The 121896-nt window shown below is 40.8% G+C and overlaps 2 protein-coding genes and 1 pseudogene across 3 annotated transcripts; 1 reads left to right on the forward strand and 2 right to left on the reverse strand.

Moving 5' to 3' along the window:
• Window positions 1–25991: 25991 nt before the first annotated feature.
• On the reverse strand, window positions 25992–64109 carry SH3BGRL2 (SH3 domain binding glutamate rich protein like 2). Its single transcript, XM_030235762.2, has 4 exons — window positions 63657–64109; window positions 43001–43186; window positions 31418–31498; window positions 25992–30305 (listed from the first exon to the last, which is right to left on the reverse strand). The coding sequence occupies exons 1-4, from the start codon at window positions 64107–64109 to the stop codon at window positions 30291–30293; spliced, it is 735 nt and encodes a 244-aa protein (XP_030091622.2). The 3' UTR covers window positions 25992–30290.
• A 19348-nt stretch (window positions 64110–83457) lies between these two features.
• Window positions 83458–85127, reverse strand: LOC108963161 (inositol 1,4,5-trisphosphate receptor-interacting protein-like 1; annotated as a pseudogene).
• Window positions 85128–89626: 4499 nt separating this feature from the next.
• Window positions 89627–107306, forward strand: LCA5 (lebercilin LCA5). Of its 2 annotated transcripts, XM_018919043.3 has the most exons (11): window positions 89627–89729; window positions 90019–90103; window positions 90203–90324; window positions 90911–90971; window positions 94460–94840; window positions 97324–97853; window positions 99384–99521; window positions 100765–100861; window positions 101985–102130; window positions 103977–104115; window positions 105894–107306. In XM_018919043.3, the coding sequence occupies exons 5-11, from the start codon at window positions 94642–94644 to the stop codon at window positions 106691–106693; spliced, it is 2049 nt and encodes a 682-aa protein (XP_018774588.2). In that variant the 5' UTR covers window positions 89627–89729; window positions 90019–90103; window positions 90203–90324; window positions 90911–90971; window positions 94460–94641; the 3' UTR covers window positions 106694–107306. The 2 variants fall into 2 exon arrangements, with proteins under 2 accessions (XP_018774588.2, XP_009092420.2); XM_009094172.4 differs by lacking the exon at window positions 90911–90971.
• Window positions 107307–121896: the final 14590 nt, after the last annotated feature.

The following is a 121896-nucleotide window of genomic DNA, read 5'->3' on the forward strand; positions in this document are numbered from 1 at the left end:
ACAGACAAGAGCCACTGGATCTGGAAGTCCCTGGAAAATGGTCCAAATTTCCTACAAGAGTGGTGTGGGAACATGCACACCTGCTCTCTTACCCCTGCATTTCCACAATGACAATGCAAGCTCACAGCAGATGCAAAGCTAAGGGAGGGAGACTGGGAGACCTTTTTTTAATGCTGTGGGACCTATTTTTAATAATGTAATGTATTTTACTTGTTTATCTCTTTTGAACACCTCCACACCTTCCCTGCAGGCTGCAGAAAGTAGCCCTTCCAGGAGGAATCCAGAATTAGTGTCAAGTAATGGCACCATTTCAAAATAGTTGATTTGGTCTTATGACAAGAGCTAGTATTACCTATCTCTAAGAACCTTAATTTTAAAGCTTCTAAAATTTGCTGTACATGCTGGGCAGTGATAAAATGGGCAACAAAACCACAGCTGAAGTGTTTGGACAGATGAGCCTCTATGATGTACAGCTTTAATGACAAATTATGGAGGTTGGCAATATGGTTAAAATTAATGGATTTAAGTAAAGTACAAGATCTCTATTTAAATCCCAAGGATTTGTCATAAAGAAATATTTGAACTCTCCACTAGCCACTTCAAAATTCTGTCATACTGTACTGCTTATGTATAGGCATTTTCTTCATGATGATGCAGGTACCTTAGTGTTTAGAGACACAAAATTTATAAGAAATGTACATGCCACAGAAAAATTAATTCCCAGAGATTTTGTATGAACTGTGGGTACAGAAGGGATGAAGGCAATTGTGAGACAGTGTAAAGTGGCACAAAAGTAAAAACCATGTTCTGCAGCTGCCAAAACCATTGTAATTGTTGCTTTGGAGACATCTTGATACTGCAGTTGTGACTGTGAAGTCAGCTGAGGTTTAGAAGAGAAAAACACAGTAGAAGGCTAACAGGATTTTGTGGGCTGCAGTTTATTTATTTGAACATTTCATTGCTCAGAACTTACCCCAGAGCAATCTAATATTGCATGGAATGGTGGTCCACATACACTCCTCTCAACTCCATTGTATACTACGATTTAAAGAATAAAGACAACAAATTAAAGGGTATTTTCTTACTGCTGCTGTAACAGAGAGAAAAAAAAAATAACATTAGAGAGGATAGAGATGTTGCTTGATAAAATGGCTTTAGGCTCCAAAAGGGGAGATTTAGATTTGAAATAGTGAAGAAATTCTTTACTGTGAGGGTTATGAGGCACTGGACAGGCTGTACAAAGAAGTGTTCAAGGCCAGTTTGATGGGGCTTTTAACAACCTGGTCTAGTGAAAGGCATCACTGCCCTCAGCAGGGAGGTAGAACTAGGTGATCTTTAAGGTTCCTTCCAACTCAAACTATTCCATGATTCTATGACAAAGTAATCCTCCAAGTTTACTCTACCTGCAGTACAAATGAGATTAGGGATGTAATTGCAAAAGACATCGAGTTTGATTCAGTGTTGGAAAAATGGCAGGTTTAATTAAGGAAGAAATGACCCTGACAGACATTTTATCAAGGTATTAATTATGAAATATATGGTGATTGTATATAAGCTATATTGAGGGAGAAATCTTGAAACACCTGAAAGGGACTTTTGGTTAGTGGCAGCTAATGCATACCCTAAGACAAGACAGAAAAAGTGAAATGGGGTCCTGTGTTATTGTATGTCCCTTCTTCTCAGCATAACATAAGACAAAATCACCTTCCTCTCCTCCAAAAGAAGATAAACGTATTTTCTCCATCTAGCAGAAAAATAATGTGTGATAATTGTAACATCTGTAATCTCAAAATGACCAAAACCACCAATTACTATAGCAAGACACTTGAAATGCCATCTTTTGGGAAATACTATGTTTCTAAACAGGGATGTATAATTAGAGTCTGGCTGTCACTCTGCATCTGTGCACACAAAAATAAATACTAAAAGCAGAGAAGTGTCTGGAGTCCAAATTTGAGAGGACCAGTAAACCAAGGATGGGTTTCTGGTAGGCACAGCATTACAGAGCAGGAGCACACATCCACGCTTCTGCTGATTTTTTGCAAATGTTGTTTTCCACTTGCAGTATCCTTCCCATTATTCCTCACACATATTCCCTTTACAGAGGGATGGTGCTTTGCACCATGTCTCTGATAGCATCATGCCATAGTCAAGCTGTCTGCTATGCCACCAAGGTCAATTTTTCATATTTTTCATACCAGAAAGCACTGGGTGAATCTGACCTACAAAACCCCAGGGTGGACACACCTTGATCTCTGCAGTTCAGGGACAGAGGAAACCTGTCACAAAACTCTTGCCTGGATGTCTAACCCAACTTGCCCTGCTCCCTCTGTAGGGTAGCATATGCCAATAGAGAGTCTCCATCACCCATTGCTGTCCTCTTCTGTGGTCTGTGCAGGTCCCTTTGAACTGGCTGGCTGCTTCATATTTATTTCACTACTAATTAATAAAGCAGTTTACTTGAAAACAGAAAGTTAGGATCTCAGCTCTCTGTAGTTTTGCTTTTGCTGTGTTGTTATGGGGTTTCATTCCAGGCAATGGAGAAGCCATCTTCTGCCACCATAAATCAAGTTCACTGTGCTCATGCTTCTGAGCAGGCTGCAGGATTTACAAGGAGGATGGAGATGTCCCCTTTTGTTTCACTGGGATGCTGAACCCAAGGCACCAGAAGCTGTGGTCCCAGTCCAGTGTCTTGGATATCAGAAAGGCCAGGGAATAATACCCAGCTAGAGCATCTCCTTCTGACTTCAAGTAGGGCAGGACTTTGTCACTACCTGAGAGGTTATGGGGGGCTCCTTAGATGCCTACATACTCCAGCAAGATTCCTCCTCTCTCCTGCTCTTGCAGCAAGCTTGCCTCAGGCCAGCCCTCAGTAGGATGCTGGAACACTCTGTGCCTCAGAAAGGCTGGAAGCAAGGCCATCCGTGCCTCTCTGCTGCTGCAGGCAGGTTGTAAAGATAAGTTAATTAATGTTTGTGAAGGAGGCACATTATGAGGTAATGAATGCCACAGGAAAAAAGAATCAGGAAATTAGCATTTGAGAGCAGGGCTTGGCTGGCGAGCAGCAAATAGGGCCTGGAGCCACAGCAGGAAAAACAAAGCACTGAGCACCTTGGTCCCAAAGCAGGGCTGGCTCTTCCTCCGTTCAGAACCAGGGAGCAGCCCATTGGGAAAACCAAGCAGGAGCACTGAGGGCCTGGCACAGGCAGCAGCTCTGCCCCAGAGGGACCACTGCGTCTCCTTGGGGTGCTTTTAATGCAGCTCTGCCTGCATGTGGCTCTGTGGGAGTGTGTGTGTGATGGAATTACCCAAGGAGAAGTAAAGCAAAGCATGCTGAGATGGTGCTGCAACCTCCCACTCCCCATGAGCCAGGGGACAGTGCCAGATGGTGCTGGAGGTCCACAGCAAGATCTGGCACTGGGATTCTCTGCATTCCCATTCACATCAGGGCTGTCACATGGCCTTAAGCACTGCTGGAAACTCATACAAGAGAGGGTAATTTCAGCCTTCATTCTGTAAGTGGTGTTTTGTTTGCTGAAGGGACTGAGTGGGGAAATGAATTCCAGCACAGAAATGTATTTCTGTGATGATGAGAGCTCACGGTGAGTTAATCATGCCAGCAGCATACTTTGCACTATTACCCAGCAGCCTTTGTCTCACCACAGCATTTTATCAGACTTGGAGTTCTCCCTTGGAAATACTCTTTGTGTGAAGAAGCAGGGGGGGGGAAGAAAACTGTTGTGACTGCAGTGAGCCAGGTGACCTGATTTACCTCACACAGAAATTTGGATATCTAAAATGATCAAGGAAATATCATATAGGTGCCTCCGAGATTTATTTAGACATTTAATGTCAAAACCACATTTCAAATCAGAGGGGAAGAAGGCAGAAATACTCTAAGTCATGAAAAAATACTGCTCTGTTTCTATGTGAATCTCACATGTGGGGGGACACAGCTTCCCTCACTGCCAGCATGGAGTGGATATTAAAGGCACATAAATACCTTCTCGGCAAAAGTACTGGCTGGATTTAAATCCAGTGAAGCCAGCTTTCAGGGGAAGTGCTGAGAGGGCAATAACAAATGATTCTATTAGCATTAATGCAGTCAGCTTGTGCTATTTATAATGTAAATATCATCTGAGTATAAGAATTGCCTCATTGGCAAAATAGAGGTAAAATTGCCATTCATCACGTTTTAAAATAGCCTAATCACACAATATGTACTCAGTAACTATAAATGAACAATGTTCTTAACACAAAGATGATTAATATTGGGCAGATATCTGTTATGTGTTTTTCTGCTGATGGAAAACATAAATATTTTGGCCCAAACATAAAAACTCTGAGTGCATAAAGTGTTTACATTAATCCACCAAATAATTTCTTTTATTCCTTCAGGCTTTAGGGCCTTTAGAAGCACATAAAAGAAATATGATTATATCTTATTTATTTGATGTTTGAAATATACTACAAAAGCCATACATACACTTATGTTTTCACACTCTTGCAGCAAACAACCCCAGGGGCTTGAACTACACATCAGTCCAAGCATAAAACATGACCACTATCTCCAGTCCTCAAATACTGTTGATTTGGGATACTGAGATGCTTTTATTATTCAGATGATGCCTTCCAGTGTTGTCAGCAGAAGAGCAGCCAGAAGGTGAAGGAAAGACCTTTTTTCTGGAGCAATTATGTGAAATAACAAAAATATCTCCTTCCAAATGCTGTTTGAATGTTGGACTGTGCAGCAGATGTAACCCCCAAAGCAGAGGTGCCCAGCCTCCTGTCCCCTCCACGTTTGGCACAGGCAGTCTCCCAGTCACCACTATCCCACTTTCCCCATGGTGAATTGGGAATGTGCTTCCTCTGGGGACCACATGCACAGCTAGAAAGAGCCTGATGCCACTATGCTGCTCAGAGCTTTATATCCCAACTCATCAATGGGAGGGTTTTCAAAGCAGCTATTTCCCCACCTGCCTTGTCTTCAAGATGCTACGCAGCCAAGAAACTCTCTCAGAACCTCTCTGCTGAGCCAAGCAGAAGACACAGGTGCTCACCCAACATACAGAGCATGGTTTTAAAACCCCAGCTTCCCCAGTTCAACCTAAAACACTAATCCTTAAAAAATACCTTATTCCCTGGTCATTAAGGAGGGTAGAGCTCCCCACCAGAGCACATGCTGCTCTGCTTGGGATCGCTGACACAGAATATGTGTGATGTGTTCTTTACATCATGACTCACACTATTGCATGAAAAATCAATTCCAGCTCATTATGTCATTGTAAGTAGGGCAGCTGATGTACCTACTTACCTTCTCTCATCCCACCCCTACACTTTTAAAATTTCTCTTTGAAAGCAGATGGCTCTCTCCATTCAGCTGGAGGTTATGCCAGAATTTATATCACACGTGGCTAGAAAGCAGTGTAAGTTTATTCATGGCCAGTTTGCATCACTTATTCTTGTGCCCATGTCGTCTGGGCTTGAATAACTCCATTCAGGAAGTCCCAGGAGAGATGAGAGCCCCATCAGGAATTCTTTCTCTCCCATTCTAACTCATTATTCTCTTAAGTAGGGAACAAAGTTTGACAGATACCACGACTATCACACAAAACCAGTTCCCTTGCAGGAATCACTTGGAGTTATTTAGATTTCAAATAATGCTCAGAAACAAAGGAACATTGTTCTGAAATTCATGGCAGAATAAAACAGCCCTTAACACCACTTTCCTGCTCTAGACAGTGCCACTTAGAGGCACTTGCTCTACAAACTACTATGCCTTGTAAATTCTGCCTCCTCTGCCACCGAGTCTCTCACTAATTCAAAGGACTTGGCTCAACTCAGCAGCATAAGCAAGGCAGGCTGGTAATGATGTCAGTAAAAATAGCAGTGGTGATGCCTCCTCTCCATTTTAAACACACCCTTGGTCCCCTGCTGCTCAGTTCTCAGAAGAGGTTGAAAACCATCCACTACCAGGCACCCATAGCTGCTTTTTAAAAATGCAGCAGGCCACATTCCCCTTGAGCCAAGGGGGTTGTGCAGAGCCCAGACCCACTGCCCCCTTCAGACAGCACACAGATGTGCCTGCTGGTGCTACCACATACCTGAAGAGAGGACAGGACCCTGAACCTCCCTTTGCTGCATCAACCTTCCAGAGATCTTCCAGGGAATCATCGCTGATAGCGGAGTTTGTCAGGGATCTGCTGCGATTTCCAACCCAAAGATTTTCAAAAACTACTTTATCATGAAGCTCACCATTATGGAAACAAAAAGTAGTTTCAGACTACTAGTTGGGGTTTTTTTATGCAACCATGTCATCCAACACTTTAGATTTTTCTACAAGGTTGGCTGGGTTTTATTTGTTTTCATTCTCAGTTAACATGATATTTTTTGTATCAAAAATGTTCTTAATTAAGAGCTTTATATATAAAGTCCATATGCAAAGGACTCTAGCGCACCATGTTTGACAAAGCTGCTGACAGTAGGCAATAAAAGGAGATTACAGTGTTACAAAGGACAGAACTGTCACTGCCAGCACTTTTCAGGAATATGCAAATGCATAGCCAAAGCATTACTCTTCAATAATCTCTCTGAAACAGATTGTTCCCTCTAACCTATTATGTAGCCTAGAAAAAATTAACCAGGTTGTTGATGTGACTTGTGGAGACACTAGAAGGGTCATCCTCTGCTGCCCAGGGATTCCCACACTTCATAGACGTTTGTGCCAGTAATGCCAACTGCAGGGATGGGGAGGAAAAAGGAGGGTTTGAATATTAGAAGGCTAAGATAAACATATTCCTGGATAGGCTTTTGTTATCACTATAATCTGACAGAATAAATGTCATAAATGAGAGACAGAAGTGAGGGATAAAGTCAGACCATGACCCTTATTTATCACCCACACCCCCACAACTACAGACATAAGGGATTTAATTTTTAAGACAGCATGGATAAGTATGGTAAAAAAATATATAACTTTCAGTTTGTCTGAGTTTGCTGTTTGTAAGGACTGTCATAATCACTGCCTAACTTCCAACAGATACAGCTTTCCTGTAAATATTTTGCTCCTGAGACACTTGTGCACATGCCTTTGCCACCTGATTTGAGACACTCTGATGTCTGTTCCTTTGTCTCTGCTAATAACTCTCAGCAACACTTCAGGTGTGTTCCTGGCTGAGGCTGGAGAAGCTCCTGGGCACCCACTGCCTTGGCAGATGGGGATTTCACTTGCTATTTCACCTGCTAGGCCTGGCCCAGAGGCATTTTGGAGAACACCAGCTGCTTTGAGCCTCTCCAAAACCCCACTGCAGAAGGGTTGCAGAGGAAATCACCTTTTCCCATGCTTGGTTCCCCTGATGAATGAAAAGGACCTGAAATCCCATAGGTGTATTGACTCTGCTTGAACCAGAACATGTCCCAGGATATTCTCTGGGTCAAAATTGCATGGTGGTGCACATCTTACCTCCAGAGGTTATTTAAGGGGAGGTGAAACACACATCCTCAATGCCTCAGCTGCACATCTCAGGTATCATACTCTCTGTCTCCTCTTTAGGAGGAGACACCCTCTGGATGGGTGGCAGTCACTTGATTTGCTACTCTTCACATAAGCAGCAAAGAGCATTTATCATGCAAAGAAAATTTTATGTGCCACCGCCCTGCTTTCCAAAGGTGGTCCTGTGTGTGCTGTAATTTATTCCATCTGTCTGTAATTTGAAAAATTAGAATTGAGTCGTGAAATTTATCCAAAAGAGAAAAAACACTGGGATTTGCACTGAGGATATTGTATTATTGTAACTGAAGATGAAAAACCTTGCTTTAGTTGGGTTGGTAAGGACCAGACAGATTCAGCCACAAGTCTTCTAGGCAAAAGAAGGCCAGTGGTCCTTTAAAAATCTTTAATCTTTCTTTTGCTTCTCCCACTATAAAAGCAAAAGAAAACATGAGAATTCAAAAGGTGCATCTAAATTCACAGTGAAATGAAATTCAGAATTGCCTCATTTTAGGGGTGATAGCTGGAAAATAAGCTGAAATAACAGTATCTGGGATAAAAATAATTGAAATAGGCACTATGGAGTAAACTTTCCCTTTTTTCTAACTACCTCAGTAATATGATACTTTACAAGGTAGTTGTTGCCTTTCAAGGAAAATCAGGTTTCAGCATTGCCATTTCTTTGTGACTTAGCAGAAAAAACCCTCACAGGAGCACCTGGCGAAGCAATCTGACTGTTTTCCAGCAGAGATAACACATGCTAATGAGGCAGTGCTCTCAGTGAAATGCTGAGAGCAGGTTGTATCCCTGGCTTTTATGAAAGATACCTTTCAATCACACAGCTAACTTTCATGCTGCTTTGGCCATGGCAGTCAACAGAAAAGCATGCCAAATGGATTAGATTAGAAGGATAGAGTGACATAGATCCAGCCTGAGACTTTTTGAGCTATTTGACAAGAAATGGAGGGTAGGACTGTAAAGATAAGTGAATTTACAAAGTCGTAATTAAAAATGATGAGTGCACTTGGAAAATGGAAAATACTTGAAGAAATCATCTCTCAGAGGAGGCAGAGTGACCCAGCAAGAGCACAGGTCTCAGTCAGTTCCCCACAAACGAAAATAAGTGTAAGAGGACACAAATAACAAAGATCTGAAATCACCAGCAAAGGGAATTACTCTTTCTCATTTGTCCTTGTTCCTCCCATCTAATTGCCTTTTTACATTGACTTGCTTGCTGGGCTGTCTCCTTTGCTGGCCAATGTGCCCAGAAGGCCAATGGCACTGGCCAGTATCAGCAGTGGAGTGGCCAGCAGGAGCAGGGCAGGGATTGTGTCCCTGGGCACTGGCAATGCCACACCCTGAGTGCTGTGTCCAGTTCTGGACCCCTCAGTTCAGGAAGGACACTGAGGGGCTGGAGCCAGTCCAGAGCAGGGCAATGGAGCTGTGAAGGTTCTGGAGCACCAGTCCTGGGAGGAACAGCTCAGGGAGCTGGGGTTGTTCAGCCTGGAGAAAAAGAGACCCAGGTGACCTTATCACCCCCTACAACTGCCTGGAAGGAGGCATAGCCAGCAGGGGGTCGGTCTCTTCTCCAACAACAAGGAATAGAACAAGAGGAAATGGATTCAAGCAGTGCCAGGGGAGGTTTAGATTGAGTATTAGGAAAAAATTATTTGAAAGGGTTGTCAGGCATAGGAGCAGGCTGCCCAGGGAAGTGTCAGAGTCAGCATCGCAGAAGGCATTTAGAAGCTGGGCATCTGTGGCAGCTTGGGGACATGGTTTGATGGAGCACTTGGGAGAGCTGGATAAATGGTAGGACTGGATGATCCTATAGGTTCTTTTCCAACCAAAATGATTGTATGATTCTAACTATTTGTTTTTTTTTTTTTTACTGTTGCTTTTCCTTTTGATGCCAGGAAAGCGAAACATAGAAATGCAAGATACTAAAATCATGCTAGAAATACAAATCCAGTGAATAGTCTGATGGAATCTAGAAGAGAAGTGAAAATGCAAACATATAAATAATGTTGTGTATAATATATATAACATTATGTAAATGAAATAAATTATATATAGTATAAAAATAGATATATATGTGTAGATTTGGTCATTAAATTCCAGATTAGAAATAATAAATTATTGAAATGAAATTATTATCAGAATTCAAATGAACCAGACTCACAGATGTATAAAGCTATCTTTCCAATGGGTATTTAAGAAGAATATCACTAAATAAATCAGAACTTGAGGTGCCTGCAAGCAAAGGCCCATTTATCATGGCAGGACTTAGAAACCAGAATATCAGTGAGAAACTCTGGAGACAGTTCAAAATAAATGAATAACAGAACTAATCCATATGCCCTTGTACAAATATGAATAATTTGTACCTGAACAAACTGAGGCATTCCTGGGGTTTAACATAGGGAAATTTGTCCTTGTTCTCCACAGCCCACACACACTGGTTTCTCATTTCAGTGTAAAATGAGAGATAGAGTATGATTTCATTTCACAAGAGCATTATATTTTCTTAGGAAAAACCGAGACATCAGAAAAACCAAATAGAATAAAAAAACCAAGCCATCAAAATGTCTCGAATTTGTGGCAATTTCTTCACTCTCTGAAAAAGTAGTTGCCATCCAAAATCAGAATTGCATAATAGACTGACTTCATGCAAAGCTGGATCAATTAGTCCTGCTCAAATCAGGAGCTACTACTCTGGTCCATTATTCCCTTTCTCCCGTTCATTTTGTGACTTCCATTCTGCCATTGCTCGCTGAGGGCCACGCTGCAAACAGGACCAGGGAGATGAGGAGCAGCAACACTCCTGCAGTGTCAGCAAACTGCAGTGCCTGGGCATGGAAAAGCCATGGAGGGGAACAAGTGGTCTCTGCCAAAGGCATTTGTGTGGGGGGAATTTGTCGAACTAACATCACAGTGAACAGCAATGCTTCCTGTAGGAATCTCTATGAGATGGCAGAAAGCTCCAGAAGGTCCTTCAAGACACAAAAGTGTGGTGGTCATCCATGCCTGGCCACTGCAACACAGACATTGCTGACATTCTCTCTCTGCTGATCTCCTACCATCGTGAAATTCATTACTCTGTAATAATGACAAGAAAAAATGATAAGAAATATAAATGCTAGAATGTTTAATTTTATTTTACTTTTTACTTTGTTTGCAGGGATGACCGATTCAAAACCAAGGGAAAAAAGTCACAACACAGCTGGACAATTAAAACTCTCCAAAACTGAATCCAGTGAGGGGCATAATGCAACAGGCTTCTTCAACTGTATCACCAGAAAAAGAAAGACAGGAGATATATGGGCCTGCTGAGGAATTGTACAGAGGTGACAGAGGAAATGGGAAAAACCAGGCTTGATGCCTTCTTTCCTTGGTCTTCATGGATAAAACCATTCTTCAGGAATCCCAGGTTCCCAAGCCCAGTGGGAAAGTCTAGAGCAAGGAAGACCAGGTTAGGTGTCATTTGAAGGAACTGTGCACGCACAAGTCCGTGGGAGCTGGTGATGCACCCAGCAGTGCTGAGGGCACTGGCCACTGTCATTGTAAGGCCAATCCTGATCGTCTATGGAAGGTCATGGCAACTGTGAGAGGATCCCGAGGACTAGAAAAAAACAAATGTGAGTCCTGTCTTCAAGCAGGGTAAGAAGGAGGATTCAGAGAATTACAGGCTGGTCAGACACACCTTCATCTCTGGAAGGTGATGAAAAAAGCCAGTGTCCTTAATACCTTCTTTGCCTTGATCTTTTCCAGTTAAACCAGACCTTAGAAACACCTGGGATTGGATGTGGCTTCCTCTTTGAAGGGAAAAAGAACTATAAAGTATTACACCAAGTAAATGGTCACTGTTAGTGTTCTTGTCTGAAGTATAGATAAGTATTTAAATTGAGGAAACAAAATGTTGTATAATGAATATTTTTAAAGATAACTTGAACAAGTATGGAAATGCACCATATCACACTGAAGTTTCAAGATAGAGACATAGTTCTGCTCCGTTGAACCCAGCCAGTCCCTTAGAATTTACACATACACACACACACACACACACACACACACACACACACACATATATATATATATATATGTAAATGTGTTTTTTTTTTTTTTAATCTAAATGTAATATGATGTACAGGAAACTTTGTGCTTTAGGGCATTCAATGAGCACCATGGAAAAGAAATCTCTGGCCTTTATCTGAATTTATTGCTATTAGTTTTGCTGAAAAATGGACATTTGATTTTTCCTGCAACCATTTTTTTCTCTTGTCAATTTTGTCAAACTGTCCAAACTACAGCAGATTATCATCACTCTCACACCCATATTTCTTCTAAATGCTCATGCAGACTAGGCAACCATGCATCTCTGATGCAGAAACAATAATTTTGAGGAGGGCCAGCACACTGCCTTTGCAGTCTGAGACCCTCTGAAATTTCTGTGGACTGAGATGACCCCTTGGGCAAGGTCAGCAGAATCTCAGCCCCTTGCTTCCCAACCAGCTTAGCCAGTAAGCAGATTATGGATGCACTTGGAGAGTTTCTGAGTGCTTAACCCAATGAGAGCCCTTCTGTGTTTTGCACTCCCAGGCCCATGGAGATGTGCAAGGCTGCAGAGGCTGCTCCATTCTTGATAAGACAGTGCTTGGTGCAGAACTATTTTCTGCCAGAACAGCTGGTTAATAGTCATTAACCAGCATTATTTGTTCATAAACCAGCTCCTAAATGATGAGCACTACTCTGTCACTTTCTCAATCCATACGTGTTTTGTCATGATTCATTGTAAGGAGGAAATGCCAAGTAAACAATGTATTTGCCAACAAATGTTTCACCTTGCCTGCCCCTGCATTAAGAAACACCTATTGAATGCAAAGATGGGTTTTTTTCACAAACAAAAACAATGTTCAAAGCCTCATGCAATACTTATTTTCTTCATTTTTAGAGTAGGCAATATGAGTTTTATTATATTTATATTTAGGATGAGTATACACTGTGATTTTTTTTTCCATTGGATGACTGCAGTTTTTTCTACCTGTTTATGAGGCTGACAAATGTAATGGAAAACTAACAGATTGACAGATCACACCTGGGTAATTTCCAAGGTGTTCCAGCTCTGCCACTCCTCTCTGTGCCCTCCCACTCCATGTGTCACTGTTGTACACTTCCACCCTGCTCTAACCTCCCACATAAATTCTCTGGACTGCTGGGGAGTCCAGTGGATTATCCAAGGTGTTTCCTTCAGCATTTCCTTCAGGTGTGCACATCAGCTTCAGCACTGCCTGAATGGTGTCCATGCTCCTGCCAGTGAATATCCCACCTCCTGAGGTTGACAGGATGGTTTATTGACTCATTTTCCATATCCCACCCCCCACCATCCATATTCTGCTCTTTTTTTCACCACCTCTGCCTACATTTCTCCACCCAGCCTCCTCCCAAACAAACTACCTGGTTATCCCTGTTTTGCTACATTTATTTCCAAATGTCTGATACCACTGTGTGCAATCTCAGTATTCAATGACATTAATGATTCAGTTTCCTAGGCACAGCTGCCCTTACAAGGCTCAATACCCCAAAAGATCTTGACTTCCCCTTGAATTACCTGGTTCATACTAGTTTCAGCTGGCTTGTCTTGTATGCTTTCTGAGACATGATGGCTCCCCTATGTCTTGATTCCCTATTCAGCTTCAAGTAAGCTCAAACACCTCTTGTCCCATATAAAACTTCTCCTGGAACATGTTTTTCTCACCCTGTTTTTTGGGGGTTCACAGAACATCCAGATCTCCTTTCCCTTCCCACTCACAAGTCATTAGCCTGTACATGTCCTTTGGACCCCATCCTGCTTCCTGCAAAGGCATCATTCCAACATCACCCTTATCCTCAGCAACCCACAGGGCTTTCCTGGTGTTGGTGGGACACCCAGTCTGAGCACACCACCAGTCTGGGCACCACAGCAGGGCAGGACAAGGGACAGGAACAATCTCCTCTTGACTGGAGGCTGCACAAAATGTCTCTGGGGCTCAGGTCTGCCTGGATCTGTCCCTGCTGGAGGTGGGTTTGTCTGAGTCAAGGTTTGTTCTTGAGCAGGTGTGCAAGCTGCTGCTTTGCTTCAGGGAGGAAACAAATTTTTTGGGTGATACAGCTTTGCTGAGACTTGGTTACACCTGGATTTGGCTAAAAAGAGGAGGAAGAAAACCAAAGCATTTTGCTGTTTACTTGACACCTGATAGGGAAAATGCAATTTTCTTTTCTAAGTATGTGGGAAAAGTATTTTCTATTTGCAGATATTTTGCTCAGATGTGATAAACCAATTATTGCAAGAACTTTAGACCTCTCTTATACCTGCAGTCAGTCAGTTCCCCTCTCAGGCCCTGGCTGCAAATTCAAGACAAGCAATTTTGTGAATACAAAAATAGGATGTTATAATCAGGACACCTGATGAACGGGTAAAGGGAAACACAGAAGAAATCTGGGCTTCCTTTGACACAGAAGTGCAACAGTTAAAAATGGGGAGTGATGGTATACTACAAAAGCACAGATGAACAGGATTTTACTTTTATTTCTATAATTTATAAAACATTTTATGAAGACAGCTGACCAGTGTGAAAAGAGTCACTTGCTCCATTGATTGATCTTCCTTCCCAACACCTAAACTAGATGAAATGACAGCTGAGCAGAAAAGCCTGAGTAAGCATTTTCTGTGTAAGAGGGTTTTTGTATTATCTGGTATCAATAAAGACCTGATTGTGTTCTTACCTGATATCAGTAAAGATCTGATTATATTGTTTCCTGATCTCTGCTTCATAGGAAACATTTTTAAAGGTTATCATCGCTCGTGTCAGTGACATTTCTGCTAAGCTCTGTGCCACTCCTGCTCCTTCCTTTGCTGCCACAGCTGCATTCCCTGTAATCTTATCTAAAAGGTCCTTCTGTGTTGTTTCTAGTTCAGTAATCTACTGTGGCAACAAACCATAGACAATGGTAGTATTTATAGAGGTAGTTGGAAGAAGGAGATTAATTAAAGGCCATTTTGAAAGGAAGATGGTCCCATTGCTCTAAAAAAAAAGATATCAAGACCATGCAGCTGTAACTGCTTTGGAAGATTTACTTTCACTTTTAAAGCAGATGTCTCTGTTGTGATTTAATTATGAATAAACTGGAATAGCTGGATGCTATGGGAAATCTGCTGCAAAAGCAGATGTCAGCCAAACTATTTTAGTTCATACAAAGCACTTGTAAACTCCAGAGGGTTATGGCCTCTTTTGGTTAAACCACAGAGCCTGCAACATATCGTGCTTATTGTTTATTTAATGCAGTTTGTAAAAAGCAATTTATTAGGGAATGTTGAGATTGTCCCATTCCCTGACCTGTTTTGTCCTTCCCTGAAGAAGAATTCAAGGATGTTCTGCTCTTTTTTTATATGTAAAGTCAGGCACAACCAGGTTAGTATCTTATTAGCACTAAGAGCAGTTTCAGTAAAAAAGAAATGAAATGCAAACACACGGGTTGAGAGAAAATCTTGAGCACAGCTGAGACCTTCAAAGTTCTTGTGAGACCAAATTTCTTCGACTGGCCTTTCATTTTATGCATAAATTAGTTTTTTCACTAAAAGGTGGAACTTCTAAAATTACCCTAAGCAGACTTTTTCTAATTTTCCTCCATCCCCAAAATCTTGCCTCACAGTGACTACAGCAAAGTTTTGGGCAATTGTAGTAGAACAAGCAAAAAGAAAGTGTGTCCCTGGAGGTCTGGGAGCTGTGACACTGGTGCATTGGAGATTGATATGGGATAAAATATGGAGATCTCTTATCTTTTCCACAGAAGACAGGATTTGGGTCCAGCATTAGGTAGCCAAATGCCTGCATTCAAGCAGCCTTCTGTAGTTGTCCATTTGAGGTAATGAGAACTTTGATACCTTGTGCACATAAGAACATTCATTTACTTATCTTAAACTGAGCTAAGCTTCATCCATCCCTTGCATCTTAAACTGAGCTAACTACATTAGTATGTTTTCTAAACTGAATAAAAGGCTAAAGGAAAAATTTAGCTTTTGGACTGCAGCTAATGTCCACAGAATGATGATGCATTTTTCCAGTGGTAACACCACTGATGAGGTGGGGGCATCTATAGAGTTGCTAGATCATGATGGAATCCTTAAGGTTGAAGGGTCATAACCAACATTTAAACAATTGAGAGCAGTGCTGTTTATGTCTTGTGGCTGCTCTGACCACGGTTTGCTTTAACAGAGCTTGTGCTTCAGGGGGTTTGAGCTGTGAGAAAGCACACTGCTCTTTTCAAGATGTACCTGTCCATCTGCTGGTCCTTCTGCCTACACAGCCAAGCAAGCACACAGGAGCACCATTGATGGCAAGCTTCTGCTGCCTGCATCTTTGAACCCAGCAATCAGGAGGGCTACCTTTACTCCAGGAATTTTGGTGAACTTGTGTGTTTCTCCAAAATTTCAGTCTGGCTGCTCAGTAAAGTGTACAGGAGAAGCAACAGAGATTCACAGGGGCCTGTCTAATTGCAGCATAATTTTCTGACTTGACAGCAGCAGCACTGAAATTCTCTGAGGGGAATTTTCCCATTTCTGTGTGCCTGTGCAAGGAGAGGCATTTCACTCTGCCTCTCCCCCAGCAGCACAGAGCTCCTGTCAGCCTCAGCAAAACAGCTGCTTCCCTGGAGAAACCACTCCTAGGCAAGCACATACTGCTGTGGAGCAACAAGGCAATTGGCTTAAAATTGCCCTTTTTTTACCTGGAAAGTGCATGTGGATAATATTTCACTCTGCATATAATTATTAATCTGTATTTCAGCTTTTCTTTAATCTATTTCTAGGCAAAGTAGGGATGAAAACAGGACTTTTTATAACCCTGAAGAAAGCATCTGTCAACAGGAAAGAAATAAGTACAAGAGACTTGTTAATAAAACAGTAAAACTGTCTGGAGACATAGCATTACAACGAGGGAGCTTAGTGCTCTGATTAAAACATCTGCTTTTAAAATTGATTTCCTTTAGCAACTGGCTTGATTGTTGGGGTGTCCCTGTGTGGCACTGAGCTGAGCCCCTGGACTTGTCTCCATCAGTCTTCCCTGGCCATGGAGGCACTGTCCTCCCCACCAGCTGTCTCAGATGGTGCAAAACAGACCCCAAAGCATCGTTCTCATGCAGGAGTGCTCCAAAGAGGTGGCTCCTGTCCCAGGGGGGTGATGTCACCTAGGCTAGGGCCATTTCTACCTCATCCATGCACCTCCTTCACTAGGGTCTGTGCTGAAACAGCAAATGACAGCCTCACTGTTTAGGGGAACAGGGAGGAGGAATAAAGTAACCTTTCTCCATCCACTGAAGCAATTTCCTTGATAGTGGCCACTGACTGGTTTATAACATGAAACAATAAATATTTGGAAGTTTTGATTCAAGGCATAACAGGCACAACTTTTCAGTTTTAAAGCTTTGTGAAGAAGTCAGGCCCCATGTCATTCAGCTCTACTGAAGCACCACTAGGTGTCCACTGCCCCATTTATTTTCCACATGTAACATGCTTTCACTGCAGATGAGCAGGTTTTCCTACTTTGTTGTTGTTGTGTTTGTCTGCTTTTCCTGACATGGTGTGCAGGAGGAGCAGAAATGCCATTTCTATCACCACAGGCATGAGGACCATGCTCACTGTTGACTCTTTTTTACTGAAGATATTTCATTAATCTAATGAAATAAAAAAAGTGCCTGCAAATGTCAACCACTGGGATCCAATGCTGGCAAAAGCAAACGTGCAGGAACATCCCCAGCAGGGAAGCAGGCAGCAGTGGTGGTGGCTGACCAGAGCCAATGTGCAGAGCTGCTGGGAAGCAGTGGCACAGGTTACACACAGTGCCTTACCTGCTCTCACTGAGCTCAGCCTTGTAAATCCTGAGAGCAAAGCTGAAAGCATGAGAAAAGCTAATTAAATGCAGCACTCAATTAAAATCCCTCTAAAAATTTTTATTGGTTTTGTGCAAAGCAGTTTACTCATCCTTTTACTACTCTTCTCAGTTTCGTTATGAGGACTGACTGATCAGGAGAGCTGAAAAACCGAGGTGCAGGGTAATCTGTGAGCCTGTGAAATTAACCCTGTATTTGCCAGTTTGATGTGGTCTAAACAGAGTGCTGAGCTGCTGCCTGCATGCTCAGCTACCCTGAGAGGAATCACAGAACCAGAGAATATTGGGTTGGAAGGGACCTCATGGACAATCTGGTTCAGCTTTTCTTGACAAAAACATGGTCTAGGCAAGATGGCCCAGGACACTGTCCAGCCAAATCTTTGAACTGTCCAATGCTGGGCAATCCACCATTGCCCTGAGAGATTATTCCAAAGGCTGATTTTTCTCATTGTGAAAAATTTTCCTCACATTTCTAAACAGAATCTCCCCACAATCAAATTTTACTCCTTACCCCTAGTATTTTCAATGTGACTTCTTGTAAAAAGTGAGTCTCCATCTTCTTTACAGTCATCCTATAAATACTGGAGCATGGTAATAGTGCCTCCCTTCTCTTCTCAAGGTTGAACAAACCCTTTTTCCCGTGTGGAGTCTTCCTAGTGGCCCTTCTTCTGATCTTCTCCAGCCTTTCCACGACTCTTTTTGTCTAGTGGAGACCAAAACTGAGCACAGCACTCCAGGTGTGGCCTCACAAGTGAGATAATGACCCCTTTATCATTGTTGATGCTGCTCTTGTTGATGCAGAAGCAGCTCCTTGGCTTGAAGCAGTTACTGACCATCTTCTGGGGCAAAAGAATTGACCCTAGCCCAAAGAGCAGCAAACAGTTAAAAATAATCCCTCTAAAGCTTCCTGGAAATGGTAGGAATGGCTGTTTGAGCCTTTTCTGCTGTTTTCTACATCTGCAAAAACATGCTGTTGGCAAAAAGACACAGAGAAGGTGATCAGTCTGTAATAGCTTTTATTTTCTTTCTCTTCAGCTGTGCCAACAAAAAGTGCCTATTGTGAAAATAAATCTCTAAAATTAAAGCTAATTTATCAGGAGCACCCCTACTTATTTTCTTTAATTTTAAAAGCTGCCTTATCTTGCATTAGCAGAGGCTTGAACAACGTGCTCTTTATAGGCAGGCATAAAGTGCCCGTAATGCAAATGGATGACAACGGGATCACACAATGGATGCTCCTCCAAGCAGATGGATCCCATCCAGCCTCCAGCCAGAGTCCAGTGGGGCAGGAAACACACCTTGTGGTAGGGCTTGTACCCTACAGCACCCCACAGCCCCCTGCTGACCCTGCAGTCAGCACAGGGTGCCAAGCAGTGCCCATGGACCCTGGCATTAGAGACAGAGGGCTCTGCCAGCCCCTGGCCTCCCTCACCTGGCTGAGCAAAGCCCACGGGCTTCACAGCCACAGGGGGTGGTGGCTCTGCCAGCATGATCCCCGTGATGGAACTTCTGCTGCTGTGAGCTGGTTTGGTCAGTCTCAAATTTTGTGTTTGCTGGGGAGAGGAAGAAGAAGGCACCCACAGAAGAGAGCTGGTGTCCCACAGACAACAAAAGATGCCATGCTAGTGTTCAAACTGGGTAAAATACTCAAAGATGGCATGAGTATGGAAAGCCAGCAAGTTTCAGCTGTGAGTATCTCTGTGCCTGTGAGTGGTGCCAGGCCTGGGAAGGCTCACCACACTCGGGGTTTGGTTACCTCGTGTTTCACAATGTACAGTCTGCCTGTGCTGTCCTCTAGATGTCAGTGACAGCACATCCCACTCTCTGCTTCCATCCACACCCCATCGTGGCTGGGCCAGGCTCTGCCCTCCTTCCCTTTCCCTGGCTTCATTGCCTCTGACACAGGACTGACACTTTGTGGCAGTACCAAAAGAATTTATCCTCCAAAACAAGCCCAGATGCAAATCCATGACTTCCATTTTTTGAAAAGGCTAGTTTCCAGTATTCCCACAGGTTACCACTCCTTGGTAACATGGTACCTCACTATGCACTGGTGCACCATCCCAATGGCCAAGAGAACAGGGCTGTGCTTTCCCAAAGCAGCTGTGCTCTCCTCAGAGGTGATCAGGTGATCCCTGATGGCCAAGAGAACAGGGCTGTGCTTTCCCAAAGCGGCTGTGCTCTCCTCAGAGGTGATCAGGTGATTCCCTGATGGAGATGGGGAACACCACGCCGGGGTGTGCACCAGGGTGTTACAGCAGGATCTTCCAAGAACAGATAGCTAAGGAGGTGCAGGAGAAAGACAAGAGAATTCAACAACTTCCTGTGCTAGCTCATATGAAGTGAACTTGTTATTAATGGAACTGCTGGTAAAATAGTTTTCCATCAAATTAGGTGATTGAAAGTGCACATTAAAAAAAAATGTCAAACTACCTGCTCTCTTTGGGGCTTCTATATTTCAAGAGAAATGCAAAAACCAATTACTTCATTGGCTTGTTTTCCATCTCTTCATTCTACAAGGAAAGTGAGTGACATTTTTCTAAACATCTGTAATGTAAAGATCTTCAGTCAACACAGTGCGAAGCCCATATTCACTACAGACCTCATTCTCTAACTTCACCTTTTTTCAGCCCTCCACCTCCCTTTTTATTCCCCAGGATGTGAAAAAGGTCTTCAGAAAGGTACAACAATTATATACTTTGCTTTTATTGATCCCCTCTAGTGCTAAGTCTGTAAGAGCACCTTTTATAATAACTTCTGCTGATTGGTTGAAGATACTGCTAAGATACTGTAATATAGTTGGGTGGGATAGAGGAAGCTAAGAAAACCTGAAATGTTCTTCTAGATTTAACTATTTAGATCCCTGAATACAGAATAATACAAATTTTAGGTTCTCCTAAGCTGAGAGGATGTTGAGCAGGTCATCATCCTAAAGAAGTTCCTCTAAAGTTAGAGTGATCGAAACTCTCCCCATTCTTTAGCTGGGAAGAGCTGCTGAAGCAGTCACCACTTCATGTTTCATTCTCCATGGTTTTAGGACATATGCAACAGTGTTTTTCTTACTACTAGTATTATTAAACATAAGAGCATGTGTCTCATTGGGATTTGGAGAGCAAGAATTCCACAGCAGCATCTTAATGCACCTGTTCTGGGGGCTTTTGGCTGCCACAGTGAGAGGTGTTTTCTGGTGTGTGGTGCATTGCAATGGCAATTGATTACCCTGGGAAAGAAAATAATCAGTATGTTTATTACATAACCCCTTATAAAATATCCCAAAGCTTCTCATTCGTCTTCATAACCTCTCAGCAGGTGACACAAGGCAGGGAGACTGATGTGAAGCTGGGGGTGATGGCAAAGAGAAGACACAATGGCCCAGAGATTGCATTTAAAGGTACAAAAAGGTGTAAAGCAAGGAGAGAAAAGTGGAAATTACCATGGCAAATGTGTTGGAAGTATAGGTAGGATGGTACATCAAGAGGTGTGGGATTTAGTTGTAGGAGCCTGCTGAGAGATGAGTGCAGGAAGCAGGTTGGAGCAAACACCACAAGAGTGATTTTGCTGGGACAAATGCAGTGATTTTGCTTTGACATTAGGAAATCCAGGCAGCAGCATGTGCTGGGGGTGAATGAGAAGCAGCAGCAAGAACTTCCAGAGAAGGGGAAAGGGGGAGAGCCTGAGCCCTGTGTAGAACCAGCAGGCAGCGTTCAGCTGCTGAAAGGAAGGAGACAGACTGTGTACATGCTTGGGGAAAAGTGGCCACTGCCCTTGTCTTGCTCACCAGAGCTCACAAACAGAGCCATGGGCACAACAGATCTCAGGCCCCTCGCATACAGGATCTCATGCTGGAGTTGCTGCTGTCTCCAAGGATAGTCATGTTCCTTGCTTTACACACATTTTTAATATAGATGTCTATCTATTAAACTGAAATAAAATTTTTAAAGTTTTAAATGATGGCTGGCTACCCTTGGTCTTTTCCACCTCTGTATTTCACTCCTGCAGCTGTTGTAAGTTCAAGGAGCGCATCCCTGGCCATCAATTTTTCTGACACCTTTGAATTAAATGAAGGTTAAAGTCTGTCAAGAGAATGTTTAATTCATGTATTTAGCAAGCACAGTTCTTTCATCTGCCCACACAATATGCCAGGAAATATGCTAAATTGGAGCAATAGCTCAGTCAGGGCTAAAATGAGAAACTGTTAAACAGCAACACTTCTGCCAAGACACTGAGAGCAAGTATCAGGATCATCTCTAATTACAAATTCTGCTAGCTGAAGTAATTAAAGAGCCCACTCTGGACCTGCTTCATGAGGCTACTCCATGCTATTGACTAGTGGGAATCTCCTTATCCTGGGGATCTCAATTGGCCCTGGATGTCAGTGTTGCCATTAGAAGAACTGGACTCTGCACTGACTCAGCCACTTCTTCTACCTGACAAAAGTATAGCTAAGGCAGAAGAAACCAACTCAAATGACAGGAAATTCCTGCAAGGGAGACTTATTCAAATCAAAGAACAACCAGGACAATGAAGACAAGCTGGCCACGAAGAAACTTCAGCTGGAATTTGGAAGAGAGTTTCTTTTTTGCTGCAAGAGAAGCAGGATTTTGAGACAACCTCCCAACTATCACAGCAGAGCCAAAAAAACACAGGGAACAAATATCAACCCCGACCCAATGTTGTACTTTTAGCTGGAGTTGAGTAGTTTTATGAAATAGTCTCTGAGGCAACAGAAACAGCAGAGGACTTGTCTCTCTAACCCAAGAATCTCCCCTAGGCTGATTTAATGCAGACCATGAAATCTGTTGCATTGGAATGCCATCCCCTCTGCAGGTTTCAGTAGGAATAAATTGGTTTGATGGATAATCACACTTTGCTCAGAGCAAGAATGTTCCAAAGGACATGAAATGGCCACTTAGGGCTTAAGTATTATAGTCCAGCTGGAGCAGCACTGATGCTACAGCAATTTACCTTAATGACTCAAGAGCATATTTCACAGCAATGCTGTATAGCTCTTCTGACCTAAAAGCCCTTTCGTGGCTTTAGCTCAAATTTATGCCACTCACAGAATACATCTAAAAAAAAAAAAAAAAAAGCATATCCATTGAAACCAGGAAGAAAAACAGAAGATTTGAAGCTATGAAAACACAGAGATGAAAATGTGCTGAAGGAAAATTATACCATGAGTGCCAATGATTATAGAAGTCTCATGCAAGAAGACCATTACGTTGGGTTCAGCAGTGAAAGCCATGAAACAGACATCACCAGGTGCAGTGTGCTAGGGCAGCAGCAGGATGACCAGACTCTGCAGCAGAGGCAGAGGCAGTGCTTGTGGGACCACAGCCATCTCAGCAAGCAGCATTCCTGCCTTTTGGAGATGGCTCATGGCTCTGTCACTGCTCCAGGCAGGTGGTATCACCAAAGGACTCTGCAAGGGCTATTCCCAGCAGACAGCCTTTAGGCAATAGCTGAAAGAGAACAATATGGGTGTGTGGGCAAAGGAGGTCCAGCAGAAAAGCTGGAGCCCCATCCAGATATAGCTTTAATTAGAAAATCCACAATTAAATGGTAAATGTAATGTATCTGAACACATTAGTGTGCTGCTTGTATCATGCTCAAGAGTGATTCAGCTTTCTTAATTCTCACACCTGAAAGGCTGACCTCTTCACACCCACATTCTTCCCACCTCCCTTCATTAAGCATATAAAACTGTGACATTCAGAGAATCTAAAGAAAAAAGAAGGGAAGAGCTGTTAGCCTGAACATCAAGTTCCATGGGATGGATTTTGCAAATAAAGGATGGGCTGGTGCTTACGTGCTGCATGCTGGAGCCCCACAGCAGCAGCAGCACCCACGGCACGTATCCATATATCCAGCACTGTGTGTGCTTTCCTTACAGCTCTGCCCCGTGAAAGAGAAGTTGACACACAGATTGGCAGGAATGAAGGAAAATTGTCTGAGGCTATCTTGGAAATGCATGCAGAAACCATCAAATCTGATAATTACCCTTTTCCTGTTGGGAAGGTGTGAACTGTAAATATTTAATGAAGAGGAGTAATGGGGTAGCAGCAACTGGAGAAGCAGAATGGGACAAACCTAAGCAAACCTCACCTGCTACAGCTCCTTATTATTTGCCTGGCCTTGCCCCTGGGCTCCTGACCACTTTCTGCAGGTTTGTCTCCATGCCAGCTCTGATCTGCTCCTCACTCCTTCAGTCATATACTGGTGAAACAAATCCCTCATGCCTAGGTGCAGGGGTGGTCTGGTCCCTTTGGGAGTCAGGAAAGCAGTCATGGCTTTTGCTTGGCATCTGGGGCTAGAAGTCCTCTACACCCTCAACTTGGCACTTCACAGTGTTGGCAAAATCCTGCTGATACCAGAAGTGCCTCACCCAAAGAAATAAGGCAAAAAACAAGCTGGTTTTTAAGCTATTTTTTAATTTGGGTTCCCAGCAGAGTAATTTGACCTGCCAGGTTTATTTGTGGAAGGTGCTGTAATGCAGTGAGATGTTGGCTCAGCTCATATTTTCACATCTTGATAGTCATTGATTGCAGTGGAATTGATCTTGATCTCCAAAGAGGTACAAAGGAAAGATAAGAACAGTTTGCTGTGTGGCATGGTTGAAGGAGATAGAACCCCTGGATCTGGAAGTGTGTGCTTTCCCTGGAGGGTGAGGTTCCTCTCTGGAACTAAATGTATGTCCTGTGGACAGCTAAACTGGATGGGGAAACCAAGCAGCTAGAGACTGGCACACATTTCTCAAGGTCTCTGCTTCTTAACTCCCTGTTTCCAAAGCAGAATGTAACAATTTCTTTCTTGTCTTCTAAACACAATTTTTCAAGGCTCCAGCTTTTCTTCAGAGCGCTAATTCCTTAAATCTGTCATTTTCTGTTTCCCAGATTTACCAGGGGACTGAATTACATGCAATGATCACCTTTAAAGAAATCATACAGAGGACTTGTACCCAAAATGTTTGCCTATGCTGCACCATGCAGCCTGAGCAGGCTACTTCAGATGAGACCATCAAGGTAGCTTCAGTGACAGCTTGGTTGAAGTCTAGGGGATGAATTAGGCAATTCTGGCACCTGAAAAGCAAATCAAGCAAATGAGAGTTCAGTAGGACCTTGTAACAGCCCAGACTGGCTGCCCTGGGGTAGGAATGAGATGCAGACAGACTGGCACAAACGTTACTGTACAAACACAGTGATGACTTCCAAGTGCTTTTTTTACACTGACACTGCCCTGGCATAGGGAGCAGAGGCAGAGCTGGGATGCACAGGATGACAGCCAGTGGCAAGGCGTGCCACACTGTGTGACCTTTGTCTGCTTTCTGCTCTCTGTGTGGTCCCCAGCAGCCAGGTAGGAGGAATGGCAGTGCCACTGGTTTTCACACAGAGTGCAGGCTGTGATGCAACACCAGCACGGTGACACACTGTAGGGGGATAGAATATCAGAAAATAAAGACAGTGTAGAAAGTAATCTTACCCCTAAGGAGTTGCAGCTGGGCCAATTATCAAAGATTAGGAACAGGCCTGACTTTAACAGGCCACAGATGTAACCAATGGGAAGAAGAGTGCTATAAAAGAGTGGGTGGGCAGGTTGAAAAGGGAACTGGAGTCAGCTGGCTACCTTGTGAGGAAGAAAGGGTCAGTGCTCTGAGGAGCTGCCCACAAGAAACACCAAGGTATGAAACTTCTCTGATAAGGAGAAAACAGTATGGAACCCCTGCATAAGATGACAACAACACAGAACATCGTTTCCTCTGCAAATCAAGGAGACCCTGCACACCCATGCAGCAAAATCTGTCTGCTTCTACCCACCGTGACATAAGAGCTGAGCTGCTACAGCTCCACTCACTTCAGAGCAATGCTACTGATCCTACAGCAGCTCAGGATCCCACTGCAGGCATTTCAGACTTGCCAATTCCATCTGTACCACTTTTATGCATCCTGCCTAAAGCAGATGGCTCAGAACCTAGCTCCAAGGCACAGCAAAAGTCACAAATGGAGCTTTCATGGCAGCAACCACAATAGACTGGGCAAGTTTTAGACAAGAATGAAAAGGTATTAAAAACTATTTACTAGACTGAGAATCAAGAGAAAACTGCAATTATGCAACCTGTACCTTTGGTTAGCCACTTAACTGGTAAAATGTATTAAATTACCTTCTATGGGTTGGTAAAGTGGATAGGCAGACCAGGAACTCACATTCATTTGAGATGTAAAAAGCAGTGAAGGTTTTAACCCTAGGAACAAAACTTCATTGTGTGAAAATTTCCTGTCCCCAGTTCTAAGCCACCCCAAAGGATCTGCCCTTTATTTCCAGGTAACCCAAGTATAAGAAATGGAAGACAATACATCATCCCTTTTTTTTTCTTTACTATTTATCTGGGGAGACCTCAAACCAGCAAGTATTCTGGACACATTGCAATTCCCATGCAGCCACTGGGATTAAAAGGCAATTAACATCTTACAGAATCAGGCTCACCCATCCCAGGTGAAAAGTTCTGCAGTGCTTCCACCTGCAGAGGCTGCCCAAACCAAAGCACCAGGTTGCCACCAGAGCAAGCCACAGCAAGAATAAATAAATATTTTTTTTGTTGTTTATTTTAGCATATACAATACAGTGCAAATTTCTGTTTTGAATTGCAGTTTATTAGATGAACACAGTTTAATACATAACGTGTACGCAACCTAGGATGCAACATGCTCCCTCCCCTCCCGAGTTACAGAACACTGACACTGTGAAGGGGAACACCACGTTTGTGACCCCACAGGGATGTTACAGATGGCTGGGAGTGGAAGCTTTGCACACAGGTAGGTCTACACAGGACAGGATTACACACGTGAGGAAGAGGTGAAGACGAGGAAGAAGGGAGTAAGCTGGATCTGCCCTGGCTGAAGGACTGCTCTCAAGAAGATGTTCTCTGTTTTCCCTCCCAAATTCCTTAGGGAGCAGCAGGGTGAAGCATAGGCCATAATGGAGCTGGAGTCCTGTGGGAAGCAGTGGTGTATGGTGTCACATGTGGCACTGCCAGCCAAGGGCCCCTGTGAGGACCACTGCTCAGGGTGCCAGAGCCAGCTGTGGGCCACTCTGCACTGGGTCCTCCACTCGGGCTCTCTGTGAAGGGTGAACATATGGGACTCCATCCTTCTCCCACTGTGCATGCCAAGGTGTAGTGAAATCATGAATAAGTTACTGAAAACTAACGAGATTTGGCATTTCCCTGGTGATCAGCCCACTCTTGCACTCCCATGAAAGGCCACAAGGCAATTTCAGGGTCCTACTTCTGAATCATGGTATTGCCTGAATAGGACACCTGAAATAAATGGCCTAATAGTGGAAAAGGACAGGGAAGGACAACCAAGAAATCCACTGTGAGCTTGGCAGCTACTCTTCCTTTCAGTGATAGCACTTGGGCTGCTAAACATTAGATTCAGACACTATTTTAAAGAAAGTGTAAACATGAATTTATGGGCTTTACTCCAGGTTCACTTCCCTTGGAAAGTTTGATTCTAGACAGTCAACAAAAAGGAAAAGAAAAAAAAAAAACAAAGTCACCTAGGAAAAATCAAGAGCTCAGAAGACTCATCAAAAACTGTTTCAGTCTTACAAAGCATGTGCCTTTTGACTCAGGCATCAAAATAAATTTACTGTATTATTAAAAAATAGCAATATAGAAACTATGCCTTTCTCAGTTCAAAGCTTAAGCACATCCAAGAAGACCCCACAGAAACAGTCCTCCTTCTGGCAAGGCACTATCCAGTAGTGTGTGGCACAAACAAAAACACCTCTATCAAAGCCACTGATACAGTGAATGTGCACGTGCACGTCAGCCCACACAGCAACCTTAGCTAGGGACAAAGATCAAGTTTCACTCACACTGCTCTCCATTTTAAGAAGTGGGGTACTTATAAGGACTAGCTAGAAATTGGGATCATTTGGTTCTTAAGCATAACTTTATATGCCAAAATCTTAAAAAAAGAATTTCCTATTTCTTTCAGTAAATGTCTCTAGATTCTCCAGACCTTTTCAGTTATCTGATAGCTACACTTCATTACTACAAAACTGATTTAAAAAATTCCTGATCATCTTATGTAACAAACTAGAAGTCTACTTGCTTTAATTACAAAAATAAGGCTGTTGTTCAACAGACAAAATTCACATCCAAACATAGATACTTTTTTTTTTAACTAGCTATTTATAATTCAAAAGCACACATTCTAAGGACTTACACTGCCAATCCATGCAAGCAAGCAGGATATCTCTGGAGCTAGTGCTGTCCTCCATACAACTGACTAAGCCCACACACATGCTCTGAAATAAGCCGGGTTTACCTAACAGCTGAAACAAGACTAACTCTCCATTAAATGAGAGCCTTCTATTCTACAATTATCAAAATTCAAATTGAGCTTTGTGAAATTAATTTCATCCCTGGAGAAATCCGTGTGGTTTTTCCTTTCACATTAGTAAGCCTGGGATTTCATCCAGGATTACTTATGTGTATATGCCTACACACTTAGGTAAATTTTTCAGACCTGGGACTTCAGGCAGTTCTCAAAGTTTACAACATATCAAGTACATGATAAATCCAGGATGGCTTCTCTGTAATCAACTGCAAAATTACATACATTTATATCTCTATTAAATCACTTACAAAGTTAAATATTTTACCTTCTTTTTAGAAATAGTTCTATTGAATGTGGTGAAGTTAACAATGTACAGCTCCACCTCATGTCATATTCCCTTCCTATAGTGAGGCTCAAGTCTCATGAAAATATGGGATTGGTTACAAGAATGTCACAGTTCCTTGACACAGACAATATAATTCTTAAAAATGTATATACATACATCAATGCCCATTCAGGATTCCTCTAGAGAAGGTGCTCTGGCAAAGATTTTGACCAGTAAATACAGCCACAGACTTCATATCTGTGTGTGCTCTTGCTCCATCTAGCTCTTTAGCTCAGCTGAGCAGCCAGGTTTGTTCAGTCTGGTAAGAAGAAGGCTAAGAGGTGACCCAATGGTAGCCTACCACTATCTCGAGGGCCATTAAAAAATAATGGTGCCAATCTCTTATTGGGAGTGCCACAAAGACACAGCAAAGGCAGAAGCCTCAAACTAAAGCCTAGGAGTCAAAGCTCAACTTACAAAGATAAAATTTTCACTGCAGGAAAGCACTGCAGCAATGTCACAGGTTACCTAGATAGTTATGAGATCTTCATCTCTGGATATTCTCAATGCTCTGCTAGACAAACCCATATCTATTTCAACCTAGTGTGGTTCTTTGGCCTGATTTTGACAGTGCTGCACCAGATGACCTTCAGCTGTCTTTTCCAGCTGACATGTCTGGTATGCCATGATTACTGATGTCAACAGAACATGTGATTTGTTTCACAGTGTTGCTTTTGTTGTGATAGTGCTGCTTTCTGGCAGTTTTTACACGTCTGGCTTCCTTCAGACCACACAGTCTGAGTGATGCTGTAATTGCAAAGTAGTTTTTCTACATAGTGGTTGTCTCCCATTTACCCAGAGACACAAGGACATTCACTGTGGTGGCACTACCTTGCCAGTATGAAATCACTGTAGTAAAAGCTACATCACAGCATAGCTGTTATTTATGGGATTTGTTACCAGATTTGGTATCCAGATTTGATTCAGCATGCATAATGCAATTTTGCTTCTGTCTAGCATGCATAATAATTATTGACAAGTCATGGGCCTAGGTTCTGCTATGTGCATCAGTGCAGTCTCACTGGAATAATCTCCACTTCCTTCACTTGTTCCTCAGCTGAACAACCTCTCTGGGCTCATTTGGCAAAGCACACACTCAGCTTTCTCACTGTCTTCGAGGCACCCCCACATCACCACATCTGGGGATATAACCAGGACAACAGGTAGGCAAGTTAGGCATGCTCTTGGACCATGGTGGAGTGTTTAACCATCATGGGAGTGAAACCTGGCTCTCAAAGTATCCCCTCGTCTCTCATGTGGCTTATGGTGAAGCTGTGTGTTATTGAAGGTAAACTGAAGTTTTGGCAAAATTTCATTTTAAGACAATCCAACCTTGGGTGTTACGACTTCCTCATTTAAGAGATAACTTCATATTATCATTAGCTATGAGACCCCTTTAGTTCTTCTGGACTCTCCAGTATTTCCACCAAGTGTTTTGCTGAACATTTCACCTGCATTTGGAAACATGTCAAAATATTTCACTTTGGCACCTCCTTCATGATAGCCACTTGTTTTAAACAGTCAGTTGCAATGTGCATCATTAGACAAATCAAGTCTTCATTAACAAGATTAGCAGCCCATGTCTCTTAAAATAACCATGATCTAGAATAAACATTGCAATAAATAAATGTAGAGCAAAAATATGGCAGTTATTGGCTTAGACTGAGATCTCAAGATTGATGCTTTTTACCTTCTGGATCACAGCCAGCACAAACATCATAATAACCAGCAGCACTTCAACTATAATGATGAGCTCATTTGAACTACAGTAATGGAAAGAATTAAAAAAGGTAAGGAATATGACTATATAAGGATACCCATGAATGATACAAGCCCTACACTTTCACTCCTTATTCTCAAACACACGTGGCTGTTGGAATATCAGGGCCAGTTGCAAAAGCAATCAAAACAGAAAAGTCAAAACATCAATAGTGAGCGTTTTTACAAAGGAAGATGAGTAGCCCAGCCTTAATCCTACTTCATATGCATGTTATTAGCTCCACATTATTGGAGAGCACCATCTCATGGCAAGCAGACTACTACTACTGACACATGTTTGCTCTATCACAGTGATCCATTAGGGAAGCTGTTATGTGCTGAAGAATAGAGTCACTCATTCAGGAATGTGCTTGTTGGTACTTCACATGGGCTTTCTAGGGTTCTGACTCCTATTGAAAAGAGAAAAAATAAAGAGTATTATTAATTATTATTAACATAATATTAATGTTATGAATACATTGTCATCTCCCATCCCTGTGACCCTGGCACAAAAGGTGACCCTAACCCCAGACCACCTAGGAGATGAGGATGCATCTCTCTGAAGTACCACCAGACTGAAGCAAGAAGTTTATAGGGAGACCTCTCCAGGCCTCCAACACCATATTTTCTAGAAACAGAGCTGCATAGAAGCTGCTATTTCAGATTGCGTCAGAAGATCATCTTTTTCCTAGGACAAGTTCTCCAAACTACAAAGTGAGGCAGGCTGCCAAAATAACCTGCTTCTGTGGTTCTCTGCTGAGGTTGCTTCCTACTGCTGTCCTTCAAGGGGTCCAGAAATAAATGAATTCCTGCCAGAAGAGCTCTATAGATACCCAAGAGCTACCCCCCAGGCCTGAAACAGTACTAGTACCAAGTACATCTATTTCTACAGTATCCAAGGAAAGAAGAAACCTCCCCCCTCTGTGTCTGGTCTACTGCCAAAAGGTGTACCACACAGTCTGTTCAAACTGTCCAGACTTCCATATGGCAATAAAATTTCCTCTGTTATACTGCCCTCAGCAGAAAGATGTTACTTGACTTTGTGTTTTGACCTCCAGATATGTGTTTACTGAAACTGAATTCAAAAAAGTTAATATAAGTTAATATAAGTTAATATAAGTTCTGACTACTCCAGCATTTCAGCATTAAATTAATTAATGCCTAATGAATAAATGCTGAGCCATTATGCCAGACTCCAGAAAGTCCAGTGATTAAGGTTCTGACTCCTGTTATAATAAAGCCAATTGCTTACAATTTAGAATGATAATGTGAATGAGAATGTAATCTTTAAATTTATCTGCTGTCCTAAGTTACTCCCATGTATATGCTTGTTTTCATTCAAAATGCTTTACTTTTCCTTACAACCATCTTGATTACTTCATAGCACCAGGGTGATATGAACAAAGTATGGCTCACAGAAGGGATGCATCCAAACAAAGAGCTCCATCCCACACTGGGATCAAAGAAAATTCAATCTCAACAGCTCAAGAATTCCATGAAAAGTCTGCAATACTACACTGACCTTTGATGCCAAAGTAGGTTTCAGTCCAAGAAATGAGAATACAGTGTTGCTCTCCTTTGATTCAAAAAAGCCATCATAATCCTAGAGATTTAAAAGAAGAAAAGATGAGTCAACATTTGTATTCCTATTTTCCTTATTGATATTACCACACCTTGTATTAGAATAAAGAGTGACATGTAGTAATGCTCAGAAAAATATTGATACTTACCCCTATTCTGCCCCCCAAACCTAAAACCTAAACTGCAATGATATCACAAACTACAAACTACAGGGGAGAAGAAAACCACATAAATTCTCTGACTTCAACATCTCTCACTACTTTGACAGGAAAGCATAAGCATCAAAAGAACCTGCATCAAAAGAAACTCTATTGTGGGTATATTTTAAAGGTATTTAAGTGCAGAATTTCTCCTAAAACCTCTATGATGCTCTAGATGAAGACACTTTGCCAGCATTTGAGCAATGATATACTGCTATATCATTGTGAACTGGGATACTGTGCAGTTGCATAATTATTCAAACAGCCTCAGCCTCCCCAAAAACACAACCATGGCTGCACAAGGGCAGTTTCTCAGCCTGATCCTCTACACTAAAAGCACCTGTGAAAGACACCAAAAGGCCAGCAGGAGTGTATAATGGTCCTCAGGCCTCAGATATACTGGCTGACATAATTAGAAAGAGTAAACCTTCTTAAAATGACTTTTTGTTGTTTTCTTCATAAAACACGGCATATGCTAACTTGGGAATTAAAAAAACTTTACAATTAATTGCCAGAAAGTAAATCCAAGTAAAACAGGCACAGCAACTAAGCCATGTTGTAAACTGAAAGATTACTGAAAGGATTCCCAACTGTGCCATGGATTAAAAAGGAACAATGTAGTCACTGAACACCTACAGGAGTAATAAGTAACGCTGAAGCTCTGCAGAAAGATGTTTTATTAAGCCCTTGACCTCTAAAGATGAGACTTCAAAAGCTGCATGGACATATTAAACCTTTAAAAGGTCTGTTCTGACTCTTCTAAGGCAGATAAAAACCCGTGAGGGATGCAGGCTATATAAGCAACACACAAGAAGACAGCTTTTGATCTACCTGAGAAATAACCTTCATTTGCTCCATGGGGCCCATTGACAAGTGAGTCACACTCTCTGGAGCTGAAGGTAGGGCAGCAGTGGATGAGTACAGCCCACAGCCCTCTCTTTAACATCAGGGCAGGTCTAAAATGCCTGAAGATGCCCATTACAGCCCTGTAAACCACCAGCAGCCAACCTGCAGGCAGGCAGCTGTTGTGGCAGACACCTTTGTGGGTCCCTGCCAGGAATACTCTCCCTCCTAAGCACCACAGGCAGCCTTCACTAACCCCCAGACACTTCTTTGTCCCAACAGTTTGTCCAAGGAAGGTTCTGTGTTTGTTCAGGTGAGTCATTATCTCTCAACACCGTTTTCAAATGCTGGTATTCTCCTGAAGATTCTTAATCCCAGTACTTCAATTAGCTCTAGAAGTATCACCACTGTAAAACCATGGGTTTTTTCACTCTTTGGTAATAAACTGGTAAGAAAAACAGAGCAGAGAGGGACTCAGGAACTGAAAATAATGTTGTAAGAAAAAAGGCTGCACTTGTGGCTCTGACAGTGACTGAGGCTCAGCTAATCCACCAACACCATCTGTTTAACCTAACCTCAGAGTAATTAAACCCTTAATAATAAAAAGCTGTCTTCAAGTACTAGTTATCATTTTACTTTCAGAATTATTAGGTCCTGAATTTTTTTTCTGCATTTTTACTCATTAACAAACCTGGGTTCAGTTACTGAAAAAACTGTGAAAGTTAAATGGTGAGCTAAGTCTATGTTTGAAAGAGCACAAAACCCAGTGGATTGATTCATTTAAAAGGACCTGAATATTTAAGAACCACAAGAGATTATCCAACAGAAGCAATCTCCCTGATGTTCTGAAATATCTGCATTGCAAAACGTATTTAAATCCTATCGACACTTACTTTCATGGGTGGTGGGTGAGAAGAAGATTCATGCTTTTAGATAAAGTAGAAGTAAATTTTAAATAAGAGAATTTCCTAGTGATGTCTGCAGTTACAATCTATGGTCTCAAAATATTCAAATGTGAAACAAAAAATGGTACAAAAAAGCATAATAGTCCTATAAATTTTTTAAGAAATCACTTTAGCACAGTAGTTCAAGAGATTATCGGGAAGTATGATCTCAATGACACTTGTGTCATGAGTGGTAGGAGTTCAAAGTGGGCATCCCTGGCTTTTCCTGTAACACAGATGAGATAAAGCATGCTCCAAAAACACCCTGCCTTTGATCTCACCATTAGAAGGACAGGAAGTCTGCAGATTTGGGCCACGTGTAAAGACACTAAATCCATGGGTGAGGACATAAAAATTCTAATCTTAATAAAGGACATCACACTGCTACCAGCAGTAGATGCAGAGGCTGAAGAATTAAACAACACAAACTCAGTGAAAATGAGAATTTCATACTCAGGCAGGAGCCTAACTCTGGTGACCCAATGGGTTCCATTTGGGAATACTCTGTGGACATGCTGCCTCCCACAGAGGAAGGACACCACCATTCACTGGTTTTGGCAAGGCAGAAGTTCCCTCTTTCTGCAGCACCCTACACCACCAGCAGCAAGTTACTACAACCCTCTTGTCACTGTCTCAAGCAGCTCTACCCAGGAAGTGCTGTGGCTTTGCTGGAATCAGTGCAGTCCTGCCCCTGTGCAAGGAAGTAGCTCCCATTATCAATGGGAGGCACTCAGACAGCAGCAGTTAACTTAAAAATATACAAGTACAACAAACTAATACCCACTGCCCCACTTCAAAAGGCAACTATGTGTAGAAATATAATTTTGACTGGAGCATTTTAAATTATGGAACTTGGTGCTTTCCAGAGCTGCTAATCACACTTCAATAATGTACAGAATTCTGGCAACATCAGTAGCTGATCAAAACTGACTAAAAACTGAGTACTAGAACTAGTAGGACATGGAGACAGTGCACATGAATCATCAGCAATGCAGAGATGCTCAATCCCTCTGGAGAAGTTGAAAAGCCAAAAATACAGATGATAAATCCCATAACTGAGGGTATGAAATGTTACCAAGAAAGACAAATGCCAGTTAGGAGGAAAAAATATACCTCAGGATGATTTAAAGGGATAAAGAAGGGACAGGAGTATAAAGAAGGTAAGCAAAAAGCTATTTCAAGGCAGAGAAAGGGTTTTTCAACAGGATAACAACTAGCTGACTGCTTTAGGTATGGTTCCTCAGGCTTGAAGTTGGTGGCAGGTCCATCACCCACCACTTAACCTGAGCAGGACACAGCCTCTCTGTTTGAACACCTCAACAGTTACAGCATTCAATGCACTCAATGAGCTGCTAGGGAGTGGATTAGCTGACCTAATAAGCTCTTGCTTTGTTGAAAATAAACTGAAGCCACTGTAGGTGAGCTGCTTGCCTGCAGCTTACCTATAAACAAGCAAAATCTTGTTGGCCTTGTGTGGCCTAAAACTCTGCTTTGCTTTCCCAGCCCCCTGGAAAGCTGGGGAAGTGACTCTAAACTAGGATAGAGAGACAAACTGTGGCTGCAAAGCTCTTCAGGACCAAAGTTAACCCAGAGGGTAAGGGGAGGAAGGCTAAGAAGGTTGTGAAGCTCACTGTGGTGGCAGGATGCTTGGTACTAGATGTGTTAGTGGACACATGGAATACACTTCCAGAGCATACTGAAAATGCTAAAGGTTTCCACCAGAAGGTTCAAATTAATGAAACAAAAATGTAGTAAAAATTACTAAATATGTTAAAGTGACATTTATTTCAGAAAAATAACTAGAGACAAGGAAACTACTTGATCATTTTATATCTTGACTTGTTTGTGGTCTTTCCTAGGCTTATGGCCACTGTTGGGACAAAACTGGGCTTGATGGACCTTCAGTCTCACAAATGTAAGGCCATTTATGCTGATCTTACGGTGCATCATACACTAAGTTTTAAAATTATCATAGAATCAGAAAATTATTTGGGCTGCAAGAGACTTCAAAGACCATCTAGTTCTAGCCCCCAATAATCAGCAAGGCCATGTGATGTTGCCTGTTAAGTAAATGGTAAAGGGAAAAAAAAGAAACCAAAACACAAAACAACTCAAGCCTCCAAGCCTCACACTTCCACAGCTTTGTTTCTAAAATTTGAATCTTTGCAGCTTATCCTGGAAATATAAGATGCTGCAGCTGTTTTTCACCTCTTTAAAACCAGATTAATCAAGGACAGGAGAACTTTGTTAATGTCTACCTTATGCAGTAATCCCAAAGACCAACTACTGCCCAAATGCTACAGAAAACTAACATCAGCTTAGTCTTTGAGACACTGGACAAACATTCAGGAAATCTGACACAAATGTCTTAGGTTCTTCTGGCCTTCATGTGGGTTTTATGTAATTTACTCCAGTAGGAAAACCACTGGTCCTTGGGAATTCTCACCTCTTTAGGAATCCCACTTCCAGGGTAGTGGAAGGGTTCCTCTTTAGGAATCCCACTTCCAGGGTATTCTCTCAACAGCAATGGCCAAGCTCACAAAGCTCAAGCTGGCACAGCATCAGCTGTACCCCAGCTGTGATGATCACTAGACCTTAAGTGTGATGTAGTCCTTAAGTGTGATGTATTCCTGGAAACCAGATCACTGCAGTGATGTAATTACAGACACTGCTATAATTAATTTGGCTCAGGATTTTGTTAAGCAGGTATACTCAGGATTGTTTAAATAAACACTGTCACTGCTGGGAGAAACTATTTACTGCACACCAGAGTTAAAACTGGCCGTACTGCAGATCAGCATAAATAATTATTTGGGCTTCAAGGAACATAACAGAAACATGAAGGCATTGGATCAAAGTAAAACATTAACACAAAGTAGATTTACAGTTAGCAATTTTAGCTTCACTAATGCACTGAAATTAGAAGAACATTACATCTAATGAACTTTCAAAGACAGCAACCGTGAATAAAATTGTTTCCAATAAGTTTCTTTAAACAAGCAAGTTGGTTTTGTTGCTGTTTGCTTTCAGTTGGCAACAAGAGCGAGTTCGTTAAACATCTCAGACAAATCTTTATTGCTTACCACACCAAGAAGCAGAAAAATGAGAAACCCACCCAAATGTAGCTTGCATAGCTTTTCCTAAAGATTTTTTAAGTGCATTGATTACTGGACAACACTTACAGATTATTCTATTGGCATGGTGTTCAAATTTATTTCTCTTTGTCAATATTTTTAGTAAAAGATTATCATCTCTCTGTTCTTATAAAAGGGGCAAGTAATAGTGAGGAACTCATAATTGAAACACATTGAATCAGCACTTTGCTACTGACTGAGTTAATGCTGTATGCCATTGAGAATGAGCTGTTAACATCCTCCCTGAAAAGGGCAGTTCAGTTCTCCAGAGCAGATGACATTCATTTACTGATCTGATTAGGATTACAATGGAAAACTCTTACGCAGCACAGCTTTCCTTGGAGAACATGTGTGCATGTGTGAGTCTCTTCTAATATTATATAAATATACAAATAAAAGAAGATCTTGTCTGTACAACACAGAACAAGCTAAACATGACAGTTTTCATTACCTAACCTTCCGATAAGATCTCTGCACAGGATTTTTAAAGAGCTTATAGAATTGACTCTACAAAGCAACTTGTTGCTCCTCTACTAAAGACCAGATGTTTGTTTTGGTAATCTTTCTAGTTGTAGCCTTCCAGAAACAAAGGCTTTAATCAAAGGGAGCAGATGTCAGCCACAGCTCTATTGTTTGGACAGTACAGGACAAACTCGGGCTGATGTGATGTTTGCCATTCAAGCAGCAATGGTGCCAGGGTACACAGACATCAACTGTCTAAGAACTGGTATCCCTCACCTCCAATGCAGGGAGTCCAAATGCAGCAGGGCTTCCCTCAGACAAGCACTGAAGACCTCAAATTCAGTGCCTAGTGCCCACCTGGGGTAGGGTAATAATCAGGGGAGTTAGTGGCAGAATCCCTAAGTACTGTGGATGGTAAGGGCTGTCACCTCCACCTTTGGTGCACCTTCCAGCTCACTGTGTCATTTTACAAATTGTTTGGATAAGAATATTATCAAATCAGACCACGACAGGAATTTGAGAAAGAGAGAGATGGAAATATCAGGGAATTAACTATGGCAGTCAGCCTGTTGCATGAGGTAATGACTAAATGACACAAAATGACCATGCTGCACAGAAGCTCTGCATGCACATATTTTAACTTGGTCCCAAGTGGAACAGTAGTAGACTGAATTACTTATTTCATCCTGGCTGTTCCCTGACAACAGCCATGGCCTTTTCTAGACATTGCTCCAAAATACTGCCTCATCTGTATTCTGAGCAATACTATGTGACTTCAAAGTATTACTGCCATTTATTAAGATTTCTTAGCCATTCCTCATATATAATTTATCCTCTATTTTACAACTCGCCTTGTAAAAAGACTTTAGTTAAAGTAGTCCAACATCTTCAATAATAAAACCTGTTTTATCAAGAAAGTATGGCACAATAGAAGTTTCTCTTCCATGGAAAGGAGAATAAGGATCCCAAACAAAATTTTTAACAATTATGTCAAACTTGCTGATAAGTTTTGCAGAATATCAGTGTAATAAATATAAAAATTAAAAAAAAATGTGCAGTGTTTTCTACTATATCCTATAAAAATAACAATCCTAATTGTGCACCAGTGCCTTTTAAGTGTTCTAAAATACATGAACACCCTAGATTATTATATTTAGGAAATAAAAAGTCTGCAAACAGAGTAAGGTATCTCCAGATATGTCTTTGATGGCTATCATGTTTATGTGAAGGGATCATTTACAAAATACCTGCTACTTCACTTTGAAACAGCTATTAATGAAGTTTATTTAGTCCAATAAAAACTGTGGTGCTCAACAGGATTGTACTCTCTCCACTACAGGATAAACAGCAATACTATTATACATTACTGAAATGAGTCCTGACTTCTCTGAGGAAAATACAATTCTTGGATTATTTTGTTTTTACTTAGTTGCTGAGCTTCTATTTTTTAAGCTGTGACACTGAGCAAGCTGGCTACTCTACACTTTGCCTCTGGTACCACATTTCCCTTTATAAAGTACATATTAGACAGAACTAAAGATCTTTTCCTCAGGACACAGAAAAGCAATGGAGAAGTGGATGGCAAAAGCAGAGGCATAGTCTGAAAGTCATAAGTAGCCTTTGTGAATGATCTGAGCAGAATCCTCCCAATATGAAGACTCTTGGGCAGGGGTTGCTTTCCAACACCAGCTCTGCCTTCTGAATTCCTCGCTTGAGACAAAGCCTTAACCAGGATGATAAACAGTGCATGTCACTGGCCTCAAGTCCCATTCAGCCTAGGGTTTGTGGGTGCCTGTGAGCCAAAAGCTGCTGCAATACAACTGCAAAAGGTAATTAAGAACAACTTCACACAGAGCTTAAATTTGCCATACAGGAAACTCCACTTCTGATGGCAAAAAAAAATTAGTCACGAAAGTTTTAGCATCATTAACCATTAACAATGTTACATGATCTCTGAGCAATTCACATTAACTTTTATCTAGCAAAATTATCCCTCTTCTAAAAGCAGACCTGGACCAAAAAAGAAGCTAAATGAATCAGATAAGAGATCTCCAAGGGTGCAGAGAATCAAATGTAGACTTGCTGGTTACCAAATTAGCCTCACAACTCCTCTAGCTCCTGAAGTGAACACACTACAGCAGGCGAAGGCGAATTCTGCCACATTGTTTGAGTGTCTAGAGGCAGAGTTCAAGCTCTCTGTACCTGTACCTACAAGAATAATAACAAACTTTCCAATGACAGGTTAGGGCAGAAAATCTGGGGTTGCTCTAGCCAGTTTTGTTAAATTCTCTTCTTTCAGCGAGCAGCTCCTTAGTTGTAATGTGACGCCTATAAAAAAGGATGAAAAAGAAACATGCATGCATCTTTTCATGATCTTAAAAAAACCCAGAACAGAATGACACATAACAGTGCAAAGAAATCAGGGCTACAATAATTGTCTGTGCCCTGAATAGTTTCCCAAGAACACTGCAACTCTTTCAGCAGCCTATTTCATTTCTTTCTTGTCTATATGCCTTTGCTGTTTTGTTGGAGTTGACACCCATATATTACATTTCAGGGGAGGACAATAAATATCACATATCTCTGTCTCTACTGCTGCCCACTAGGCACTCTATCAGGAGTGCATTACCATAGGAGTATCATTACCATAACACCCTAAACCATATGAACAGCTTCAAAGGAGAAAAAAAAAAGAGTCAGCCTGCTATGTAAATATTTTCCCTTTGGCTCAAATTCCCACCTGGCAATAGATTTCCTTTTAATTTTGGTTGGCCTAAATTTCAGGCAATCTCCCTCCAGTGGCAGATTTCTGCATATAAAATGTCACTGTTCAAAGTGCTAACTTGCAGCTTCTCAAGAGTGCAGTTTCACTGGGAAGTGGCTATTTCCAGTCTTCTGAAAGATTCAGGAGTCACTTCTAGTCTAAGAAAAGTTGTGCACTCAGCTGTGGAGAATTCAAGAAGAGGGAGGTGTGAGGCACAGGCCTAATTTCAGACATTCAGTTTTCCAGCATTTCTGGCTTTCTGCTTAAATTTCTGGGCTGCTGCAGGGCACTGCTGCCTGGGTAGAGAACCTTTTAAAAGGATGTTATGTAGATACTCCCAAACTGATTCCTGTGCCCAACAACACAACACAACCTACCAGATCTGATTAAGGCTCTACTCCAAATTAACCCCACTTTACTAATCTTTATGCAAAGTGCATGAGTTTTCTCCAGAAACATGCACTAGACATTAACATCTCCTCACTCTTACAGAGCACTAACTAGAGCAAGATAACTACACTAATTTCAGATTTACACTACTGCAAGTTTGAAAAGCAGAATCATGTGTCTTAGATTTGTCTGAAAGGTAGACTCTGTTCTCACACACTATTTTATAGGAATGACACTAAGATGAAACAACAGACTGTAAAGTCATGAAAATATGAAAATTATCATATTGTTGGTGCTCTAACATAGCACTTAATTATCAGTAAAATCATTTGTGTTCTTGCAGCTCTTATCTTGTTCTCAGGAAATAAAAATTGATCTTGCCAAGTACTTAATTTCAAAATCTATTAGCATAACTTGTTACTGAAAAATATGGAGTGCATCTCAGAAGACTGAGAAAAGAAGAAGATAGATTAATGATTAATGATTGTATCTGCAACTACATCAACTCAGAAAAACCACAAGGTCTTGCTCACACTTCAAAACATGGAGTTTGTCTCTTGGTACCAGAAGAATCCCTCCCCCTGTGGTACAAGACACTCTGTGAACCAGTAAACATTGATCATCTTTTGGCACCTTTCTCCCCTCCTACATGAGCTGTCATATGTTCAAATGGTTGACACAAATTCATTTTGGACACTCACTGAAACGATGAAAGACAAAGTTTCTCTAGCCTGCAGTTAGATCCTGAAAAGTGATTATTTCAAATGGTGATGTCCTAGCCAGGAAAATCTAGTCTTAGATAAACCCCTTGTGCACATTGCTGAGATTTTTTTATTAAGGAGAAAACAGTGAGAAAAAATATTCCAAAACTATTAATGCTGATACTAGCATAGAAAAACCAGTATAGCTGTGAACACAACATCAAGTCATGGACATTATATGCTCGTGAACTTCTACTGAAATAACATGACAAAAATAAAAAGTGTACCTATTTTGCTTTGCTCTGTCTAGCCCTCATACCTTTAGAGGAACAGCAATGGGCCTGACCAGTTTGTATCATAAGTGTGAACTGTCAGCAACAATGCATAAAACAGCATAAGTACATAGAAAGTCTCCTGAAAAGACTGTAGAATGCACAAATACAGACAGGATTTTTTTAATAGATAAAACTGGATTAAAAATTGCCTGGACACAAATCAGAAATTATAAGCTACAAATTTCACTAACTCAACTAACAGAAAACTCAGTATTTTTTCAGTTTAAGTTACTTAATAGAGATTATGCTTTAGTTATTTATGTCAACATAAACACATGAAAACACTCAATATGGAAATGGCAGAGACAAGATGTGCAACGTTTGCTGACTTCTGTCTAACTGTAATATTTTATCTCCCCTTCCAGCACTGACCTCCTTTGCCTTCTGCATAATGTTTCATCTCCACTCTATTACCTAAGAACTTCATTAACTAATGCAGCAGGCTAACTCATCAGTGTTGGAGATCCTGCACATACTTTCTCCTTCATCCTTGAAAATACTGTTTCTTTCAAAACATGTTTTTTTCTTTAAAGATGTTCATCCAGACAGTGAGTCTAGTAATAGGATTAACTCTGCTCAACCAAAATGGCTATCAGCTCAGCAGACAGATTAATGAGATCATCTCACATGTTGCATGACATCTTCTGCCTTGCTAATTCCAAACAGCAACTTTTAAGACTAGGTTAAAACACTCTATAAAAGCAATCTAAAAGGGTAAGATACAACAGCTTTAAAATGTTGTGTTTCCCAGGCAAACTACAATGACACAGAAGAATGTAAAGGTTGCTATTAGTAAGTGAGGGGCTGATCCATAAGCGAGGGTAATAATCCGCTCCACGTCCCAGATACATTTCTTTGATTGACTTACCTTACCTGGAAATAAGAAGATAGGAGTTACATTGCTGAGGTAAACAAGGAAGGCCAATACAAAGCACATGGGAAGGATGTTAAATACTTTGCTTTGAGAAACAGTTAGCTGCTGCATCATACCCAATCTCTTTGTTGCAGAGGATTCTAAATCACTTTTTATATCCTTCCTGCATTAAGCAAACAATTGCACTGCAGTCAACAGGCTCTCAACAGATCTGAGCAGCACAGTTGAATTTGGCAGGGACTAAGTCAGAACCTCTTTGGATGTACATATCAAAGGCTAATGCTTCATCTTGCACTGGTGATGGAGAAGATTACACCAAGAAAACAGCCCACTCATCAACCTGTTGTCAGATTTACAGCAAATAGTGCTCATTTATCCTAAACACTGATTGCATAAAGACGCTCTGAGCATAAATGGCAGCAGCAGAGAAGGAGCTTAATTACAATAACAATAAAATTCAATCTAGCCAGTGTTCTCATTTACTGTGCCAAAGACAGACTTCCTACTGAATTTTTGTGCTTGGACTAGACCCAAGCAGCAAGAATACCACAAATTCCCAGCTTACAGTGGTCTCACCAGGCACTTTACCATCAACAGGTCGTACATGAAGCTTGTTGCATTTCTGGTTTTTACATTCCTGGAGGGAATCCCCTAGACAGCCCTAGGTTTTACAGAAAAATTACCTGAATTTTCCCTGTATGATCATTACCTGATCCTATTGCCCCATTCATTCAGATTCTACTAGAAAAAGCTCAACAGCAAGTTCCATGTTTAAATGGCCACCCGAGTGTACCAATATATTGTACATAATGTACTAATATATTGTATGTACTATAATATATGTAGTCATATATTGAGAACCACAACAGCTGCTTACCCCACAGTACCGATCATCACTGAATATCTGTGGTGGCAGTGGATTGCCTTGTGCAGGCTGCCTATCCTCAGGAATATTTTTATACATCCATTGTCTCTTCTCCTCTGACATGGTGATATCCACTTCTTCGAACTCTATACGGTTGGCTTCTAGAAACCTCACCACATCCTGCTGCCTCTTCTTTATCTAGATGGAAAAAGGAAAAATAAAAAACCTGGAGTCAGAGCAAGTCCTCCATAACACAGACATGCTTACAAATCTGAGAACATTCCTCCTCTCCCCTCCCACTTTCATAGGATGGGAAGTCACAAACTCAGAAAGACAAAGGAGAACATTTTTTTTTCAGTATTAAATTTATAAAAGTTAAGCATTGCTGTTTATTTACATGTTGGCAAAGGTTATACTTCTTCACCTCACTTGTATAAGGCTGTCTGTTTAATTCAGCTTTGGTAATTTCAGCCTATAGCCCCTAAATATATTTTTAAACAGCAAACTGTAAGGGTCTCTTCAGAAGCAGAATTTAAAAGACACAGTCAGTTTCCAAAGACATTAGGGGCTACAATTTTAAAGTATACAGGCACCTAAAAATGCAAGGTACCTGCATTAACCTGGCAGGTCTCGGAAGAATTTACTCCTGAAAGTGTTCATTGAGATGAACATGTCAGTACATCTCAAAAAAACCTCACCCCAGCCACACACATTTTTGTTTTTCTAGACACCTACACATTTTTTAAAATACAGCTCAAAAGTTTCCTGAGCAAGGCTTGTTGAATATTTAGCTAAGAGTGTCTGTCAGCATAATACACATGGCTGAAAGTAAGCATAATGTCATCTCTTGAATATGAACTTTTTTGCAAAAAAAAACCAACCAAACAAAAAAAAACCAAAAAACAACAACAACAACAACAAAAAAAAACCCCCACAAGGTTTGTATTAAATGTATGTGGTTTCTGCCCCTCAAAGAGATTATCATCTTTATACAAAGAGGCAGAGCACTGGCAGTTTTTATCACACTGTAATTAAGACTGGTTGGACCCAATGATCTTAGAGGTCTTTTCCAACCTTAGCAATCCTATGATATTAAGATCAGCTCTTAAGAGCTAGCTGGGCTTCAAGAAGATATAGTCAGGTAAAAACAACCTCTGCCTCAAACAGGACTTTATATCAAGACAGCAACCTTTGAAATGAAAGTCTCTGTACTTTTTGCATCAACTTGATGAAATTAATATTTTCAGAAAGGAACTATAAATTATGTGCCATATTTTTACAGCTATCATCACAGTGTTATTTGAAAAAAAATTCAGCTTTAATAATTTTACAGTATTCCTGGAGTGTCATATCCATGCAGTTGCTGGCTGGCATAAAGCCCAGGTGGATGAATCATGCCTGTGGGTATCATACGACCTAGATACTATTTGGAAATCAGAGGATTTTCAAAATGCATGTGCTAGTTGCTCCTGTCACACAACCAAGTATACCTATCTAAATGCACCACAAAAATACATTATTTTTGAAGCAATACTGATGGAATTCTTATTTCCTTGAAATAAGGCAGCCATCCCAAGAAACTACAAATACCAAGCTTTGAAACAATTGCTGTCTTTCTTAAGAAGTGGATTGCACAGTAAATTTGTGTTGCAGTGTCGTATTCTTTCTCCTTTATTTGCAAACACTGGTACAGTTTATTATGCATATGTGAAAGAATCTTTTTCATGGAGAAGGCAGCTCCTAAACTTGCATGCAAGTAATGCATTATCAACAACAGCAAAATTACTGCATCATCATCACTGGTGGTACCAAAGGCAACATGCCTTTTACTACATCCCTGGAAACTCAAAGTGTAAAAGTGAAAGACAAAAACATTTTCCTCTGTCTTTCAACAAGAAGCTGCAAAAGAACACAAAAGAGACAGAGACAGAAATACTCTTAATATAAATATTAAATATCTGGTTAAACAGAAAAGAGATGTCTAAAATTATCTGTGGGAGAGGTCACTTCCTTATGGTGAGCGCTACCAAAACTGACATGAAATCCCTTCCCCACTGCTCAGAGCAATGAGCAAACTCCAGAGTGGCAGGGCCAGCCCTCTGTCCCCAAGGCCAATTGGCATCCTCTGGCCAAAGCTATTAAACCTTCACCCTCTCAAAGCTGCTGCTCACAAACTGCACACTGGGAATGATCCTTGGCACACTGTAACATCTAAATCATGGCCATGGGCTGCTTGTGAGACTCTAAGTTAGCCTTGGCCAAAGCTGACTGTGCCAGCAAGCATTCTTCAAACAGTTCCAGAGTACCAGAGTGCTCCATTCTCAGAGCCAGGACATGCATCAGTACAGGTGTATCCACATGGACCCATTTCATCCACTGTCTCCCTGTAAACTGAGCAACTTAGATTTAGTCAGAGCCCTGTCATTCTACAGTTCACACCATTAGAATTCTCCCACAAGCACAAATTTCCTAATGCCTCATTTTATTTTTATAAAACTAATTAAGATGTTGAAGTGAAGTAAATTGGGGTTTTTGTTTTTTTTAGCCATAAGCCTTACAATTCTCCATATGACATCTGTATGAGTTATCAGCTGGGGATGTACCAGCTGCATAAACCTAAACAAAATAGCCTGAAAATTTCAAGCAAAAAAAAATAGCATTTTCTCCTCCCCAATTTATTTGATTCAGGCCTATAAACTGAAACAAGAGCATTAGTTGTATTTAAAATCCTATTAAATTACGCCTTGTTGTTTAAGAGGGATGCTCAGAGCATGTGTCACAACAGAAGCCAGCTGATTATTCCCCAAGAAAACCACAGGACCTTTGTCTCTGTCTACAACTGGATCTGTGCCTCAGAAGTGCGTCAGCCTCTCAGTCCTGCCTGCAGCTCTCATCTGGAGCCCTAAAAGCTGCCAGAGTTTGGCCACAGGAAACACAGAGCAAAGGCAGCATGGCACAAGGAGCAGTGTCAGTCCCTGCTTCCTCACCAGCCTGTCCTGGCAGGAGCCCAATGGAGAAAATGCATCCTCATTTGACAAACTACAGAGGTGGATAATAATCTCTGTAAACTATCTTGCTGCTACCAAGGTTTCTTGCATTTGATGCAGCTGAAAGGAACCTGGAAAAAGAAATCCCACTCTCAGAGGTACCATATTCAGAAAAATTTGGGTTGTGGTTATTCATACACCAATTGGGGAAAGTGTTTGTAGTCTTACACGACAGACTACTTCAGCATCAATATATTTTGAGTTTAATACCTTTCAGCACACCAGAAGACACTGCAAAATACGCCTTCAAAACACATATCCACTGTGAAGGTTCAGAGAAAAGTCTTTATGCAATATGATCCTAATCTATCTTTAAATGCACTGAGAAAACTGATGGAATTAATGGTCTGCTATTATAGTCCAATGTTTGCCTCCCCTATTTTTAGGACGGTAATTCTTTTCTGAACATCATTTATCTGGGTTTGGTTTAGTGTTAATCTATATTTCTATTCACAAAACTAAGACAGGAAAAAATCCCCAGAGACCACTCAATTTTAACCTTGTATTCAGAGCTGGTATCTTTATTAGGATTAAAAAGCATCAAAAATAGGATGTCCATTGTGATACACAAAACTGCTAAAATGAGCTAATCACTTGATCAGTAACCCAATTTATAAAGAAAGTCTATTGTAACTAAAGTATTCTGTCTTTCTGTCCTAATTTTCATTTCTGTATACTGATTTGCAACAGGTAACAGGAGCATACATTTTCAAACTGCTTTGGAGAAATATTTCTAAGACATACTCAGGCCAGTCCAGGTGGGACTACTGGGATTATCTGTTCTGACTTTCAGCAACCCTGAATTAATTCCTCTTAGGAGTAAAGGGTTTCTTCAGACTTCTTTTTCCCTCTAAGCACCATTCCTGAACTGATAGTAACAGAGAGCTGGTCTTTGAAATTTGTTCCCACAGTTAATTGACTGTCTTTACTTGAAATATTTGTTTGCATCTGTTCAGAATCCACCTCACTTCAGCCACCTCACTTTTCACATCTTTGCTCAGACTAAAAAGGGTTATGTTCTAGGATTTCTGTTTCCCACACAACTAACATCAGATCCCCCAGCTAAGCTGAACACAGATCTCTGGTAGCAAGAGAAATTGTATTGCTCATTCAGTAGCAGAATGAGAAAATGAGGATGTTACCATTGTAAATCCATTCTGCTCCAGGTTGGAGCAGAAGTTTAGAAAAATTAGATTACATCCTCTATCCAAAGTTCCCTGGAAGCTTCTCATCACTTCCAACAAGTAAAAATTTTCTTCTTTCTTGCCCTGTCTGTGCTTCCTGAAGCTGTTTTCAGAAGTTCTCCTGTCCTAGACAGGCTTCCCTACTGACAGCTCCTGAAACAGAGAAGCACAGCATGTGGTCTCTTCATTACTAAAATCAGCTGCACCTCATCATTCTATACTATTTTAACCAAGATATTCAATATCTTGCAGAAATCTTAGTCCAGGATTTATCTAACTCAGATAAGATAAATGAATATTACTTCTACTCTACTATAGGCAAGATGACTCAAGTCACAATACTAATAGGAACTGTGCCATGATGAAAGAGACCTTCTCTGTCTTTTTTCATTAGCCCAGTTAATATAAATGGGACAAAGCAGACCCATTCTCAGTTTCAAATTTCTTCACAGTGTCAAGAGGAGGAATGTTGCTGAGTCTCTGGTTCTCACAAAGTGGATGTGGAAGGTTGGTTTTCTGCTGAAAAAGACTCTACCCCTCACCTTCTGGAGACAAGGAACTCCCTGGGTTTCCATCCTCCTGCCTGCAAGTGGAGGGAATGACAGCAGGTACCCTCCATGAATTGGCTGGTGACTGAGATGTGCAGCACTCACTGTTTTACAGTCTCACCCTCTTGGAATTGAAGGAACTGACAGCCTAGCCTGAACTGTCCACTCCTTCCAGACAGATCCCAAGAACAAATGACCATCTTTCTAACACAAAATCCCACCCCCAAAAATAGTCAGACCACACATGGTGAGTGAGAACAAGGCCTTATGAGGTTATCTTCTAAGCTGGCTTGTCAAACCACAAGGACATTTTAGGAGCCTGACATTTAAAAAGCAAAAACTGAATGCATGTCTAAGTTCATCTCAAATACTTCTTTCACAGCCTGCCACACCTGTGCCTCTAAAGACACATGGTCCTGCTAGTTTTCTTCCTTCTTTTTAAATTTGGTTACTCTTTCCACACACCTGCCCTCACTCCAGAACTGCATCAACCACGTTATCCACCCACTGACTCAGCCAAAAACTGAATGTATTGCATTTGGCAGGGGCACCTTTATGGTGCAGTTTGATGATACAACTCAGCAGATCTCACTGCTGGCTGTCACTGAGATGACACAATGTTCCTCCCTCCTGCCAAGTAGCTCCTGCAGCTTTCCTAACACAAGCATAATGCAGGAACCAGGGGAACAAGGGAAGGAGCATCAATAACATCAGCACCACAATCTCATCATTTTCTATCAGGAACAAAACTGCATCCTAAGAAAATGGCTCAGCAGTGGCTAAGGATACAGGTATCTGAAATATGAACTGCATAAGCAGTATCTGTGTTACATAAACACAAGCTCAACTCACTCCCACAACTGAAAATATTATATGTGAGCCTCTGCCTTTACAAGTCTTGCAAACATAACCAAAGGGACTGTTGCAGTGTAAAATGCAGATGTAATATAGCTACTGCAGAGGATTACTTATCTTCAATTCTCACACAGATGTGGCTTAACATATACTCACAGATAAAAAGGAAATTCTATGCTCTAACAAACCAATACAAGCCCTAAACACATTAAAGGAACAGAATTTTAAACTGTGTTGAAACATCCTCTTCTTAAGCTTTCACTATGTTTCTGCTCCCATAAAGAAGCAATTAAAAACTATCCCATGCATTCACTGCCTTGAAATGCAAGTCCTCATGGTCCTGTAACATTTGACACCTGTAGTGACAGAGATTTTCTGCCAAATTTCTCTTTTTTTTCCCTGACTTAGGGAAGGAGAGCATAACTGACCCCTGGCAATTTTTATTGCAGTGAAATGGCAGCACTGTGACAGAACTTTACAAAGGTTCATATGATTATTTCATTGTTCTTGGCAGGAAAATACAGCTCAGCTATGTACATACAAAAAAGGATGAGAGGCTGTGATGAAGAGAAGAAGAAAAAAATTCTAAAATAAAAATAAACAAAAATCAGCATTGCATAACTATTTCCAAAAGTAAAGTTAGTGGCTCTCCACCGTAGCAAATATTGCATTGCATCTGACAGAAGGAAAACACTGTCTTCTCAAAACAGGCCTCCAAATAGCACCTGAATGCTTCATCCTCCAAAAAAAATAAATGTTTCAATATCCTAAAAACTAACCACAGCACTTTTCAACCTGAAAAGAAACAGAACAGTGTGTGAACAGAGGCCACATGCAGCCAGCACTGCCCTGGTCTCCTGCTAGCATCAACCTTCTGCTTGCACACAGAGACATAATTAAGGGCACACAATATGAAACACTATTAAACTGGGAGGGCAATCTGCTCAGCCTTATGCAAAATCAGTCTGCAGATCCCTGGGAGCTGCTGAGATACTGCTTAGCCAAGGACTCTGCACACCTTTGCCTCTGTGCAATGTTTGTATGGTGACTTTGAAAAGAACCCACTCTTTAAGAAATGCAATTAAAATTTGAGACAGGTTTGGTTTTTAAGAGATTCTTCATCACAAGCAGTCAGCAGATGAAAATATTTTCTATAGAGCTACAAAGACAGTTTAACTGCTCCATGCCCAATGCCTGCTAGCCATATATTTTCCTAGCCAGATGTTGCATGCTGATAAATGCTTTTAAATCTATTTCTCTGTGTGCACATATGTCTATCACAAGGTGAGGGGAAAATTTTATTTTTTAAGGCAGTTTGTTTGAAATCATTGCTCTCTGTGCAAGTAACAGAGTAACATTCTGAAACACAGAGGGGTCTTTAGCAAGTATAAATACAACTATCACTGCTAAAACCAAGAGATGACGGGAATTTGCCCACAGGTTTACTAAGTATTGTTTCAATAAGCACAAAGCAAAAAGGAGAGACAAAAATGTAAGAAACAGAAAAAGGGGAAACACCAAGAACAGAGAAAGACAATGTTCTACAGAAAAATCACCTAGAGACAGGGCCACACTGGGTGCCTTTAAGATCTGTGCAGCTGGAAAAGCCTCTGAAGTCATACCCAAGTCTACTTCATTTGAATTCTTCTGTATTTTGGGAAACAGGACTTCCCACCAATGTACACAAATAAAGTAGGTGATTCTACAATTTTCTTCTTGCAGTAGGAACAAAATTTTCTTACAGCACTAAAAATCCATTTAAACAGGAGTCTCTGATGGACTGCAGGAAAATAGATGCTATAAACCCCCAAATTTGGCTCATTTCTTCCTTATCAAAAGAATAAGAATGCCCCTGATACTGGATCTGCCCTCTAATTAATGGTGTGAATTTTCTTCTATTGCATCAGTGTGAGACTAAAAAATACAGCATTGCTGTGGAAATAAAAAAAAAAAGGCTAAACCAAGGTGAAACTTGAAGACTGCACAGCAGGAATTGAATCAGAACCTGGAAGTCTCACTGAGGGTACAGGCAGCTCCAAATCAGTGAGATGGACTAAGAGCCAAAGGACTCCATGCAGACTGAGTAACACAGCCAGAAGATTGCCTGCCCAGCCTGTCAAGCAGCAGGTGACTGCCAGATTAAAGGCCAGGATGCAAAGCTGGTTGTTCTAGTAGGGGAGCTTGCAAAGCCTGCTGCCAGTTTGGATTATAACCCATGAGAAGAATCTGTGGAATTACACTATCCTGAAAACATTTCTATTTGACAAAATGCATGCTTGAGATTGTATTTTTGCTAGAGATACAGGATCATTCCTAGTCATAGGTATTTTCTTGTGAGGACACTGGGAAAGCATGTTGGTTCTTCAATGGTTCTTCACCTCTAGTTAAAACAGAGATCAGGTTACCAGAGCTTGTCCATAAATTAATCTGATTTTAAAAATGTCTCAGCCAACAGTGAGCCAAAAAGTCAAAATTATTAGAATTATTTGTTAGAACCTTTTTTTTTTCCCTTTCAACAAATCTTAGTGGCTAGCACAAAAGACAGGAGAAACTTTGACCAGCTTGGAAGATCTCAGGGATTCATAAAACAAATCCTCAGCTATCAAGAACTTCTCCTGATGGAACCATCCCGCAGGGCTAGACTATTGCTTCAAAAGGCTAACAATTCAAATCTTAGCTGGCAGCTAACTTCTTTCAATAGATAGATGTTTTTGTTTGCAATTTACCATATGTTTCAGTAGTTCAAGAGCGTGATTAAAAAGAAAGTGTTATTTTCATGCATTTTTCCAGCAGAAACCTTTCAAAGATGCCAGAGAATAATTTAAATCTCCTGTTTGGTATTCTACATTTAACTCCTTCTCATACTACTCCCTTTTGTCAAAGTGGCATATTTATAGCAAGTATTTTGCATCACAAAATAAATCCTTTCAACAAGAAATATCTATCTTCCTTTTCAAAATACATACATATAAATACAAGTATGATAACTGCAACCCTTATTATTTCAACTACTTTTCAGTACCTACTAACTAAATGCAAGTTTCTCTCTGATCTCCATGCTATTCTTCTTATTTGATTCTGAAGAATATACTTTGCTCCCCAGCAAAGTTCCAGTTCAGTCAGGTAGGTGAGAACTGTCAAGTCTAAACTATTGGAAACTCAGTCCTGCATAGATGAACAGAAGGTTGATCTTTCAGTCTCACAGTTCTGCAGAGTAAGCAGAGCAAGGAATAGCTTGGCATCTTGCACATGGGAGTCCAAAACTGCTACAGGCAAAACTCTGCAGGGATTAAGAGATGTTGCTTTGTTGTGTGCATCAGCCTGCTTGGTGGAATTATGATTTTGGGAAGTAAAACATGATTATTCCATTTTGTTTCTTTATTTTCCTAAAACATTAAATATTTGGTAATTGATAAAAGTTCATTGAAACAGCACCAAATAGGGCAGGTTTTTTTATAAGTAGGTTTTGGAAAGTAAGCAAATGCTCTAATACTCAGCAGTGTGCCCTGGTAGCCAAGAGGGCAACCCACAGCCTTGGGTTCACCAGGCCCAGCATCAGCAGCTGATCCAGAGGGGTGATTATCCCACTGCATCCAGCCTTGGTGCTGCCTCACCTCGAGTACCGTGAGCAGTTCTGGGCCCCACAGTTTAGGAACAATGTGAAGGTCCTTCATGCATCCAGAGGAAGGCAGCAAAGCTGGTGGTGGGGCTGGAAGGAAGGACCTGTAAGGAGCCCCTGAGGGCCCTGGGCTTGTCTAGTCTGGAGAAAGGGAGGCTGAGGGGTGATTTCCTGGCTCCCTAAGGTTTGCTGAGGAGGGGAAGTGGAGCGGGAGGTGCTGATCTCTTCTCCCTGGTATCCAGTGATGGGATGTGTAATAGTTTTGTCAAGAGAGGTTCAGACTTGTCATAAGGAAGCCTTTCTTCACAGGTAGTCAAACACTGGAGCAGGCTTCCTAGCTTGCAATTGTTTAAGACACATTTAGACAATGCCATTAATAACAAGCTTTAATTAACATCTGGTGAGTCCTGATGTGGTCAAGCAGATGGATTAGATGATCACTGTAGGTTGCTTCCAACTGAAATATTCTGTTCTACTCTAAATTCTGGAAAAAAATATAAAAGTTTAAAAACAAAAAATCCCCCTAACAAGAGATTCATGTGCATTTCCGATTATGTAACCTGTTTCCCACCTGAACTTTTAAGATGAAAACACAGAATTGATTTTTTTGTGATGAGGTGAGTCAGCAGAACACAGAAAGTGTTTGAACTAGTTCTCTGTATTTATAAATCCCACTGTTTTGTCTCAATGAATAAAGCATTCCCAGCTGTATTTTCTGTATTTATTGCAAATGAGATATAAAAGAAAATTTTCAGCACCAAAAAAAGTAGGTCATGTTTCTTCCTTCTCATTAGCTTTAAGCAGCAAAACCCGGTGGCACAGGAATATTTATCTACCAGAATGGATAAAAACACCTAGCAGTGTGTCACCAGGAGATGTAATAAGCAATTAGCCTCATTTCATCTGGGTGGAGTCTTAGTTCTGCCAGCTCAAGATACAAGCTCTTCTGGCCGTCTCCTGCCCTAACCATGAGCTGCACCCTTTAGATTTTGTCACTCAGGGCCCCTAGCCCAACACCCAGGTACACCCAACTGCTGCTCCAGCTACTTCTGAAACCAGAGCCAGAGGATGCAGAATGTGGATCCATAAGGTGCCAGGTGCAGCAGTCCCCTGACAGCAAGGCACAGGGTTTAAGGCACAGCAAGGCAAGCTTATGGACTGCAGTACTGTCTAGCCCAGCAGTGGCACGCTGGGTTTAATGCAGAATCCTGTTCCTACATAAACACAGGTCACAGCCATGTTGTTCTCATACAGGTACTAATCCTCCTCCATCAATCTGGGGGAATGATAAGTGCCCTTGACCACTTGGAAAAAACATCTAGCCTTTCCTTGAGAAGGATTATGCTTGCATTTATTTGTTCTCTCACCTTAAAGGAGCAGAGACACTATGATTCCAACATGCTCCCAAGAATTTCAAGCATAAGTTTGTAAAATAAAGTTGTCAATGCTTCTGCTATTTTCCCCTGACAGTTACTATCCTCACAGCACAACTGTGTCATTCTGCCAGCTACAGATACACACACCCTTGACAAAGCACTTTAAAAAAACAGCAGCAAGAGCAGTGCAAGCCATCCAGATTTCGTTGTGCTACGTTTTTGCAGATATTTACAGGTGTTCTCAGCACTATATGAAACGGCAACAGAAAAATGCATTGTGGCTTGAGACAAATGTCATATTTCAGATAAAATTGGACTGTATTACTGCAACATTTTCTCATGTTTTTGTAAGGCTAGGAGGATGGATTTTTCTAAACCAGAGCTGACTGCCACTGCTATTATTCAGATCAGTAACAAAATTATCTTTGACTCAACTGAGGAGAATAAGGTTTCTAACCTTATTAATAAATGTCAACATTATTCCTCTTTCAACAAATGCAACTATTATCTGTGCAGCTTGTGTGGTTTTGCAGCTCTGTATCTGTAAATTCTCTTTTCTTTCATACTTCTGCAGACCCATTTCTTAGTGATAAGGTGCATCCCCAAACAAAGCAGCCATCTGATTATTATCCCATAAACTGCAGACACATCTCCTGTATGGTCAAGAGGAGTCACCTCCACATAGCCAAAGGTATTGCTGAACACCACACTGCATAAACCCACTGACTTCCAGGCTTCCCTGGGGCCTGATGCTGGGAACCTTTACTAGAAAACAGACCTTGCTGCAGGCAAGCCAGTTAGACCGAGCAGAAAGGGACTGCTTGCACATCAGGGCCTTCATAGCAGCTGTCTTCTTTGATCAAAGACTAGTTTTGTATCTCTTTTCTAACTAATTTTAGCTTCCTAGATGGTTCCTGCTAAAGAATGTGATGGTATCTACACCCTTCAAATGCCACTCCTGTCTCTGTTTCTACATAAACCTATCAGATCACTCAATTAAAGATGTTTCAGAAAGACTATCTGACCTTAGGAGATGCAGATCCAGATCAAAGGTTTAAAGCATACTTGAATTGCATTTCTTTAGATTGGACAGGGATGATAATTTCACTAACCCTGCAGCAATTTAATGACAGTTTTCAGTTGCTGATGCTCTGCTGTTCATCAGCTCAAAGGAAGCTTCCTTTCAAATGAAGGCACACAAAAACTCACTTGATTTTCTCTGAAAAACACAGATTAAGAAACCAGTCTTTAATTGGTTTGTAATGTTACTACTAAATTGTTCCAAATAATCACTCATAAACGTTTTAATAGCACTGGTAATACCCAATATGATTCTCCGCAGCATACGGAAATGCCAGGAAACAAAACAAACTTGTGAAAGTTTTAATAGAATTTCCACTGTTAAATTCTGATGAATTTTTTTCTGAGTCACTTTCTCTTGGTTCAAGTGGGACTTATCCAGTGAATTCAGAGGACCTGTGCCACACAGACTGGTGAAAAGAATCACAACAGGCCATTATCTCCCAATATGTGAAGGTAAACAATATTCTGCCCTTTTGTAACAGCATAAAAATCCAAAAGCCAATGGGAAAACATATTAGCATGGAACATACCCAATCATATTTTGATTTGCATTTCATATGAAGTTCAGGTTCGTGGTTTCAGGCCTCTTCTCACAAGCAAAAGCTCTAAGGGTAACCCTGCTGGCAGAGTTTGCAACAGAACAATCCCATGAAATGGGACATTCAGAAAGCCAGAAACTGTGGCTGTTCTGGGCTTTACCAGAAGCAGAAGCTTGCCATAAGCTATCATTACCCCTGTGACAGGGGCACAGCTAGGCATGGCCTGGCGCTGCAGATGCTGGGCTCCATGGGCCAATGTACTCAGCCACCTCAGCACCCAGGAAAGGCAAATGCTCACAGCTGTGATGGAGGAGTCCAGAACACAGCCAGGGGTTCAGCCCAAGAGCTCTGAAACAGGCAGAAGAGCAACGTTGAGGTTATCAGCACTAAGGTCTTCCGATGCCCCTGCCATCCCTGTCAGAGCTGTCAGATAAAAATCTTTGTACCACTGTTTACACCCATGTTACCTTTTTCCTAGGCAGGAAGGGAACTATTTTATTGCACTGTATGTCCTCATTAGCCAGCACCATCATACTGGTGTATATCTTATGTTGGTATAACTATTCTGATATTTTGGAAACAACTCATCAGCTGAAGTAAGGTACATAAAGAAAGCTCTCAAGCACAGACCAGACACATGGAATAACAGAATAATAGAGATAGGTGAGCAACCACCACAATTTCTGCTCTCTAGCTTATACTGAAGATAGACATCCACAGCTGCAATAAAGGAGCAGGCACTTATGACACATGCTGACATATCTTGAGCATCCTAAAGGCATCAGGACTTTATTCCTCTTCTGGGAATGCTAAAATCAGTGGTTTATTTTTCTGAGGGATAATTATCATCTATCAGTGATTCAAAGGTTCAAGTATGTATACATAAACATATATATATCCATATCCACATATATATATGGATATTTGTATCTCTCCATATATATATATATGTGTGTATGCAAAAGTACATGTCTACCTATGCATATTCAAACAAAATACAAGTTGATACATATGCAAATGTCACTCCCAGGCATTAACTTCTACAAGTTTATTCGTTGCAGTACAATGACAAACACCTTGTGTTTTCCCATTTTGTCTTAGTAGGAATGATGGGTATTAGCTATCCAGGGATAGAACAGGAAAACCAACAATAACAAATCCTGGAACTCTTAACTGTGAAGACACGGTCTGTCCTACCCAAGGCAGATGGGCAGCAACAGCAGGGCATACTGTCACTGATGATTCACTTGACTCCCTGAACAACCTGCATCTCCTAAGAACTCCTCTTCAGAAACCAGCCAGCAAGACAATTACTCCCTTTCTTTGTACCAAATTCAATTACAGTGAAGTACAATATTAAATTTAGAATAAATAAGCCTGTTTACTGATGTAAATCAAATTGATTTTCCCTTTCCCCCCTAATGAGATAAAAATAACTTGTTTTGAGTAGTTTCCTCATCACTGTAGCTCTTATGACCACAAAAGGAGGATACCCACATGCTTTAGACTCAGCCCCTTCAGAATGGTGATAAATATCTTACAGTAAAGTAGCACACCTGAGTGGAAAGACTGCCACAGCTTTGAAAAGAAGAATTAAAAGATTTCACCCCAAAATACTTCACAGATGGAGGTCTACAGCCCACATAAGACAAGAAAGGACGTTTTGTGTCCGTGTTCTCTAGCAGTAAGACAAACTATGTTAAATGAATTGCCTATACAATATCTGTATCTCAGCCACTGCTTCTGCTCAGTCACCAACCTTTGAGTCATTCCTTGAAAGATCAGGTCACTTTTTGCTCATCTACATGAGACACACTGAAATCTGATGTTTTCAGAAATGACAGGCAACAGTGACTTAGGTCTCTGAACTGAGTCCATCTGCCCATCCAACAAGTGCCAACTAAACAACAAACCAACCCTAGGAGAGAAGATAATGGAAACAGTATCTCAGCTACTGAGGCATTCAGAAGCTCTTCTGAGCTTTGCCAGCTACCTGCAGGCCAGTTTCATTGATAGTCACAGGTAAGAAACAACACCACCACCTCTACATTTACCCTCTCCTTTCCAAAGAAGAAAATTTGCCAACTTAAGGGACTTGTGAAATGTTAACTATCTTCTGGAAAACTTATTTAAAATTAAGCTGTTAAAAAACACTGACATACTTGAACATGGTCATGCTTTTTTTGATACAGTAGATTTCAACTAGGAATAGAATCCATGGAGTTCTGTGTTTCTGTGTTCATTACTCTTCTTAGCAAGCTTCCACACTATAAGGAAAAGCAAAGACAACAGCATTTCCTTTTGGACAGACTCCCCAAGGGGGCCAACACTTGAGGCTGCAGGTGAGGAAGCTGTTGTCCTTAGAATACTTGCTAGCAAAGAGAAACACTCTGGGTTACCAGCTCAGTGACAATTCTCTATCTTCAAAGTTGCACTCAGACTGATAAGCATAAAAGTGATACTGATATTGAACAATGAAGAATTTCCTTAAATGCTATTTTTCCACAACTCCCAATTTCTGAACATTCCTAAGTAACTTGTACTAATAAGTTGCATGCAAGTTAACTTTTACTTCAATATTCTTTTTAATTTATTATAATCCAATTCAGTTATATGCAACATCCAACAATCACTGGCCTTATGACCAGAATTAGGTAAAATAATTTCTAGACTTTAACAATCTGGGTGGAAGATTAAGGAGAACAGGTTCCCATCAGTGAAGTATGTCCATTTGGGGACTTGTACTCTATAGAAAAACAAAGGAGAAAAGTCTTCATAACCTCAGTCAGAACAATACCTCCTTTGAAGTTTTATTACAGCTGACTGTAACCAAAGTTCAGTGAGAAACTTTCTGCACATGACACTGTATAGTCCAAAGTGTGTTCTTTAAAGTAGCATTATTTCTGACATGATCTGTCTGCCAAGAAGAAGTGTAAATATTTGAAAAGCACTAGAGCATACAGGAATGGTGCAACAGTTAGGTACTAAGTACCATACACAAATTTCAACTGGCATCCTTGTGACTAGGGCTCATACTCAGCTCCCTCCTGAACACATTCCTTAAGTGATCTGAACTGCTGTTCACAGGCTCACAGTTCTCTCCATCACAAGGCAGGAGAATGGAACTAGAGTACAGACTTATTTGGAATACAGACCTGAAACCTAGATGCCAACAGTGAGTCCTTCAGGGGAAAACCAGCTAAAGCCTTCAACATTGACCTCCCTGCCCCACAGAATTCACAGTCATGAGTGAGGCTCACAGGCTGTCTCTGCCCCAATCCTGCGCAATAAGACTGACAGAAGCCAGCAAAAATGAATATGAGTCACCTAACCCGATAATAAGAAACTTGAGGAAGAATGAAGTCAAAGGACTAGATCCAGAAAGTCCCCACATCTCTCCTCTGCACCTAATATAATTGCTGATGTCCAAGATGCGGATACATGATGTGTCCAGTGACTGAGCAAGGACCCAGCTTTTTTTCTTCCAGTATCACTGCTGTGGTTACAGCAGTGCTCTGTAGCTGCACAGCCAAAAGCACCACCACCTTGAACAGGTGAAGTTACACAGTATGATGTTCATGTGGGATTCATAAATCAGGCTTTGAGGATCCAATCCAACAGGTATATCCTCAGCATGCTGACAGATGTAGACAACACTGTGATTAAACACTTAAAATACTGCTATTTCCCATGTAAATATTGCAGGATCACTTCCATCTGTAAAGATTATTGTCTCATTTCTGAAAAGCTAGCTTACCTGCTGCTCTGATCTGATTTTACAAAATTCAAATATTAAAAAATCATTATAATATTTAAGATATACAAAGCTTATTAATTTTTAGTTGAACTTGCATAAATCACATGCAACAAGTTGTAAATCCCTCCAAATGACCATCATAACTAATACTGTTTTCTCAAAAGGCACTTGTATCACTCAAAAAAAATAATTTTCAGTTTTGATCGTTGTGCTTTTGGGGTGAAGAGAGGCAAAGAAAAAAAAGTTAAGATGGTGAATATTCTAGAAGTGACATATTCTAAGTTAACTTATTCCACAACTCCAACAAGAAGCCCAATCTTTCTGAGAAGAGCTATGAGAAATGTTGAGTTACAATGACTTTTTACAAACAAGGGTGGAGTTGAAATTCATCATCCATCGGAAACCAGCTTAGCCTTAAGAATGCTAGCACTGTATTTGTCTCCACTACATTACCCAACAACAAGTGAACCAAACAAACATGACTATAATTATTCTGACATTCCAAAGTTTTATAATGTGATTTAAAGTCATTCCAGGAAACAAAAAATCCAACTCATTTGACCTCCATAATACGCTTAATCAAAAAGAGAGCGTTAGTCTCATAAAGCCAATATTTGCTATAGAAACAATTTAACAGTGACTGCACCTATCTTATCAAGCTTCCTAGTAAAAAATCCATAATCCTCTTCAGTTGCAAGAGTCAAAGTCCAAGTTTTGGTCATTTAAAATTGTCTGGTTTTTTCAGGCTGTTGCTGTTCCTCCCCAAACTTTCCTGTCCTTCCAAACACATTCTCCTGAAGAATGTGGCTGAGCAGCACTTATCTTTGTGAACTAAAAGAAATTAATTTCAGTGACCTGTTTTTCTCATCTTGTGAACATACAGAAATGTCAATGGAAAACTTCATACATCTCACTAGTCAAAGTAGATTGTACCTCTTGTGCCATTATTTCACTGATTTCCCTATATTATCTGTTCAGCTCAACAGATGAAATTTCATTAAGTTGATAGCACAAAGGAGAAAGTACGAATGAGGCAGCTGTTTGAAGGTTCTCTATTATTTAACAGCTCTTCAGTGATATTCCCCTTACCTGATTTTCAGCCCTCTAACTGCAAGACTAAAGTCTTCTCTGGTTTGGCATTTCTAGATAACTGCAGGAATTACAAACTTAGAGTTACTTAGCTTATACTACCAGCTTCCTGACAAAGGTAAAGCTGCTTTAAAACACTGAAAACCATTTAACTATGAGTCTGCATGTAGTACAGTAGCACAAGTGTAAATTCTTATTGACAGACTGGAGAAAGTGAAACAGATAAAATGACAGTCATCTGGGAATGATCCTGGGCATCAACTATTTCCTGAAAACAGCAGAACTGCTGAGGGAGAAAAGCAAAGGCTACTTTTAAAGTAACCTTTCTCTTGGGCACAAAAGAACATTGATTGTCCTTATCAGGGAAGAGCAGCAAAGCCTGCCTCCCCAGCCCTACAAAGAAGTGCTTGGAATTTGAGACACAGCTTACTAACACAAGTAGAAATTCAGGTCAGAAAGAGCAGGAGACAGTAAGGCTTGTAGAAACATGCCTGTGTGTCTATTCAGAGGCTTAACATTGCGATTCGACTGAATCTGCCTAATGCATGCTTAGAACAACAGGAGGTGATTTAGAAATGCACCCGCACGCACAATGCCTCCCCGCGCCCTTCCCACAAGGAGGTCTCAGAAACTTCTCTGCAGCGTCCCTACAGGCTAAACCCGCTGTCCAGCTTCCCTAAACACTGAAGATCCATGTTTCCACTCCAGCAACAACTACCTTTTGGGATCTCTGAGTTATTTTAAGCTCATGAAGCATTTATAGTCACAAGTTTTATTAAACAAACAAAAAGCAGTTACAGTTAACCTCTCGGGGGTCTAAGAACTTTCAGGTGTTTGGAAGATGCTGCAGGGAGAACTCCAAAACCAAATGAAGGGAAAATTCACATTTTTCTTGGCTCCTTCTCATTCGACTTCACTGACTTCCTTTTCTCACTCTTTGGAATGACCCTCAAAATACTTAATGCACTAGACTCTTAGAATTATGTGTGACAATTATATATTTTTATCTTCTTTAGTCCAAAACAAATTACACTAAATATCAAGATCAATAAATACTTTAGTAGTTTCTGGATAAAGTTATATTTATGCAAACTAAAGCCTTTTCTGAGTATACAGTCAGTGTATTTCTCAGGAATGTTTCATCCAAATGCCTATCATTTGACCTGGGTATTCTGAAGATTTCGAAAGGAGTCATACACAAAGTGTTTAGCTCATTATATTTGCCAAAACAAAAGCTTACTCTAGAGACTACATGGATTTTCCATTTTAAGATAAAGATTAATTTCACAAAGTATCTCTAGAGAGATTGGAAAAATAATTACGTCACAATGACACTGCTTTTTTTTTGTCAGTCAGTATTACATACAGAAGTTTCTGGTCAATTGCAGCAGGTCAGATACTAATCTCAGAAACACCCACTCTCATAAGCAGTTAGCCTACAATTTGACTCAAGTTAGAGGTAAAAATTAAACCATGGATTATGACACCATTTTTAGTAGGATACAGAGTAGGATCTACATGGGATACTCATTTTTTCTCGATGGGGAAGTAATTCTGTCTCATGAATTGCAAAGGATCCCAAAAAATGGCTGATATAGTGCTGAAGGCTGGAGGAGATGACAATTGTATGACTCAAACACTTTTTCTTTCCTTTCACAAATGTTTAGTTCTAGAAGGATGATAATAAGTTTAAAACTTCCCTTAAAACTGTTTAAAGACATGAAATACAGTAACCACCTTCTTCTCCAGATGCAGATTCCCACATAACTAGCTAATAATAGTGTTTTCTTCGTCATTTTCCTCCATCCTTAGCCTGAATCTAAGGACACCCCCTGCAAAGCCTACAGAAAAAAAAGGAAAGCCTCCGTGATGTGACACTGAGAACAGCAGGAACCTAGCCCATAATTCAAGTTCTTAAATGCTGTGATAACACAGATGAAAAAAAAACTGACAGAAAAGAGATGTCAGAGCTCTGGCCCTTTATAACAGTACCTTCAATCACTGAATCACCTGTTCTACTCTGGCTAAGCTGCACTCAGATGTTCTACTGACTAGATGAAGAAAGTTGACTATCACGAGCATGGAAACTGCTACCCATATTCTGTCATCTTCTTGTTGTCCAACCCAGAAAAAAAAGTCAGTAAGAGAACTGATGTGCAATTTAAATTGCTTGTTAAACTCAGATTTGATTTGCTGGGTTAATAGATAGTTATGAGGATTATATTGCTCTGCTAACTGCATATGTACCTTGCAGGCAGACAGGGTAAGGAGAGACTAGAATCAAAAACTCCTATCAGTAACCTCCTGGCAAACTGGAGACGGGGGTGAGTGACCTATGTGGCCTTTTTCTACCCCTTCAATAAAAACAAAATACAAAACTATGTATACTGTTCAGCCCATGGGGCATGAAACAGAAACTAAAACCAGCAATGCTACACTACCACAGCATGAACCAACTGCCCATGCAGGGAAGATGATGTTTCTCTTATGGATGCTTGATGGACATGGATTACAGAGTTCTGAAGATGCTGTGTTTACTCAGTTGGCTACTGAAACGGATAATTAGTTTTTATTAGCTGTAATGCAGCCACTAAGCATTTGAACACTTCAAGCCAAATCATATCAGAACACATACCTGTCGTCATGCTACTGAACTGAAAACTAGATCCACTCAGTAAAAGGCTGAAGGAACTGAATACACAATAGCATATTCCTTCAGACAGGAATATGCTACATCCTTCTGCAATACAGAAAGTGCTGCTGCCTCACTGCTGAAGCATAAAGAATATCAATTACATCTAAATCCTTTCAATGTTTCTTAGTAAAGAGCAAATTCAGCAGCATATTTATGCCCAGATTTCCTTAACAGAAAGCTGCCACTTTATATGAAAATATGGAAATTCATAGGTCACACGCACAATTAATTAAACAAGAGAACCATGTATAAGCTTCAATTAAACAGAGAGTGCAGTGATGCCCTTCAAAAGAAAGTCTGAGAAGAGCTGTACCTATTCTAGAGTATTTCTTAATGCAGAGAGGTGCTGGTGGCCTGCAGCCTGTCCCTCGGCTCTCCTTGTATTTATCTGTCCACCCTGCCGTGGGTGGCAGGCACCGAGGCACCGCACCTGCCCGGGCTCGGCTCCCCTCGGGATGTTCTCCCCTGCACCGCGGCGCTGGTCGCCTCCCAAAACGGAAAGTTTAGCCGCACTTAACGACCTCTAAGACCCTTTAAACACACCCAAGGTTTGTCCCCTACAAAGGTTTCGGGGAGCTTGGTTTGCCAAAGGCAATTTACGAGCTAGTTAAGCTTCGGCAGCCTTGCGGAGGAGAGTTGTCTTTTTCGCCCCCATCGCACACGCAACCGCGGAAAATTCAGCCCCGCGTCCCAGGGCAGCCCACGGACGGCCTCGGCTCCGTGCCGGCGTGCGGAGACAGGCTCGGAGCCGAGCGAGGGCTGGGCAGCGCGGGGAGGACGAGCCGCCAGCCCCGCGCAGCCCCCGGCCCCGCAGGCTGAGCCCTGCCCGCGGCGGCCGCGCTCCTTTCCCTGCTCCCGCCGCTCGCCCCCACTCACCGCCACCGAGCCCGAGGAAGAGGCGACGAAGACGCGGATCACCATCTTCACCTCATGAGCCGCGGCCACAGCAGCGGTCGGGACGGGGCAGCGAGAATGCGATGAGCCGCTCCCCCGCACGGGACGGGGACGGGGCCGCCTAGCTCCACCTCGCCGCCGCCCCTGAGCGTGGCCACCGCCCGCAGAGCCCGCAGAGCCCGCAGAGCCCGCAGAGCCCGCAGAGCCCGCAGCACCGCCTGTCCTGCCCGCGCAGCCCCGCGCTCTCAGGCAAACCGGCTCCGGCTCCCGGCGGGCAGGAGGCAGCGATAGCGGCGAGAGGCGGGGGTGTGTGGGCGGCGCGCAGGGACCGACGGGCACTGTAGTCCTCCCCGGGCGGGGACAGCCGTAGCACGGAGCCAGGAGGGAGCCGGGAAGGAGCCTGCCCGCCCCCAACTGCCGGGGAAACGGAGGCATGCGGCAGCCTGCCCGGCCCAGTTGCCGTGCCCCAGCACCCGGGGCTGCCCGCTGCCACCTGGGAGAGGCTGAGAGGGGCTTGTGCCGCTCTCCAGGTGCGCTGCCGGCAGTTCGAGGTGAACAACGCCTGAAACCGCTCCCCCCGCCAGTGGGCTGCTCCTCGCTCCAGCTCAGGCTGCCCCTCCTCCTCTTACCCCATGCGGAGCCGCCAGATCCGATCCGCTGGGTCCGGGTCTGGCCCCTTGGTCGCCCCTTACTGCGGCAAAAGGCGGAAAATGAGCCGTTCTGGATAGGCAATCCTGTCGAGGCAAGCAACAGGGACAACGCAGGAGAGGCAGGACACTGGGTGAGAGGGCTGTCCTATGCCATATATTCCAAAGGAGTTAAACAGCGCTGCCCATTTTCACTCCCTGGTATGGATGTTCAGTTCCCAATATTGTCAGCTGTGGAACAGATGTTATTAATCATCAGGATAAGCAGATGACCCCAAATAACCCTTCATGGTGACCCTAAATAACCCTTCATCAGTCGGCTCATCTGCAAGTGACCAAGGGCAACTCGGTCCTCATCTGAGGATGCACATTGCCTTTAAATAAAGTCAAGAACCAGACAGTTCACAACCTTATACATATTACTACAGCCATAACCCCCATTCTCTTACTTCCCTGCATGCAGCCAGATGGTTGCTCATTCCCACTAAATTTCCCCTTCACACAGTTTCACCCCAGTGATGATGTATGCTGTGTCATCCTCCTTCACACCTTTGCAGTGCCACTGCCCTCAGTGAATTTCCACTGTTCAGACTAAGCACAGACCTTGACTTGCTGTTAAATATATCCTTAAAGCTTGTTGTACATTTTAATATTGATTATTTATTTTGAAATCCTGAATTTCTTGAGGAAGGTACCTAGCTAGAGCCATAAAACTCTCAGTGCTCTCTTAGAGCTTGATTTATCTTGTGGGATTCATTGGAAAGCTTTCTACTGATTTCACTGTCCTCTGGACTGGAGCTTAATATCAGGAATATAAAATGGGAATTCAAGTACCAGTCTTGCAGAGATGTATGCATTACTTTGCTTTCATGAGAATGCTTTTTGAAAAAAAAAAAGAGTAAACTTCATTAGAGTGCACTTAGGTACAAAGGTTCAGATTTTTCTGGCTTCAGTGTTCCTGTCTTCACTTGAGCATAACTTTTACTATGGGAACCACAAACTGGTGAAAGACAAGTGTTTATTGTTTAATTGCTGCTGAATGACCAGGAAAAGCAGCAAAGGAGACAAACTTTTTTTTATGTTGGTTTGTAAGGCAACACCAAGCAACTTGTTAAAATTCTGTGATAGGTGAGTAATTATAAGAATTTGCTGGAAAATTCCCATTACTTTAGTGAATTTCCTTCACACTTCAGGATTGTTTCTGACAACAAATTTTCCTGTATTTCTCAAAGTTTTTCTTTAAAAGATGGAGGTGCTTACTTCCTACTTATTTCTCTATTTACTCACTACTAGAAAATATTTGGTTTAATATTCTGTTTTGGCCATGCTCTCATTTTATGAAACAAAATTAGGGCAATTCACTGGTTGTACACGATTCACTCACAGCACTAATATATAGCTTTAAACTATAATATTAATAAGTTCTGCTCACTAATACATTTCATAAATTCTGCAAAGCAAAAAAAAAAAGATACACGGATTCGAAGGGTGCTGGACATAGAAGAGAATGCTCCTACATCTCAGAGACAGCCTTGACACATGACCAATAACCCAGAGAAAGCATGTGGCAATGACATTATATGGAAAAAGCATGAGCTGTAAATAAGAAAATTAAGAATTCTAAAGGGACTGTAAAAACTGTAACTAAGGTATTTTTTGAGATTGTTTCCTCTTCATATAAGAATCTTCTATTTTGTTAGCTCCAAAAGCCACAGATACGGTCTCCTTTCCCATTTGGAAAAAAGACAACTTTCATTTCAGTTCATTTGAAGGTGCTTATAAGCTGTATAAATCCTCAAAAGCTATCAGGAAAGAATGACAGACAAGACACTGCACATTTTCATTTTTAATTGTTTTTAGAGTGTCTCTTTTGTTCTTGCAGCCCTTGGGTTGGTAGGTTCCTACAGCTTGAACTTCAAAACAGAGTCTGAGCAACCAAACTCATAGCCAGACTTGATAAACTCAAATGGAGCTAAAGTACCAGAGCTCATGAAGATCTTCCCTCTATCACACTTGGCACAGCTTCAGCCAAAGCTTCAGCATCTTTATTCCACTCATATTTAGAGAAACCATCAAAGAGTAGGGGGTTCCCTGCCCACATTCAACTTGATAACTAATGCAACAACTTAATTAAAGGATCCTTTCAAACACTCTTTGGAACTGATTTTGAAAAGTCTCGGCCTAAATTTCAATGAATTTTCTTGTATTTCTCAATTTTTAAGTATATTTATAATATTTTGGCCTAAGAACTTTGCCCCTAGGACTTTTCAGTAACAACTTTGATGCAACATGGGAATTGAAAATCCAGACAGCTTTCTCATGTCTCTCTTTTGCCAGTCTTTCCACACACATAATGAAGCTAGTTCATTGTGAAAGTAATCCAGAAAGTTAGGAAAAATAAATATTACACTGAGAAGCTGAAGATTTTAAAGCTTGTAGAGCAGCATCTTACTTTATATGGCTCCTAAGCAGAGAATTGTTCTTCTGTGGTGTGTAAAATCTATTGGATATCACCCTGTGATGTTTTGCACTTTCAAGTGTTGTACAGGTTAAGACTGGACATCACCCTTTGTCCTGCAGCTGCTGCTGGTAAATGTCCTGAGGCCACGCCTGTAACTCCATTTCTATTGTACAGTTCTGGACACTTGAAGACAAAGTGGTACAAACTTTGAGTTAAGTAGAAGAAATGTAATAAATTAAAAACATTGCTAAAATGATTTATGAGCAGTTTCCTTTGTTTACAGGAGGTACAGAAAGACTGGAGTAGACAATGAGAATTTATAGGGGCAGGGGTAGTTTCTAAAGATTTCGTGGTAAGAATGATTCATTGTTATGCCAGACCTTCATGGAAGATTAAACAGAACTTTACTGCTGCTAAGGTAACAAAGTACACACAAACCCAAGGCTCATGAGTATGTGAAAACAGAAGTATAAAAGTACAACTTTGAACAAAGAACATTCTAGTTATGATAAAAGGTGATATTTTAGTAAGATGCAACAGGCATAGAATAAAAATACGGGAGAAACAAAATATTATGTTCGGGACTGAAAAATTTATTAAGGTGGCTTTATTTCCACCTGAAAGAAGCAGTCTGTCCAAGGCATTTTAGAGGTTTTCTGGTCTGTGAGTTGTTGGTACCAGTCAATTATTTCTCTGGGTTCTGTGAAATATTGCTAAGAAACAGTGAAGTCTCATAGATTTTGCAACAGTCCACATACTTTACATTTCTAAAGAGGTCTTTATCACTTTTTAAAAATTCCAAGTATCAAAACATATTGAAAATTACAGATTTAGGATGCCATTAAAAGCTCTGGCTGTTCAGATCAATCTTTTTTGGTAGAAAATGAAGTTAAAGGGTAGAGAAGACACAGTGCTCCAGCTTCAACAGAGTATCATCAGCTGCTCTCTCACTGCAGAGCGCCAGATAAGTGAAAGGCTCTAAACCATACAAAATGGCCAAGATAATGTAATGTAAGTACAGGACTGTTTCATTTGTTAAGTAATGGCACTCAGTGTGGTGGCTGATAGCTGTCTTGGCCAGACACAGCTTGAAGCACATGAGATAATGCTGCTTGGAGCCCAACTCTCTGCATACATCCTAGAAGCCACTGTAAGGTGGTGATTTTTAAGGTATCATTTTGTTCACAGAAGTAACCTCCAGGGCACATTTTCTCCGTTGTGCTTAAATGCCTGCAGCTGTGGGCTGTGCATACTCTTATGAATCCTCCTCTACATGCACAACAGGCCAAGCAGCTCCTAGTCAAGATCATTCTATCCTTTGCAAAATTTTTTTGATGTTTTATTAATCATTGATGTTTCTCAATCACAAACTCAGTTTCATCCAAGACTGTTCCTTCCAGAACCTTCACTGTGGCCAGAAGTTTACATTCAGAGCATTTCTCAGTTTTTCCCACAGTCAGATTTTAGAGATAACATCCAAAGATAGAGCTCTTTCTCTTTTGACATGAATTACTCTGAAGCTACAATGAAGCCCATGTGTTAAAGTAGGTTCTTGGGAAGACACAGAGCTGGAACAATTTTGAGAAAGCTATTGACTCTTGCATTTACAAATTTGAGGCATGTTAAGGAGAGCAGAGAAGTACATCTGTTCTTCATTTCAGAATTATTTCTGTACCATCTCTTTATAACTGATAGAAGAAAATAAACCCAAACAAACAAAATTTTTTTAAAAAAATCCAGACATCTTAAGTAAACATTCCTTCATGCCATTAAATCTAAATGTACTTAGATAATTAAAAACCTGTATGAGTCTATTCTTCTCAGTGGCTGCTTTTTAGGTGAAGTAACAATCTGCTGCTCTTTAGTTAAAACATTACTAGTTTTAGTATCTGTGGCTGCTTTGATTCTCTCCATGAATTCCTAATACTAAGGACCTTTGAAAAGAAAAACATTTTCCTGTGAAATTCCATATCCGATATAAGTCAGTCATCTGACTTGCTCAGTCAGCTGGATCTGGAGGTTAAAACATCTTTCATGTTCTGTATAAATCAGTCATCATTCCTTAAGCTTCCAGCTACATTGTGTATGAAGTTCTAGAGTTCATTTTCTACTTGTGTCTAATGATCCACTGCTACTGAAGGTGATGGCTCTGACTGAAGAGCAGGAATTCAGGCAGGTTTCAGTCAGTGTCAAGCCTTCTACCTTGTCTACATTTTCAGCACAAAGATACTGCAACAAATCAGGCCTAACAATGTCAAGTCCAGTAGGTTTGCATTCATATTTCTGCTGATTTGAACAACATTTAGTAATCTACATTACTGCAGAGGGATGAGGGATGAAAGCCCCCACAAATCTCATTTCCCCATCTGCCATTCCAATGAAACCTAAATTAGCAAGCACTCAAGATGTGAAGTGCACTCAAAGAGCAGCCATGGAGCCTTACATTCCTGCCAGTCCTTTCTGGGAGGGATCTTCTGCCAAGCCCTCGGAAAAGCAATCTACCACTACATCAATCTTGGCTTTTTTTCAGCAGTTTTCCCATATCTGTTCAATTCCATCCTGACAGGGCACTTTAGAAGACTAATTTCTTGCAGGATGCAGAAGTGGGTCAGCAATAATATTTACATATGCAAGGACAAAAGAGAGTAATCTTGAAGAGAATAAGGAGCAGCTGAGTACATGAATTTTGGCAACTTTTCTAAAGTGTATGCACTAAATGAAATAAGAATAGTTATTATTTTTATAGTGTTCAGGAGTTTTTTAGATATTTCACAGAACAGATAGGTGGGAAAGCATCTCAAACGTTGAGAGCTGATGTAAATTTGAGGATAAGGATTATGTGTGCGCAAACATGGGTTCAAGCCCACAGATGGAGACCACTCTCCCACTGAAGGGACAAAAAACTATACTTGGTCACAATTTTGAGATGATCTTTAGGAACCATCAGAAAAAAATCTTTGGTCCACCTTTAATCTTCATCTCAGGGGCCAAGGGTGTTCCCATGCGCAGCATGGGTGGCCAGTAGTGCTCTACTGGCCCCTACCCTGTCTCAAGTGTAGCCCATTTCTTTGCAGAAGATGACACAGAGCTGACAGAGCTCTTCCCCACAGACAGGAGGCACAAGCAGCATGAATTTAACTCCACAGAAGCAGTGCAGACAACTGCAGCCAACCTGCTGGCATTCTTCTGGCCCAGGGAGTGATGTCCTGACATTGGGCATTGTTGGCTTCTTGGGCAGGGGCCAAGGAGAATGAGAGAGTGGAGAAATCACAGGGGTTCTGTTTCCCAAACTTGAGAGGGGATGACCCAGTCTGGAGAGGGGACTAGCAAGAGGGAGCTGAAGCTGGTAGAGGGAGAAGGTAGCAAAGGAAAGAGAGGCAGCAGTAATTTGGCCTGTGCTGCAGACAGGCTGTATTGACCTACATGGGAAGTGATTGCAATGTCAGAGGCTGTTTGAACCAAGATGACTCTTTACTGACTGGGCAGAAGCTGAAGAGATGTGGACTCAGAGCAGGAGCACACAGAATGGAAACCAGGTGCCTGGCCTGGCACCATCAGGTTAACATGGATAGAGCCTGTGCAACCAATACACTGAACAAAGGAACATGTAGGAGGCAATGTAAGCCAAACAAAAAGACAGCCAAATAAATGAGAAACCAAACAGTGTGTCAGGTGATGGGTAGAGAAATCATTCATGTCCTTCCATGCATTACCTTACAAGTCTCAACCCAACTGCTTTGAACTAAACACAGATCTGCCTGTCAAAGTAGATGTACATTTTGTATTCTTTGGTAGGGTAACCCAAAAAAATTGCAAATATTTGTTTGTTCCTTTTAGATTTTTAGAATAAAGTTGGTTACATTTTGTATTTCCATGTCTTATGTTCTGCACAGTTTTCCTGATCAGATCTTTGGTGCAGCTGCTGCTCTGTCTCAGAACTACCTGAAATTAATTTTGCCTTGTTATAAAGGTACTGGGGAGGTAGTGGTTGGAAAGTAGTATTTTTCATAGGGGGTTAATTAACCTGCAGCTGTTGTTTGACTGTAAAATGTAAAGTGGTAAAAATGCTAAGTGGAATTTTTAGCACTTCCCAAAAGTCAGCTACAAAACTCAGTACTGTTACCCTGGCCACATTTGATCTTACCATCTCTTCTTTGTAGAAAAAGAATGACAATCTTTGCATCCATGTTTTTCCACCGGGAGAACTGCTGGTTGACACAATAAGTATGTATGACTTTTGTCAGTGAAGGCTAGGCCTAGGCCAGCTTCCAGACTAGTCAGACCATGACCTGGATGGTAAGAACAAAAAGCTTATACAGCCCCATTTGTTTGGGGTCTTTTACTTAACTACAAAAGGATGATGAAAGACACAACTGGTCTTCATAGGAAATCTGTAAAACAAGCATAGCTTGATCAAAATGAGAAGCTAGGAGAGGCTAGCAAAATTAATCTTGTTGCAAGAAATATTTTTTCAATTCATCAGAACCTTCTTCTCAAGATATACTTTCTATTTCACTAAGCAACAGACATCATGCAGCCAGCAGGGTCAAGTCTGCTGCTCTGCTAATGGCATGCTAAGGGTAAGCATGTCAAAGCTGCCATTGATTTTTTTCTAAATGCAGCTAGACTGAACAAAAATTACTTTCAGAATAGCAGATATAAAATAACTAATGAAGGTATAGCCAAGTAACTATGCTGCTAAACCTATTTTGACAGCATGCTTGTCTCAGTCATAACCTATTTTAGTCATGGTCAGCATAGGCTGCTCTTAGATAAATCCTGAAAAAGAAGCTACAGTATTTTAAAAACCTTACTTGTCTAAATTTTCTTTTTTGTATACAGGAGGTTGTCTTTTGACCACAATTTGTCCACAAATGGACAAATATAACAACTCTGTCAGACCCTAAGTGGGTGAATATTTGTGATGTCTACTTTCAACATGTAAACCCCGTCCACTCCCCAGCCAGTCCTATTTAAAACAACAGGAGATAACTTCGACTCAATACTAACTTTTTAGTGATGATAACTAAAGTTTAGGAAAGTCTGAGAAATATTGAACTCAACACAATTGTGTCATAACTGGATGCAGTGTTTTTCAATGGAATATAGATAACAGGACATGTAACAGACCCATTCTCAGAGTTTTTGGACTACATAATAGGCTGCCCTGGAGGCCACTGTGAGGGGTTCCTACTCACATCATCAGTGGTTCAAAGACTAGCAGGGGTTCAGCAAAGATCTCATGGGAGGTTTGACAGAAGGGAAAAATATTGTTTCATATGCCTACAGAGCCAGTTCAAATCTTTCACTTCAAATGCCCATTGAATCACTAAAGTCTGCAGCTGCAGTCCTTATTCCCATTGAGTAGACCTCATTCACACAAGCAGCATTCAGTGAAATAAATGGGACTATCTGCATGAAAGACAGATACTCCACAACATGGGTTGCAGATTTAGGCTGGGAGACAACTGTGAATCATCATCAAAGCAATAGCAGATTTCTTTTTAGAATGTGACTGTCAAGGGATTTACAAATCTTCTATTACATGACCCAGTGGTGAGACATGGGCCTAGAGTAATTTGGCTTGGTTCTGATTTTAGCTGCCAACCGAGGTGCAGCAGGCAGAAAATCAGAGAATCATATGCATCCTGCATATCTTTTTGAAAGTAACTTTTGATAGACAGTCTCTCTTGCAATATTTCTTTTAGGATCTTTCAATTTTGTCACTTTCTGCAACGTAGCCATTAAGCATGACAAGCAGTAAATAAATGCTAAACATGGTCTTCATACGGCTAGACATCTCCATCTTACTCAGATTTAGTTTTATTTGTGGGATCTTCAAGCTGTCTCCATGTTGCTGCCACTTCCAAGGGTGGGCTGCATCACCTCTTAGTCTGGAATTGCATCTGGTTCAACACAGATGATGAACCAATGAGAATGATTTTTATGGGACTAGGTTATAATGAAGATCATGGCTGAAGACAGAGTTTCTCTCACAGGCTGGAATTCATGTATTAAGAATAAACCCCTTACGTATTCAGAACAAATTTCTCATGAGACTGATCAAAAACAGTGCTGTGAGCTTCCCCAGGAACTAAGGGCTATTTATATTTCTTGGTACAAGTAACACTAACAAATAAAACCAAGTAAACTGGGTTATAATATTTCTCCTATGTCTGGAACTTGCTGAATTCCAACAGAGATAGGAACCTTTGTCAGTGAAGCAAATATTTTTTGTCTGTCACATGGAAATTCATGTCTTGTTTTAATATGGGAAATGAAAGACTGTTTCCAAATGGGTTTAGTGCCATAGAGCTGGTTCTTGCACAGAAGCATCTCTCTTATCTACAGAATATTAGTATGGACTTACTAAATTCAAGTTATGTCTGCCTAGATAATATATTTTATGATATTTATATTCTTCAGGAGTTCAGAAGATTAAAGGAGGAAAAAAACAACAACAACAACAACAAAAAACAACCCTGCATACAGTCTTAATCTCATCTCCCAATTCTCTGTTTCCTTCTGTGACTTTGGAGTTTTTTGCAGTATTGATTTGTGGCATTTCCTAAAATATTAGTTATTTTTTAAAGGTTTTGCTGTCCTCTTGCTATTTTTTTTTAAAGACAAAAAAAGGTTTTATTTTAGTAATAATGAATGATTCATTGCCCCTACAGATCATTCAGGGACACCATTCATAGTTAATTATTAAAATGCAGTAATAAAACATGAAATGTTTGAAAGTCAACAGTGATGCCTCTGAAGATAGATCTTTGACAGAAATTGCTGACAGCACCAGAAACTCTCCCTCTATAAATATATATACACAAACATAATAATTTTGCTTTTTATTTTTTTCTCCTTTTGCCTTCTCTTCCTTGCAGGCACCTTTTGTATGTGCAGTTTCAGGTCAATACTCTAGCAAGATGGTAGTTTGTCTATAATTTAATTTAGTATTTTTCTCTCTTCATTTAAATTTTTACTCATTTTTAGCCTGCAGTGGTTATTTGAATGGAAAGAAATTGTCTTCAAAGTCTATATTTAGCCTGATATATCGGATTAGAAGTGTAAGCCAATCATCCAATGAGGTTAATTTTAAATCCTGTGGAAACTGTACCACTCTATTCAGTTTTCTCAGCACTGGCACCCAACTTGTGTGAGGTCATATGACCTTTAACTCCAATGTCAAATGTAATTTTCCACCAAAAGGAGTACATGCAATACTCTTAAAATAGTCATTTTAGAATTCATAAGGAGAAAAAACCTGAGCAACAGCCTTTTTTAAAAGTTGATGAACTGAGGGCTGTGATTGTGTTTTAAAATATGCAAAGAATGAACAGAAATGTCAAGATTAAAAAGCAGAAACTTGTGCTCATTCAACTTTTTCTACCACAGTGGAGCAGTATTCACCAGTTCTTAGTTCAGGGTCGCCCACCAATATTGGTAGACCTGCATTTTAGCCAGTGCTATTTATTCTATTTAGTCAACATTAATATCAGTTAATACTATTTTGAAGTTCTACATCTGCCTTAACTACTGCTTTCCAGCTCAGTTTGTCCCATTCTGCCCCTCCAAAAAAGCAAACATTTTTGATTTTTATTTTTTTTAATAATTCTGTAGTTTTCTTGGCAGTGACTGTCTAGGGATGACTATCACATTCATCATCTCCATCAAACCTATTTATATCTATTGGTTAAAATCCAGCTTGTGATCACTGAGCTGCAGATGGAGCTCCCTGAACAGCCAAGGAGTGCATGCATCCGTGCCAGGAACACTTGGAGCCACTGTGGAGAAAGGGTTGAGAGGATCTGTCATTACATAGTCTTTATTCCATCAACCTCAGAGAGGTGGCAAAAAAAGGCAAAGACTGCTACCTTACCTAAGTATTAGTGTCAGGACTTTCAGCAGGCTTCAGGGTTTTTTTCAAGGAAAAAAAATTAAATTTACATGTAATTAAAGACAATATGGGGAGTAGATGTGATGTCCAACTTCCAATGAACTATTAACAAAATATTAAATAGATGTACTTTGAAAGTATGGAAAATGCAGGGTAGGAGCTCTTTTTAAAACATACTTTTCCAGCAGAGCTTGTTAAACGAGATCAAGGCAGTTCCAACCTATAAACTTCTGGATGATCTGCGACAGGGATATTTTTGTTTTCTAGGGCATGGGCTCGCTTGAATATTTCATTTTTCAAAGTGCATGAACAGGAACTGAAGAAAGGGCTTTAGAACAGAAGGAAGACAGTCAGAATATTCTCCTTTAAGGCCATTAGCCATGGAGGAGGGTCCCATCCCTGTGCAGAGCTGCACTGCTTTCAGAAGGGTTCCAGTCCAGGTGGACATCAGGGTGTCTCCTCATGGAGCACTGCAGAATTAGGCTAAACTGAACATATTTAATATGATCTCAGAGAGCTAAGCTGCTTATCACTGTGTGACAGCTAATACATTCTACAGCTGAGTGGCTAATAGATTAAACAGAGAAAGGCTGATGGCAGGGCATTTTCACTTCCTTTGGCTTACATTCTCCCCCAAGGAACAGCACTGTGAATTTGGAAGGTGCAGGAAAGATTCTTGGCTTCCTCAGTTTCTCCTGAAAACCTGCTTAAAAATATGTATAAAGCAAATTCTGTCCTCTGTATGTGAAAAACAGAGCCATCCCTAAAGTCATTATGTTTCATAAATCTTCATATGAATGGATCCTAAATGGGAATAAGGAATTAGTAATTAGCTAAATGTGTTATTACAGGAAATCAGTCAGATGTTAGGAACTCTTTAATTCAGTTCTGAAACTTCAGAACTGAATTAAGAGAGAGTTTCAAAAAGAGGTTTCAATCTACAAAAGTACAAAGGAGATATTTCTGCCAATGAAAAGATATCTATATTTAGTTGTACTGGTGTGTACAAACCACTGATGATCCCTGTCCAGAACACAGCCAAAGAAAGATCAGGATTTCACATTGGTAACTATTGTCATAAAGCAGATTAACAGAATGAATGAGGTAACAGCACTTGCATGAAAATAAAAAGGTGCTTTTATTTTCTGAATTTATATTTTAGGAAACCTTGTTTATTTACTCAAACTATTTCAGAACCGTAACTCTGTCTCCTTCACTGTGAAAATGTGACCACAGCCAGTGCCATGGTGTTCATGGTTCAGCTAGCACTCTCCACAATGATCCCCGGGCATGCTTTGGGAGACAACATAGACCAGGGCACACTGTTGGAAACAGCAACACAATTTCAGAATCTCTGCATTACAGACTAACATAGTTTGAAGGCACTTCTGGAGGCCATCAGTCAAACAAGCTGCACAAAGTAGGGGCAACTATGTTGGGTTGCCTGGGGCTGTGTCCAGTTAAGGTCTTAATATCCCCAAAGCTGAAGACACCAAAACTTTTCTGGGCATCCTTCTTCAGTGTTTGACCACCCTCATGGTGAATATTTTTCTCCTAGCATCTGCTCAGAATTCCCCATGTTGTAATGTGCATTCAGCTGCCTCTCATCCTTCCACTGGGCACCTCGGGAAGAGTGTGGATAATCTCCCCCACACCCTCCCAGCCGGTAACAGCAGACAGCACTAAGTTCTCCCTGAAGTGTCTCTTCTGCAGGCTGAGCAAAGCCATCACCCTCAGCCTCCCCTTGAATACCCTGTGTTCCAGTTCCTCACTGGCTTGGCTGTCCTTTAGGACTCAATCCAGGTTTTAAACGTTTTTCTTGTACTGGAAATCCCAAAGCACATTGCTGAGTCATGTTCATCACTAGGATCCCAGGGCTTTTTTCTGGGGAACTGCATCCTGGCCCGCACTTGCCTCATGGGGTTCCTCAGTCCTCAGGGGTGACAGTGGGGACTGCCGAGTCCCATGGCTGAGGCCAGCGCTGCAGGGCCAGCAGGGCCGGCCTGCGGCGGCGATGGGGTCAGCCCAGACCCGCGGTCACCAGGCTGCTCCACAGCCACGGTGGTGCCAGTGCATGAGCCGAGGTCCCATCTGCAGGGCAGTGCCCTTGGCACAAGACACGCAGCTGAAAGCAGCTGCCGATGGCAAGGTTGGCCCCAGCTGCACATCCTTCACAGCACTTTGGAGACCACTCTTGTCTGCACAGGCACGGAACGAGCCCCAGCCCAAGAGCCAAACCTCAGGAGTGAGAATATAAACCAAAGCCCCGACAAACGCCGTCCCTTGGCCAGCTCTGAAATTAAGACATTAAACAATACTGCCTCCAGCTTCCATCCTTGAGGGATGCCTCGAGTTACTAGCAACCCCTTGTGAAAAAGGCAATCGGATGAAAGAAGAAGGACGAATTTAAAGGCGGGACGAAGCTGTTCCCAACCTCTCCATGGCCTTTCGGGTCCGGTTTTATTGGCCGCCTCCGCCGGTGCTGAAGCCCCATCTAGAGCATGGCCACGTTATTGCGCCCGCCGCCCCGCCGGGAGCGGGCACCCGCTGCGCCGGGGCGGGGAGCCAGGGCGGGCGACAAAAACCTTCCCCCACCTTTAGGGAAGTGAAGAAGGGTTAAGAAACCGAAAGCAAAATGGCCTGCTCTGCAGTCCCGTGCTTCTGCTGTCAGGGCTCTTGGCAATGGCACCGCGGTAATCTGAATTTCGGACCTTGTATAAAAAAAATTAATGTTGAACCACCTTTTTCAGGCAATATAACTGCTTGGGTAACTACAGGCAGCTTTAGCTAGCAAGTGTCATGAAGCAAACGAAGAGAAAAGCTGATATGGGATACTAATGAAGGAATTAACGGATTATGGGTTTATTAACGTCAGTCGACACAATTTCCCAGGAACCCAGACTGTCAAACAAATTTGATACTGTTTTAATGAGATAAAGCATTAGACTGATAATGAAGATTGTGGCTGAAATAGTGCCTTTGCCAAATATTTGACATAATCTTGCATTAAAAACCAACTATGAACAAAATCAATGTAGCATATTACATGTTAAATTTTAAAACTGGTTAAAAACTAGGTCATAAAAATACACTATAGCTGAAATGTTTTCATTTCAAGGGATTGCATATTTTTCAAACTTATGGAAAAATCTTTTGGGTATGAATTTTTTCCATACATTTATAAATGCCCTTGAGGAGAACTGCATCACTGTACATAAAATTTGTGATATGACACACAAATTGCTGCTAATGTGAAAAACAATAAAGGTAACAGTTCTGTTACACAGACTGACTGATCAACTGTTGAGATAAAAACATTGTCCAATTTTGTTAAGTCAGATGTGATCACAAATGCAAGCTCATGAACCTGAAAACCAAAACCAGAACCAAATATCTAGATCTGGGACTGAATCCTAAAATGCAATAGGGCATGCCAAAAGAAGCTCATAAGAAGTAAAGGGGTTAATCAACAGCAGTTGACTGTTGATGCCACAATGAAAGTCCTAATCAAAACATACATACATGAGAATTTAAATGACACACTGTCTTAGTAGGACCAGTGTCATCAGCTCCAGCATTCCTTCTCCATAATATGTATTCTGGTGTTGCAGAATCACAGAATGTCTGATGTCCCAGGGACCTCTCAATATTGTCTGAGCCAATACCCACCTGCTCAGGCAGAGTCAGCTAGGGTAGGTAGTTCAGGACTGTGTCCAGTCACATTTTAGAGCATCTCCAAGGATGGAGATTCCTCAGCCTCCCTGGGCAAACTTCTTGTCTTTGATCACCTGCACAGTAACAACTCTTTTCTTATGTTTAAATGGAACTTCCTGTATTTCAAAGTGTGTCCATTTCTTCTTGACCTGCCATTAGACATTGCTGAGAAGCACCTGATTCCTTTACTCCCCTCATCAGGTATTTACAGCCTCTCATACATCAGATGCCTCAATCCCTTCATGGTCCTTCACTGGACCATGGTATAGCCATCCATGCCTCTGTTCTACTGGGGTACCCAGAACTGGTCCCAGCACTCCCAAAGTGTGCCACTAGTGCTGAGCAGAGGGGAGGGTCCCTTCCCTCACCAGCTGACAGCACTCCCCCTCACAGCCCCAGGTGGCACTGGTTGCAAGAGTGCACTGCTGGCTTCTGTTAATGTTCACACCTCACACATGATGTATCTGAGCACAACCTTACCTACGTCTTGTGTTCAACCAATCTGTACCTAATTATCTCCCTGGCACAGGTACCCAGCTTTCCTTGTCAGCATTGGTGCTGCTCCACATTGGAAGTGACCTTCAAGGTGGGATCCAGTTAAAACCACGAGGTAAACTAATTTCAGCATCCTGCCCTGAGAGCCCCTCCAGCCTGCTTAGCCACAATTATTCACCAAGTGATAGGTAGTCAGTGTCAACTAGGTCTCACAAGTTGTACTTTCAGAGCATTGAACCCACCAGCTCTGGCACATTGTTAAGGTAATTTATCTTATAAAATTCCCACTTCCCTGGAAGGGCAGCTACAGTCACAAGTGAAGATGAGTTTGACTCAGAAAAACAGATGTACCCCAAAATACCTGAGATACAGCCACTCACCTCCTCCTGCAGGCTCTCATAAAAGCAGGCATATTTGATATTTAAGGGGCCTTAAAACTGAACTTAAACATAAAATAACTTAAAACTCCCACATCTCTCCCATTTAATTCATCTGGCTAGAAGCACTTCCTTCCACTACTAAAAATGTGCATTTTCTTGCTTGGAACTAGTTCCAGCTTCTCACTACTAAGGTTTATTACACCTTTCTACCTCTGGACTAAAAATCCTCTATGAAGAGGAACAATACAACTCACCATCAAACCATCTCTCAACCTTTATTAGTATTTAATCTTTTCTTGGGTGTCTCTCCCTGTAACACAGAGTTTTATGGACACTTGAAATGTGTTTGTGAAGCCTTTTTAGTTGTTCAACACCTTTCTCCAAGTATGAACACCACAACCACCTACCTTATTTCAGCAGACATGTTTTACTTGTGGCACAGAAAGATATGATGCCACTTTTCCCTCCAAACTATTATCTCCTGGCAGTATCCAGGGAATGAACTGGACTAAATATTCAATGATCAACACTTCTTATTGGTTTTGGTTTTATTATTACTTTAACCACATTGTGACCAGAAAAAGATTAGTCAAGTGAAAATAAAGCCTACTTCACCTGCTTTGTTTGGATGGACATATCTACTTTTTCATTGATGGTATGAGTTGTCAGAGGACTAGGCCCTCAAACCCAGCATTAGTTTTTGTAAACATCCCTAGTGCAGTCCTTCAATCCATCTGAGCAACCCAGGATTTTTCCTTGACTCTATGAAACATCCCTCCTCTGCAGTGCAGATTAGTTCAGTCACTGTCCTTGCTTTCCTGACAACTACACAGTGACTGATCTCATCAGTTACTAGGATTTAGAAGAGGATTCTCAGTTTTGGTTATAAAACAGAAGGAGAAAAAAGCAGTCTTCATCAATCTAAGCTTCCTTGAAGCACAGTATGGAACAGTATGGAGGCACAACATGAATAGTATAATATTCTAGTGTTTGGGAAGGGGGGAACTTCAAATCCTAAGACAAACAGGATGTTCATAGAATCATAGAATACCCTGAGTTGGAAGGGACCCACAAGGATGACTGAAGCCAGTGTTATTTAATACTGATAAGGAGAATTCCTGTAAGTTGATGCATACATTGCAAGAGTTTATGCACTACAACCGTAAAGGCTCAAATGCACCCTACATAGGATTTTAACAAGGATATGAAGTCAAAAATGCTGTCACCAAGCTGCTGTCCTACTCAGTAGTGCCCAAAGTGCCCAAGGCACATGTTTGGCTCAGAGGCATCTAAGCCTTCACAGTGATGGGCAGCTCTGGACATATCTCATGGATAATTTCAGTCTGCCCACACAAACAAGTCTGACTTGGGGCACATCCAAAAATCCAAGGACCCAAGTTTCAATTTTATCCTATGAATGGATTCCAATCCCTACCTCCTTCTTGCCCAGAGTGTGTGACACACAAGACTGTGGGCTGAGATGCTGGCACCTCTTCCTCATGGGAAGCACTTCATTTTGCATTAAAAAAAAATAAGAAGAAAATTTGATTACATGATTAGGTGTCTAGAAGTGGTGTGAGTTGTTCAGATATCTTTCTGGGTTTAACACTACTAATCAAGGTGTATCTATGTTCTCAATAGAGTTTTTTTTTAAGGGGACGATTTTGCTGTGTAACTGAAGCAATGAAACTGTTTTCAAAGCAGTTCACATTGAAGACTGAGCCAAATTTATTTTGATATAACATCCATTATTTTTGCTGGTATCAAAGATGCATTTGACCTCATTCCTCTACAACATAAAGTATCACAAAACTGTACAGAGACAGAAGAAAACTCATTTTCTTTCCTAGCAATAAAAATTAATTTTAAAGCCAAAGGACATGGATATTCAGAAGCAACATACATTGCCTAGGATTAAAGAGTTTTTCAAAATTATTTGCTTGCTGCTTTTTTTTCTTTTTTTGTCAAATGTACATATTGTGAATATGAAACTGCAGATTATGAAAAAGTATCAGAAACAAGTCCACAGATGTCATGTTTGTCCTTCAAAAAGTGGTTTTCTGGAAAAATGTTACTAAAACCTTCCAAGAACAAATGCAGCTCTTAACATAAAACTGCCAGATCCTGAATAGTATGTGTGAAATTTTACTCCAAGTAGCACATGTCTTCTGGAGAAAGATGTCCTTAATTGAAATGTCTCCCTCAAATAATATCTTTTTCTTAATCGAACATTCAATACTTGTTTGCTCAGCATCTTCTCCATCTTCCCAGGCTTTACTGGGCTTTTTTATAATTTAAATTGCTTATAAAACACTTGTTGCTAGACCACTGGCAATAATTACCTTGTTTTAATTCATGTCCCTGCTAAAACACACCTATATTCACAAAATGAGCAGTTATAACTTCGCATTATAGCAACGGAGCACCTTATTTTATCATGTGGAAGTGTTAACTCATCACATTGTAAATTGTATTCCTGTGAATCACCAGGAATCACTTTATGTTATTCACTTAGTATCTCTCCACAAGGCAGCTGTGAGCTCAAAATCCAAGCAGGTATACTAACACAAAGAATTCTGATAAATTTGTAAAACCTCTGAAATCAACTAGGGCTGTGAAGTGTACATAAATGTTTCTTTCATTGCACTCTATCTGCCCTTTAATATTTCAATATTTCACACCCTTGGAAATTCGTATTGTTAAAAACAAATCCCCATGAGCAATGCCCAATGTGCTTCTTTTATACATCCTCAAGTTCAGCTAAGTTCATGGAAGCCCTTTCTCTGGTGCCTGTCAGAGACACAAAAGGTGCATCAGGAGTGCTGAAGCAGCTCCAATACTACCACGGTTAGAGAATGCTCAAGAAAATCCTCTTGAGGGGGTTGAAAGAAGTCATAGCATGAGAAGTGACACCAAAGGACATTCTTTCAAAGAGGTTTAATGCTGAGCTGTCAAAGGTGAGCTGTCACTTCTCAGCCGACGACTCGGGAGCACATTTAAAAGAAGAAGTGGAGAGGTCTGGGGTCACATCAAAGCCCAGAACATGGGAGGGAAGTTCTGAAAGTGATCTTGGGCTTTTGATTTGTAAAGATAGACAAGCAGGAAGTAAGAAAAACAGTGAGTCTTCAACAAAATCACACTTCATTTTGAAACATATATCAAAAAGTACAAAGAGGACCATGAATATATATAAAGTCAAATCAGACTAACACTTATTTCCATTACACTTTTAAATATTTTGATTATATGATTGCAGATAGGTGAGAGTAATGAGAGGGATATGCTTATACACAATGTATGGTTGTACTCAGGACAATATTCCAAAATATATTAAGGAAAAAACCTTCACCAGAACCCGGAACAGGTTCGTATTCATGCTCTAATACAGAGATCTCAGTCATCTCAAAGGCAACCACTACGGCAGAGGAGAGAGGGGATAATTTCAAGTGGGCAACGCCCACAGCCAGCAGTATTCCAACAAGTTCATTTCTGCAGTGCCAAAGCCCTGCAGAGCATCTGGGATGAGCAGGAACTTTCATTGTCTCCCCAGTGAACAAAAGGAATCACAGCAGCGGTGGCTCTTGCTTGGTCCCTGCCCAGCCACAGCTGCCAAGGAGTTTCAGAGCCCATGTGGGATGGCCAGCATGGCCTAAGAGGGCAAGGAGAACACAGGGCAAAAATCATCTTTGTAGCCACCATGGTCTTCACTGGCCGCTGCAAAAGGAAAAGCATGAGAGCAGCAACACGGAATGAGACTTTTGTGAATTTGTTAAAAAAGGCTTGCTATTAACAGTGCCTACACCCAGCCAGTCACAAATTCACACCTACTGGAATTTACAAAGGCTCTAGGTCTGCTCCAGCTCCAGAAAAGCTGGCACAATCCAGATACTGGAATAGCCCAGTCTATTGAAACAATAACAAAGAAGGTTGGGGATTGCTGAACGCACTAACTAGACAGTATTAATATATATAGTAAAAGCACTAACTAGAGTGTCTCAATGCCTATATTCAATACTAGTGGGTCCTAATATATATATACAATAAATGCACTACATAAGGTGCATAAATTAATATAGTAAGAGTCCTAATTAGAGAGTACTAATACATACCATAAATGCACTAACTAGGGGAGGTTAATATATACAGAGTCTGTCAATAGGCCCCCCCAAGCACAGATCCAGTATCTCTTTCAATGCCTGTGGATCAGCAGTTGTTTGAGCCAATGTGGTAGGCAATTGTACTCCGACACAGCCTTCCTGTGGGCATCCGGACTGCTGGCCAGGTGCTCAAAGAGGTTGGTTGCCTCAGCCCCGTGGAAGACAGATGGCAAGCTGGTCTCCATAGGAAAGTTCTCATTGCCCATGACAAAGCACTGAAGCTCTTTTGTCTCCAGTGAGCAGCGGAGGTACTTCAGGATATCCATCAGTCGCTGCCCAAAATCCCTCCTGCGTCACCCTGTCAGGGGTACGGTGCTCAGGAAGTGCATCACCACTGTCTTCAGGACATACCTGGAAAAACCTACACCCACCAGGAAGCCTGTGAGGAGCTGTCCTGGGAGACCTGCCTGGAAATGTGCTTGAAGAATTTTGCCTCTGCCACCACGTAAGTCTCCAGCCACATTGTGATTGGGATGCCTACTTTTGAAGGCTGGCTGCCCACAAAGATATCTGAGTCTCCTTGCCACACTGCAAAGAACATCTCAACCATGAAGCTCTCCTTGTCTTTGCTCAGCTGAAATTTACAGGACCGGCTGGAGGGCTGCAACATTAAACGCCAGTGGCAGGATTGAGGCAACAGCAGCCAGGCGACTCTCACAAATCAATAGAACCAGTGGACAGTTTTCTCCACATCTAGATAGGAGCCAGTGCAGAGGCTGTGCAGGAGGCTGGGCTCCTGCTTCCCTCTCAGCTCCTCCTCAAGGTGGTGGAGGAAACACAGCATGTCCTCCCCCAGTGCCTCCCTCGTGCAGGTACACAGCAGCTCCACACGGACACAGAAGTTCCTCTGGAGCATCCCTATAGTGTCCAGCTCCAGGTGGAAGGCATGTCCTTGAGGGGGACTCAGGGGTACAAGCAAACGGTACACAACATCTTGTGCATGGGGACTCCAGCCTTCAAAGGCGCTGCCCACTCCGATGGCTGCTTGTGGCACTGGGTAGAAACTGTTGGACAAGCCTTCTCCAAAGATATGGATGAGTTTGTCCATCAGCTCTGTAATCATGGAGCAGCCTTTGTCCCGATCCAGAACAGGCAACTGTATGAGCTCCTCTAAAAGGCTTCCAAGTTTCATTTTCACATTGTTGCCTTCGTCTTCTCCTTTTGCCATCTTGTGCTTGTTTTCTTCCTGCCTGGCAGCAGTGGCTTCCTCCTGATTCTCATCATGGTTCCCTTCTTCCTTTGCACTGTTGCAGCTTCCTTTTCCTACATTTCCAGCATTGACTTCTGCCTTTGTATCAACACTGCTGCCTTCTTTATTTCCACCCTTTTTGCCTTCTGCCACATTTCCAACAACATTCCGTCTTTCTTCCTCCTCCACCAAGTTGCTGCTGGACCTCTCCGTTTGGCCACTGTTGTCTGGACCACAAAGTATTTTCCCAAGTCCAAACCACACCACCAAGAGAAGGACGAGGATTCCAGTCAGAGCCCAGAACTGCCACCCGAGCAGGGCTCCCCAGGCCCCACCACTCAACTCCAGCTTCATCTGCTCCAGCTCCTGATTCAGCTCAGTCATCTGCTGCTTCAGATACTCAGCACGCTGCTGCATGCGCTCCAGTGTGGCCTCATCCAGCCCATCCCCGGCCTGCCGCAGGCACTGGATGAGGCCTTGCACAAGCAAGAGAAGGAATGTAATGGCAAACATGGCCTAGGGCAGTGAGCAGGACTTCAGTGGGGATGGGAGGGAGCTACTGATAGGGGAGGTGGGGACAGGAGCCCCAGGGATCTGAAAGCAGCAAAGAGGGGGCCAGGCAGCTGGCAGGCTGCGAGGCCTGTGCCGCTGCCCCAGCACAGGCACAAAGGGTCTGGCCAAAGGCAATGCCACCAGAGACTGGCCTCTGGATGCCCACTGAGAAGCCGCTCCCCGGCTACTTGCCTTTCTTTCATGGCCCTCGCTCCATATTCAGCACAGCCTCCCGTCTGCGTGCATGCTCGCTGAGGCTGTACTGGGGCAGCGTTACCTGCTGCTGCTGTTGGCAGCTGCCATCATTGTCACACTGGGGCTCTGATGCCACAGGTTCCACAGGGCATCTAGCCAGGACTAAATTACAGTGGATGTTGTCATCTTAAAAGTCTTTTCCAAGATAAATGATTCTGTGATTCTCTTCCGTAAATATCTCCCTTTGCTTTGAGCGAAAACCTCTATAGTACAATCTCCTCAATTCTGAATAAAGATGTTTTTTCTACTGTGTATGCAATGTACTACCTTTGGTGTACATGCAGGTAGATGTATATAAGGGTTTATTCACATACAAGGCACTATCATATGGCCTATTCTGAGGGAAAACCTTAGAAATCATGAGGTTTGAAAGAGCCAAAAGGGATCTTCTCTGGTACTTCATTCCTTGTTCTGATAATTTTAACGAACCTTTGGTCTTTTGCAGAAACTGAATGTCTAATACATCATGTCCTCTGGTTAAGCAAGCAGCACATCCCTTTGACTTTATCATTTGTATGACTATTCATTTTTTATGTCCCCGCTTCTTACAGTAATTGTGGTACTGAAAGCAATACTAGAAAGGCATTCCCTTTTCAAATTTGATTGTCATTCCCTGTCTATTCAGGGAATCTGTTTTCTCCACCATGTTAGGTGCAGTTATTCTAATAGTTCCCACTGTGTTTGCCACAGCTATTGCTATGTGGTAGTAAAAATCAATAGCATTTTTTCCATGCATCAGGGATTTCTCATCAATACTTATGTACAACAATTAAATGGGCACAGGTTCCACTCATCTGAATAAGCCTGGTAGCTTTATCCCATTTTGGAACCTCTGGAAGTAGCAAACTGTGACATTAGGACCTGATTTAGTGTTTGAAGGTTTCCACCCCTCTTTCTAGAGCATCCCTCCCCTCAGTTCAGCTCCGAGGCTAGGGCTGTTCATTTTGAGCCTTCCTCTTCTCCATCCAGCTCTTGAATTTTATACTCTGTTTAAACAACCTTCCCAACTAAGCAAGCAGTTAAGACATCAGACTTGCTTTACACAGACTTAAGAAAATTGCAAAACTTTACGTCTTGCTCAGGTGATTCATCTATTTGTCCTATCCAAGGGAATGTGAAACACAGCACCATCAATTATCTGCTGTGTATCAACTGTTAGGTTGTTAGGACTATATCTAAAATACATTATTTATAGTTTTTAGACTAACAATTTTTTACCAGTTAATCCCTATGCCAACATTTCACAATATCTGAATTTATTCCAGCTCAGCAGCTAATTCAAGTCTGTTTCCATTATTCTGGATGCAGTATTTGATGGAGAAATCTGATGTCATTTGTTGTGAACAAGAGGCCTGTTTTAATTATCACTCAATACTTGTGTTAAGTACTTGGATTACACATACACACTGCTTAAATTCAATACCTGTGTTACCCACATTCAGTAAGTAATGATCTAACCAGGCCTCAAATGGTTAACCATGGCAATTAGTCTATAAATCATCAACACAAAAAAAAGTCTCTCCCACATTATTTTATGCTTTCTCATGTTTGTTTGTTTGTTTAATTGCTTTTTCTGCTTACAATTTTCCTAGTTACGGTGGGCATGGAGACGGATTATGAATTCCTTTCATCCTATTTACAGCAGCAATAGCATCTCAGATTCTGGCCTGGCTTGCTGCCAGATGCAAGCAATACATTTCCTCCAGTTGCAAGCTATAAAATTATTCTGTCTTTGTCATTCCCTGGATCTTTTTGAAGGACATCAATGATTCTCTGCCAGCATTGCAGTGATGAATTATATGCTTTTGCTGTTTAGTACAAGGGCAAGCTACACAAAGCCACTGAGGATGAGTTTAAAAAAGATCCACATGAGTTTCTATTGTTTATTGAAACCAATTTCATAATAGCAATGCGTGTACAGCAAAAATATTAAGTGCAATTAGGGAGACAATTGAAATTAGGAAATTCAAAGACTGGTTGTTGGAGTTATTTGCATGTTTCATGCCGGTTTTCTTGCATATTAGGATCAAAAAATTACTTGGGAGACTCCATGTCAGGTTTATGCCATACAATTACTTCTGTGCTTCTGAAATACCAGTATACACCTCCTCTCCTTTTACAGGAGTTTATGCTGACATGATTCTGATTGATTTGTAGCCTACTCACTAAATTACATTTTCCAGTAATTCAATTAAACATATTCAGAGTTCTTATGCACAATACAAATAATTTTTGAGAATATCTTATGTCTTTCATAATCGCATTCAGTTTTTTTCCTTTTTCCTCCTAAAATTTATAGTCAGGGAAGAGGGATGGCAATATTTTAATTTCATGTGCATTAAAACTGTATTTTCCTCACATATTTCCTTATTTTTATTGTGAAGTGACAGGTTGTGCCCGAAAATATTCCCTTGGTAAACAAAATAATTGCCTTTGGTAAACAAAAGAAAAACTTTGTCCTGTTTCCTCCATTTTTATTATTTTCATTTAATGGTGTCACTGAGTATTTATTTTGAACATTCAGAATTGTAGAGACACAGTTCTGCCAAGGGCAAATATATCTCCCTCTCAATAATGTCCCATTTATGCTTTCCCATACAGGCAGGTTATAATCTTCATCTGAAATGTTCTACTTTATCCTGCTCCACCCAAATTCTTGTGTCACTTTCATCACTGTGCTAACATAACATACTCCAGCAAGTGAAGCAAGATATCCTGTTTCCTTTTCCCTTCCTCTCTCATAAAGAAATTTGCTTAACGACGTTTTAAAATAAAGATTAGCATTAAGGGAAAAAATAGCAGCAACTTGGAGTAATAAAAGCCAAGGTTTAGAAACCCTCTTACTTTTTTGCGGAATAAACCACAACAACCTCATCACATTGGGCCTGCCTTTGAATTCAAGCCTTTTTGCCAGCTTTTTGCAATACTTTCATCCTTTTGTCAGTACAATCCATTCTTGTTCCCCCCTTTTGCTCTCATCCCTGACCTGCCATTATCCTCAGGTGCCACCCTGACCCAAAGCCTTGTGTTCAAACTGGCAATGCCAGAATGTGCCCAAGGCTCCCCAAAGGCTTCCTTGGTCCCACTGCCCAGAGGATACACAATGGGTCACAGCACTGTGGCAAGCTGCTCTGCTACCCTTGTGCTCCCGGGCAGTTCTCTGAACAAAATCACAGAAATACTTAGGTTGGAAAAGACTTCTGAGATCACCAAATCCAACCCATGACCAAACAACACTGTGCTAATTAGATCATGGCACTAAGTGCCACATCCAGTCCGTCCTTAAACACTCCAGGGATGGTGACTCTACCACTTCCCTGGCAGCCCATTCCAATGCCTAATATCCCCTTCAGTGAAGAAATGCCTCCTAATGTCCAATGTAAACCTCCCCTGGAGCAGCTTGAAGAAAGCTATGTCCTCTTGTTCTGTCATTAGCTGCCAGGAATAAAAGGCTGACCTGGAAGAAAAGGCTGACCCCCACCTGGCTACAGCCTCCTTTCAGGGAGTTGTAGAGAGCCAAAAAGCCTTCCCTGAGATGCCTCTTTTCCAGGCTAAACACCTTCAACTCCCTCAGCCGTGCTCCAGACCCTTCACCAGCTTCATTGCCCTTCTCTGGACTACTCCAGCACTTCAATGTCCTTCTTGTAGTGAGGGACCCAGAACTGGACACAGCACTTGAGGTGTCACCTCACCAGGGCTGAGTGTAGGCGCACAATCACTGCCCTGGTCCTGCTGGCCACACTATTGCTGATAGAAGCCAGGCGCTTCTTGGCCACCTGGGCACACGCTCTTTACCCTGGCTGTCAGCCAGCACCCCCGTGCTTTTCCATGGGCTGCTTTCCTTCGATGTCACAAGGGCGCCCAACAGAACCAAGATGGTGAGGGCAGGCCAGGGTTTCGGAGCCCGCCGCTCTCGGGGTACAGCCCCGGGGAGGCGGCCCTGGCTCCCGGCGGGCCGCAGCTCGGCGGAGCTCACCCGGCCGCGGGCCCGGCCCGGAGCGCCCCCTGCAGGCACCGCCGGGGCACGGCGGCGACGAGAGGCAGCGCCACACGGTTCAGCCCGCCCCCATTACCCCCCTCTTTAGCTGCATTTCAGCCAATCAGCAGCTGGGGCTCGGCCTCTCGCCAATGGAAAGAGCGTCTGCCACCAAGCTGGCAGGGAGAGCAGCCAATAGCTGACGAGGAGAGCCCGCCCCCGCCCCGCCGCCCGTTGCCGGGCAGCCGCTGTCAATGGCCGCCGCGCGGCCCCTTTAAGCGTAACGCGGCAACCGCCGGCGCGTCCTCCGGGCGGGCCGAGGGGCTGGGCAGGTACCGCCGGGACGGGCCGGGGGCGGCGGGGACATCGCGGACATCGCTGGGCGAAGGGAGCGCCACGCGGGGGGGCAGGACCGCCGCGGGGCCGTGTTTTCCTGGGGGCTGTGGGAGCTGGGAACGGGCCCGGGCCTAGGCCTGGGGTTGGCCTTCGAAAGGTCTCGGGCCGCTGCTGTTCAGTCCCTTTCCTCGGAAGTCGTTTAGTGTATGTCGGTTTCGGTGATTGCATTTAAAGTGTGCCATCGCGAAGTGCTGCTAGAAAATAACATTCGATGTGTTCTTTAAGAGCGTCTCCGCTGAGTGAGGGAAAGCTGTCTGGCTGCGCTGCGGGAACCGGAGGGTTGTTCTCGGGAGTGGCTGGGCTGAACTGGGTAAGTCTGCACGCACCGGGGTGTGGGTGGGAGTATGAGCGACGGCACGGGCCTCCGTGATGCAGTCTGATTTAGAAACATAATCTCTTCTTCTTGTAGGACTGGCCTGCATGTGCTCTCTCTGAAGTGCCATTTCCTCATTTCTGACCTGGGATTTAGAGCAGCTTCTTCATTTTGAAATCTGACACAAGTAGCATTGTGGCTTACTGGGACAGAGTCAGGTAAATGTAACACAGGCTTTTAAAATCATACAGCGTTTTAATTCACCAAAATGCAGGACAAGGCAACAGTCTTAAGTTGTGCCAAGGGAGATTTATGTTGGACATTAGGAGCAATTTCTTCACAGAAAGGGTGATTAAACACAGAAATGGGCTGCTAAGGATGGTGGAGTCATTATCCCAGGAAGTGTTTAAGGAAAGACTGGACATGTCACTTTGTGCCCTGAATTAGTTGACATGCTGATGTCCAGTCATAGGTTGGACTTGATGATATCCGAGGTCTTCTCCAACCTAATTGATTCTGTGATTTTGTTAAAAGCTAGTAAACATAGAAAAACTGCATACAGTTAAGCCAGCAGCTGCAGTACCTAATAAAGTTTTACTTAATCCTCACTAAGGCTCATCACTCAGTATGTTTTGATGTCATAAAAGTAAATAATTTTTCTTGGCTTTGTCTGGAAAACCTACAGTATTTGGATATGAAACGGATGCAGGGAGAGGAAGAAGACCAATTTCTTTTGAAATTATTCTTTGCTCTTAACTTCAGCGCTTCAGTGACTTGGATTGATGCTTTTGTACTTGTCTGCAGCTGGCTTTCTTGCAGTGTCCCTGTCTCAGAATAGGTGGAAGAGCGGAGCGGGCCGTTAGAGGTCAGTGTTTGTACGGGGAAGTGCCATTCGGTGACCGGCAAAAGCACTGAGCTTCCCCTGGTCTGGGAGGGGGAAAAGGACCTTAAAAGTTTTATGAGTGTTGCACTACAGAGCTAAACTTGTGATGCACTGAATGGGAAGAATTCCTAAGTAATTTTCCTTGCTGTCTATTGCATGATACCTGTAGTCGGTTCATTTCTGTTTGTGTGATTTACTTAGGAGTAATACGGCATCTCCTGTCACTGTTGCAGTTGTTTTGTATTCTCTGTTTTGTTTGTCATGTCCTTTGCGGTGAACTGGTGCTTCGTTGTTTTTTGTAATGATGAATGGTTTTGATACAAAATATGTAAATAATAGCAATAGATAGAAGTAACAGAAGTGAAGAAGTATGAAATCTTGGAAACAAAACTCTTTCTAAAGTTTGTGCAAGTCCCAGATTTCCTTCAGCCACTCTGTATTGATGTGATCTCGATTCCTTAGGCTTCTAAAAGCATGCCTTGAGCTTTTGAGGGGAGAGGACTGGGATTTTGGTGGTAGTGGAACTTAGTAGACCTACTGCAAGTCCACAATGTTTCACTCTTCACAACTTAGTAAAACTACCGGGGAAAATAGATATCTTTGTGGATCTTATTCACACATGTTAAACTCACTTTATAATCAACTCAAACGAGTTTGTAACAATTGGAAAGTCAGGGAACCAAAACATTTCTTAATTAAACGGTCCTTCGGCTTACTGAAGTGAAACTCAAATATCCTGGTTATTTTTTTGTTCTCAAGATAAACTGTGCATTCTTTTGTTAATCAAATTGTATTATAAATTGTTGGAAAATTAATTTGGCAAGACTTGACAGATTAAGATTTTTTTTGTTTTGTATGTGGAAAATATGATAATATTACCAGTTTATGGAACTGAAAACCATTTGAAGAGCCAGGAGATGTTTTTGGGTATTCCTCAAGGGAGCTTTCTTCGTTTTACCTTTTTCAATTTGTTTTCATTCCATTGCTTTTCAAGTTCTTACAGAATGCATTGAAAATTCCTGTTGCTTTATATCACTGTATGTCAAAATGATACTTAGCAAAATATTCTCAGGAGTGGGCAATATCCAGTACAGGAGTGGTGGATAATTCTAATCCTCCAGTTCTTACAATTTGTTTTAATTACACTGAGTTATGAAAAGCATTCTTCAAAAAGATTATTGCCTCTTCAGTGAACTCTTGTGAGGCTATAAAATAACTGATCAGCTTTAAGTCGGTATGTGAAAGTGAGTGCTCTTGTTTTATATATATATAATTAGACATGAACTGTAGGCATTTATGCTTTCCTTAAATGTAAGAATATGAGGTTTGTGCCTCCAGAGTACTATTTTTATAACTCATTTTAGTACTTTAATATAAATATATTAATTTCTATTTTTTTAATTCCCCAAAATTCTGGTGGAGCCAGACCTGATGTAGTCTTGCCTGTGCATCCTTTAGAGAAGGATGCACAGGCATCCTTCAGGCTCGTTTCACTCTTCAAGAAGCAAAATAACATCCATTCTGCTCAGGTGTTTGTAGGTCCAGGAGTTGGGCAAGGAAGTGTTTGGGAGTAGGGAAGCACCCTCATATGTTCTAATATTCTTACATGATCTTAGTTACACTTATGATTAGGCACATCCTTTAGAAATAGTTTTAATAACTCCACTATCTTGTAAGGAAAAAGAACAATCATTCCTGATTATCTGAATGTTCACAATCATGAAACCTTCCAGCATGTGTTTAGCAATCTCTAGGACCGGTGATCTCAAGCATAGCTTATTTAACTTCCTAGGCTTTTCAGTGAAATTTTAGTTTTCCTCAGATTCTTTTGACATAGGTTTTCAGCATCAAGGTTTTTTGGATCACTTTGAAAATATTTAGGTGTTTAAAAACCATTATTTTGGAAAGTTACTTCCTTAGTAACAAAAAAATACTCTTTTCCATGTAATTCAGTATTCATTTCTAACCATCTTCCCAGTTCAGAAATCTGATGGGATATTTATTCCTCTAATTCCTTCTGTATAGATTATGAGGCCAAATGGATTCCAGTCACTAGAGAAAGAATTGTGCTAACAGTGAACTGAGCCAGAAAGCTTGAATTTGTAATGAAAACTGTCTTGGCAGCTGACATTTCTGTTCTGCTTGGCTCTGCAGTAATGCATGTATAGGTAGTGAAGGCTGAGAAGAAGGCCAAGTTTATTTTATTGGGGAAATAAAAATACAGTGAAAAAATTTACAGCTCATTTACAGGTTTGTTGAATGTCCTGCAGTGTAGAACAGTTTTGACTGAAAGCAGCTCAATTTTTGGGCATGTAATTTACTTTGCCATTTAGAATTCAGCTAGGAGGTTATGTCATTCAACAGGTGGGACTGATGGACTCCAATGCAGACCCTATTTATTCACCCACTAGAGGCTTGATATCTCAAAGTTGGATTGAAAAGAGATGGTGAAATTAAGCTTGAAAGCTGCCAAGAGTGGTGAGAGAGCCAAAAGACAAGGGAAGCTAAGCGTAGTCAGTAAAACACTTTCTGAACTGGTGAGAAAATTCTTTTGACCTTCTTTGAAGGTGAAGAGAATTTTGAATATATTTGCTCCATTACATTCTCAGGAAGTGTCTCCAAATACAAAATGGGATGATTTCACCTTGAGATATGGGATTTTTCAGTTTGCATTGGGCTGCAGAAATAGCCCTTCTTATTTTATACCTGCTTCAGGTGTAATGTTTATCATGTGCTGGTGGTTTGTCTCTCTTATCAGATATAAAAAAAGGTATAAATATGGATGTAGATATATAAATACACATGACACAAATGTGTGTGCTCTGGCCAGTCCTTGAACGTGTGAGGCACCAGATGTTGTAGGGTGTGGGAGTACTTTTCAGGGTGAAGATTGGGATAGATAGTACAGTCTCATTTGGGGTTAGGGACTGGATGTTTTCCAGACAAATGGGACAATTGATATTCAAACCCATTATTTAACATTGTTGGAATGTCAAAAATTGAGAAATGGAAGATTTACTCAAATTCTACAAATGTCTCAATTCAAGTCACACAAATAAGTTGTTAATTCATTTGATTAAAAAGTTTTAAAACATGTCTAAATTAGATTCCTAAATATCAACTTGTATTCTGTTTTGTTTTCCAAATTCTTCTTTTCCCTTCTCTAACTTGAGAGTAGTTTCTTATTCTGGATTTAGCTGTGTTAATATTCTGATTTCTCTTTTGGGATTGAAATACCTCAGACTATTGAATGTAATACTAGTAGCATTCCTAGAGTCATGCCTGTCACATTTAATATAAATAATTAATATAAATATAATTGCTTATATAAACAATAATAGCACAGTGTGTGTCATAAGGCTATAGGAGTCATGAATAATTTTACAGCTTTTTTACCTTTCTTTCTTAAAAAACTTTCTTTCTTAGCAAAACCATTCTCACTGGTTTTTTTCCTCTCTAAATTGTTACAGAAAAATGCATTCTGAATGATAGCTACCACTTGCTGAACTGAATTGCAGAGATCTCATGCTTGGAGATGAAGATGATAAACTGGAGGAAATAATCCAACTCTGCCATTGTGACAACTAAAAGATCCTTTGTGCCAAAATGAGCAGTCTTTAGGAAAATCCTGGAAAGCTGTTAAGCCTGAAAAATGGGAGAAAGAGTAAGGAGCCCAGATTCTGAACAGGAGAGGAAATCAGATGAGGATAAAAATAGTGACTCCTATTATTCAGATGAAGGTAATGCATCTCGTTCATCCAGCCAGTCGCCAGCACTAAGCTCTCCATCTACAAACCAAGAAAAAAGACATCACAAAACACAGACTTCAAACAGCCTGTTGCACTACCAAGGTAGGTAGGTAGTAGAAATTGCTGCTTTGTAACTGCTCCAAAGAGATAATTATCTTTGAAAACTCAAATAGAGAAACTAGCATTACGAGCATCCACAAATACAGTTCATGTGAATTATACTACAGATGGCAGGTAGACAGTAGCTGCTCCATTGAAAATTGAAGTTAACCTTTTCCTGCATAAGGAGAAATTCTGGTGATTTTCAAAATTCTTCATAATTTTCTAAGCAAGTGAATATGGCTTTTATACAAGCCTTCTGTTGAATCATGCTGATGCTTTCTTTTTGTCACTGACAAAAAGCTCAAGGCCAAAAACCCAAGGCATGTCCTTGCTATGCAGTCTGTAAAAAGAAGACAATTGTTAAAATTTCCCTGACTAAATAACCTACAGATACCAGTCTTCCTGTCTTGTGGAAGTCTAGTTGCTTTACAGGATAATACTGTGACTTTAAATAAACAAAAGACTGCTAATGTGGCAAAAAAAAGAAAACTTTTTTGACGAAAATTAGGTTCAGATGGAGATTCAAAAGCAAGTTTTTCCTGCTTCTTCTCTGAGGGTAAAATATTTCCAATTTGAGATGACACAACTCCACTTTGAGCTCCCTCACAGACATGGGCTGCTTTTTTGATTGTTTGTTGGGAGGTGAACTTCCCTGCAAAGACTAGCATGGTTATGCAAGCCCTGGGCTGAAGTAGGTCTGTGAAGGCTTTCACTTTGACAGCTTCTTCTAAATAATTGTATATGTTTTTCGGTGAAGTCATAACATGTCCTACCTTTCTTGGGCAGGTGTTTTTATTCATTGATAAATGCTTGATACTGTGTGAATCATTTGGTCTGTGTTACAATCTAGGCTGTGCCAAAAAGTCTGACCTTAAGTGTTTAATTTGCTCAGAGAATGTATCTCTCCAGATCCTTGACAGGGTGGGTATCCTGGTGCAACTGGTGTTTTGCTGAGCTTCTCTGTGTTCAGAAGTGCCATCTCCTCCATGGTAGTAATGGGCTGTCTGTCTGGGAACCAAAAACAGCAGTTCCACCATGCTATTTAATTTCAAGGGGGCAAAAGTGTGACCAGTTCTTTGTTTACATAGCCAGAATTGAATATAATTATTACATGAAGATACTGTAAATGTCATATTACATTGTCTTGAAATACACTATTCCCCAATGTAACAGTATGCTCAAAAGTAAAATATTGGTAGTGGAATTTTATGTGTGCCCTAAAGAAGGAGAAATTCTTACAGGGACTGCAAGTCTAGGGTTAATGGAAACTCCCTTAGCTGGTGATAGGAGTGGCATCATTCCTGCAGAGCATGTATTAGATAATCTTTTCACACTTGAATGTGACATAAGTGTTCTTTGTGATGGAAAAAACACACCTTCTTTTGTTTGCCCAAGCTGTGGAAAAATGAGCACCAAGCAAAAAATGAATTGAGTATTTTTGCAAAATGTCTAGAGGAAATTATAAGAAGGTATTTTTAAGCTGTTATTTTTGCTGACAAGCATTCTCAGTAAAATAGAAACATGGTGAGTGGCAAAGGTAGGAGGAAGAATTTGCTGTCACACACCCTGTCCATGTACATGTAACTGGACTGCTGCTGTACCCCAGCTTTCAAGCCAGAATTACAAACTGCTGCTCAGTTTGTAAGTGCTTCTTTCAAACACTGATGTACCTTAAGGAATTATGCACTCTATTAATTAACTCTATTAAGTCAGTTGTTTTAAGAGATATTTTTAGTGGATTATATGATTCATTCTTTGAGCTTGGCATGAAAGGCACATAAGATAGAAACAAAATGTTCAGCTTTTATGTGTGGGGATGACAATAATAATAATAGCAATAAATAGGAATGCAAGCAGTGCATACAAGTAATCAAATGAGAATACTGTGTGGAAAATAACTTGTGATGCAAGAATAAATTACTCAGGGAGAACTGAATTTTCATGGGATTTATTATTTTGCTTCAGAAGCTTTTTTGCATTGAGCCTTTGAAATCTGCTGTTTTGTCTGTAAGCATGGCAGCTGGATTTGAAAATACTACTGCATTTGTCTGGGAGAATTACGTCTTGCATAATACATAACTGCCTAATGCTCGGCTAATTGTTGCCATTTTAAAAGCATGTGATAATTTTGTATGCATTTACAGTATAGTATTTCTAAGCCATTTTATTAAACCATATCAAATATTAACAAAATATGTCTCTTATTTCTGATACGATTTGCAGATGATTACTTTACAAGGGTCCTATATTAATGGCTGCAGATATTACCTCCTACAGTAGATCACAGACATAAATCTCCATTTTTCAGCTATCAAAAGGAGCATAACTCTATCATATATATGCCTTTTATTGTCTGGTTTGAAAGCTGCCATCTCTGCTAGATATTGTATGATTGTTTCAGGCAGAGCCTGGTTCCAAGGATGTCTGAATAGACAAACTGCATTGTCTAATAGTAAACACGCTTTTTATTTTTCCTCTCTCAGCCACAAAGAAATTGGATTCAAAATATGCACCAAGCAAAAGAGGGACACGGTGGGGTTTCCGTTCTCAGAGCCTCACTAGGGATTCTCCTGCAAAAGATATAGATCTTGTTACAAAAAGAGTTCTTTCTGCTAGGCTGCTGAAAATCAATGAGCTCCGAAATGAACTGACTGAACTCCACATCAAACTGGATGAGCTGCAGAAGGAAAACAGGGCACTGAAGAGGCTTCAGTACAGGCAGGAGAAAGCCTTGAATAAGTTTGAAGATACAGAAAACGAAATCTCTCAGCTCCTTGCTCGGCACAACAATGAGATTAGAATATTAAGGGAGCGCCTACGAAAATCTCAGGAGAAAGAACGTGCAACTGAGAGACGGCTGAAAGATACGGAAGATGAACTGTACAGGAAAAAAACTGTCTTGCAGAAACTGAAAAAGCTGTCTGCAGATAAGCACCTTGCTGAAAGAGATGACCTGGCAAAGAAACTAGCCTTAGCAGAGAGCAAGCTGGAGGACAGAGAAAAAAGAATTAAGGTGGGATGAATTTCTTTTTGCAAGAAATTCTGGTACAGATATTTCTTTCCACGATGAATTGTAATTTTACACAGCTGTGGAGCAAATAGAAAACCAGTATTTTTTGGTTTTACCCATAAGTAGAATCAAGTAAATTATTTCTAAGGTGATTATATAGTTACTTATGAGATAGTTGTACATTCAAATTTCTCTTAACAAATTAAGCATATTTTGTCAGAATATATCCTGTGGATTTGTGCTTTTAAATGTTTTTATACCAAGCAATAACATTTCAGAAGTGGGTCCAGATGTAATACAACTTTATGCAATCTAGTTTCTCCTTTTCAAAGGAAACGGTTTGTAAAATTTTCTGGGTACCTAGGGAACTTAACACTAAAATTCTAAAAAAAAAAAAAAAAAAAAAAAAAAAAAAAGTAAAAATTCTTTTTCAATTTTTGAAGAGCATTCATACAGTGTTTGATTGTCCACTATTCTGCACATCTAAGAGCTCAGCTGGACAAAATTACATATCTTTTTAAAATACTGAAATATCTTTAGACCTTTTTATGGGTATCCATTATAAGAAATTTGTCCAATATATTTTAATTTCATCCAGCAAAAATGTTTATGTTTTTGTAAACATATCTAAGCATGTCTACACTGTAAATATGTTTATGAACTCATCTTACTTAAAAATTATGTTAACACTACTAAATCTGTTGGTAGTTGTACTATTTCGATAGTAGATATATTTTATTTATTGTATATAAATTTTATACAATTCTTAGCTTAAATTATGTCATTGAGATGATGTTAAGGTTTGGTGTCTATATTAGTAATTAAACCTAAATTACATTACAGTGATAAGATATCTGGAAATCCAAGGATTAAGTTGGAAACTGAGCTTTCATAAAATAAATCCCACAGTACAAATATATAAATGGCTGAGTTAGTTAAACCACCTCATCCATAGTGTCACCATCTGTCATCTGTACTTCTTTGATTAGGTATTTCAGCATTTATAATACTGGATCATGTTAAAATGAATCATGCTTTAAAAAGTAAGGGATTTTCTTCTAGTTTTTTTCCTACTTTCATCAACACAGCTTCACTTAAAACAGCTGTTACAAGATGAGGGCATATAAATGAAATCATAATCACAAGCTACTTTCTAGTAGAAAGGTTAAAAATTCCTTCTTGTTTTCTTCCTTCTAATGCTGCACTTTCAGGGAAGGATTCTCTCTCTTACCCATCTGTAGGAGATTTGTCTCAGAGATCTGGAGGTCCACTGTGGCAAGACCCTGGTAGAAAGTATTATGAATTTCTGTTATGTCCTCAAATCACCTCTGAATACTCAAAAGGATGAGCTGCAGCATCTGCAGGTGCTTTGCCCCCTCAAAGTTAATATTAAAGGTTTAAATTATTTCAGTGTTACAGCAATGGTTGAGCCCATATCCAAACTCAAGACACTGGTTTACTTAATTTTATATAAGTAATTTGACTATAAAAATTAATTCAGTTATTAAAAATATTATTTTGTTTTAATTGAAGGATCTGGAAAGAAATCTTGAATTAAGTAGTAGCAGTTTTCAACGAGAGTTACATTCAAAGAAAAAAAAGTTGTACGAGGCTCAGGAAGAAAACAGAGTTCTCCAAGAAGAGCTTAATCAGCTAAATCAGAAGCTTAAGGTAAAATGTGAAAAGAATAGAAGTTGCTAACCATGTTCTGGGATTTTATCTTCAGAGGTATCTGTAATCAGGTTTGAATAGTTAACCAGTGGCTGCACTCTCTGATGTGTATTTAATTATATTCAACATGTGATTTCTTTTTCTGCATTAAATTGAAACATTCTGTGCTCTGACCCTACAGTGTTTATAACAGGAATGCCTCTGTGTTAATCATTATAGTTAGCACTAGTTAAGAAAAGCAAGATCAAATACATGGCTAAACATTGAGAATAAACCACAAAATCTATGGAAAATTAGATTTGAAGGCTTGAATTTAAAATTAAATCTGCAGGTGTAAATAGTGCTTTGTTACTAATATACTTGCATTAAAGTAAGTTTGAATGAAGATTAATATAATTTATTTGTGATATTCACATGTGTTGCTAAATGTGTGCAAATGTTTTTTTAGACCCCACACCATCATCATTGTTGTCCAAATTCTCAATAAAAGTACTTAAAATATTGTTATGTTCTACCTAGTATATCTTTAGTAAAAAAGTAAATAAGACTCAAGCTAAAGTGCTTAGTTTCTGGGAGAATTTTCCTCAAACTCCAAGTCTTAATATGTTGGAGATGAACCAGTTCACCATGTTCCCAGCTATCCAGCAAGTAGCAGTAGTGTTAGTAGCTCTAAAATGTTTAGAGTAAGAGTTTTAATATTTGTTAGTGGGAAGTTTACAGTTTGAAAACCCTATCATTCAGATGAATTCTGATAACTGACTGTTCATTTCTATATTTTGTTCAGTAAATGTGCTAAAAGAAAAGTATGCCTTTATCTGTATGATGCAATGGGCCTCTGCTAACTGATGCTGACGTGCCCTGTGACAAGTGTCATTGCTTGCTTTGAAATGTTTAACTCTTCACAGCACTTAAAAATCAGTTGTGTGGTCTATACACATGGTGTAAGTCTTGTTCATGTTTATGGAAGCACTGGCATTTAGTTTCATTTTCACTGCAGAGATCGTTTTTTTTTTTCCTCCATAACATTTTGCTAAGGAGTTTTTTGTGGGGGAGAAAGTTGTCTGCTTTCTCACGGCATAAACAAGAGTTGGGAATGTAATTGTTATCCTTAAAACAGTGGATGAGAAAATTATTTATTCTGTTTCTATTTACCACATCTATTTTTAGTTTATTATGGCTTTGCTAGTGACTGGTAAATGAAATACTAGTAACTTGTTCTTATGCCTACCTCTTCCATTCACAGGAAAAAGAAAGAGAACTTGAAGCAAAAAATATATATGCTAATCGTATGTTGAAGTCATCACCTAGAAAAGACACGGATATTGTACAAAGAAAAAGAGGTAACTTGTATAAAGCAGTAAAAGCTGAAAAATTATTAGCATCACTTTGAAATGTCTCAGCTGGGTTATAGCTTTCATGCCACTCAGTGCTCAACCCTGACGCTGCTTGTTCAAGCACATTTACCTTTTTGCACTTCTTCCAACACAGCACTGGGTAAAAAGCTTTGGTTTCTTGTCTGTTCCATAACACACCAGGGCCAAAACACAGAACTTCACCAAACAGCAGTTTTAACTCCTTTCACACTTGAAGTTCCTCTCTAAAGGTGGAGGGGAACGTTGGTAGTAAAATCTCCAATAGATGATAGATAATATTTACTTCACAATAAATTAGCGAAGCTTTAAAAATCCATATCTTCACTGCTAAGAGTATTTTCATGATCTGTTTTATTTATTTTTTGCTAATTCAAATGTACTGTCTGTCAGATGAGCTGCACTTATTTTTTCCTCAGAGTATATGTGTGCCAGAACATAATCTTCTAAAAGTATCGGTGCAGGGATTTCTTCTGGTGTGACAAGACAGTCTCAAACCTTATCCTACACAGATAAATATGGGTATCTGTGTGTGTGCTTAGGCTATTTTCACTGGATCGGTAGGATCTACTTGTCAGAAGAAGCAGAAATTTATGGGACTGTTTTAAATGTTTAATGCCAGTATTTCAAACAGTTTGTCTGCTGCCTGTTTTATTATAGATGCTCTACCATTATTCCATTTTAGGTTCAGATTTTTTTAAATGTCATTCCATAGAGATAAGTATATGTGTTTCAAAGAGTCAAGTAAGTGAATTTTAATTTTATGAGTTTGATTCTGTGACAAGCAGTAAGATGAGTGAGATATTTTGTGGGGCTTTTTAACTAATATTCAGTCTGCTGTAGTGACCCTATAAGTAGCATTAAGGTGGGGTTTAATTTTTTTTTTTTTTTTGGTTGGAATTTTTGCATGCATTTTTTTTATGATTAGGTTTTACAGATGCTGAAAACAACTGTATGAAACTCATCAATACTTTCCACTTCCACTGACTTCAGTAGTCTTTTGTTTGCTGCAAATCATGAAAAATGAGAGACAGGTATATAGTGAGATATTTTCAAGTGAAAACACCTTGTAATTAGTTTGTATTTTCTACAGCCAACAACCAAAATATAAAAAAGGGACCACAGCTCACAAAAAGTGTACAGACCAGTGGATGCTTCTCACCAGCAGAACTTCTTCCAGAATCAGAACTTGTCTGTGGTGACACAGCAAACAAGAAAGAGGGAATTCTTCCTAAAATAGTGAGTTCCATAAAAATTTGAGACCCAGTCCAATTCACCTATCAGATTGTAAAATGCCAAGTTTATATTTTAGAAAATGTGTAAATGTACATGTGTAAATATATAGAAAATACAATTCCAAAAACATTCTGTTCTTTTATACAAGATCTACCTTTCTAGAAATATACTCCATTTTTTAGAGAGTTTGTCATATTATTTGTTTTACTGAGAGCCATTAGCTCAATTTTTTTTTCCTGCCACTATTATTTCTTTGAAGTTTTTATGACTTCATTTTCATTTTCACCCTTTTTCTTTGTTTCTAATGCTTATTTAAGGAATCTGTTAAACAGTGGTGGCTGCCTTCTCTCTGTTTTCTATTTGGTCTTAATTATGGTTTCTTTTACTTTCCAGAATTATTTCACAATGCATAAATCTAACACTTCCTCTTATTGTCACACTGCTGGTATTTCTTCTGGCTTTCCAGCTTTGTCAATATGTTTGGGTGGTTTTTGTTTGTTTTTCCATTTCCCTTTTTAGTACAAAATAGTACCAATTAGAAGTATTGCTAATACTTTTGTGTATTGCTAACCCCAGGCTAAAATCAGAGATTTGTAAGGCGTTACAAATCAGAATGGCATATCTGATGAATCAGATTCTGGTACAAATTTTACAAATTCTGATTACATAAGGCTAAGACCTTTTTTCAGAAATAATGGTCTGAAGATGGTCTTGGCTGGCTTCCTGTTAGGGTTGAAGCTTTTTCGTGGCAGTTTCATTTGTATGTTCTCTCTTCCCAAACCCTTTCTGTAACTATGGATGTAGTTTAATGTATTCTTCCATATATCCTTCAGTCTGTGAGTTACAGAGCCACACACTTGGTACAAGGGCAGCTCATGGAGTCCAGCTGTGTGTTCTCTATTTGTCTATTGCTTTAAATAATGTAAATTAGATTTGGGTAGTCTAGGCTTTCCTCAGTTTTTAAAGTCAAGCATTTTAAATACCTGGCCACCATCTCCTTATGTAGTTTATATTTTTTAGTATAACAATGATAGCCTTGTACATGAAGGAGAACTACTTTAAGGTAACAGTCATCTTTTCTTTGTTCATTAAGTAGCAGCTCTTTCTCTTAAAAGGGTATTTTTAATCTAGAAGTTTTTGTTCTAAAATAAGCACAGTCTGCAAAGTTAACTCATATATGTTGGACTATGCTGACTTTCTCTTCACTTCATTGCTACTACTTTTCTGTGTTAGTGATTTTTACTGCTGTTGTTAATTTTTCTGCAGGTTCTATCCTTTTACATATGTATGTGTAGTCACTAGCTAAAATTGTCATCTGGGATTAAACCTTTCTCTTTGATTGTTTGTTACTTAATACTCCATAAATTAAAGTACCAGAATGAAATTATCTGAATCTACAACTCACTCATTTGAATAAAAAGGTCAGATTGTACACGTAGAGGGCAACTAATTGCTTGCTTGTTAAGAGAATATGATGGTGAAATGTGGCCTTCTATTAAACTGACTGAAGAAGACCATGTCTGGTTTCTAAGGAGAACCAACCTGAGAGTGATAATTTTGCTTTATGGCATTGGAGCTGCAACTTCCCTGAAAGGTGGAATACAAAATAGAGTTGATTGTCTATCCATTTTATTTCAGGTGTATAAAAGTATTCTAGAGGTGATAATATTTTGGGACCAAACCCCTGGGTCATCAAAGCTGGTTTGGTTTAAGGTGACTTACTCATTTTATGTTTAGCAGTAAGAATGTGATTTCAGAATGATATAGAAGTTCTTATGATTTTGTTAAGTTGTTCATTTTATTGACTGTTTTTCCCCATCAGCTTCAGTTTTCTTTTAATTTATTTCAGGAAAAAGAAACTCAAGACAAAGCATGGAAAGAACAAGCAGAACTCCTAAGACAAGAACAAGACAGGGAGAGGGAAGAGAAACTGAAACATTTTCAGGAAATACCGTCCTTAGAGGAGTGGGATCCAAAACTTCCTGACGGTAAGGAATTGGACAGCTGAAGGCTGAAAAATGCACCATAGAATACTAATCAAGTGAGGCTGCTGGTTTCTGGTGAAAAGAGCAAAATGATTTTGCAGAGATCACTACAGTGGAAAATTATTTTCAGTTATATTATGCAAAGAAGAATCAAAAAGAAATACAGGATATAGAATAATCCATTCCCTGTACTCAGCTGTGATTAAGTATGCAGCAGCAAAAAATGCTGTCCACAAAAAAGTACTGGAGTCTGAGAGATTGTGCTTTACAAAACAAGAATGACATAGAAGGTAAATGCTGATGTTATCTCTGACTTGCTCAATGTTATTGAGGTAGGAAGTAGATTTTTACCACTGAGATTTGAGTTACTATTTTTTCTATTGTTCTATTATAGTAGAACAAATATGTTTTCCTTAATATAGCCTTTTTTTTTCAGTACTTTCTACTGCCTTATATAATTTGAAATTTTAGTTTCTCTTTTCAGGTCTGGTTATCTGAATCATTTGGTGTGGCTATTTGAGAAATGTCAGTTTCTATCATTATATATTAATATTGCTTTTTTATTCATTTGGTTTTCACAGCGTCTTAATCACTTAAATGCACAAGTCAATCTCAGGTATTTTAGATGGACTGCACCCTGTCATGTTAAAGAACTCTTTCAGTGATTGCAGTTAATGAACAGCAGTACTTATTCTATATGACAAGAATTCTAAAAATCTATAGCTGCGTTCAGAGGTAAAATCTGTGAAAAATCTTCTATCATGACTTACATAAGCCAAGAATCTGATTTTATGTCTCTGAATAAGATGATTTAACCACCTTACCCATCATATGGAATACGATGGTATTTCTCCAACCTTACATACAGAAACATGGCTCTTTACTTAACTTGTATAATGATCTGCTATTGAAAAAAATATCTGTATTAAATATATTAACTGAGCTACTGCAATTGTTTCTGAAAGCCCAAACCAAAGTGCCATAGATAACATGGAACTTTGTGAAAGCCTAAGTCAGAAATTTGAGTAAAGTGTTCAAAGGAGAATGCCACTGTGTTGGAGGGGCCAAGTAGTCAGATTCAACTTTTGGCCAAATATATATCTGTTATCTTGGGGGAAAAATATTTTGAAGAGAGAAATATTTGAGAATCTTCCTTCTTCTTCTACACATAAGCATTTCCAGGTTCTACCCATAAGTTGCTGGTTTGTACCTTTGATGTCCCTTCATAGCTGTGCACAGTCACTCTGAGTCCAGGCAGTGATGCACAGAACACTCATGTAAAGGTCTTTTCTGTATGCAACTGATGCAGGGTATTTTAAATCATTCACTGCTTGAAACAGGAACAGAAATAGTTCCCTTTATGGAAAAAAAAGGAAACCACACATACATCCCAGGACTGTCCTAATGTCAGCAGTGGTGAAAAATAAACATTTAGTACTGTGGAAGTCAGAATTATTAAAATCAGTAATGTTGTATTCATTTTCATTCAAATTCAGGTAATGGGAAGGCAAAAAGAAATCAAATTGCTATGAAAATTCTAAAGTATGGGTAATGTTCTTTGGAAGATGACAGTAAACTTTTATATATTATCAAAGAACCAGGAGTGGATTTAGTTGCCATTTTTGAAGAATTTTTTCTTCAAAATAAGCAGCAGGAAAATGTCATTGTACATAGAAGGGCATGCTAAAATCTCAATGGCTTTTGCTTGCATTATTTTCAAAATCTTATAAGGATATTTTAAAATTAAAACATTTTAAATATTGTTCAAACATTTTTTGCAGAGTGGCAAAGGAAAGAATATGACAAAATTAAAAAAGAAAGCAACTTTTTATTGGATAAAGAAGAGAAAATAAAGATGGAGACAGAAATTCACAAACCTGAAGTAGAGAGAGAAAGCGCTGAAACGCTGGAAGAGCAGCGAAAAAGAGAGTTCCTGCTTGCTAAAATGCAAGAAATTGATAGAGAAATTCAAAATACAACAAACACAAAACCAACTTCCCAAGCACCACTCATAAATACAGCAAGAAAATCTGATTCCCTGGAGAAAAAAGAGAAAACGAATCCATTCTTTGAGATTCCCGGGAAGGTTACTAATGGATTTCCTGTAAAGGACAGCCAGGATGATGGCACAAGAGCACAAGGGCAGAAGCAACGAAACGTAAGGACTGTAGATTTTAGTAGTGAGTTAGCATTTGGTAGTTATGTCCCTTCCTTTGGGAAAGGATCAGGAAGACCAAGTTGGCTCACTCAGAAAAGCGACAAATTAGAAGAAAATGCTAATGAAAATGCAGATTTCAATAGTAAGAAAGAAAAGAAGTCCAATTTAATGGAGCAACTTTTTGGAAGCAGTGCCAGCACCATTCTTCTTTCTAAAAATAACAATACACCACCTTTGGACATAGATTGGGACTCTAGTAATAAGCCTTTTGTTGATAAAAACAGTAAAGTCAAAGAAGACAATGGGCTTTTTGGTGAAGGAAGAAGCCTAAACAGACACCGTCTGCAGTACACTACAAACAAGCTAGGAGTTAATACCCTTGGTTCTTTAGAAGATGAAGTTGAAGAAGTAGTCTTACAGTGATCGTGTTTTATATGTTTCATATGTAAATACTGAAAAACTATTTTCTTGTAATATTTATTAGGTATAGATTTGAAATATTTCAGATTTATTGTAAAGCCTTATGAAGGAATAATTTACATAAATGGGTGTGTGTATAGAGGGGAGATGAAGAGGAGAGATGCTTGGAGTTTTTTTACCTGTATTTTTACCTGTAGGCCACTCACAGTACACTGCTTTTCATTTGAAGTATTTCTTTTAGGCCTCAGATACTTTCTTTCTTGGGCATTTGGAGAACCTCTTAACTGTGCCAGGAGAAGGCATGTGTAATATCAGTCATGAAATGAGTAGAAGAGACATTCTTAGCACTAATTCTCTTAGAAAGGGTATCTTACACTGCTGTCATGTTATCTCACAAGAATATCAAAAGAAGCACAATTAACTCAGGAATAGCTGCTCTCTCCTTTTGAATAGGTTTTTGTGGACCTTACTACCAAATGTATAACTCTTCTCATATATTCAGATTATATTTGTTATACAATGCCATCTTTTGTAATTTCTGAATTTTCTATGTAAAATTCCAATCATTACGAAGTAATTTTTTAACAAAATGGTTTTATTAAATGAGTTGAGTAAATTTCTTGTGTGTAGATCATCTTTAACACAAAGTTCTGACTTCTTATATCATATTATTGATATTGGGGGTGATGCCTTGTGAAGGCTGACCTAGAACAGAGACTACACAGAGTTAAAGAATAAAGTAGGTATTTATTAGAAGGCCTCAATGGATACACCTTGGGCAGGACAACAACCCAACCAGGACTGGGCTGGTTCACCCCAAGATGAACACAAAATGGTCACAAAATGGATGACCAGTCACGGGCTCTCACGCTTTTATAAGTTCTGGTCCATTTGCATATTGGAGTTCATTGTCCAACTTCAGGTTATGAAGTCCCATCCTTCTTGTTTTTCCCTCTTCAGTCCACGTTGCTCTTGGGCCTGAAATTTGGATCATTTGTCCTTGGTCCCCAGCTCGAGAAGGAATTGTTTTGTCTACCTACTCTGTGAAGAGAGCTTACTATCCCCTAATATGAAGCTCAGAACTACACAGTAAAGCAGTGCAGAATCTGAAAAATATAAAAGCTAAAACCTGAGGCATCAGGGGGGAGTTGGTTTCAACTTCATTTGTGATGTTGTTTACTGGTTGGTGCTGTGTACACAAATTAAAAATATAGGCAATGAAGAATTTAGCAGAAGCATCCCAGAAATAAGCTGAAGGTCATTCCTTTAAGCTGAAGGTCATTCCTTACTAGAACAAGAGATTTTCAAGCACCTCTCTGATATGCTCCCTCTGAGCCTGATTCAAAACACACTAAAATACAGAGAATTCTTACGATTTAAAGATGCATTGATTCAAGATTTTTCTGAACACAGTGGCTCTTCTGAAGAGAAAGGCTGGTGTCTTCATCATGCAGTAACTCTCTTTGCTCCTCCCATTCAGAAAGAAAATTAGTCACAGATCCAGATCCAGGGTGTGGGACAGTTCTCACCAGGTGCCCAGTAGTGAAGAGCAGCTCATGTTCACCTGCTTGCTTACAATCCCAATTACATTCATTGTAGTACTACAGAATTTATCTGGCTCATTTTGCTTGCAGATGGTCAGCATATCAGAAATATTTTAACCAACAACAGTGAATTTAACTCTGTGTTGCTTTCGTGCAATGACTGTTTGGGGTGAATACTGGGGTGTAAGAGGTAGGAGAGGGCTGTGGGCAAACACTGCGGGTGTTTGTGACTGGGTCCTTACTTGTCTTGTCCTACCTGTGGGTAGTGCTGCCCATCTGGAAGCAGGTGCTTTGCTCCTGAGGATGACATTGGGTGGACTGTTTATTTTTATTTCCTGTGGTTGAGGATTATAAGGCATAAAAGAATAGTCTATCTGCTGCAGGTATTAAGGAGGGGACTATCGGTTTTGTTTTTTGGAAGTCAGCTCATTAACAACTGGCAAATTCCAGCTATTGTGCTGAACTGATGTGCCCTGCTGTTTCAATTACAAATGTATAGTTTCTAAGCTGTTTTTTATTATCAGCCCCTTCTTAAGCTCACAAATATTCACATCCTGTTACCAGCTCTTCCTAAAGCAAATACTGTGGTGACTCACACCAAAAATAAAAGGTATATCTGCATTAGGAAGGTGAAAATAAATTGATCTGCTGGAAACAGTGTCACAGGTATAATATCTCTTTTCCTCTCATGGCTGTCCATCTCTGCAGTTTATTCTTTTCTCTTGCTGCACTTTCTAGTTTTAGTGTTACTGGCAAAAATACCATTACAGATAAAATGTGTGAAAGCAGAGGTAATCTTCTGATTGTGGGAGGAAACCTTTGTGTCCTTGTAACATCTGTAAGCAGCATTTCTGCTGTAGAGTAACAGTTTTCTACTCATGGAAGAAACTTTTGCAAGGTCTGAAAAAGCTCTGTAGACCTTGCAAATGGGCACATTGATCCCCTGTAGTCCTCTGGACCCCTGGTCTCAGCTGCTGTAGTTGGACAGTCTGCATGTTTTAGTGCTTTTTAGTGGTGGCAATGTCTTAACAGCACATGATTGACTGCAAAAAAAAAAAAAAAAAAAAAAAAGCTTTTTACAGCTTTTGCAGTAAAAAGTAGGTCACAACAGTTTTGATGATGATTTGTGTATGAGTTGATGGTTTTGTCCAGTTTTAGGTTCTGTTTGATGTTTGGACCGTATGGCTATTGCATCTGTTCTTGCTTTCCTTCTGAACCATCAAAGGTGATGGAAGAAGTTCCTCCATTCCAACAAGGAAGGATCATTAAGTTTTTATTAACAGTTTTAGTGCAATATTCAGGTTCATTATTACTATCCCGGAAAAAATGATCTTACAGTTCAGATCCCCAAGAGAGTGGTCATCAAACAAAAGTATCTGAGGAGTATCTGATGAGGGTGGTCAGGTGTCAGGACTCACCTGACAGAGAAAACAGGAAGTTTTAAGAAGAAATATTTTTCTCTTTGAAAGAGGAGATGAACTAGTGAGTGTGTTCAGGGGAGTATAATAGATGTTCTGTAATCCAAAAGAAAAGTAAATCACTGGAGGAGAACTTGGGAGACCCTTCACAACTCTGAACTGAAGCCTCTCAGCTGAGGTAAGAAAAGGGAAGTGGGAAATGCTTAAACATCTTGAATATTTTCCCCAGATCTGTAGAATATTTGGGCTAGCTAAAAAGTGGGAGCGGGGGGGGGGAAAGTGATTTTTTTTATAACCTTATGGGATCCTCTGTTTGTGATTTTGCTTCTTCTGTTGCACTTGTGCCTGAAGAGGTGAATTGCAAACCTGATGCTTCCAAAATGAGGACACTTACGAGAGGATGAGCTTAGGCTACTTGGTAGGCTCAAGTTCATTGCTGGTCCTGAGACAGAAGGTCTTATCCAGCCAGGCCTGAGCCTATTTACACTGTCAGGAGGTGGGGCAGAATAGCTAATCTGGCATGGTAGGAGTACAAATTTGATTTTGGGTCTGGTGGCTACAGGAGCACGAGCAGGGCTTTCACTGGTACTTGTGCTCTACAAAGTGCTGTGGGTGAGCCTTTGCTATTCAAGAGAATAGTAATAAATTCTGCATAGTGCTCTGAAGCAGAGACCAGCACAGACCAGTGTGGCAGACACAAGTGCCTTCAGGAGAGTCATGGTTCCAGGAAGGGAGGTTTTGTTCCCAGCATTGCACAGCTTCGCTGAGCCTGACCTACTCTTGTTCCAAGATGACAACTTTAAGCATAAGAGATGCCCCGGGTGACATTGCTCATTTATAAAATTCCCTTTTGTTGGATCAAATTTAACGTGGTCTCCTGTTTCGAATTATCTCTTTGATTAGCTGCAAAGTTTTGATGTCTGCAGGAGGAGAACAATTGCATCAGTGTGTGCTGTCAGCCGGGACTCGTGGCTGCTGGGGAGTTGCTAGGATACCTCTCTAAAAGGTACGATTCACTTGATTAACCACCAACCCAGTTTGCATGAGAAATATTTTTCCTATCTTTGTTTTGTGCTAGCATCAACTGTGCATTGGATGTACATGTGTGTTTAGAGCAAGTTACAGGTCAATTTTCATGTGTGTCCATTTCCTCCTTTTGATATGCAATAAAACCCTCTCTGCTTCACAGAAAAGAGTCCAGAGCAGCTATAGTAGCAATTCCAGTAATCTGTAAAGTGAGCATTGCTTCCAGAGAGGAATATCATCCTAGAGAACCAAGGGAAGATTTGATTTTGGATATGCATTTTTGGCATTATAGCTAAAGCTTCACTTTATATGTGTGAAGGTGCAAGGAAATTTTAATGTCCTGTGTATTATTTTCTTTCCCCACTCTGAGCAGGGGGTTGGACCAGATGACCTGCCACTGTCCCAACCAAAACTGTTCTATGGTTCTGTCATCCTTTCCATGTTCCTCTGGTATTAATGCTCCCTTCCAGTGGAAATGCCTTGCACAAAGCTGCTTTTTCCACTTGCACAAAGTTGTCTCACAACACCTCCTGTGTGCCCAACTATTCCTGAATATGGGAGTAATGTATTCATAATGCAAACCCTAACTCAAGTCTCTCCCCAATAGCTGCTTCCTACATGATTGTCTTTCCAAAGCCTTCTTTTTACCTCCATTTCCCTGTTTCCCGAAACATATTGTTCAAACATTAGAGCATCTTGCCATCATTTCTGTGAATCCTCAGTCTCTTCTGTCCCACAACTCTCTTTCTGCACTTTCCTTCAGACTTCCATAAACTCCTTTTGCTGCTTCCATCTTGTCTTTCCTCTGATGAACCATCATTCCTTCCTTCTGTCTGAACTGACTTCTGCTTTTCATCCCCTAGGCATGACAGTTATGCTCTCCCTGCATTCCCTTTATCTCCTGTCCCACGGTACCAGCTGTGTTGTGCTGTGTCCCCTCTCACCTGTGGGTGGAAGTAGTGTTGCAAGAGGAGAGGAAAGCCGCTGGAAAGAGATGTGACCTTGTTTTGGAACTGAGTTGCCCACACATGAGCACTAAGATGCAGGAGCTGGAGCACTCTGTCCAGCGAGCAGGTACCAAGATATGGATACTACCCAGAGCACAAGGCTTGCCTGCTCAGAAGTTCTCCTCAATCTTCTGTTCACTCTTTTAACTGGGGAGAGTGTCTGGCTTTGGAAGTGCCATTTGTGTCCTTTAGGAGCTGCCCATCTTATCCCACCTCTGCAAGTCATTAGGATTTCCTCACTGTCCTTTCTTGCCTTCCTGAAACTGCCAAGTGCTCCAGGCTGTTCCTCCCAACATCCTCTCTCAATGGCATGTCTGTTTTAGTCTGGGTATAGATCACCCCTGCTGTTCCAAGTAACCAAAAAAGCTGCACATTGCTAGGATCTTGATGACCTGCTAATCTGAGTGCCTCTGACAGCCCTTCTGCCAATCCTCCTGCTGCTCCCACATCCCAGCCTTCCCAGTCGTTTTTCCTTTTTGCAGTCTTCTTGTCTCCACTGCTGTTCTCTGTGCTGTGATATATTGGGAGTCATGGGACTCGGGCTGTGTGCTGCTGTGTTGTGCAGAGCTTCTAACGAGCTGTGAGCTTCACAGTTTGCTGCTTAATAATTCTCATGGTAGCAAGGATGGATAACGCAGGTGCTGTTATTCACTGGAGATCACTTAATTACTAGTACTCAGCATGAAAAAATCGTGTTCAGATTGGCAAAGGGCACACACTGAACTTCCATACCTAACCTTCCTCTTGCTGTAAAGCTAACTCTGGCTTTGAATTCTTAGTTGAAACATCTTAAACTGCCTGTGTGAACCTTGGGGAATGATCTTTGATTAACAAGTAAGCATTAGTTTGACTGGTACATGGTTTTCCTTGTCTCATAATCCATCATGTACAGTAACAACAGCAGCACCTGGGTGTCAGAGACATTTTTGACTCAACATGCTCTCTAAACCTACAGGTCTCATGCCACCCATGTGAAAACCCTGAGAAAATGAGGTGAAAGTGGCCTTCTCCAAGTCACAGTGGCCAGTGATGGAAGTTAGACTAGAAACTTCCACATTGTCATGCATTGTAAGGCACTGTCCCCAGTTTTGTTTGTGTATGGGCGTCCTCTATCCAAGTCTCAGGTATAGTGGAGTTCTGGAATGAGTTGTGTGCAATTTTTTTTTTTTTTTTTTTTTTCAGAAAAGCATAAATCTAAAATGGAAACATTTCCAGGATTATTCTAAGGTCTTCTGAAGGCTCTCTGATATTTTTTGTTTGTTTCTAGTGACTACATCACAAATGCTGGCACTTGTAACATTTGTGAGCAAAGGATGTAGCTTCACCTTATCTGCTAAATTACAGCATCCTACTACACCTGCAATCCAGTGGAGAAAAAAACATGGTTAAAGATTGAGCATGATCAACATTTACAAGACTCACTGGAAATACTTAATTTCAAGCAATATTAATATTTTTATCTTCTCATCAGTTATAAATTACACTCAGGGTCTAGAGTTTCTCCAAAATGTAATCAAGTAAATCCTGATTTTAATGAGTGGCAATCACTAAACCTGGGAATAATTGTCCTGACTTTCTTAGCAGCAAAGCTTTGCAGTGCCTCTTGAATTCAACGCAAGATTAATCTTCCTGGGGAAGCAGACTCTTGTCCTGGAATTATGTATACCCATGTATAAGGTCTGCACATCAGTACATTGGAGATCAATAGCTCTTCTCCTGATTTGGCCAAATGATGGTGCAATCAGCCAGAGCTCAACTGGAAGATTGAGACAAAGCATGTGTTGCTGTTCAAGGTACTTTATACTTCTTGGAAGGGAACATGTTGAGTTTTATGAGTGAATCACACAGTAATTGCAGGCTCCTGATGGCTAAGGCTGAGACAAAGCACTGCTTACAGTGCTCTGGTTACTCTCTGGTGCTTGTTCACTCACATGCTTCATTCCTGAGTAACTCTTGTAATCACTGTCTGTGTACCTGCTTCTGTGCTGTGTTATCACACACTCACACAAGGGGCAAGGTGGGGAGACACCCCAGTGGGTCACCAGGTCCAACCTCCCTGCTCAGGCTGGGTCATCCTACACTGCACAGGATTGCATCCAGATGGTTCTCAAGGAAGGCTCCACAATCTCTCTGTGCAAGAATTATTTATCTCAGATTAAAGTTTTATTAAATACATCAGGGCCTGCTTTCACCTGTGCAGACTGTCCTGGTAGTTTGATGTGCCTTTCTTTCCTTAGCCATGATCTGAGGTCTTGGTCCCAACATTTATGTTGCTTGGGACAAGGATGCCTTCTCACCATAAGCAATAAATGTTTGAAAAAAGCTTTCCACAAGGTTAGTCCCCAAATTCAGAAGAGCTATTAATGACACTGCATTTTATCATTTTACAGATTACTTAAGTTGTTGCACATAGGCTGTTGCTGGGTTGTTCCATGGCTGCATGAGCCGTGGGTCTCACAGCTGGGAAGCTTTCCTGTGCATCACAGCAGTTCCCTTTAGAGGGCACCATTGACTTCCCTGAAGCCTACGTTGGTACTTGTGCTTGCTGTTAACGAGGTTTGTTACCCCTCTGAGATAGTTTCCAGTATTTTTTTTTCTCTAAATATTTTGGATGCTCTAGGCTACTGCACATTATCTACCGTGTGCAACTGATTGATACAAAATTCACCTTGTAATAGACTTCTGAGGCCTTGGCTGTGATCATTTTCTCAGTGACGAGGCAAAAACCTGGAAGGAACATTCACTCCAGGATGCTGAACTGTGTCTTCTCATAAAGGCCATTAAAAGGAGTGGAAGGTTCAGCTTCAAAACATAGAGGCCAGCACAAAAGCGAGACTTCACTTCTACTGTGTGGTCTGGGAGATGCAGGTTCTCCCATCCTGTGTGACTGGATCTGCAGAGATGTAGTGGATTCTCCTTCCCTACAAATGTAGCTGTTTTACAGCAGACAGGATGTTTCTGCAGGCAGATGTTTCATTTCACCTTCCTCTCTCCCACACTCAATTTCTTTCTTTGTGTGCTGTCCCCAAGGTGGGCAGGACATGGCTGCATGGTCATCTTACTCCATAAAGTGATACCAAATGAACACAGCTTTAGGAGGTTGTCTGTGACATGAGTTCCTTTCTAGAATGAAGGAAGTTGCTTTTAGATTTTTTTTAATCTACATTTCTGCTTCTTGTCTTTAATGAAGAAGTATGGATATGAGGGAGGTATTGAAAGGGCCTACTGCAGCCTCACAGCTTCAGGCAATGCATGGTTCAAGGGAAGTCCACAGTGATGTAAGCAGGATAATTGTGAAAATAAATGTCTGCTCTGCAACAAAAAATGAGATTTAATTTTAGAATTGAACACTCAAAAGGATGGAACTCATTTTTCCAGACAATTATTGTAATTTCATGAAGAGCATCCAACAAAGTAGTCATTGAGATGCTTACCTGGTCTCTCACTCCTTATTATTGCTTATATCCTCTTCAGTGCAATTGCATCAACATGGTCCTCATACATGGGTTTATATTTTCTATTTATGCAGTTAATTAACTGCAGGGCTGCCTGAGCCTTTCTCAAATATTGCAGATGACTGAGGACTGTTCAGTGTGTGCAGCATCTGAGCTGGGTTTTTGATCGTGCTTTTAACGTTGTCTTCTTCACTGGCTTGAGAGGTGCCCGTGGCCCCCAGTGGGAGCAGCTGACTGCTACAGGCAGGGGGCAGGGTGGGGTTGAAGGATGAAGAAAAGCCCAGGTGAGGGTGTAAAAGCCATCCTTTGGAAGATTGCAAGGGGGTATGGCAAGCACCACGGAGCTCTCACAAGGCAGAAACAGTAGCTGGAAGCAGCCCAGATGTCCCTAGGTGTGTAATCCTGTGAATCTCACCAACCCATAACTTACCTCTTTTTCCATCCCTGTCACAGATGATTTCCATAATACCCAGCAGATTAAATCTCATTCAGCAAACTCAACATAATTTTATTTTGTGTTAGTGGCACTTACTGCTACACTGTTGTACCTCTACCCTCAAAAGCTTTTCAACCTCACTCTTGCAACACTCTGAAAACATCCAATCTTTTCTGAAATATTACAAACTGCCTTTTTTTTTTTTTTTTAATCACCAGACCCAAGTTGGAAGAAAAATCTAGTTCTACCAAGCTTCTAGTTTATTTATGTAGTCATTGATGGCAGGCATGTTTACATCTCTGTGATCCTAAACCTTAGGGAATTGCATTTCATTTCAGGGCTGCTGGGTCTGCAAAATCCCATGAGATTTTTAGCTTTGATTTAAAAATAAACAGAGTGAGGTTTTTTCCTATGGTTGTAGAGCAAGCCTTGAAAGACAGAAGTTGGAGACCTCAAAGAAAAAGAAAAGAAAGCACATTTAAGAGATAAAAATATATTATTAAATAATAAAAGTTTCCAAGTGCATATTTCATCTAGTGCCTTTTTCAGAAAAATATTTTCATTTTCATGACAGAAGGTGACAATTCATGATTTTGGATTTCCTTAGAGAGAGGTTTCTTCAAGTCCCCTTCAAGATGACCACGAGTTTCAGGCTGGAATACTCCATTACCCTGAACTCTGTGTTCTTCCTAAGTAATAGAGGATGTATGCAATTAAATAAATATATATTATTGGTATCTCCACCTTACAGGAGGAGAACAGATACACAGAATCTGACACTTCCACAGCTCCTGGCTCCCAGGTACCTTCAGGAAGCCATGCAGTTACTACACCCACTTTGTCCAGTTTCAGACTTGAAGGGCCACATTTTAATCTTGGCTCATATGGGTGCCAGTGGGGTTGGTGACAGCCTCTCTGAAATCACGGGTTCTTTGTACATTTATTCCTCTCTCTTCAAAAAGGTGAGAACAGTGGTGTGTCTCAAAGCGTTACCAGTTAACTTAGAAGTAATTGTAACCCTTTCTGTGATCTTCCTCCTCTCACAGCTCAATGGTCTGAGGCACCTCAGATTTGAAAGTTTGTACAATCCAAACTGAAATGAAATCAGCTACCTGGTGATCTCAATGTTTTGCCTGCTCTGTTTCAAAACCATTTATAAAACACTTGACTCTCAAACCAAGTCCAAGAGCACTCAGGCACCTGATCTGCAGGGAAAGCAGAGGACAGCAGGTCCTGAAACACTCCTGAGGCCACCACGTGTGGAGCACCTCTGAGTGAGAAAGGCCCAGAGGGCTGCAGCAGTGGAACATGGGTGCTGTAAGTGATATCTTGTGTTTATCTCATTAGCTTGCTGCTCATAGTGATCTTTCATGGGATGAGCTGGTTCCCAGCTGCCAAAAAACAGAACTAGCAAAGCACGTGGCCACAGACACAAACCAAAGCTCAGCCTGGTGTTGGTTCTTGCACTTTCTAAGCAGTTCCCTGCCACAGGCTCAGCTATAGCATAAAAAAGAAAAATACCCGGCACCCTGGATACCTTGTAGGCTCCAAATTCACCTTTCTACCACACATTGCATAGGTAATCCTAGTCCTCAAGTGAGTTGATATAGCAGCTGAGAGAGAGGCTTTCAGCAGCAGAGGAGGATGCTTCTCTTCTCACAAGTACACTCTTGGCTCTCATCTTTGTGGAGGCTTGTCCCAAAGAGAGCAGCACTTCACCTGCCTCAGCCTGAGACAGGTTTTCTACAAAAGCTGGTTCTTCCTGATCTTCCTCTTCTGAAGGTCAGTTACTGTCAGTGCTGCCCCTGGATGGTCTGCAGCCATTGATGCAAAAATTACAAATAGTTACTGTTACTATGTCTATAAAGGGTTCTGCTTGAATTTTAAGCTAGACTTACCTGTCCAAAACACAATTGGCTTACTCCCTGAAACGTCCAAATTCAAAAGTCCAATTTTCTTTATTTAAGTGGAGGCTTAAGAGAGTTGCATCTTTCACATTTTTCTAAAAATTTTCTTTTTACTCCATTGTATGGTCTTTTATAACTTTCATGCAATGTTTAGATGGCCAGCACCTAGACCTCTGTTTCACTGTAACAGCAGAGAAGCAGAAGGCACCTCTTCATCATAAAACCCAGTAGTGCAGAGAGACAAAGGAACATGGCATCTCATCCCTATCTTGAGTTGAATTATCTCAGTCTTAAGACTGAGTTGCCTGGGTTGCTTGTGCTTCCTTCTAGAAAGCTATTTCCACAGCTTCAGTGACAAGAAAGCCTCTGATTTTCAAAATTACTTAAATGGTACTCTTCTGTTTTCCCACTGACTCTTAAGGTATTTCTGAAAGAAGCTACTCTTGCTTTGCTTTGTGATGCTAAATAAGTCAGGTTCCTCTTATCTCCTCTGGAAACACGGCTCTGTATCCCCTTTACTGTCCATATGCCCTCCAAATTTGTATGAAATCCTTTCCCTATGAGCTTCTCAGGCAGAGGTAAATTGGAGCAGGTGTCTGTTAGAATAATTATTAAATATTATTTTGAGTTGAATTTGATACATGGATGTGACCATCTTCAAAACTAAGGGAGCTAAGACCCAGGCATGTGGTCTGTGCTTCACCTCTTAACAGTGAATAATTATTATGTATTATTGATTTCTTATCAGTTGTTGTAGTTTACAGTATTTTGCTCAAAACACTAATGAAAATGTGGCTGCAGCTATATTAAAATTCTGTGACAGTTATTCAAATATAATTAAATTTGTCATCCAACTTATTGCTGATAACTGATTTTCAACTGTAATTGTAATTTTCAACTTTGTGGGCTAACTGCCTTTCACACCTAGCAAACACGAAGACAAAGGACAGTTGTGGTGACAATTTCCCATTGTTTCTCTTGAGGACAGGAATGTTATTATTTAAGCAACTGTTTGGCTTAAATACAAAAGGCATAAAAGCTCTTGCTCCTACTCAGTGTGTCATGCCTTACACATTTAAAGACAGTGTTAATCTTTTAAGCCATCACTTTGCACTGAAGCTTCAGGATTAGCTCACCATCTAGTGTGACTCCTCAACTTCCTTTCCTTTCCCCAGGATGCAATATCTGCTCCCATAAGCACAAATGTTCTTTTTCTCACTGTAAATAATTCTGTTTGCTTGTTTGTGCTCAGTTTATTGCATCTGCTAGAGGGAATACCAGTCCTTTTTTTTTTTTTTTTTTTTGTTTAGCAATCCTCCTGGTTTTGTTCTATGTACAAACTTTATCAACAGTATTATATATGCTCCCAGTTCACTGGTACAAGTTAAATAATGGGAAGACACAGGGCAATGCACTAAAAATACACTTCCTTATTAAGGATTTTCCAGGAATGCTTATCTTTGAGATCAGCCAGTTGACTGCTTTTATCATCTACTACCTTAGTGATGACTCAGGAAAGATGTAATCTACAATAATCAAAATTTCTCATATATATACATATATTTGATGTATTGGATTGGCATTTAGACATTTATCAACCAAATCTGTGACATGACTAAAAGGATATTGAGTTGCTTTGGAAAAAGACTTTGTTCTCTTATTTTTTCACTGGTATTGATTGTGTGCCTCTCCTGTAATTTGTTTAATAATGAAATCCCATATATGCCCTTCTGTTAAATTTGCTAGAGCTGATATTAGGCTGACAGAAGAATGGTTAATTTGGTGATCCTTTCAATGCCTTTGACATGCAAAACCACATTGAGAGCAGCCCTGTGGAGAAAGATTAAGTGGTTCACATTAATGAAAAACGGGACAAAAGCCAACAGTATGGACTTGCAACCCAAAAAGCCAGCCACATCCTGGCTGCATCAAAAGAGGGATGGCCAGCAGGTCGAGGGAGGTGATTCTCCCCCTCTACTTTTGACATCCTACCTGGTGTGCTGCATCCAGGTCTGAAGTCCTCAGCACAAAACAGACATGGACCTGTTAGAGCAGGTTCATAAAAGGGCCACAAAGATGCTCAAAGGGCTGGAACATCTACCTAGACAGGCTGAGAGACCTGGGACCGTTTGGCCTTGAAAAGAGGTTTCAGGGACACCTTATAGCAACCTTCCAGTAGCTAAAGGGGGCTTATAAAAAGACTGAGAGTGACTTTTTACACAGGCAGTTAGTGATAGGACAAGTGGGAAAAGTTTTAAACTGAAAGAGAAGAGATTAGGATTAGATGCTAGAAGGAAATTCTTGACTGTGAGGGTGGTGATGCCCTGGCACAGGTTGCCTGGTGAAGCTGTGAATGCCCCATCCCTGGAAATGTTCAAGGCCAGGCTGGACAGGATTTGGAGCAACCTGGTCTAGTGGGAGGTGTCCCTGTCCATGACAGGGAGGTTGGAACCAGATGATCTTTGAGGTCCCTCCCAACCCAGACCATTATATGATTCTATGATTCATTCTTATATGTAGCAACATTTTTTTTTCTTCTTGCTTCTCTTAGTTGTAAATGCAAAAAATATACCTCAATATGTAGTTGCTGTTGGCATAAACCAGCATGTTTCCTATTGCCTTCTTTTCAGTTTGGGACAGGATGAGACTATCAAAGTGGTTTTCTAAAATCAGGTGCAAAAACATGAATGAATCATTCAGAAAAGAAAAAGCAATATGTATTTGTATACTGAGCCCATTTGTTTCCAGGGAGCATCCTTTAGGGATGAGAGAATTGCTTCTCTTCATCTTCTGGGTACAATCATTGCTGCTGTGCTTTTACACTGATGCTTCTCCACTGTGACACACTCTTCTTTCTTCATTAATTTCAGGTGACTGCTGCTCTTGTCTCTGTTCTCAGCATCTTTTGTAGCTACTTACAGACTAGGAAGGTTGGTTTGCTCTCTTCAGACTTACTTTGGCTAGTTCTGGCAAGACCCCAGATTTGTTCATCTGAGGAAGTGGTTGGGATCTCATTGCTTTTCTTATCAAACCATAGTGAGGTTTCCTTTTCACACAGAAATGTCTCAGACACCTGAGAGGCTAGGAGCTAGACATGGGTAGAAGACAGTTTCCCCTTGCTGCAAAATTATTTCAGATTTCAAAAGCTGTCCTATCCTATTCTGGAACAAATATTTTTCCAGCCAGGTTGAGAGAGCTGGAGTACAGCCCATGTATGCAGACTCTGCCCTTACCCAGGGCAGGAATTTTGGTCTGTCCTCCCAGGCCCACAGGGCAGCTCTGAGGAGAAGTAGGTATAGGTTAAGAAACCTAAATTTAGGAATCTGTCTGTAGGTTGTAGAAGCATATCAGACATCTGAGCTCCTTCAGCTGGTGGGTACCAATGGAGCCAGTTCAACTCCCCCTGAAGCAGGTGCCCTGTGCCAAGTCAGACAAACTGTGTTGATCCAGTGCTTGATTCAGTCACCTGCACATGGGGCTCTGAAATGCTCTGTGCTGCCTTGCCTGGCTTTGCAAGGTGCACACCTCTCCTACTTCCTGTGTCAGGTCTACGAGCTCTGTGTGACCCTTGCATTAAAAGTCCCCATTGGGCAGGGACTTTGACCCAAATCCATCACCTCGAAGTCAAGTAAAGAACAGATTTCTTTCTCTGGTTGGTAGATATGTCATTTACACAAAATGGAACAGCCTGGAGAGCTGAGGCCAATTTGCTAGAGTGGGAGAAGAAGAAGGATCAGAGTAAGCAGTGCCTGCATTCCAAAAGTTATTGAATATTGCCAGAGGAGCCTTTGCCATAGTTAGTAGTAGTAGAATATTTTGGGAAAAAAAAAGTTTGATAGCAGACACATTCCAGAAAAAAACAACCAAAACACTACATGGAAAATTCATGACCTGATGTTCCTAATCAACACACTTGGGGTACAGTTCATGCTCAGAGCAGTGCTGAGAGTCTGGTTTATCTGCCTGCCTGGACTGCAGCTCTGCCTTTGGGGGAATTGCTGAGCCGTGTTCCTTCCTGCCTCTGTGCACTGCAGCTGGCCCTGCAGCAGGAAGCTCTCCTGCAGAGGAGTCCCCCAGGCAGGCAGCACTTAACCTCCACAAGGAAAGATATATACAGACAGTGGAGGATGATGGGGTGAGTCTGCTGTGGCACACAGGTGTTCTGTCAAGGAGATAAGAATGCTCCTTTTGAAAGACAAAGTTGAACTGCTCTCTCCTGTGTCCCTTACAGACCCATGGCTGGCACCTTTGCAGAAACCATTTGAAGCCTCTTTCTGCTTTCTGTCTCCCTTTCACTACTTAAGATGGAATTTTGGAGCTAAATCTTATACTTCTGAAATCTCACTTAATGTATTATCATCCTTAGAATGTTGGTGGGCTTTTTCTGGCTTAATTACACTTTGAAACACACAA

The sequence above is a fragment of the Serinus canaria genome, chromosome 3, assembly GCF_022539315.1.
Source record: "Serinus canaria isolate serCan28SL12 chromosome 3, serCan2020, whole genome shotgun sequence".
NCBI lineage: Eukaryota > Metazoa > Chordata > Aves > Passeriformes > Fringillidae > Serinus > Serinus canaria.

Excerpts from the sequence above, each read along its gene's own strand:
- SH3BGRL2 (XM_030235762.2), bottom strand. The coding sequence starts at position 64,109 with ATGCCTCCGTTTCCCCGGCAGTTGGGGGCGGGCAGGCTCCTTCCCGGC. Across the intron at positions 43,187-63,656 it reads CTTCCTCGGGCTCGGTGGCG|ATAAAGAAGAGGCAGCAGGA; the intron begins GTGAGTGGGGGC and ends TTTTCCATCTAG. Across the intron at positions 31,499-43,000 it reads GTGATGATCGGTACTGTGGG|GATTATGATGGCTTTTTTGA; the intron begins GTAAGCAGCTGT and ends TTAAATCTCTAG.
- LCA5 (XM_018919043.3), top strand. The coding sequence starts at position 94,642 with ATGGGAGAAAGAGTAAGGAGCCCAGATTCTGAACAGGAGAGGAAATCA. Across the intron at positions 97,854-99,383 it reads ACAGAGAAAAAAGAATTAAG|GATCTGGAAAGAAATCTTGA; the intron begins GTGGGATGAATT and ends TTTTAATTGAAG. Across the intron at positions 104,116-105,893 it reads GGATCCAAAACTTCCTGACG|AGTGGCAAAGGAAAGAATAT; the intron begins GTAAGGAATTGG and ends CATTTTTTGCAG.